Source organism: Lissotriton helveticus, chromosome 5_1, assembly GCF_964261635.1.
Source record: "Lissotriton helveticus chromosome 5_1, aLisHel1.1, whole genome shotgun sequence".
Taxonomy (NCBI): Eukaryota; Metazoa; Chordata; class Amphibia; order Caudata; family Salamandridae; genus Lissotriton; species Lissotriton helveticus.
In genome coordinates, this window is record NC_136065.1 from 412,286,630 (window position 1) to 412,430,808 (window position 144,179).

Here is a 144,179-nt window from a genome sequence, read left to right on the forward strand (position 1 = left end):
AAGTACGTACAGTAAGGGGGGGCTATTTTGCAGCATTAAAAACATTAAAAAGGGTTTATTTAGTCATCTGCAGGAAACTAAAAAGGTCTATCAATAGGTGAGGGATCAAGGGGCATTCATTTCATAATTGGAAGCACAGTCAGACTAGTTGTAATCAAATTTCCTATATGCATACCGTGGGCGTGTGTCACAAGCGAGGTTACGTATTAGCTACAATAATATCATAATAAATCGTACATTGAAAACAACATTTTTAACGTGATCCTTTTACATGTTCGTCGAGTGAACCCTCCCTCTTTTTCGTCAAGTTTACAAAGGATCATATACATATCTCAGAACATCGAGTCTTTTTAGCTAAAAACACCACGAGGTGTTCGTAAGTTCTCATTGATTCCGGCGCCATTTTGGGCGGGGCCGGGTTAGTCCGGAAGTAGCATCAGAAAAAATGTTTCCTACAACCGGCGGTTGGACCAGAGTCCTTTTCGGCAGTTCAAAAATTCATGCTAACAGAAGGGATGGCTATGTCGTGGTTATTTCGTTAGCGACCAAGGCAGTTGTTCCTCACTGGAAGCCGGCAGGGGCCGAGGGCTCCGGGGACTTTTGTAGAATCTTCAAGGCTGTGGGGATGCTGTCGGAGGTGGGGGCTCGTGCCCCGATGGGCAAGCGTCCGAGTTACATTGCTGGTCAAAGTTACTCTAGCGGCCTAGACCCGCCTTCCAGGGGGCCCAGACGCCATTTTGAGGCCCTGCAGCAGCCGCCCTTCGTCGAGTCTGCAAGAGTGGAGGAGACCTTTTGGGGTGAAAGAAATGGAACTCCGTGCCGTAGGAGCAGGACATTCGGCTAGGGTGCAGCTGTGGCGCCCCCACCTGGGGGGGCGAGGGAGACTCGTTCGCGCCGTCTCCCTCTCCCAGTGCACCCCACGCCGCCCCTTCTCACAGGCATACATGATGGCCACTCCACATCCCGTGCTCCACAAGTACTCTTGAGGGCCATCGTATGTCTTGTGCTGCGCAAGTATGGCCGCCGTTGTATGTCCGGTGCTGCGCAAGTATGGGCACCGTTGCATGTTCGGTGCTGCGCAAGTATGGGCGCCGCTGCATGTCCGGTGCTGCGCAAGTATGGGCGCCGCCCGGCTGGAGGATTTCGGTGCCGGGCCGGGGGCTGGGAAGCCTCCTATCCGAGAAGGTGGGAGAGGCTCGTCCGCGTCGCCTCTCCCTCCCAGCCCAACCTGGACTAATTTCAGCGGAGGTATTTGTGATGGCCGGACTGGGGCTGGGAAGCCTCCTATCCGTGGAGGTGGGAGAGGCTCGTCCGCGTCGCCTCTCCCTCCCAGCCCACTCCGCGAAGAAGAGGATGGGACAGCCATTTCATGCCGGGCCCGTGGTGCCTCCTGGACATCCCACTGGCGATTCGATCGATGGTTGTCAGCAGGCCCCGCCCCACACGTGCTGTGTGGTTCACCTTCCGGATGGGCGTGACCGGTGACCTGCGGCATTTCGGGAACTTCCGGAGTGGGGGTAGGTATTTTGTTTGGACAGGCATGTCTGGGTAATGGGGGGTTGTCTATGCATGCCTGTAATTGCTCCTTCTTTTTACAGAGTGGGGGGGGGCAGCAGAGAGTAATCAGTCCCATTGCACTCGAAGTTTGAGTTCATTAATGGAATGTATACTAATCTGTCCGAGACTACTCTGTGTATTGTTTCTATAGGTTCTCCGAAAAGGGTGGCTTTTTTTTTTTTGTTAGGGAACAGTAGTGGTAGTACGGGGTTCGTCGCCGGGTAATTTAGAGCTAGACTGGGTTTCCCGTCTTAGCGTTGTTTGATCTATGAGGACTCGAACATGTCGCTGAAATCGGCCTGGCGAAATCTGTGCCATCGGGCATAATCAAACGTGGTGGTTCTATCTGGCCTGTCCATGTCAGTCTGATTCATCTTTGTCTCGCGCCTTTTCCCTTTCTGCCGGCCTGTTATTCCTGTCGGCCCTCTGCTCCTACTCTCGTTCAGTAGAGTCGGGCATTGGGCTTTCCAGTGCCCAGCATATTTACAAAAAGCACATTGGTTTTGCCCTAAGTCTGGTCGTCCTGTGCGTAGTGTCGGGGGATTACTTTCGGGTCGTTGTGTCCTGGGGTTGTCCTGTCGATATATTCCTTTACCTACTCTGTCCTCGTCTTTTTTCTTTCGTTGCATTGCTTCTTTGCGCCACATACCGAGACTGTCGAGCATAATAGGCGTTGTCTTATTATTACGAAAGGCTATTTCTAACGTTTCTATTTTATCAAGATCGAAGGATCCTATCAGTGGCCACTGTTTCTCTTGATTTTCTTTGGTATACCTGTGCCACAGCTTACTATAGGCTATGGTAACTAATCCATAGTTTATGAACATGTCTTTATTAGGGGTGCCTTCCAGCGGAGCTAGATGATCCACCTCTAATAAACGGTCCGGGCTGAACCAACTACCAACCAGTGGGGAGAAGACAGACATGACGGCTCGCAACGAGGACAAAAAGTCAGCACTGCCTATCTTATCACTGCGTGCAAAGACTAGACAGAATATTTCTATTCTACGTTGTTTGCAGGCAGTGAATACCTCATGAACCAATATCAAAACAATTAATAAACAACCAGTGGGGAGAATAAGTAGGTCCACAAAAGGTCTGCGTCCTCTACCCTTTCACTATCTGCAAAGGGGAACCTGTTCTTTCCTGTTTGCAGACAGAGAATCTCCAGAAAACAATCCGCGAACAGTAGCTCGGGGTCAAAAACAGTTAATCAGTGTGGGAGAGGGAATCTCCCGAAAACAATTCGTGAACAAATAATCAATCAGTGGGGGAGAAAGATAGGCACGCTGACTGCGTTACCTATCCTTCACTGTTTGCAAAGAGAAAGAGCCTGTTGTTTCTCCGTGTGCAGACAGTGAATCTCCAAATAAGTCAACAAAGAGTAATACTAGTATTTTCCGAACCATTAAACAATCATTTCGCAATTCGTCGTGTTTACACGACCTTACCCGGACCGTATGGACAGTTTCTTGTCTTCCGAATCCAGCGCCCGATCGTCCTCTTTTCCTCGTATTCCTCGCAGCACTCCTGATGGTTCCCAGTCAGGACCGTAGATCACTCGAGAGAGGTCTGTTCGGAACTAGTGAAGTTCGGATGATCGGCTGCCAGACGAGGGTCTATTGGGCAAGAGCTCTCCCGATCGTTGCAGTCGTTCACTCTGTCGTCAGGACCTCTCCCACTGGATCCACGTGTCGCTGATGGGCCCCACGCTTGGGACGCCAATTGTAAAAACTAGGTCATGGACAATCAATATTTGCCCGGCGGTATCGCCTCTTTAACCCACAAAATATTAATCAATGAAGAGGCAGGCGCTGGAGACTGGAAGGCAGGAAACAAGGTTTATTCTCTCCGGAGGAGAACACATCAGTTCAGACAGCCAGTATCGTCACGAGGTGCTCTAGCCGCATCTCTGAGGCCTGGCCTCTTATACACAATTTCATGATCTTTATTGCAGGTAACACATTCTTGTAATGCTTTGAAGTATGAAAGGACATCCTCTGAATCTCCCCTACAGGCCCGTTCCCACACACATTTACAGTTGAAGTCCCCACCCCGGTCACAACAGGTGATGATTATCGCGCAGCTGGACATCCCGCCGATTCACGGGATGTGGGGGGTTGATCGGATCTCATAGGGTGGGGGCTTTGATCAACTCGAGGGTCCTTTGATGAGGGAAGCTTCCTACTGTACGCGGGGGGGGGCAATAAACAGTATCCGCAGAGCTAGGTGGCGGCCTGGGAACGAGGAAGACAAACGGGCACACAGGAAAGGGGGTTTGTATCAAAGGGCCTGGGACCATGAAAAGGAATGAAGGGAGGTGTCGCGCTGGGAACAGGATGGGGTTCTGAGGCAGAGCTGCGCTGAAGAGGGGTTTATGACCCAAGGCATGCGAGAGCGGGGGGTTGTCAGCGTGCGGGCTTTGCGAGGGCGAAGGGCTATGCTGGGGGCCAGTGGCGTGCAGAGGGTGGTTCTGAACGAGGCACCTAAAATGGCGGGTGCACACGACAAAAAGTGTGGCATCCGGGGAAAAGGCAAGATGGCGCAGATAATGTTTACCAAACCGTACTAATTTTCCACACGGTCCACTATTCCATTAATATACAAAAAGAATAGCATTGGAGCCATGGCACAGCCTTGTCACACCCCACGTTCAACTGGAAATTGGGTGGTGACCCTGCCCCCCATTGGATTTTAGCGTAGTTTACCTCGTGCAGCCTTATTATCAAAGTTAAAATCTCATCAGGAAGACCTAATTACCTCAACGTCACCCATAAATGGTAACAGGGGACAAGGTCAAAAGCTGCACATAGGTCAACAAAGGCAGAATAAATGTCACAGTCTTCCAATAAAGAAGGATAAAACGGAAGACTTGATCAATGGTACTAATATATTTACGAAAACCTGCTTGGAAGGGGACAATATACTATTCTACTCAATCCAGTCTAAAATTGTATTCAGGATCATCCCCCCCTACTACCTTTTGTATTATATCTATGAAACTGATAGGTCTGTAGTTCCCCGGTTGGGTTTTATCTCCTTTTTTGTATACTGGAATTATCGCGGCCCCTTTCCAGAAAACCGGGATCGGGGCACCCTGAGCCGTTGCATTTGCCATCAGCAGAATGTATCTACCCCATCGTACTTTGTCATAGAGAAACACATCGGGGCCCAGCGCTCTACCTCCAGCCACTGCACTAGGAGCTAATAAAACATCATTATCATTAAAAGCCTCATCTGTATAAAAAACATATCTAAGCTCTTCCATTTGGTTCTCTAGAGGGTTATGCACATATTGTGGTCTAAAATAATTAACCCATCCATCTTGAGAGACATGATTTTGGGGCTGATCTGGCTGACCCCCTCTTTATGATGTTACAAAATAATATGGTATTATTCTGTGAGCTAGCTTCCTTAAGATCCTGCCATCTAAGCTCATCCCATAGGCACTTGGCTTTATGGATAGCTCTTTTATATTCCTGTCGTTCTGAGTGGACAGTATCCATTTCCCCACCCCAATAGCATTACCAAGGGCATTTCTAGCTCGCCTACAATCATTGTTATACCACCGCAGGGGTTTGGAGTCAGCTAGTTTCTTAGTTCTAGTGGGCTTAATAAAATGGACACTTGTACGCATGAAAAAGCTGTCATGTATCTGTGTCATGCGGCCCGGGTCACCTCCGGAACCAAGGGCTTGCTCTATATCTAGGATGTTTCTGTCAACATTTTCAGTAATGTTTGCCAGAACCTCCGGTTTTGTTATTACATATGACCAGTTAAGCCGGCGCATGTCATTAGTAAGGACAGTGTTTGAGGCACGAAGTTCAATCCACCCACCCATGGTTGATCGAACATCCACCAGTCATGAGTGACACACAGGGGGTTATGGTCGCTTTCCAGGCAATCCTCAACCACCATATCAATTATCGTGTGCCAAAATTTCAAACTGCAGAGGATGTAATTGATCCTACTTTTGCCGTGCCCATTATTAAACGTATTAGCCCAAAACCTATCCTGCGGTGTCCTACCATTAAGGGCCCTATGTCCCCTTACATAACAGATAGTATTAATCTGGATGACGACCTCTGTCCTTTTTTTTATGGGGTCGATGTTCCAGTTTTGGTACTCCCCATAGGCTATCCTCATCATCAGTGAGGTGCCATTCGGGAGAAGCAAGTGGCTCAAAAGTTGAATTTAAACCATCTGCAACAATCACACTACTGTCTATTGAGTAAAGCTCGAGGAGGCCGTACAAAGCCGCTATAACTTGAGATCTTCCCCTCCGAACTCCCCTCACATAGACAATATAGATGTCCAGAAGTCCTAAGGGGTCCAGGTCCAGTCTTATCAACTGAAAGTCACTACCCTCGGAGGACAATTCTTTGATACTCAATGCCAGTGCTTGGTGCACCCATATGGTTAGGCCACCCATTGGGCGTCCTTTGACGCCCTTAATGGCGGGAACGAAAACGTTTAGATAACCTGCACAAAATTGCGGCTCGAGCAGCCAAGTCTCTTGAAAGGCACAAATATCAAACTCGTTGATAAATGTGAGCCAATCCGGTGATAGTATTTTGGAACCCAAACCTGCAGTGTTCCATGAGATGAATGAGCCCCTAGAGTGGACATGGCCTGTATATGATAGTTCGTTTCTTTGCCTTGGAAGATTACCCTTGGGCTGTCTCTGTAATCCAGGACCAAAGGCATCAATAGATTGGATTATATTAGGAGATCTCACCTCAGCGAAACCACTAGCAATGACAGTGTTATCTGCCTGGGAGCTATCTGTACGAGCAGCCAAACCATCGACCAAACAAATACCTGGCCTTTGCGGGTTTTTCGTTTCAGGGATATAACTGAATGTGTCACCACTATCAGCTTGATCCTCTACACTATCACTGGACGGGTCTCCCTTTTCGGGGATATAACTGGCAGTGTAACCCCTATCAGCTCCGTCCTCTACACTAACACTGACAAGTTCTTAGACATATACACCAGGGAGTCAATCAATATTTTCCAGCCCAGAACTTCCAACACTGCCCCGTGACCTCTGCCCAGAGTAGTGGTGCACCTAAAAAACAGGTGGGGGCTTCCTTAACTGGATGCACGAATGGGCAGGGGGTCTGGTTCTAAACTCGAGAGCAAATACATTTTCAGCCATTGCCTCTGACCGAAGTGTCAATTTGATACAATCAAATTGCTCAGTGGCCGAGGTCAGTCTACTCGCCTTAGTGATGTCATCCCTAATTACCGACCGGCACCCTCTGACATGACGCAACCAATGAATAGCTTTATTAGTCAGAGAGTCGGTACTCTCATTAGTTCTCGCTGGTGCTAGTTTAGGGACATTAGTCATGTAGATTTTATTAGTACTCAGTATTATGCTTGATGTTGCACCCCCCCTTCTATTTTGAGATTTTTCTTGATAGATGGCCATTAGGTAGGTGCTCCACCTCGTGCTGGGTACCACATACTCCCTCTCAATTGCCTTTGGAGGATTGGTTAAGCTGTTTTCAGAGAATATTGAGGGTTTATTTTGTACATGTGGGGGGGGATAAAGGTTTTCCAAATTTAGCCACCTCACTATAGGAGGTCGGAGCTTTGCACCCACCACCCGCTTTTCCGGTTATCAACGGATTTGCCATGATACTACCGCTTTCAATGGGAAAGAGTTAGTGTTATTTGGACTAGAGTTTAACAAGGTGCGCGCCTCACCATTAGGCACAGGCCCTACCACAGCAGATACATTTACAATCAGAGCTTTCATGGACTCTATCTCATCCCGTAGAAGGAGTACTAGGTTCACTAAGTCTTGAATATCTTGTACATCACTTCTACTCTTGTCGATAGATTGAGTTTGGGAGTCTGGCAAATGGTTTGGTGGATGATTTGGGGCAACATCCGTTACTATTCCGGATGGTTGAGATGATTGGGACATAGGACTCTCACTATGTACATTCGCCAAAATAGAAAAACGATTAGTGCAAGGGACTATTGGCACAGATGTTAAAGATTGACTGCCATTAGCTAGTAGGGAGTTATCGATATCGCTAGTTGAGGTACGCTCCTGTGTTAGAGTTAAAGTCCCCCCACTCACGGAACCACTGCCCTTTGGGCCTTTTGGTTTTGGAATAAACATAGCGGGGATAGCAGGGGAGACAGGACCCTTGCATGAGCCTTCCAACTCCAACCCAGCTGTATTCTGATGAGCCGTAACCCCCGCTACATGTGTGCTAGTTTCAGAAATTAAAATTGCCTCACATTCTTCCACAAGACTATCAATACGATCAAGAACACAATTGGAAGCATCATGCCTGATCGTTCTTCTTGCTTTCTTTCCTTTTCAGCATTCCCAGCCTCTGTCCCCCCTCCTCCCCCTTCCATTAGCTTGCGCTTGCCCATACAGGTATACCCCTTTTTACTAAAAGTGAAGACCTAGTAGACAACAAACAGCACTAATAGTCCACTAATAGTGCACAGAAAGCAACAGAGGGTCCTTCAAGGGTCCTGCAAGCTGACATACGCAAAGTGCACGACAAGGGAACAGTACCTTTCAAAATTCCCAGTGTAGATCCACGCTTCTCTGCAAAGCACGATGAAGAACTCGTGAATTATAGCTGTTAGGGGAGTGTCCCTGCCCTGGCTCTTTCTGGCGCTGACAGGCGCGGGACAAGTCTGCCCTTGGCCCGGGTTTTGCCGGTTTTGCTGGTTATGAGGGCTTCAGACACCCTCCTATGACATCAATCTTGTGCACCATGCAGGGCCTCCTGGGAGTTGTAATTTAGCCGCTTGGCCATTCCCCTCACGGCGGTGCGGCAGCGTGGCATGTCTGCTGGCCCCCACGAAGCAAGATGAAGGAAGAAGGTGAGTGCAGGCCGTTCCCCTCACGGCAGTTTGGAACAAGGTTACAGCGCGTCCCGCGGTGCGGAGCGGGCATGCTGGTTATGAGGGCTTCAGGTGCCCTCCTATGACGCCAATCTTGTGTGCCGTGCAGGACCTCCTGAGAGTTGTAGTTTAGCCACTTGGCTATTCCCCTCACGGCGGTGTGGCGGTACTGCAGTGCGCCATGTCAGCTGCCCCCCACGAAGCAAGATGCAGGAAGAAGGTGAGAGCAGGCCGTTCCCCTCACAGCAGTTCTGAACAAGGTTACAGCGCGTTTGGGAAGTAGTACTGATGAAGCAAAGCTTCGCATATTTTGCGGCTTGCCGAAGTCAAGAACCTCGTTTATGTGTAATAAGGTAACAAAGCGTATGTTTTACTAACATTTATTTTTGTTTAGGCAAAGTTCCCGAAGCTTGCCTATGTGTATTTCTAATGAATTTAATCCGTGTCCTTTAATATGGCCGCCGCTTGTATTTTAGTTACTGCGCATGCGTCAGCCACACTCACGTGTCCTGACGCGTCTGCAGAAGTGGAGGGAAAGTTATGCGCATGCGTAATTCATAGCTGTGCTTATCATGTGGTACTGCTCGTGCCACTGCTCTTGTGACTGTGTCAATGTAGCTAACATTTAATGCAATAGTTTTATTTCTTGATGATGAGTCAAAAGTACAAATCCTGTGATGTATTTCCATAATGACATTATTATGTATTAATTTGTTTTCGCTTACTTTTCATGTACCGCGGGGAATGGGGGTCCAAACTGATTGGGAGCCATATTGACGGTCTCTTCTGCGCATGACCAGGGAGCATTGAAAGGTGGCCACTTTGGACAGTGGAACTCAGCCAGCTGGCAGCCACAGTCAAGATGCGCCTGGGAAAGCCACCTCTGCGCTACGAGAACGGCGAATGTTGCTCCTCATATGTTACAATGTTAATTTTCACTCGTATTTCTGCACAGTTCTCATGAGAAACCCAAACCTGCTAGGCGGTACCCAAGTATGCTAATGAAGGCTTAAAATCTTGTATTGTGATTGGTGTGTTACCCAAATCCTACCTTAGGACCAATCGAAATTGAGGGATTCTGACACTTTGCAACATTGGGGGGTGGTACACTGACCCCAAACTGTATATCTACCCTGGGTTCACCTAGTGAACCGTCCGACTTGTCTGGTTTAGCTGACCTGTCACTGACCCAACGCACTCAATAGGTGACTGAAGATACAGAGCGCTGCGAAGCACTCTGTCCGAATTTGACCATAGACTGAGGTTCTACTGAGCCTCAAAGTGCTGGGCAAGCACTTAGCTGGGAGTTCGCTGACCCAATCGGGGTCTTGATCGATAGCTGCAGAGCGGGTGGAGCGCAGGCGTTGCTTCCGAACTGTGGGTTCCGGTCCTGTCCTGAAGAGGGTCCTGTCCTGAGGGTTTGCTGTCCTGTCCCGAGGGTCCTGTCCTGATTCCTATTCCGAGGGTATCCTGTCCTGTCCTGGGTGACCATTCTGCACCTGCTGTCCTTTGAGGGGTATCCTTCCTTGAGGGTTTCCTGTCCTTAACTGACCCGTGGCCAGGGTTTGGTTTCCACACCTTTCTAGGTAAATATTGCTCTGAAAACTCTTTAAATCTTGCACCTTCTAAATTTCTGACTTTTGCTTTAATAAAGTTCATCATTGCATATGTTATATTTTCCATGCCTTTCTGCAACTATTGAAAGTTAATTACATATTTTTCCGTGAGGTTTTGTTCCTATGTCTTCTCACTGGTTAGAAATTATATTTTGCATTGCAGTCTGTAATTTTATGATATGGTCTAGAACTTCATTACCTAGATTGTTCAAAGGCCCATTCACCTTAAGTGAAGCGTGCTACTCTTTATAGGCCCTCCTATAGTTATTCATGCATAAAATGTCCATGCTTAAACATTTCTGAGATTTTATAATATTTCCCATCTGCATTTCATATTACATTTGAATGATTACCCTGTCATTATTTCTTTATGCCTATATGATTTATGTTATCTTGGTTATTGATTGCCTTATTTTACTGTACCTCATGCAAGAAAATATTGAATTTAGATAAACATTTTAAAAACTTCCAGTTGTCCGTGGTCATTTAAACAGTATTTGAATGTTATTGGTTGGGTTTGTATTTTGCTGCCTTTCTTTTACAGCTAGCTCCCTGATTCATTGTGGTCATTAGGTACCCGCATCGGTGGATGGTAAGTCGGGTGCACTGAAAATTATTAGCAGGGAACACACACACACAACTTGGTAGAGCTCGTGAAGTCACCTGATCGATGTATATGGTGATTTGAAAAGTATATGGGCCCTGAAGCCGGAAACGGCGAAAACTATTGGTCGGGTGGCCTCGCGCGCTCTATCAGTTTTCTGGTAGCTAGAGGATGGTTAGGGACTAGTTGAGAGTAAGGCAGGGATTAGTTGGACTAGTTGAGTCGGAAGCTGCTATTATATTGATGCTGCTAGAAGAGCGGCTGTTCTAAGAGACCTGATCATTCTCTTGTGAATACGCTGCTGAAACTCATGAATTTTTGCATTGTTTTTATTCTTGTTCTTATATTGCTATATGTACTAATCCATGCATTTGTAAACCGTATCGTTTCGTGTTGTCCGAACTCCCCGGGGAATTGAAAGGGCAAGTGGTGAATAGAATCCATTGTCCTGAGGTCACAGGTTCGAGGAAAGTTAGGTGCAGGTTAGGATAACCGGGAAGCACTAACTAGGGTTTTCTGAATACATGTGTGAATAAATGACAGTAACGGGGTTCATTGGCAAAATTCCCATAGTGGCGTAACCTAGTAAGGGTCACATCGGAAGAGTAGCAGGTTCCTCGGAGCTAGCGTGAAAGCAGAGGGGTCCGCTGAGAAACCTTAAACTCGGAATATATCCCGGAAAGAAGTGGATGAGTTTAGGGGAATAACAGGTTCACCGATGCTAGAGTGAAGGGTAGGCGGAAGAGATCTGCCCGCAGCGAGTGAAAAGTAAATGGAAGTAGTTTACTTGCAGTAAAACAATTCTTTCTCTGTCTAGACACTTGAGCACTGTGGCGAATGTGTATTTGTTGTAAAATAACCAAGCACTGAGCACTTTAAAAGAAAGAAAGTTTCCGTTACCTTGTGAAGGGAGGGAGTCAGTCGCGAAGCGCCTCTGACGTCACTCTGTGCCGCGCTGGGATTGGTAGAAGCAGCGGGCGGGTAGCGGAGCCGGAATTGTAAAGGAGGGGTGAGCGCCGGAACGTGGGAACTGTCTCACGAAGGGGCCGCGCACCCATTGGCGGAGCTTATTTGGTGTCGCACACCCATTGGTTGCACGAATTTCTGAAGCGCGTTCTGATTGGAGGTAGTTTGTAAACAAAGTTTAGCGCAGAAGTTGTATGTGGCACTCGCAGACTACAGGAACTCGACCTGATCCAAGGCACCTAGGGTTTGAAAGGGATCAGTGGAAGACTAATAGATACGATATTATGTACGGAACAAAGAGAAAAATGTCACTTATAAGTAAGGTGAAAAATTATTTTAAAACGGACAAACCGATTAAATCTAGGGAAGGTGTTCTTGTCCCACCACCTAATACTCCTGCCTCATTCATGATGTTTGACCGAGGATACAATACCTGTGTGTGGCTGGAGAATTGGGTGAAATACACGAAAGATGACGGAGTATTGGCTTTTCCGTTAGATGGTACTTTCAATGGTAGGATCCTATTTAATTTAAGGACTCGGATGAACGAATTGCATCCCAGACCAAGACTAACGCAGTATGAGGCATTAGAGGAATGGGAGATTGAGGCTTTTGAAAGAGAAAGACCCCGAATGGACAAGGGTTTGACCAAGTGGTACCCCAGGCAGAAACAGGAGTCCAGGGATAAAAGGATGAAACAGTGGAGGCAGAGCATGATTGTTGAGGGTCTGTTTCCCATGATGCCGGCATGTCATAACATTGGAGCGGGTGAGAAAAGTACTGAAAAATGTAAACATTGGGGGGCCCTGGGGGAATCAGATGATGAACTAATAGATGACATCTGTACCAGAAGTCCGCCACCTTACAATGAGGGAACCCGACCTTCCAGTGTAGGAGATGTTCCCCGACGCCACTTCCTAAAGGAAGAAGACAGGTCCCTGGGACTGGGAGGGGGTGGTCAAGTATTGCCCTATCCTGAAAAACCCGAACCGACGGAAACAAGGGATATATATCCCAAAGTGCCCGCGAGCCAGGAAGAAAAATACTCACGTACGAAAATCTTTTTTCCCAGACCCTTGTATGAAAGCGAAGAAAAACCATCAAATTCAGGACTGCCTTTTGTTCAACCTCCATATGGGGAAGAGCGCAGGTCCTTTAATACTGGAACTTTATTCCCGAAACCAAATTATGGGGGAGGACCCAGTGAAACGCATCCTACTGCCCCGAGTTTTACTCCTCCATTGACCCCACAGATATTGCATGACACAACTTTAAGAAGGGTACTAGTGGAAAAGGAGCAAGAGGCTCTAGCTAGACAAAGGACAGAAATAATTCAGAAAATTTCCCAGTTAAATACCAGTCCTGAGGCATTGACTATTCCAGTAACTATTGGACCGGTGGTCCCGTTATACGGAAATGGTCAGGGAAATCCGATTACTCCAGTTATGACCCCAGGCATGGCAACCCCGAGACAGGAACCGATCATCATAGATGATCAGTCCAGTGAGTGCGAGTCTGAAGTTGCGTTCTTGGAATTGCCAAACAAACAGACTGGAAAGGGAATACAGCAGAGGCATAACCCTTTTAATACAAAAGAAATTAAATTAGAGACAGCAACAGGTACTAGGAATGTCTCTCTGGTAACTCCGGATGAAATTGAGAGTTGGAGTCGTGAATTAGAGAAGCAGACTCCGCAAACAAAACCTTTAGACCTCTACAAACTGAGGGTCGAAATAGAAGAATTAATGGCAGGAAATGTGGGGTTGGATCGATTGAATACCTACTCTGAAGAAGAATTGTCGTTCATATGTAAAAGCTTTACAAGGAACACCAGAGTGCTCCACGAAAAACTGACCGAAACAGCAGTTAGTATGGGGGTAGATATCTCAAAATCCAAGCCCTTACAGAAACCGTATAGAGCAGACTTCTCAGACAAGGATATAGAACACCTGAATGTGGCAGGGAAGAAATTGCAGATTAAAGAATTAATGGGGGTACTGCAGAAATGGGGAGATGTGGAAAGATGGAGAAGCAGGTGGGCGAAAAAGAGAGAAGAGGTTCGCTCCCGACAAGTGACTCCTGAATTTGCTTTAAGGGAGGTAGAAAAACCTGAGCAGTTATGCCCCATGCGCGAAGTGCCAGGAGGGAAATATGTGCATGTCCCCTGGTCTAGGCAGGATATTGTGTCCTTCACGAACGATTTTCCAAAATTACGAGAGAAACCAGTTGACTGGTACAGGCAGGTGGAAAGGTTCGTGAAGGTACAGAAATGTCTGTGGAAAGACCTGGATGGGTTTTTCGACATTGTGGTTCCAGTAGATTTATGGACCCAGTGTAAAATAAACATAGACTGGCCGAGTGAGGAGTACCCAAGAAATAAAGAAACAGGGGAGCCATCAAAGGATGTCATGCGAAAATATGAGCAGGTAATTCAGCACTTGAAAGAAAAGGTGCCCGCAAAGGAAACTGATTGGACAAAAATAGATAGAACAACACAGGAAAGGGACGAGACAGTGCACTCCTTCTATGAGAGGTTATTGCAGGTATTTAAAACATACAGTGGTATTGATAACATCGACCTGAAGGATATGACGCACTTTATTTACAGGTTTGTAAATGGTTTAAGACCTGAAATTTGTCAGTGGATAAAAGATAATAAAATCTGTTGGCATACTAAGAAAATGGATGAGGTCCTGCGGTACGCTAAGTACTGCGAGGACGAGATGGCAGAAAAGAAAAAGGCCCTTAAGGAAAAGGTGATGTGGGCTCAGGTGAAGCTCGCAGAACAGCAGGAAAAACAATTGAGTAACATGGTTAAGAATGCTGAGAACAAAAGTCCTGAGGGAGGGGGTGGAGGAAAGCCCCGGCCCAAATTTAGCAGGGAAGAGGCTATGAAGAAATTTCCCTGCCATCAGTGCGGCGAAATTGGACACTGGCGGAATGAGTGTCCCCAATTAGTAGATATTAATGAAAAAACTCCTGATTTAACTCCACAGACGCAGAAAGAAAGACCAAGAAAGACTCAACCCCAGGTAAAAACAGTTCAGGTGCCTCGAGCACCCAAGCAGGTATACAGGGGAAGACAGGCAGAAGATGAAGAGATAGAGGTTTGGGAAAGCGGGGAGAACAGAAATACAGCAACTTCGCAGTATCTGCTAAATGATACCTTCCTTTGTAATGATCAGGACTGACGGGGCCTGAGAGGGGAGGACGAGGAGTGCGTACTTGGCGCTTCCTTGCCGGTAGACCAGTCTGGACCATATATTGAAGGAAAGGTTGACGGAAATGATGTCACCTTTCTGTTGGACACTGGCGCTACCCGTTCTACTGTAAGAACAGTGGACGTTCCAAACCTACCCCTCTCGGTAGAAAATATCCAAGTAGTGGGTGTATCTAATCAATTGATTAGTACTCCTGTTACCGAACCAATGGAGATTTCAATTGGAAATTTTAAACAGATGCATAGATTTGTCGTCTGTGACACCAGTCCAGTGAATCTACTGGGTCGTGATTTGCTGTGCAAAATGAACTGTACCATCTTTTGCACACCAAAAGGTGTTGAGATACAGACCCCAGATGAAGATGGCATTTATAAATTATTGTTACTCAGACCTGACTCAGAAATTAAAAGATTGACCCTGCAGGACTTGCCCCAAGAACTCCAGGAAGCCGTAAAGCCAGAGGTGTGGGATTTCACTGGAAAAGATGTGGGTTTGATGAAAGATGTGGACCCCATACAGATAGCCATCAAGGACAATGCAGTATATCCTAACACTAGGCCCTACCGAATGAATGCTGAAGTGAAAGCAGGTGTCACTCTAGAAATACAAAAATTATTAGAAGGAGACATCATACAGGAAGTGATGAGCAGCCCATGCAACTCACCGATTATGGGCATCAAAAAGCCTAGTGGCAAGTATAGGGTAGTGCAGGACCTGAGAAAGGTTAACAAAATTGTAGTTCCTTGCTGCCCTATTGTCCCAAACCCTGCAGTGATATTGTACCAGATTCCTTGGGATGCTGAATGGTTCACTGTGATTGATTTATGTCATGCATTCTTTTCGATACCCCTGCACCCCGACAGCAAATTTCTTTTCTCATTTGCCTTCGAAGGTCACGTGTATTGTTGGAACCGGGTCCCTCAAGGGTATACAGAGAGCCCCTCTATCTTTAATCAGATCTTGAAAAAATGTCTAGAGACTTTGACCTTACCTGGGAACTCTGTGTTAGTGCAGTACATAGACGACCTTCTACTGGCGTCTAAAAGTCACAGGGACTGTGTAATTGACACCATTGCCCTCCTAAATCATCTGTGTGAGAAAGGGCATAAAGTGGCCCCTGACAAACTACAGTTCTGTGCGAAATCAGTGAAATATCTAGGACACCAGATAGAAAAGGGTGTCAGAAAAGTCACATCAGAAAGAGTGAGAATAATTCAAAAGATGCAGTTGCCCCGTACTCAAAAAGATGTCAGAATGTTCCTGGGTGTATTAGGGTACTGCAGGCAGTGGATTCTGGGATTTGCAGCCTTAGCCAGGCCCTTGATAAAAATGACCACGAGAGGAATGCCAGATGTTGTAGAGTGGGACGATGAAAGTCTAATGGCTTTCACAAGACTGAAAAACTGTCTGTGTACGGCCCCTGCGTTGGGAATGCCAGATTATTCCAAAGAGTTTGCCCTATTCTGTGACACTCGCGATAATTGCGCATTGTCAGTCCTGACTCAAGAACATGGCACGACCAGAAGGCCTGTGGCCTATTTCTCTGCCACTTTGGACCCAGTAGCTGCTGGGTTACCAGGCTGTCTGAAAGCAGTAGCTGCTACCTGTGCAAGTTTGGAACAGAGTGAGTCCATTGTCATGGGACATCCTGTGACCGTGTATGTTTCACATGGAGTGGTAATTCTATTGACCAGAACTAAAACACAGTATCTCACCCCTAGTCGGCTGACTAAATACGAGAGGATTCTTGTGGGTGCAGCAAATGTAAGCATTGTTAGGTGCGGTATTCTGAACCCTGCCACCTTACTCCCCGACCCCTTGGAAATAGAAGGTGGGGATGATGATGAACATGATTGTATTGACCTGACAGAGTTCAGTACTAAACCACGCCCAGACATAAAAGAAACGCCATTGCCTGAACATGATAAAGAACTATTTGTGGATGGTTCCTGTCTAAGACATGAACTAGGAGGCTTGAGTGCTGCTTATGCAGTAGTCTCTTTTACAAAAATTGAAGAAGCAGGTTACTTATATAACATCAAGTCTGCACAAGTAGCCGAATTGATAGCTATGATAAAAGCTTGCAAAATTGGGAAGGACTTACGCATAACAGTGTATACTGACAGTCAGTACTGTTATGGAGTTGTGCATGACTTTGGCCAATTATGGCTACAGAGGGAATTCATGACTTCCTCAGGTACTCCCATTCAGAATGCAAAGGTTGTTCATGACCTTTTAGAGGCCATCCAGTTGCCCAAAGAACTGGCAGTGGTAAAATGTGCTGCTCATCAAAGGAGCATGGACAAAGTATCACTGGGAAACGATTATGCTGATCGAGTGGCCCAATGGTGTGCCAAAGATCGGTATATTGTAAATCCAAAACGAGGGGGGCCAGGAACCAGCTGCCAGCTTCAGGTGTTTGAAGAAGTGCCTACGTGGGATGAAGTGAGAGAGTGGCAGGAATCGGCTCCTTGGCAAGAAAGAGAGAAATGGAAGGAGGATGGGTGTAGACCGAGACGTGTGGATGGTGTGATTTTGGGCCCAACTGGTATGCCTGTGTTACCCCGACACTTGCTTGGCACAATGGCAAGATTAATACATGAAGGATCACACATTGGTAGGGATGCCATGATTCTGGTATTTCAACAGACTTGGTACAGTAAGAAGTTCAGGAAGGTAGCAGAGTCCCTCTGCCAGAGGTGCCTGTCATGTCAACAGATGAACCCAGGCAAGAGGACAATGGTTGAACTGAGCAAAATTGGGAGATCAGGGGGTCCCTTTGTAAGGATACAGATTGATTTCATCACCATGCCCCGTTGTGAAGGGAAGCGATATGTCCTTGTCATTGTTTGCGTATTTTCAAAATGGGTAGAAGCTTACCCTACTTCCCAAAGTGACGCACTGACAGTAGCGAAGTGTTTACTAAAAGAACTGATACCTAGATTCGGGGTGCCATTCATTATTGAATCAGATAAGGGTGGACATTTCCAGAATGACATACTGGCTGAACTCTGTAAGGCCTTTGGAATAAGGCAGAAACTTCATTGTGCATACCACCCAGAGGCTTCTGGAATAGTGGAACAAGTAAATGGAACTATCAAAAACAGACTAGCAAAGCTGACAGATGCTACTGGCATGACCTGGGTGAAGGCCCTGCCCCTGGTCCTGATGGGACTGAGAAGTGTTCCTGACCGCAAGACAGGCCTAAGTCCCCATGAAATCATTATGGGAAGAGTGATGAGACAAGCATGGGTGCCAGGAAGCAAACTGTTGAGTATTACTGATGATTTAGTGCTTGAATACTGCAGAAGATTGGGTGACCAAGTGCGTTCTATCTCTCGCCAGATTGGAGACGACGGCATCCTCAATCCAACGACTCCTCTCCACAGCTTGGTTCCAGGAGACTGGGTCAAAATAAAGAAGCACACTCGATCTAATTGTCTGGCACCAAGGTGGGGAAAGAAACGCCAAGTAATCCTGGTAACAACAACTGCAGTGAAGGTCGCAGGTGTTCCCCAGTGGATCCACGCTGGACACACTCAGAAGGTATTACCAGACAAAGAATTTGCAGAAGAAGGGCAACCAGCAGAGGACCCTGCAGGAGCCGGGCCAGAAGCAGCTGACAACGAGCAGCCCAGCACCAGTCAGGTTGCAGGAACAGCAGACGTTGGCCCAGGAGTAGTTGACTACGAACTGCCAAGAATCCAGCCTGCTGAAGAGGTCCAGGAAACTGAGCCAGGAGTAGCTGAAGACGAGCTGCCAAGCATATGGCCAGAAGAATGGATACCGATGATTGATCTGACCGAAGATCCTATCAGAACAAGAGAGCGACTTAGTGAAGGTAGAGAGTGGACTAGTCAGGAAAAGCAAGGCACAGGCGAAGAACCTCAGCCGCTTGAGATTCACATCAAAACTGAGGAAGGAGAAGGTCAGACAGGGACAGAGCAGGTATTCGATACACCACCGCTAACACCTGATGCAGATAAGGGAGAGACTAGAAATAGAGTGATAGTTCGAGCAGAAGAAAATCAAGAGATCGAAGTGCTTGAACAGGATCAGAGAGGGTTAAAAGAACGGGTTCAGGAAACAGAAACAGAAACAGAGACAATCGAAAGCCAAAAACAAAATATTCCTGAACAAGGCCAGATTAGCAACCAGGCAGAAGAATTTGATGCTAGCCCTGGAACTAGCCAGATAGGGGAAGTAGGAGAAGAAAGTGGAGAAGAATTACCACAAGATAAAGAGAACAAGAGAATAAGAAAAGAAAGTGAAGTCCAAGTACCGACTAAGAGACTAAAGAAAAGAAACAACCTTGAGCCTAGGTTTGTAAAAAGATTGAGACTAAGGATAAAGACAGTGGAAGAAAAACGTGCAGAAGCAAGAAGAAGTGCTCGGATAGCAGAGCAAGAAGAAGACTCTTCCAAAAGAAGGAGTGAACGAATAAAAAGACAAAACAAAAAGTACAAGTCTCCTGAATGGACACTGGTTTTGGAAGAACTTGAAGATCTTGATATAACTGACGTGAGCGACGGAGAACCCGTCCCAGAGTACTCAGCTGAAGAAGAAGACGAACCACCGTGAATTTGCACAAAGTAAGCTAATTGTGTAAAGCCAAAAAGAGGGGTTCGAGAGACTCCTTCTGAACCAAAATGTCTGATTCAACAGTGAATGGTAGACCTAGTTGCAGCCGTTTTAAGACGTGTTGCAAGGTGTGTATATGTAGTGTAGTAGTACTGATAGTTATCTGGATAGGATTAACAATTTTCATTCCCTTTGCTGTAAGTAAAGATACTAACATTGTCCCTACTGAAGTTGTAAATACTGACAATGAGGAGCTAACAACACAGAGTGTAGCACGACATGAAAGAGCTTTGAGACAAACAAAACAGAACTTAGAAGCATCAGATGAGGGAGGACTACATTATCATGGAGTTAAGAACAAGACACACTTAAATGTTTTCGCAAACTTATTAATACACTATGTAGAGACTATGGAAATTGAAGATTGCTATGTCTGCATGAAGCTACCTACTTCTGTGGCTGAAGGCGTGACATACCATCACCTGCCATTGACATATGGAATCTCCTGTAGCATTTTAGCTAGTTTATTTTACAAAAGGGGACCGTTACAGTATTATTATTCTAACAATGACGTGATCTTTTCTGAACTTCCTATACGTGGGAACTTGAATCCTGTACATACCAAAACTGACACCATAAGATATATGGGAGACTACTTTCTGACTATAGGTAACATTGACATAGCAGACGCACACAGAGATAACTTGACTTGTTCTTTGCGTGAGCAGGAAAAGATGTTCCTGAACATGGCAGAGAAAAGGAGAATTAAAATTCAAAAGAAGGCTAATGACGAAAGTCAGAAAAAGCCAAAGTGGGCAGAGAACATGGAAGGCACCTCATCTGGTGGAGCGGGTCCTGCTCTGTTGCTGGATTTTGAAAAGAAAGGCAAGCTATGTCTTCCCCGCGAGAAGACTAGCTATTATAATAATGTTTTCATTGGTTCCAGTGAATGCGAACATAATTACAAGGTAATTGGAGGTTGGGGTTTCAAAAATGGGTCAGAGCCTGTGTTTCCTGGAATTTATTATATTTGTGGGGACAAGGCTTATTTCAAATTGCCGGATCACTGGTATGGAAGCTGCTACTTTGGCATTGTCTTCCCGAAAATATACCATGTGAATGGGAAAGCTGGAAGCAATGAAGATACTAATGGCTTAGTGCGTAGTAAAAGAGAAAGTATAGGTGAAATTATGGGTAGTATTTTCAGTGCACTGATACCTGGAGTGGGAGTGGTTCTGAACACTCACAGAATTTGCAAATTGTCTACTATAGTAGATGTGCTGTCTACTGAAACAGCTCATGGATTTCTGCTGGTCAACACTGAAATGGTTGCGATCAGATCAATGGTTTTGCAGAATCGACTTGCTCTTGACACCTTATTAGCGAAAGAGGGCGGAGTCTGTCGGATGTTGAAGGCGCAACATTGTTGCACTTATATTCCGGATAAAAGTATACAGATCAAAAGATATGTGAAAAACATTACTAATTTGGCAAAGGAACTCAAACCACTCGAGGTTGATAGTGCCTGGAAGAGACTGGTAGATGGTCTCTCAAATGTAGGTCATTGGCTTGCTAGCATAGGTAAAAGCTTATTATTCAAAATTCTGATGCCAATTGGTATTATAGGTCTTATTATACTTTCCATTTTCTTATGCTGTAAATGCCGCAAGCGCACCAAAAAGCACGAGGTAAATGCAAGAGGAGTGAAACGAAGTGTGGATGAGATTGAATTAGAGGAAGTGAATGATCAGATATACAAAAAGGTGAAAACTTCTCACCCTGCTAAAACTGAGAGAGAAAAGTTAGAACGGTTGCTGGAAGAAATAGAACTTTATAAAGTGTGAAAGAAAGTTGGCATCTGGTTCCATTATAATTTGTGATGATAGTAAATATCATCAAAGAGGGGATTGATGAAGCAAAGCTTCGCATATTTTGCGGCTTGCCGAAGTCAAGAACCTCGTTTATGTGTAATAAGGTAACAAAGCGTATGTTTTACTAACATTTATTTTTGTTTAGGCAAAGTTCCCGAAGCTTGCCTATGTGTATTTCTAATGAATTTAATCCGTGTCCTTTAATATGGCCGCCGCTTGTATTTTAGTTACTGCGCATGCGTCAGCCACACTCACGTGTCCTGACGCGTCTGCAGAAGTGGAGGGAAAGTTATGCGCATGCGTAATTCATAGCTGTGCTTATCATGTGGTACTGCTCGTGCCACTGCTCTTGTGACTGTGTCAATGTAGCTAACATTTAATGCAATAGTTTTATTTCTTGATGATGAGTCAAAAGTACAAATCCTGTGATGTATTTCCATAATGACATTATTATGTATTAATTTGTTTTCGCTTACTTTTCATGTACCGCGGGGAATGGGGGTCCAAACTGATTGGGAGCCATATTGACGGTCTCTTCTGCGCATGACCAGGGAGCATTGAAAGGTGGGCACTTTGGACAGTGGAACTCAGCCAGCTGGCAGCCACAGTCAAGATGCGCCTGGGAAAGCCACCTCTGCGCTACGAGAACGGCGAATGTTGCTCCTCATATGTTACAATGTTAATTTTCACTCGTATTTCTGCACAGTTCTCATGAGAAACCCAAACCTGCTAGGCGGTACCCAAGTATGCTAATGAAGGCTTAACATCTTGTATTGTGATTGGTGTGTTACCCAAATCCTACCTTAGGACCAATCGAAATTGAGGGATTCTGACACTTTGCAACATTGGGGGGTGGTACACTGACCCCAAACTGTATATCTACCCTGGGTTCACCTAGTGAACCGTCCGACTTGTCTGGTTTAGCTGACCTGTCACTGACCCAACGCACTCAATAGGTGACTGAAGATACAGAGCGCTGCGAAGCACTCTGTCCGAATTTGACCATAGACTGAGGTTCTACTGAGCCTCAAAGTGCTGGGCAAGCACTTAGCTGGGAGTTCGCTGACCCAATCGGGGTCTTGATCGATAGCTGCAGAGCGGGTGGAGCGCAGGCGTTGCTTCCGAACTGTGGGTTCCGGTCCTGTCCTGAAGAGGGTCCTGTCCTGAGGGTTTGCTGTCCTGTCCCGAGGGTCCTGTCCTGATTCCTATTCCGAGGGTATCCTGTCCTGTCCTGGGTGACCATTCTGCACCTGCTGTCCTTTGAGGGGTATCCTTCCTTGAGGGTTTCCTGTCCTTAACTGACCCGTGGCCAGGGTTTGGTTTCCACACCTTTCTAGGTAAATATTGCTCTGAAAACTCTTTAAATCTTGCACCTTCTAAATTTCTGACTTTTGCTTTAATAAAGTTCATCATTGCATATGTTATATTTTCCATGCCTTTCTGCAACTATTGAAAGTTAATTACATATTTTTCCGTGAGGTTTTGTTCCTATGTCTTCTCACTGGTTAGAAATTATATTTTGCATTGCAGTCTGTAATTTTATGATATGGTCTAGAACTTCATTACCTAGATTGTTCAAAGGCCCATTCACCTTAAGTGAAGCGTGCTACTCTTTATAGGCCCTCCTATAGTTATTCATGCATAAAATGTCCATGCTTAAACATTTCTGAGATTTTATAATATTTCCCATCTGCATTTCATATTACATTTGAATGATTACCCTGTCATTATTTCTTTATGCCTATATGATTTATGTTATCTTGGTTATTGATTGCCTTATTTTACTGTACCTCATGCAAGAAAATATTGAATTTAGATAAACATTTTAAAAACTTCCAGTTGTCCGTGGTCATTTAAACAGTATTTGAATGTTATTGGTTGGGTTTGTATTTTGCTGCCTTTCTTTTACAGCTAGCTCCCTGATTCATTGTGGTCATTAGGTACCCGCATCGGTGGATGGTAAGTCGGGTGCACAGAAAATTATTAGCAGGGAACACACACACACAACTTGGTAGAGCTCGTGAAGTCACCTGATCGATGTATATGGTGATTTGAAAAGTATATGGGCCCTGAAGCCGGAAACGGCGAAAACTATTGGTCGGGTGGCCTCGCGCGCTCTATCAGTACTACAGGAATACTCTTTAAGCATTCTTACATGATTTCATGATTAGGCCCAAAATGCCCAAACCATTATTAGTAAAAGTTTAAAGATAGCACTTTTTTTCATTTTATTATATTCATATGAATATAGTCTGAATGTTTCCATTTTAAATGTTTTGGGGCTAATTCACAAAGTGAAAAGAGTACTAAAGAAATATCTTTTTATATACTCTTATATGGCTTGGTGAATCATTCATCCTCTATTGCATAATCTGCAGGTTTTAACAAAAAAGGATGAAAAGTTACTAAAAATGCACAGACCACGTTGCTGCATAGTCGATGCCCCATCACAAAGGTAGATTTTTCTGTTTCTTATTGCTATATGTATATGTTAAAATGCCACTGGTGACGTGAAACCTATGCCCAGACAGTGTTACAAAGTGTAAAAATGACAAAATAATGAAATAACCCTATCACAAAATGTGCTGCATTACACCGTATAATTTTTCTTTTCTTGCCTCATAATTTAGTTAACCCTGCCTTATAATTTGGTCCTCTCCTGTCGCAAATTCCAGTGGTCCTGCTTATGATGGGTACATATATATTGCATGTATAATGTATTTTTTTTGGCTCATCGTTTGGTAAGTAAGAGCAAACATTTTCTAGGTGACATGGTCACACCCCCTCCCCTCAGTGTAGGATGAAGTTTGAGGTAGAGATAAAATTGTATGGACGTGATGTTTATTGCACATGGTTTTATGAAGGTGTTCAACATGAGCATTTTGAAAGTGTGGAATTGAAAAACGGTTAGCATTTTGTAGGACTAGAGCACAAGAAAATCAATTTTAGCTGATGCGAAACTATAATTCGAATAAAATACATTTACCAACTGGTAGTCATCCAATCGCTGAGAAAAGCACAGTACTGGAGAGTCATCTTAATTATACAGCAGCATCCACAGGCCATTTAAATAAGCAATAATTACAACATAATTCAAGGATTAGCCAATTTGAAGCATTCTGATTTTTTTAAATGTAAAATTAGGTTTGAATCTTGAGAGCTTTAGTAAATGATTCATCGAAAATCTTTTAGAAGCTATTGACGGGTTATAATCAAGTTGCTCTCAGCACATGAGCTGGAAGTGACTGAGCCATCTGCTGTTTCCCCTCTGGGAGATACTTTAAAAGGCACAACCACTCCAATGTACAAGTAAATCCATCAGTACATTAATCGGAGCTGTGCACGCTCACTTGTTAAGCTTGAGGATCAGCGTGGCAAATACACCAGTGGGATGATCCCCCATGACATTAGCTGAGCGGTGAGAATATATTTAACTGAAGAAAAACTTTTGATATGAGACTGTAACTTTGTGATGAGGCATAATATCACATGTTATTGGAATCTCATCTGGATTTTTTGTGGGAGCGAGGGAGGTCATGTTGCAAGGGTTTCAACCTCAACCGAGCACGCCCAACAAAGTCAAAGCCAATCCCGACTGACGGAGAAGATCGTAAGGGATGAGAAAAAACTGAGAACGTCCACTAATGACCATGCTGCAGGAGGTATGTCTATTGGGACCTGCCTATGGCTCTCGCTGTTATAGGAAAATCAAGAATGTATAAAAAAAGCACCTAAAAGCATATTCATAATTCTTTCTGAAAAAGCTATGGAAATTAATATTCTTTGTACGTGTTAGAACCCCCGCTTCCATCTAAAGCGATGATAAAATGGTTAACTGGCCATGCCACATATCTAAAGGTGAGAGAAAGTAAAACGGGTGGATAGGAATCAACGTAACTAATAGTGGTTCCTAAGTAATTTGGTAAACAGTACAGTGGCCTACCTCATACAGGACTTTATTTATGAAGGCTTGAGACAATTTTACAACCCGTTGCATCACTTTTTGTGATACAGCGGTGGCATAAATAATTAAATAATGCGGCATGTTGGACCATATTTACAATGTTATGCATTTAAGGCGATGTGTTACTTTGTAAATGCCTGCGCTACATTATACCTGCGTCTGGTATAAGGTATGCAGGCTGGGCACCACTTCTAGAACGCTACTGCTCGACCTGTCTGCAGCCAGCGATACCTTATCCCACCATGTCCTGCTCAAACGCCTTACGGATATAGGTATCCGGGGCAAAGCCTTGAACTGGCTGACTGACTTTCTAAACAACAGGACACAAACAATCAACCTTGGTCTGTCACTCTAGGACCACCACAGTCACCAAGGGGGTTCCAAAGGGCTTCTGTTTGAGCCCCACGTTGTTTAATATCTACGTCACCCCCTTGGCAGGGCTACTGAGGAAATTAGTCTTCATCCCCATTTCCTACGCCGATGACACGCAACTCCTGCTCTCCTTTGACAAATCAAAACCACACATTCAAGACATCTTCTTGGAAGGGACGAAAGGCATTGCACAGTGGATGAGGGATACTTTCCTACAATTGAACACCAAAAAGTCAGAGATCATGTTATTCGGAGAAGCAAAATTGAGATGGTCTCCCAATTGGTGGCTAGGGGAACTAGGACCGGTCCCGACCCCAAAGCAGACAGTGAAAAACCTAGCAGTGCGAATTGATCAGGAATTAATGCTAGAGGAACACGTAAACTTCACAGCCAGGACTTGCTTTCATACTCTTGGCATCCTCCGAAGGGATTTTCCCTTACTGCCATCAGTTACCCGAAAAACACTATTCCAGGCACTGATTATCAGTCGCCTGGATTACTGCAATGCCCTACTGATCTCTGCTAAAAAAAAATCCTAAATAAACTTCAGATAGTTCAAAACACTGCTGCCCGTCTAGTGAGCAATGCCCCTCCCAGAACACCCTCTGCTCCACTTCTCCGCAGACTACACTGGCTCCCCATAAAAAAAAGTTCAAAATCAGCTGCATGGTGTATAAATCAATACACAACATGGGCCTCAGCTATCTATCCCAAATGTTGGTCAGATCAGATATACTCCGGCCACGCCCCTTAGGTCTAGCCATCAAGCACTTCTCTCTACTCCCCGTGTCAAACTGGCACGCCTGGGAGGCAAAGCCTTCTCCCATCTAGCCCCCGGTACTGGAATCAACTCCCTATACAGATGCGCCAGTGCACAAATTTCTTAGCCTTCAGAAAACTACTGAAAGAGGTGTGGCACCGCGGCCAGGGCGACTGACTCCGGAATCTGGGGACCACGGTTCGATACCCAGCGCCGGCAGCAGACTAGCCCTGCACCATGTGACTCTGGGCAATAGCTTGCTTAATCTTCCCGACGGCCCCCAGCACCTAGAGACCCTTACGGGTGATTGTTCGCACTTTACAAAGATGGATTATTATTATCCTTATTATTATTAAAACTGAACTGTTCTAGTCCTCCTCGGTATTGCCACAAGCAGTCTCAGAGCAGAGACACCCCGTATGGGGTGATTTAGGCGCTGTACAAGTCACATAAAATAAAAATAAAAAATACTGTGTCACAACCTTACGCCTGCCTCATAGCAAGCGTAAGGGTGACGGAGTGCAATGGGAATAGTGCTCTCCCATGCATTGCCGAAGTTGCGTCATGCTTACAACACAACTCCAGCAATGTGTGAATTTTGCGCTGACAGATACATCAAGATTCCTGATGTATCTGTCATTCCTTGCAACATGGTGCGCCATATAGTAAATATGGCACATCCATTGTGTCCCAAGGATGGTGCACTGAATAGTGTTGCATCGCTGCTTTCACACAGAGATGCAACACTTTTCATAAATGAGTCCCAGAATCCTCATGCCTTCTAAACCAAAGGCGTCTTACTGAATGGCTGAGGTAAATTAGGGACAGACAAACGAAGCAAAGTGGAAGAGTCTGGCAGTTTACTGCAGGAGGAATGTATCTGTAGAGATGGTGGATGTTCTTGTCGGCAAGTTGTGTCTGCAGATAGAAGCCTTCTGCGATATGTGTTAAGGTGCACAGGTCCTGGTGGCCAACTGTGGGGGCGATGTAGTGGCCAGCATGTGCTGAGCAGTGGCAAGCATGTCCCGGGACAAGGGAGTGCACTGCGTGTGAGGGCACCTATATCACTACACAGCTGCCTGAAATGTGTACCACCATCTTGGAGGCATTTTGGGCCTTTGTATGCATCAGTGGTACATACACCAGCCTGCAGCACAATACAAGTGGTGAACGCAGCAGCCCAACTTGTTTGCCACCATCTTGGGCGTCATTTCAGGTGAGCATTGTGTGCATCGGTGATGCGAACACCAACTCAGAGGTAAACCGCAGTTCTGTCACCTTGGAGGTAATGTTTGAGCCATTGTGTGCATCAGTGATGCGCACACCAGTTTTTATTATTACAGCAGCATCATCATTCTGTGTGTCAGTGATACACACACCTACTACAGCATTAAAAGCCTGTTTACATTGTGTGTATCGATGCTGTGCACTCCTACTACAGCATTAGGTCGGCACTGTATATTGCGTATACACATCTAAGACAATGTAAGTCAGTGGCTAATGACAATTCGGCAGCTTCCCTGATATTCCACCTAAGGATATAGAGCTATATTATCACTGTTTTAAGATGGGCATTTAGTGGTGCATTGGCGGTTTAATATTGCATAGGTAGTGTATGTTTCCTTTTCCCTAAGTTGAGAAGTACACCTTTGTTATAGTTCCAATTTCAGCACGCAAAACAAAGGTTGGACCCCTCCGGTACCGTTTCTTCCAAGGACGGGAGAAACTCGGAGGCAGTGGTCAGATTGGAAACACTACTTTTTAAATTATATTTTGGTCATTGAAGAAGATAATGATGAGGAATTTTCTGCTAGATGGGAAAAAGAATACCGTGCACAGTCTGGGACCTGACAGCTAAAGGGTGTATGAACAAACGGAGAAAAAGACAAGACTTGGTGGGAGCACAGATCTGATTAAGGAGGCTATCAAGGATTTAGATGCTTACTTCCAACCCATGGTATATATAGCAATTGCCAGATTCATTTTTTTCCAGTAGCAGATTATGTGATGGAACAAAAACAAGTTGCCCTTAGAATACGAATTTGGGGTATTACATAATGACCTGATAAAAGACCAAAATATGATGCCTTTGAATAATAACAGTATTTAGGAAAAATTGTGGGTGTGTGGAGAAGTACCCTTGAGTGAGATTATTGCCATAGTAAAAAAGGGAGAATTGTCTAAAAGGTGCACAAATTGTGCACTCAGGAGCAGAGGAGGGACTGAATAAAGTGGCTGCTACTAAGGAATGTGACAAAAAAGAATGACAAAAGAGAAAGGAAAGTCCAGAGCTAAAAAAGGAATGAGAAGAACACACCTGAGCATAGGAGACCTGTGTATTTCAGGTGGGGATACAAAGGTCACATGGCTAGGTATAAGAAGTGTCTGGTCATCAAATTCAAGTGTTTGTTCTGTGGAATCTCAGGGCATTAGGCCATGGTGTGCAGGAAAAAGAAAGGCAGGAAGTATTCAGTTAAATATGTAGTGGAAATTGTTGAGGAACAGCTGAGAGAAAGTGAGTCACAGAGTGATGATGGCATCTTAACCATTGAGGATGCAGTGTTGGATTTAATGAGGGCTACATGGAGGAAGCCCATATGGTATATGACCTTTGGGGGGTGTTGACTTGCTAATACTGGTGAATTCAGGTTCTCCCTATACCATTATTCAAAGATCTATGTGGGAGGACAAGTTTGCAAGGTGTTGGGAGGAAGGATTGAACCCCGCAGATGTGCATCCTGTCATGTTCACGGGGGAAGAAATCTCCAATGCAGGATACAAATTGGTGATGTTCCAATTTAAAGGAAGGGAGTAACAAGGGAAGTTATATGTGTCTGATAAAGGACCTTCTTTATTGGGGTGAATTGACCAACGAGCCTTAGGAATCAAGCTAGATTCCAACAGTAGTGACCAGGTAATGTTGTTGGGTGAGCTGATTGTCACCATGGAAGGACAGCTCGTTAAGCGGTACCCCAGTGTATTCTCAGGCAGGGATGGTGAGTGAAGTGGGTTCACCCATACAATTCTGTTAAGGGGGAGGCATGTCAGTTAGTCACGAGGCCAGGAACATACCATTGGGTGTCAGGACCAGTGTCATGGAGCACTTGGATGGCCTAGAAAACCACTGTATAGTTGAACCAATAGAGAGTGCAGAATGGTTGGCTCCAGTGGAGGTAGCACAGAAACCCAATAGCAAAATATTAGACTTTGCATTGGTCTTAGAGATCTAATTAAGAATATTGTTGTGGATAGTTTTCCCCTTCCCAGAATTGATGCTCTCCTTTCTCAGTCTAAGGGCTATAAGTGGGTTTCCACTATAGACCTGACCTCAGCTTATCATATGTATCAATTTATTTGGGGCATTTAAGACCATCAAAGTACGTACACAAACATCACAACAAAATCGAATCCATATTTAAAATATTACAATTTACAGAAAAAAATTGGTCTAATATCTAAAACGAGACTAAAATATATAAGCGTAGCGTGCAGCCCAGAAAATTCATTCAATTTGCCAAGATGAGGCGCCTAAAAAGCATTACTATTCCACAAAATAAATATGAATTCACCTGACCACTATTACTGGTTTTTCATAATTGAAATACAACTGTCAAAGTGAGTGGCCCATGGAGCCCTGTTTATGGCACTATCAGTTTACAAATCTCAAGTTCCTAAGACTTTAGCCCGAATGGCCCAGCTCAATTTCAGAAATTTGGTCACCGCAATCACTATAGCTTCTCTAGTTTCTACACACAGTATCCTAACAACACTGCCAGCGTTCAATCAACCTACATATGCAGAATCAATTTCTTTCTTGGTTGGGAGAAACCTGTATAAAAAAACGAAGTAATATTGCCAATTAGCACATTACTTGTACTTTGTGAGATCGCTTTCTCTCACCTGCACTTTCTGCTGTGTCCTGCCGCCGGCACCCCGGTCCACCACGGGTTTTCCCGATTGTTGTGGAGGGTGCAGGCTGACACAGGCAGCAGTACCTCTTCTGTTGCAGTTGGGGGTGGAGCTCCGCAACTAGGTCGGGCTCGCAGCCTATATCTGCAGGAACACTTCTCCACGCATTTGAACGCGTGAAAACAGATCGGAGCGGCTTGTGAGTCTGGGTCTGCCTCTCTACCTTACCACAATCTTTTTAAACTGCTTGAACCCTGATTTTATCTTTTTTAATAATCTGCTGTAAAAGAAATATTTCCAATTTGCACATTACTTGTACTTTGTGAGATCGCTTTCTCTGCCTGCACCCCGGTCCTCCACAGGTTTTCCCGATTGTTGTGGAGGGTGCAGGCTGACACAGGCAGCAGTACCTCTTCTGTTGCAGCTGGGGGCGGAGCTCCGTGACTAGGTCGGGCTCGCAGCCTATATCTCCCTATGTGTTACCCGTTGCGCAGCGGACGCGCCGCTGGCGCGCTGAAGGCGTGCCTAAGGCAAGCCTGTCTGCACCCGTCCGCGACCGGCCGGGGCCAGGGGCCAGGCACTCTGCCCAATCCTCCCGTTATTACTCCCGAACTAAATTACGGTCACTATGGGCATGCCAGGTCATACCCCCACACACCAGTAATAATCTGAAGGTAAATGGACTATTATCACCTAAAGTCATGGTTAGACACACCATCACCCCCCACCAGACCTCCTCCCACGCACTAAACCCCATAGGGACTTTCTCCCTACCCCCCCCTCTCGGACAACACAGACCTGTGATAATTTGTCCATCTGGTATCTTGACACTCGATCTATGGTTAAACATCAATTAGAGATCTTTTTTCTTTTGGACTCCCACAAGCCCGACATCCTGTTTCTAACCGAAACATGGCTAAATGACTAATCATCCCCAGATATGTTGGCGGCCATTCACAATAACTACTATGCTCTTCAGGCCAATAGATCAGAGTCGAAGGCAGGTGGTGGGGTGGCAGCTATAATTTCGAAAACCCATTAATTTATGTCCCTCTCCTCCTCCAAAATCCCTCTGGTAAACTGCCTTTTTTTCAAACTTCATTCACTAACTTCCCCAATTGTTTGTGCGGTAATTTACAGACCCCCAGTTATATGCCCACCTTTCCTCAAGTCTTTGGAAACATTATTTCAGAACTTGCCATAAATCATGCCAGACTTCTTGTTATCGGCAATGTCAACTTCTGGCCATGTGACACACGCGAGTGCCCAACGTCTGTAGCCTTTACAGAGCTACTGAGCGGGATGAACCTTACACAGCATATCAAGGCAGCCACCCACATAAAAGGTCTGGTCCTCTAATGTGGAGATCTTAGACATACAGATCACCCCATGTACCTGGTCAGATCATTACTTCATTTCCTTTTCCCTCCCCATTCCCCCGTGTCAAAACCCCTCACTCAGGGACTAGCCAGGTAAGGAACTAGAGTCGGGTCGACATTGCCGAACTCAGTTCCTTCCTAGCCACCTCTAAACCTCCCAGCCTCCCACCCAACAACCTCCAACCATCTCTCCATGCTCAGGCTGATAACATCAATGCCTGGCTGGCCACAGGCAGAGATAGTCTGGCTCCACTCTGGAAGGTAAATCGAAATTGACCACATGACGCTCAACGTTGGTTCACTAACAATTTGAAAGAGATGAAACTGTCCCTGCGCCAATCAGAGCGAAAGTGGAGACAGAATTATTGCCCCATAATGAAATCCTCTTTCTGCAGGAATATAAAGCTGCCATTCTGAAAGCAAAATCAGATTATTTTTCACAAAGAATTCTCAGTTCTGACAACAAAGCGAAGGAAATCTTCTCCATTGTGGATGAGCTCGTCAAACCGGATCGGATTATCACTAAACCAGTCCCCTCTCAACAGCTCTGCGACTCCCTCAACACTTATTTTTTTGATAAAATAGCCATGATCAAAGCCAGTATTCCCAAGATTGTTTTCCCCGGAGCCCGCTAAGATATATCACAATCCGCTTTCATTTGATTTCTTCCCACCCATCACACAATAGATTTGTTTCTCCCTCCGTAAAAAATCCGCTCTGGTTCCCCTACAGACAGCTGCCCCCCTCACATTGCTCGTGAGATTTTCCTCCAGCTCCCCGAAATTCCATTGTCTCTTCTTAACAACTCTCTCTCTACTGGCATTGTCCCTAATTGCTTCAAAATGGCAGAAGTACGACCTATTTTGAAAAAACCAGGCGCAGATCCCACCGTACCCAGTAATTTTTGACCCATCTCACTTCTATCGTTTCTGGGAAAAATCCTGGAAGCCTATGTCACAAGCTGCCTTAGTATATTCGTGGAACACTCGCACTACCTGGACCCACACCAGGCGGGTGTTAGACCCGAGCACTCCACTGAATCCATCATACTGGCAGTCCATGATGAGCTGAGAAGAGGCGCGGACCATAACATCTCGCAGGCTCCTGGATTTGTCGGCTGCCTTCGACATTGTCGACCATAAACTTTTGGTCGAATGAGTCGAGGGCGGCGGCATCCAGGGTATCCCCCTAAAATGGATCTCCTCTTTCCTAAGTAATCGTCACCAAGCCGTCCGCCTATCCGACCTCACGTCAGAAAAAAATGAACTCACCTGCGGGGTCCCCCAGGGTTCCTCCCTTTCCCCGCTCCTATTCAATCTCTTCATCCAGCCACTAATATCAGATCTACGGAGGAGGGACGTAGCTATCTTCAACTACGTCAATGACATTCAGCTCGTCTTCACTATTGACCCCTCTCCTCCTGCAATCGAATCCTTTTAGTCCACCATGATGTTCATCTGAACGTGGATGAATACAAGCCAACTTAAATTAAACCCAGACAAGACTGAGCTGGTACTTACTAGGCTTTCACTCAATCCCTGGAACCCTAGCTTTTGGCCACCCGCCCTGGGCCCTCCACCTACCCCTGCCGGTGCGGTCAAAAGCCTTGGGGTCACAATTAGTAGCGATCTTACCTTAAAAACTCAGGTCAATTCTGTAGTCTCCTCCTGTTTTTTTCACTTACGCAGGATACGAAAAATTAGCAAATTTCTCTCCTCTGAGGCCCTGGTTCAGGTCACCCTGGCCCTAGTCATGTCACGAATTGACTACTCCAACTCCTTGTACGCCGGGATTCCTGCTTATCAGCTGCAGAGGTTTCAGCTGCTTCAGAATCAAGCGGCCAGACTTGTACACGGCCTATCTAAGTCGCACCAGGCTAAACCCCTCCTTAAGGGCCTTCACTGGCTCCCTGTGGCCCAACGTTGCCTCTTTAAGTTTGGCTGCTTGACCCACAGAGCTCTTTCATCCAATGGGCCAGTCTTCATTTCCAACAGAGTCCAGCGCTACATTCCCCGCCGTACCCTTCGCTCTGCCATTGCTAATCTCCTGACTCCCCTCGCCTTCAAGCGCAAGAAACATGGGGGGCTTAGATTTATGTTCCTTGCACCCCAGTTTTGGAACTCACTGCCATCCACATTACGCCAAATTGAGTCCTACCCCATGTTCAGGACAGCTCTTAAAACATGGCTGTTCTCCCAGGCCTATGATCAATAACTCACACCCTCTCTCTGTTCACGCTTCCTCATTCCAGCGCCAAGAAACTGTCGGTGAACAAGCGCTATATAAATCCCTTTTATCATATCATATCATATCATCATCATGGGCAAGGGTCCCCTCCGAGCTGGAGCATACTGGGCAAATTTTACTGCCAGCATTCATGGTCTGCCACTTTGCAGTGAAGGGCATGATGGGTAATATGCAATATAGTAGCTTCAGAAAGAAGTCCCCAGAAGACAACAACAAAATCCAAGAAGGGCTCAAAGGCGCTCTGAGGCTTAACAAGCGAAAAATCATCGGTCAAGGGGCCAAGGGGCCAAGGTTGTCTTGGCGGAGTTCGCTGTCAGTGACCCATTCCCACTATTACACTTTCAACACACCATGTGGCCAAGGTTTGAGAGTACTCTGGCCAATAGTCACCCAGACAAACTGACATCAATCTGTCCTTAATAAAGGTCATCCACTTAATTACATGAGAATATCTAGTTTAACAATTTCTTAAAAAGCCAGGTAATATTCAGAAAAACGAAGTGTGGTTTAGTCTCGACCAAAAGAGAAGGGGGTCATAGTTTGATCTTTTTTCCACCGACCATAGCCCCGGATGGTGGAATAGCAGAACAAGAGGGGAGCTTTTAGGTAAATTACCAGAGTGTATAAAAATTGGTTTTCGGCTCCACTGAGATCAGATACACTAACGTGGCCCCAAATCTATGCTCCATAAAAAGCACTAGCCTCCGCCTTAGCCCTGTGTGCTTTTACTAGAGGTGAAATTAGTTTGCCTTCGAGTCGTTAAAGGGTTTAAAATAGCCGCTGCATGGTAAGTTAAACTAAGGGCACTTTAGTTTTTGAGTTTTTTGTTAATATGATTCCCAAAAAGTTAAACCCGATTACTCTTTCCAATGGAGCCCCATATAGAATGATAGAGCCAGTGAATGACCTTTGTGGATTTATGGCCATAAACTTCGTCTTTCTGAAGTATATCACCAGCCATCTTTTCTAAAGGAACTCCCAAATCTGTCAACCAGCTTCTGCAACCCAACTTTGAAAATTAAGAGGGTATCATTGGTGAACAGGAAAATGGGAATTCTTCTGCTCGCCAACTTGGGAGTGTCATTTATACAATCTTTTCAAATAAGCTACCACCCTGTTCTGATATAAAGAAACAGGTTTGATGTCAACACACACCCTTGTTTAATGCCTTTTTGGGTTGATGTTTCACCTGTAAGATCACCCTTTGGACCCCATAGCACCTGCACATAGGTTTTAAAATGCCAACGCCTGATGGTTTTCAAAAGGTTATATGTAAGCCCCATGTCTCTCAGGACCTCCCACATTTTTGGGCGTGGAACCAAATCAAAAGCGGTTTTCACATCAATAAAGCTCAAGTACAAGAGAGCCTTTACCAGTACACTGGTCCAAAGTAATTGTTTGCCTTCTAAACCCAGATGGAAGGTACAACCATATTTATTTGTCCTCTACCTAATCCTCAACTGTGTAAAGAATGTGCCTACTAAAGAGTTTTTGCAGTATGTCCATTAAACCTATTGGAAGGGGAGTCCCTCTGATCCTTCTTAAAAACTGGGACGATTTCTGCTCCCTTCCAACTAGGCAATATGTCCATCCCAGATAAATTTGCATTGGGTAGGATATTAGGCCGTGGCATAAAGCTCAGCTCCGCTCACAATGTTTGCGGGAGTTTTTTCCATTCGCACCCTTGAGTTTTGTTTTGGCACTCACTCGTGAGCAACAGGGGGCATATTACCAAGGGCCATTATCGCCGCCTTAGCGGGACTTTTTCCTGTTAAAGCCGCAATAATTTTATCGCCCTATTACCTAGCTGTCGCTAACACCAGTTAGCGACAGCCAGTAGGAGATAGCGATCATCTTGGGGCCCACTTTGCATGTCAGAGATATTTATCGCTAATGACATGCAAAGTGGGCATGCCAAGATGTCAGCGACTGGAAACAGTCGCTAATATCGTTATCTCCAATTATCAACAAAGCCTTACTTTTGGAAATATTCGCGCTAAGCGTGAATATCTCCAAAAGCTAACGCCTGCCCAGAGCAATATTCATGCATTTCGCAGGATTTTTACCGCTTTTGAGATAAACCTTGATAATATCAAGGTATCTCAGCGGTAAAAATCGTCGGAGCGCGGCGATATAATTTTAGCCGCTAACCATGCATAGCGATAATTATCGCTATTGCTTGGCAATATGCCCCCAAGATACTCTCAGGCCGCTTCCGAGCTCCCCCAAGACTTCTCACACTACTAGCGAGCACCCACAAGACTTTGCACTCACTCATGCAACTTCCACCGCGATGGCACCAATCAAGTGCTGATTACGATGGAAACGGAGCGATCATGCTCAAAATGCAGCTAAGAGGCTTTTGGAGTGGATTTTCCTCTCCAACTGGTTGATGGAGTTGTTTTTATTTGTGCAAGGTGCCTTTTTTTAGACTTTTTCCTCAAACAGGAAGGAAGTGTTCAATGGACTCCAATTTTCTGTTCCTGTCCAGAGGGCTCCAGCGGGCTCCAGCGGGCTCCAGCGGGCTCTTCCCAGTGGTTTGTCCCTCTCCTGGTCACTTTTCATTGCGATTTGGAGCTGGAAGGATCACTCTTCATGTCTGCTGCATATATTCCATTGCAATTAAGGACTTTATATTTGAGATTCCACAAGTATGTTCAAAAACTGGTGTTGACTGAGGGCATGCTCCTGGATTTACTTGTACTTTTGTTCAATATTTAACATTTACTGTGGTGAATGGCCTACAGTTTTAGTACGGTTCTAGTTATTTTTTGTGTTATCAAAAGAGACTAGCTTAAATATGACCAATATTGTTAGGACTCTGATTAGATTTGTCATGGGCACCTCGTTGGTGAGTTCATGAAGCCCTCACCCACCAACCTGGTTGGTGGCATGCTTCATCATCGGGCCCACCCAGTGACACCTAATGTGTCCCGGGTGTGCTGCGACGCCTGATTACAGCGGAGCTGGTATTTTACTGAGAGTGCAGTGTGAGGTGTAAAATGAAGTGTGAGTTAAAACGGCTTGGCGAGGGTCCCAGTTATGTTATGTTATGTTATGTAACATTTTTAATGCGCACAGATGCTCCAGCAAAGGAGCGTCCTGGCGCAAGGGAAAGGCAGACACAACACAACACTAAAACCAGCACCAAAAACAGAGCACTTAAAACAGGGGGAGTTTAAAACAGAAAAGTTTTCAAGGCCCTACGGAAAGATATTAGATCATCCAGAAGACGGATTTCCAGGGGGAGCGCATTCCAGAGAACTGCAGCTTTCACTCGGAAGGAGCGTCCTCCCATCCGGCTGAGTCTGAACCGAGGCACAACCACCAAGGATTGTCCAAGGGAGCGAAGTGAGCGAGTTGGCACATAAGGAGAAATCAAATTATTAAGTAGCAAAGGTGCCGACTCACGAAGAATTTTAAAAACCATGCTGAGGGCTTTAAATTGGATTCGCTTATTCATCGGGAGCCAATGTAGGGACCGCAGAGTGTTGGAGGTAGGGCAAGCCCGAGGCAAGCCGACCACCGCCCTAGCCGCAGCATTCTGGACTCGCTGTAAACGGAGAATCTCAGCTTGGTTCACTCCTAAAAGGAGTGAACTAGCATAGTCCAGTACCCGAGGGTAAATTGAATTTTAATAACTGGGCCCCCGTCAGCGGTTAAAATAAGGCTTGGGGATGTTTAAGGGAGGCGAGTTACTACCTCCTACATCCATCAGTTGGTCAACATGTTTCAGCCAGTACCTTAAACTAAATCTGGCTTTCCTCAGGACCGTTTTAAAATAGAGTGTAGTGCAGGTTAAAAAGGAGTGTAATCCAGGCTATGTGTTACACTCACTAAGGTGTTTCTCTAAGTGTGAGAGGGGGATTCCCTTCTCATATATGCCTGTACCGACAACATTGAAGACATAGACAAAACATGTAAGAAGGGGAGAGTCAAATAGGCGTCTTCGCCACATAGTCATATACATAGAATGCCAAATCTACAGTGCTCAGTGGGTAGACTACAGTCGGCAAAAGTGTAATGGCACTGGTGGTACCATTATTGTGATTATCGCAAATAATTGGGGGTGGTGTCGCTAAAACACGGGTATCACACATATGCATGAGATACAAAGTGTGATGGGGCGTAAGTAAACACTCTTACACTTAGATTTTGCAGCTAATGCTTCCAGGAGTGAAGCGGTAAGGGGTTGACCCTGTAGGGAAATATGTTGGCCACTGGGAGTTAGACACCTGTAAGGAGGAAAAAAGTGCTTACCCAGAGATTGTTGCTTGGAGGTGGTCATACTCACAGCTTTTCTGGTCAGAGCCTGCCTTGTACCTATTGCACCGTCCTCCGGTAGAAAGAGCTGGAGTTTCTTGTTCATTTTTATATGCTTGCTAATTGGATTAACTATCTGCACCTGTAGCTGGGAGTAAGAGTAGAAAGACTACCCCGGGTGTGTTACTAGCTGTCGGCTCATGGGCGGTGGAAAGACACTAGTCTCTAGCACATGCGCGGTGCTGCTTGTGTCTATTGCGCATGAGCGGGGGTGAGATACTAGTTGGTGGAAATACACTAGTCTCTAGCACATGCGCGGTGCTGCTTGTGTCTATTGTGCATGAGTGGGGGTGAGACACTAGTTATTAGCGCAAGTGCGCGGTAGAGTATGTGTTGTGTTGAAGTATGCAATCTGCCACTATCAATAGTGCGGGCATGGAATTTCAAGGAGGAATCTTCACAGGTTGCTGTAGGAGCGGGAGGCTATGGCTGGGTATGGCAACTAGTCACAACCCGATGTGTTTGGGCACGATTAGGGTTGGTAGCCTCAGTTGAGTGGGAGTTCATAGGTCAACTGGGTTGGATGGGTACTAGTAAAGACCTCTGTATAGAGGTTTACGTCAGCAAGTGACTGAGTTCCAAGGGATCGCATCGTTCAGGCCATTGATGTGTGAGGAAAGGCGATAGATCCAACGCTGTTCTTTGCTCATCAGTCTTCTTTCATTGTCTAATGCCTGCTCAGGGATTTGTTCGATGACTGTCCTTGTGAGGTCATTGGGGGTATGGCCAAGGGTGATGAAGTGGTTGGTTAATTTACTGATGTTTTTCTTACACCTAATGGTGCTTCTGTGCTCAGTGACCCTAGTGCGTATTTTGCGGGTGGTCATGCCGATATACCACAGGAGCAGGAGCAGGTGAGAAGGTAAATCACATTACGTGAATTACAGTTGGTGTGGCTGCGTTGTGTCCACACCTTGGTAGGTTCTAGGGTTAGAGTTTTGGTGTGGGTGGTTAAATGACACACACTGCAATCATTGCAGGGGTAGTGTCCAGTTACTTTTGGTAGGCGCCATGCATTCAAAATGGTGTTTGGTTCTTGTGTGTTATGCGTTTTGGGACGGGTGTTACCTAGTTGGTCCTTCAAGTTATTGCTTCTCTTGTAAGCAAAACGTGGTATGTCCCACTGCCTCTGGCCAGATTCAAGATCTTCCAGTTCTTCTTAATGAGTTTGGCTACCTCATTGGAGGCTGTGTTGTACGTAGTGACGCAGGTGATAGGTTGTTCCTGCTCCTCTTTAGCTGTGGTTTCAAGGAGGGCCTCTCTATTCTGGTTCCTGGACCTCTTCCTGGTTTTGGAGATGATGGCTGGTGGGTAGCCCCGGGCCTCCAGTTTCATGGATAGTTCAGCGGACTGTTTTTTATAGTCTGCTATATCACTGCAATTCCTGCGTATACGTAAGAGTTGCCCGAAGGGAAGGTTCTCCCTTAGCGGGCGTAGGTGGAAGCTTATGAAGTGGAGTAAAGAGTTTCTGGCCGTGGGTTTATAGTAGGTTGTCGTGGTGAGTCTGCCATCTTTGACTGTTATATTTAGGTCCAGGAAAGCAAGTTGGTTTGCACGGATAGTGCTGGTGAACTTCAAGTATGGGTCCCTGCCGTTGAGCCAGATGAGGAATTTATCCAGGGTTGTTTGTGGACCCTCCCATATCACAAGTATGTCGTCACTATAACGGCGCCATGCGAGGATGTGGTTGGCATAGGGGTTTGTGCTGTCAGCAATGTGTGTGCATTCGAATTGGTGGACGTAAAGACCTGCTACGCTTGGGGCGAAAACGCTGCCCATGGATGTTCCATTGGTCTGGAGGTAGAGGGTCCCTCATATTCAAAGTAATTTTCCTTTTAGTGCCAGTGTGGCGCATTGGAGGATGAATTCTCTGGGGGTGTGGTAGGGCCATGGTGATTCCCTGAGGATGTCCCTGAGTACTTTTATTGTGGCTTCTTGGGGTAGGCTGGTATAGAGGCTATCAATATCCAGCCCTACAAGAAGTTGGGTCTCAGTGTTAAACTCCATGTTGTTGATCACTTGTAGTAAGTGTTTGGTGTGCTTGATATAGCTGGGCGTTTGTTGCACTAGCGGATTGAGAAAAAAGTCGCAGTAGCGTGACAGGGGCTCTAAGAGCGAATTGATACCAGACACTATGGGTCTGCCTGGTGGGGGGATTTTGCCCTTGTGTACCTTGGGTACAGTGTAGAAGTATGGTATTTTGACTTTCTGGGGGCAGAGGTACTCTGCTTCTTGCTTGGAAATATGTTCAGCATCGCAGGCATTCTTTATTAGTGTCTGGATAGTGTTCTGAAGAGTGTCAGTGGGATCTTGTTCCAATCTTTTGTAATTTCTGCTGTCGCTTAACAGTCTGCGGCACTCCGTGTCATAATCTTTTTTGTCTAGAAGGACAATACCTTCCCCTTTGTCAGCTGGTTTAATTATGATTGAAGGAATGGTTTTGAGACGTTGGATGATGTCTCTTTCATCTTTGGATAGGTTGCTGAAATGATTAGTTGTATACTGCCAACTCAAAAGTGCTGATCCCAGGGGGCACTGTGGATGGTGGCGGGTTGAAGGTGGATTTAGTCCTTAGGCCTGTGACGTTTGGGTTCTCATTGGTAGGTTGGTTGTCCATTGTCGATTTCTCAAAAAAGGCCTTGAGTTTGAGCTTACGGAAGAACTCAGCCAGTTCCACGTGTAACTTGAATTTGTCAAGTCTGGATGTGGGGGCGAATGATAGGCCTTTTTCCAGTACTGCTTGTTCTTTGGGTGTCAGGGACGTGCTGGATAAGTTGAATACCAATGATGTTTGATTTGAGTCTGTTATTGTTTGCTGGTGCCCGGTTGGTCTTTGGTCTTCTGGCGGGTGTTGGAGCTCACTGGATTTTCCTCTTCGGCCCAGTGTACCTGCGGTTGTTGTTGGTTTTGTCTTCTCCTGCCTCTTGATCTTGATATTCGGCCCTGTCCTAAAAAAGGAATGTGGGGGCCGGGCTTGCCCGGGAAGAGTGGCATTGGTCCAGGGGGATACATGGGTGGGAATCCAAAATACTGGTTCTGTATGGGGCCAAAATTATGAGGGGCTCCGCAGTATTGTCCTTGTTGGGCTCCTTGCCACATGTTTGGCCACGTCGGCCTCTGCCACCTCTTTGTATGAGCCAGTGCTTGAGTCACTGGAAGCGGAACGTTCGGGGTCTTGGGTGGTGGGGTGAAGTCATCTTCAGAGTAGGGGTGTGTTTTAGCATAGCTAAATTTTTTAAGATCTTTGTCAAACTTCTTGATTTTTGCTTGTGTCAGATGCTCCTTGTATTCGTTCATTTCTCTGTTCTGATCATCGAGTTTCTTTTTGTAGGCGGTTAATGTAGCTTTAAAATGGCTTTTTGTTGCTTGAATCTCAATGACGATGGCGTCAGAGAGATGTTTGGCCGTCTTGATGATCAGTACCATCCAGTCCCTGTTACAGTGCCAGGCGATCTGGGCCCAGACTTTTCCAAGGTGGGGTCATCTAGGAAAATCCTGGGTGCATTAGTAACGATGAGGCCCCTTGGTGCTGTGTTGGTTCTTAAGTATTGGGCTAGGATCACTCCATGAAGGATGGTTCGTATTCTATTACGCTTTTTCTCGGTTAAGGTCTCCCAATCAGTGGTATGGGCTATGGAGTTAGCAATATGGAGTATGTCACTCACATCGTCCTTGCTGAAGGTGAGGCCATGGTTCTCCGCCATGGTCCTGGTTAGAAATCTCGCAGCTGTGCGCTGCCTAAGTATGCGCGAATCGAGAGAGAGAAAGAGGACTAGCAAGCTAGTCCGAGTCCCCGCCTTTCCTCACACATCAATGGCCTGAACGATGCGATCCCTTGGAACTCAGTCACATGCTGACGTAAACCACTATACAGAGGTCTTCACTAGTACCCATCCAACCCATTTGACCTATGAACTCCCACTCAACTGAGGCTACCACCCCTAATCGTGCCCAACCCACATCGGGTTGTGACTAGTTGCCATACCCAGCCATAGCCTCCCGCTCCTACAGGAACCTGTGAAGATTCATCACACTATGCCCGAGCTAAATGCACCTCCTTGAAATTCCATGCCCGCACTATTGATAGTGGCAGATTGCATACTTCAACACAACACATACTCTACCGCGCTCTTGCACTAATAACTAGTGTCTCACCCCGCTCATGCACAATAGACACAAGCAGCACCGCGCATGTGCTAGAGACTAGTGTCTTTCCACCAACTAGTATCTTACCCCCGCTCATGCGCAATAGACACAAGCAGCACCGCGCATGTGCTGGAGACTAGTGTCTTTCCACCGCCCATGAGCAGACAGCTAGGAACACACCCGGGTTAGTCTTTCTACTGTTACTCCCAGCTACAGGTGCAGATAGTTAATCCAATTAGCAAGTATATAAAAACGAACAAGAAACTCCAGCTCTTTCTACCGGAGTACGAGGACGGTGCACAGGTACAAGGCAGGCTCTGACCAGAAAAGCTGTGAGTATGACAACCTCCAAGCAACAATCTCTGGGTAAGCACTTTTTCCCTCCTTACAGGTCTCTAACTCCCAGTGGCCAACATTATTTCCCTACAGGGTCAACCCCTTACCGCTTCACTCCTGGAAGCATTGGCTGCAAAATCTAAGCGTAAAAGTGTTTGCTTACGCCCCATCACACTTTGTATCTCATGCATAAGTGTGATACCCGTGTTTTAGCGACACCACCCCAAATTATTTGCGATAATCACAATAATGGTACCACCAGTGCCATTACACTTTTGCCGACTGTAGTCTACCCACTGAGCACTGTAGATTCGGCATTCTATGTATATGACTATGTGGCGAAGACGCCTATTTGACTCTCCGCTTCTTACCTGTTTTGTCTATGTCTTCAATGTTGTCGGTACAGGCATATATGAGAAGTGAATCCCCCCTCTCACACTTAGAGAAACACCTTGGTGAGTGTAACACATAGCCTGGATTACACTCCTTTTTAACCTGCACTACACTCTATTTTAAAAAGGTCCTGAGGAAAGCCAGATTTAGTTTAAGGCACTGGCTGAAACATGTCGACCAACTGATGGATGTAGGAGGTAGTAACTCGCCTTCCTTAAACATCCCCAAGCCTTATTTTATCCGCTGAAGGAGGCCCAGTTATTAAAATTTAATTTACCCTCGGGTACTGGGACCCTCGCCAAACCGTTTTAACTCACACTTCATTTTACACCTCACACTGCACTCTCAGTAAAATACCAGCTCCGCTGTAATCAGGCGTCGCAGCACACCCGGGACATATTAGGTGTCACTGGGTGGGCCCGATGATGAAGCATGCCACCAACCAGGTTGGTGGGTGAGGGCTTCATGAACTCACCAACGAGGTGCCCATGACAAATCTAATCAGAGTCCTAACAATATTGGTCATATTTAAGCTAGTCTCTTTTGATAACACATATAAACTACGGGGACTCGGACTAGCTTTCGAGTCCTCTCTCTCTCTCATGATACGCGCATCTCTAGTTATTTTTTGGCATGTCATTTATCTTCTTTTCAAAAGAAAAATGCCGTACAGTTCAGTACATTTTCTTCTCCATGTTTTTTAATAAGTTTGCAATATTGATTTTATTCACTATGTGGCCTAGTCTGCCAATGGGCCTTCTAGCCAGTAGGCTCATTACTAGTATCGGTGAATGAAACAACTATTTCTGTAGTGTCTGTTGAATCAAAACATCATTTAAGCCTGAATGGCATTAGATTAAAGTGCAAAAATGTGTTTTTTGGGGGTATTTCATATTGTTTTCTGCAGACAGTGTATAGGTGCGGTAATTATATCTGATTCCTTTGGGGGATGTGTGTTGTAAAATTTCTTAGCCCTATTAATTTTAGTTTTTGCCATTATTGAATTAGTGCTTTTTTTCTGTGTTACCAATCCATGGATCCTTAGTCTGGCCAGTGTGTGAGTATGTTTGCCATATGCCACCATTTGTCTTGATTCCCCATTCGTATAGCCAGTGCCCATAGGCCTGCGTGTGTTCTTTGTTTGTGTTCATTCCTCCTTGCTTGCTGTTTGACCATGTGTTCGGTGGCCATTTTGTGCAGACATCCATTGTGCTTTTGTCTTGGGCCTGTATGTCTTCTTTGTTGCGGCCACGCCTCCTTGCTTGCTGTTTCGCCATGTGGCCAGTGGCCATTTTGTGTCAGTATCCAGTATGCTTATGCAATAGACCTGCATCTCTTCTTTGGTCCCCATGCCTTCTTGCTTGTTTTTGGGACCATATTGTTGGCAGCAGAGTTGTGCAGGCATCCAGTGTGCTTGTGTCATAGGCCTGCATGTCTTCTCTTTGTTCCCCATGCCTTCTAGCTCAGTTTTGTTGACTGAGTGGCTTGGTTGACAGCCATTTTGTGCATCCTGCCAGTGTAGCTTTTGCCATAGCCTTGGCCTTGCATGGATGGTTGAGATGGCAGTTTAACCCATTGGGTGAGTCAGACGATTTTTTTATTTTCAGTTTTTTAAATGTTATTTTTTTGGGGGGGGGGATTTTTTTCCCTAACATCTGGCATCATCCCCATGTCGGGTATAGGGGCACAACAGCATTCATTGTCTAAAGATTATTCCATTGTAACCTTCATCTCCCTGAGTGCCACATCCCAACTTGATGCACATCTGTTATGTTGGTGTGGTTTTACGAATGGATAGTTACACTGAATTGCTAATTATTTATAATGACTTAAGTAACCACACTAAATGATATTGAATGTTTGTACTACTAATTGAACTGCAAGAATGCCATATTTTACTGATGTTCTTTTTGCTTTTAAGTGCACCAGAGAAGAGACATTACCCTCAATACAGCCAGACAGAAGGCCTGTGCACAACGTGGCACACGATGACTAAGCAAAATCAACATCTCTTCAGCTTGTGAAGCTAAATGCTACTGCCAACTGACAGCTTCAAGATGGCCCCAAAGAAAGGTGCTGCAAGAAAGTGGCCAGTGGCCAGGAGAAGAAGCAGATTTCCACCACTGGAGTTTTTGATCAGTACCTTTTTTGGCAAACTTGTGCATGCTGCACCGGCCTCCGGCAAGCAAACTGAGAGCTGCACTCCTGCATCAACAGCACCACTCCCAAACCTAAGCCCAGGAACATGTCTGTCAGTGAGGCAGCCACTACAATCATGTAGACACCGACGAGTAGTGACGTTGAATCGGATTTGTCCCTTCCTCGAGCCTCAGCCAGCAATATATATTTGCCACTTCTGATGATAGGGACATGGAGTCAATCCCAGCAGAGTCCAGTAGACAACAGGAGAGGCAAGTGAAAAGAAAAGTACCTGAAAGACTTGGACTTATGGAAGGGAATTTTGAGGAGGATGACGATAACGCGCCAGTCATCGTGGAAGGTGACACAGAGGAGCCTGACATTGCTATTCAGCGTGCTCCCAGGGATGTGGCGCAGGTAGCACCGCCACCAGCTCCCATATTTGCAAAACCGCAGCTGAGACCTGGACCAACCCCTACATCAGGAGAAGCAGAGAGACAATTGACAACATGCCCACCTACCTCCAGTTCTTTTTCAGGCAGTGGCACAGTAAATAGGTACTGCTCTCAAGCTTGGGGTTTTTTATGGTTAGCTAAGAGGGGGGGGACATTTACCACACATAACTGTTAGTGGAGGTAAGCCTGGTACACATTTTGGTACTGGAGGCCAAATGACCGGTATGAAAAAGCACCACACAATAAAGTGGGAGGAGCACCTTAAAAACATTGCTGAACTTGGTTGTGGTGGTGAGGAGAGCCAGAGGACATCAGCTACAAGTACTATCAGGGTGGAAGGTGATGATGAGGAAGCCCTATCCCCAGCAGTGTGCCAGCAGATTCGCTCACCTCTGCAATTTCACAATGGCACAGGATTCAGATTGAGATGGAGATACCATGGCATACAGTGACTGCTCCCCCACGATGCACATTGAGTCTATCACCACCATCCACTACCAGACAATGGCAGTAAGGTAGTCAAGGCCATGTCGAATGGAGGCTATTTCAAGGTCCTGTGTTTGGCCCATTGCATCAGGCTGGTGCAGAAAAGAAGACATAGTCAGCAACACACTGACACCCTGTAGAAGAATCTGCACTCACTTCAGTCATTCTTTTGAAGCCCAGAAGCAGTTGCGGATTATTTAGCGTAATAATGGAGCACCAGTTAAAGCCCTGATACAGGAGGTGCTAGCACATTCGAACTTGACCTTTTACATGTTGCAACATCTGAGCAGTACAAACAGCTCAACGATCATGTCATTCAATGAGGAGGGGATGCAGTTGGGAAATCTATGACCATGGATGCGGACAAATGGGGCCTAGTCAAATGCCTGACACAGATGCTAATCCCTTTAGAGGTTGTCACATGGGAAGTTAGCAAGAAGGACAGTATTGGGGAAAGGCTATCCTGTTGTTGCATCTCCTACAGCATCAGGTAAAGATTGTGTCTGAAAGGTCTGCCCCCGCAGGTGTGAATGACAACACAGAAGTGCATGCCTTGGTTGAGACCTCAATCTTTCACTTGTCTTGTAATACAAGGCTGCAACATTATATCATCATGTACAAAGAGTACATCTGTGCCACACTACTTGATCCACGGTGCAAAAAAATAATGTCCACTTTCCTTCCTTTTTCTCAAGGGGATGTTTTGAAAACCAAGAGGTAGATTGTGGAGCAAGCAGGAAACTTGAAAAGAGAATGACTGGAACTTCAAGTCCTACCCTGGAGTTCTGGGGTGCTGCCTTCAACTTCCAGAAAGGGAAGTCTTGTCTCACAGCAGCCAACAACACCATCAACCAGAACACTGGCAACAACAGCAACAGAAGGACTAAACCCAACCTTAGAATTGTATTGGCTTCAGTTGTCAGGGCTCAAGTCCAGGTCTGAGGCGATGGCAAAACAGGTGGAGCAAGGGGCATCACCAATGAGTATTTGGATGATCCAATAGAAGTCTATGTGGATCAAATTCCATTGAGGTATTGGTATGTGAAGATGTACCAATGGCCGGAGCTCAGCAGGATGTCAATAAAGTACCTGGTTTGTCATGCTCCCAGTTTGTCCGCTGAGTATGGGTTCAGTGCAGCTGGTGTGGTTGTCACAGTGAGAAGGACCAGTCTCTCACCTTAAAATGTAGAGAGATTAACTATGATCAAAATGAACCAAAATTGTATACCACACAATTACACCATTCCTAAAACAGCACAGGAGGAGGAATAGGGTAATTGGTCCAAAATTAAATCAAATATGATAGCTGATCAACTACTGGGTGAACAACCTGAGTTTGAGGACAAACTCTACTTCCCAGTATGTCAGTTCCACTACAGATCTTTTTAATTATTTGACGTTGAACTTCTTTCTTTGCAACAACAACAAAATAGTTAGTGAAACATTATTATTTTTGTGTCAGATTTATGCTGCCCCACCATTTTTTTGTCACATATATTGCCGGATTGCAGTTGAACCAGTGTGCATCAAAGAAGCCTCCAAAATTCCTTCATGACATTGGCGACAATGTCTGCCCTCCTTGCATGCCTATTGTCTATCCTTTTTCGCATCCCTTTGCGCTTGAAAGTCTGCCCCAGAAGATCGTTGATTTACAAGACTACCTGGCAATACCAATTTCCAATGTGATGCCTGCATCAAAGATAAATACCTAATACCTAAACTACCCATGCTTGGATTAGAAGAGGTAACTACAACTATTGCAACAGTGAGTGACTGTGAGTGATGATTAAGATTGATGTGGTGGCAGACAGTGAGAGAGGGTGTTGAACTGTAATGTGGGAACTTGCCTGAGATTAATGATTTGCAATGTTTGGGGCCTGAGTGATAGGCAATCATATTTTCCCTTGAGGGTAATGGCCTTCACAACCTCACTTAGTGAAAATTAATTAACCTGTAGGGTCCACTCCTATGATCCCTCAGTTTTGTTCATCATTTAGGATGGCTGCCCCAGACAATCGTTTGATTTACAACACTGCTAAATTCTAATCTGTTGCTTGCATTAAAGGTGAGATAGTGTACATACCACTGTGCTTGGATTGGAACAGGTAACCATCGCACTAATAAGTGATCAGAGTGATGATTGGTGTGGAGGCTCACAGTGAGGGAGGGTATGTTGAACTGTAATATGTGAAATTTCTTGAGATGATTATTAATTTGCAATGTTTGGGGCGTGACTGATGCTCGATCATTTTTTTCTCTGGCGGTGATCGTCTTTTTCACACAGCCAGATTTAATTGCCTGGTCCTCTCCTTTTTCTGGTGCTTCAGAGACCAGAACAGTCACTTTATTTAACAAACAAAAACCTATTAAAAATACTAACTACAATTCTGTTTTTCTACTTGTTCTACAACAGCAGTGCACTACACGTGTATCTTGCTCTGTCATGATGATAACTGGTCTGAGATGGAGTTACTCTGAGTCAGGAATATGTGTGTGTGTGTGTATGTGTATTGTTGGACTTGTGACAAAAGTGTAACTCTGAGTTCCCCTCATGTTTTTTGTACTGCCTCTGAGTATTCTCGATACACTTCTTTAGAAACTTAACTTCCTTCTGTCCTTCTCCTTTACTCTAAAATACAGTTTCTGTTTTTCAATCCGCAGGCCTTCTTCCAGTCTCTTGCACAAAGGAAAGGTCAAATCTGAGATCAACAACACTCCTGAGAGCTGACATTCCCCAGGAGAATGCAGATGCACCACCTAATGTTGCAATACAGTATAATTTTTCTTTTAACAATCAAATTAGGAGAACTGGGTGGGTGGGTTAACTCCCCAACCTTGAAGACAGAACATTTAGATATCTGATAACTTGGGACATGGGGGAAGAAGGACTGTTTTCAATGCATTTATCTGTACTCTGTCATACTCATTCCTTTGTTTCCATCCACTACAGATGAATTATGTGCTGCTTATTGTCTACATGAATGTTGTCCTTGTGTAGTGTTTGTGTTTGTCAAACCTTTCTCCAAATACTACTTCCCATTCATTCATCAAACCCCTAACCCACTTCCCTTGGGCTGGGTGATTTATTGAGGTGTGCCCTAATTTATACCATCAATAGATCACACACTTGGCGGGGAGGATGTGGTGAAAGAAATGCCAACTTACTGCAGGATCTTCTAAACTATAGCCCACACTGGCCCCATCTACCCATCCGTGGCTGAAAAGTTATCCCTAATTTATACATAGAATGAAGAACAGCAGTTGTCACCATCATCATTCAGGCCTTGTGTTATGTAACCATAAATGCCTAACTTAAGCTGTAGTAGGTTCTAAAGTAAATGAAATCCAAGCAAATCCAAATTGTAGAGAAGAGGTGTTTATTGGAGCATCCACCTTCTTGAAGATCAGCAGAGCAACTGGCCACAACTGATCTTTCAAGATGTTACATAACAAACCCTATTTCAAAGATATACAGACCAAGCAGAGAACATTGTACAGAGAACATTCTGCAGAGAAAGAACCATGAGAATTCCTAAGGGAATTCTCAAGTAGTAAACATTCTGTTATAAACACAATACTACACATCCCCTCCCTTTATAAAATAAAAGAAAGACAAATATAGAAATTCAACTTATTTGTACAAAACAAAATCATCAAACTTCCTAGGAATACATTTCTGACTTTTAGACAAACGGTGAACATTATTTCCCTGAAAAGAAGTTTGTGTTAAAGAAGAAGAAACATTAGCATCTTTAAGTATATGATCAGCTATCTCAGAACCTGTACTTTTTTCTGCACCAATTGTGTCACTTGAAAAATCAGGATCCATAGACATGCAATGTCTAAAAATAGATGAATCAACCTTTGCAATTTTTGAAATATTCCACCAGGATCCATTATCCAAAAGAACAGAAGTTTTCCCAATTTTACAAATCTCAAAAATGTCTGAAAATTTAGACTGACCTTTTTTAACTATAATAGGTAGTTTAATCTTAACTTTGTCACCTACATGCAATCTAGATTTATTTGTTGAATGAACAATATTATTTGAGACATCAACATTGTATTTAGCCTTTTCATAAATGATATTCATGTCATTTTTTGATTTGGCCTTTTCAATCCAAGATAGAGAAATCTCTTGTTGAGGACTCCTACCTTTAAACAAAAGAAAAGGCGAAAATTTTGTAGAAGAATGTGGAGTACAAAGATAAGACCAAACCAAATTTGCCACATGATTCTTAACATCAATGTGAGATTTAATGGCTAACTGTATACCCTCAACTGAAACTCTATTAAAACTTTCAACAAGACCATTCATTTTAGGTGAATATAAAGCAGTTTTTCAATGTTTAATGTTATTCTTTTTGATAAAAACATCAAACAAATATGAGGTAAATTGTGTTCCGTTATCAGAGACTAAAGTTAATGGCAACCCCTCTCTTTTAAATATTTTCTTAAGAAATTTGATCACAGAAATAGAATCAATTTGAGTAGACCATTTATATTCTACCCATTTCGAGAAATAATCAATGACCACAAAAATATACACTTTTTGTGCCTGAATTCCTTCATATGGACCTAAAATATCAATCGCTATTTTATTCCAATGAGTATCAGGTAACTCAACTTTTACCACATTCGAATGTAAAGGCTTCAAAACTTTATCTGAATTAGCACATCAAGAGCACTTATTAATAAAATTAACAATTTGATCATCCATATAAGGCCACCAAAAATATCTCTAATCTTCCTAATGGTACTAGACTGTCCTAAATGACCAAGATGAGCAATAGAAATTATCTTTTGTCTAATAGAAATCGGGGGTACAAAACAATCACCTTTCAGAATCAAATTCTCATTACAAGTCAAATCATCTCTAACTTTCCAAACCACTGCAAGATCCTTTGAAAGATATTTCTCAATTGGCCAACAATCCATCATGTATTTACGGACTAATTTAAGCTGTTCATCCAAATCCATAGCTTTGGACCACTCATCTTTTGTAACCAAATCTGACATAGAAAGAACAACATCATCCACAGATGCTACAACACACCCATCAAAACTCTCAGAATGATTAACAAAATTGATACTAGGTAACAACCTTGAAAAACAATCAGCTCTAGTATTTTGTGAGCCAGGAATATAAACAATATCAAAATTATATTCATATAATTTTGCCAAAATACGGACCAACCTAGCAGACGCTTTTCCAACACCGTTGTTAGATAATAAAGAAATTAAAGGTTTATGATCAGTCTTTATTTTAAAAGACTTTCCCCATAAATAGGTTTTAAAATGTTCAACTGCCGATGAACAACCTAAAGCCTCTCTTTTAATCGTAGAGTATTTTACCTCAGCAGCTGACAGTGGTCTTGACGCAAAAGCAATAGTTACTTCTTTATCATTTTTTACCTGACTCAAAACAGCACCAAGTCCAGTGGCACTCGCATCTACAGTAATCACACTTGAAGCATTAGAAGAAAAAGGAGAAAGAGGTTTGCAATCAATTATTGCAGATTTAAAAGCAGAGAAAGATCTAGAATGTTCATCAGTCCAATCAAATTTACATCCCTTTTTTAGAAGTAATCTCAATGGTAAAACAATATCCGAAAATTTCTGAACAATCAGTACTGTATGTGTGCCACATACAGTACTAATTGTGTAATAATAAACTGTCATTTAAAAACACAACGATAAAATAAAACGCAAATGGTAATAATAAATAGTTACTAAAAACGAAAATAAAATGCAATGTTACCCTATACGAATATCTTCTCAATATAAGAGGTTAAACAAAGTAGTAAGAGGCAACACAAACGCTCGTATAAATTTTCGTGCTGTAGCTAAGCAACCAACTAAATAAACAAAATGGCCGCCCAAGCGTGATGACGACACCACGTAGAAGAGAATGTTAAACAGGAGGTGTGCGCATCACCGCGACACTCCAGGAACGTAGTCTGAAGATCGGAGGTAAAACTGAGAGTTTGACGAAGAAATCAGTTCCAGATTCCAGAAGAGGAGGACTTCGCGGTACGTTCCCTTTTCAAATATACACACAGACTCCAACTGTGAGAGTGCAGGACGACCGCGATAAAAGACCCTCAAAATCACAGGCTCTTAAAAATCCTGCAGTTTCCTCCAGCTTCAAAACACAATTTGGCAATTCATCGCTGCAATGCCACTCCAGTGGCAGGAACAGTTCAAAGCCTGTAGCTGTAGATAGGGTCTATGTATACAGCAATAACTCCAATCAGATGCGCCTCAATGTTAGAAAATAATCTTGCTGAATTTAAATATCGGGCATTCAGCAACACTTTTCAAACGAAATGCCAAACTCTTCCCCCAAAGATAACAGCAATCATAGTTTCCATTGAAAACTCGACAAATAGTCAAATCTTACTTGTAAATAAGCATATTCTGGAACAATCCATTAATAGATTACTTTCCTGAGTGCACTGCAAGGAAGTCTAGAATCCATAATTTACCTCCATTATCCATGACTTTAGGAATGGACAAAATAAAATAAAAACTTCCCAAATATTGATCAGTAGATGCTCCAAACACATAAGAAAATCCCAAACGTCGCCAATATGTAGTAGGTTCTAAAGGAAATGAAATCCAAGCAAATCCAAATGGTAGAGAAGATGTGTTTATTGGAGCATCCACCTTCTTGAAGATCAGCAGAGCAACTGGCCACAACTGATCTTTCAAGATGTAATATAACAAACCTTATTTCAAAGTTGTACAGACCAAGCAGAGAACATTGCACAGAGAACATTCTACAGAGAAAGAACCATGAGAATTCCTAAGGGAATTCTCAAGTAGTAAACATTCTGTTATAAACACAATACTACATAAGCTTGTCCACTCCAGACTTTAAGTCCATTTTTTATAACTCGAGGATGCCGTAAACAATACTACTAGCTCCCCATTGGCCAAAACTTACTAGTATTTAAATTGTATGTATTTTAGCACTATCAGCAATTTATGTTGTGTCATCATGTAGTACTCAGGTATCAATTCTTTGCAAATCTTTTATAAAATACTAGCAGCACCTCCCGACGTTGTCCGGGTATGAATTGCTGCCGGCCAGTAGTATATTGTTTTGTAGGATTTCGTTTAGATAGCATTTCTTATTTGTGACAGACCTCTGAAACGCTCCGATTCACAGTGCACTGCTGATGCACTTAAGATTGCGCGTTCAGTAGTGTGTGAACTCGAGTTTCCCTCCTTTATTTTTTTTTCTTGCAATATTATATAGCGCGAACTCGACAACATGGCATGAGCACAATTTACATTACAGAAGAACACATTTATTTGTGGTAGGCATGTGGAGACAAAGCGATTTGCCTGGAATCACAGGATGTTGAGCTGATGCCGAGATTCGAACGTAGCTCCCCAGCTCTAAAGTTCGCAATTCTAGAACTTGTGGTGGGAGGTGTGTCTAAAAGTGTATGTCGGTGCTGGCCAACAATGAGAGAGACCTGTGCATTTTTCAAATGGGTGGTGAAAAAATATGAGTATGTTGCTGGAGATGTGGGCCGCCGTGCCACCAATGTACTTACATGGGGAGGGTAAACATCCATTATTCCGCAACTTTCTTTCCGCATACCATCACTCCGCATACTTTCATTACGAAAGTACCATGACTTCGCAATGCCATTATAACGCATGGCATTACATTTTATATGCTTTTACCACGCATACATTTACAATGAAATTCCTTGTAAATGCATGAATGGTAAAAGCATGGTTTTTTAAAATGTTTGGATAAGGTAAGTATGGGTATAGGGGTATATGTTTTGGGGTACTGAGGTATATGTTTTGGGGTGTTTGGGTATTTTAAGGGTTCAGATATAGTTTTGGGTTATGGGGTACAGGGGTAGTTTTAGGGTTTAGGGATAGGTATGGGTTTTGGGGAACAGGGGTATTTTTAGGGTTCAGGGGTAGGTTTGGGTTTTGGGGTACAGGTGTATTTTTAAGGGTTCAGGGCTAGGTTTGGGTTTTGGGGTACAGGGGTATTTCTAGGGTTCAGGACTAGGTTTGGGTTTTGGGGTACAGGGGTATTTAAGGGTTCAGGGGTAGGTTTGGGTTTTGGGGTACAGGGTTATTTTTAGGGTTCAGGGCTAGGTTTGGGTTTTGGGGTTCAGGGGTATTTTAGGGTTCAGGGGTAGGTTTGGGTTTTGGGGTACCGTGGTATTTTTAGGGTTCAAGGCTAGGTTTGGGTTTTGGGGTACAGGGGTATTTTTAGGGTTCAGGGGTAGGTTTGGGTTTTGAGGCACAGGGGTATTCATAGGGTTCAGGGCTAGGTTTGGGTTTTGGGGTACAGGTGTATTTTTAGGGTTTAGGGATAGGTTTGGGTTTTGGGGTACAGGGTATATTCATAGGGTTAAGATGGGCTAGTGTTTAAGGGTGTTGGGGTATTTTAAGGAGTAAGGGTGTGTTATGATCATGGGGTGCAGGGGTATTTAAAGGGAGCAGGGTGGGATTAGCACACAATATGAGACATGGCATGAGGGGCGGAACGTACCACACGCCCCCAGCGTTTGCCACGCCCCCAGCACACGCCCACAGCACAACACAGACACACCCACAAGGGACTACTTTGCTGGCACAGTTCTTTTAACTTTTAAATGTATATGGTGGGCGTCTGCATAGCCTATGTCCTTCTGCTACAACTGCCCTTTCCAACGCTGTATTGGGTGTTGTGATTGGTGCTGTGGTTCCTGAGATTACCCGCCTCAAAGGTTTGGGCTCTCTCTTTATTATATTAGTATGGATAACCCACTAACTCAGCCCCTTTATTTCATTTAGTTGCCTGCAATGGATAATCAATCATTCAGATTAATCCTACAGTTGGAGCTCACCTGGCTGGAACTGAAAGTGGGACCTTACTTAAGTTAAGTTGTTTTGCCTGTCTTGTTATTGCTTCATCGATATTTAGGTAATATGGAGTAAAGTGAACTAGTTAACTTAGTAAGTAACAAACTGCTACTATTGTTTATATAGGTTATTGCCGACAATATAGGTCATTGCCGCATTCCCCATAATGAGCAGGATAGTTAGGGAAGTATAACTCAATAACTAAGCAATACACTCTCTCTCTTACAAGCACATAAACAGGCTGCATAAAGCTGAAGGCAGCAGTGCAAAGTAAAAGTAAAAAAACTGCTTCAGGCATAAATCTAGGTGAAATAAAATAGTTTCCCCCTTTATATTTTTCCAAAGAACCCCAGTCTCTATACTTACACACCATGCCCACCTCTCTTCACCCTAAAAACTGACCCAAGCCCAAATGTCGCAAAATTCAAAATGTCTACATCAAGTCAAACATGGTCCCAACTTCCTTCCCACCCTCTCCACCCAGTACCAACAAACAAGTCCCTACCACTATTTTTGTTGACAGGGCTAGAAAAGGGCACTGTGGTTGTTGATCCAGGCTCTGCTCCATTGTGGTGAGATGGCGCTCGGTGGAGTCCATCCTCTGAAGGATGCAGTGCAGCAAGTACCTGGTAGTGTTGTCAGTGAGGGCGGGTATGATAGCAGTTGATGAAAGGTGGTGGCAGTTTCGGCGATGGGATGGCATGGAGCCTGGAGGCTGAGGGGGACTGGCAGCACTGGGTCCTGACTGAGAGGTGTTTGTTTCCTCTCCTCCTCTTACAGGACCAACAGATGCCGGTACTCTTTCTGGATACGCTTCAGCCTCTGCCATCCCAGACAGGGTGCTATCTCCTGCTGCAGGAGCAGCTATATTGAGAAAAATAAAAAAGAGAAATTGTTAATAATGCTGTTTAAATTCCTGGGTGGCACAGTAGCAGTACATTGCTGGTCCCCTAGGGTCATTGGACTTTTATATGATTATGATTAGTAGAGTCACAAGGCCAATTTTATGTTTTACCCACACATGCCTTGCATAAATCTCTGACTGTGTGGCTGAAAAGCATTAAAAGGCAGAATAACACTGGATCAGAAAAACAGTGATTTGATTATTTTGTTCTTCTAAAGGCTTTTCAGGTAACTATAAACAGGGACTTTGAGTATGGCTTAATGCACTCTGGTGTACAAGTTGTATGTGAAAGCACTTGTCGACTTACCCCTATGAATATTTAAGGAGCAGTGCAAGGCATTATTATCGCTGTCTGGCCCCTGTCAGCTTTCACTCCCAAGCCAAACATGGCAGTGAATGCTAATAACTGATGCGCCACAGTGGTCCCTCTCCTCACGTGGGCTACCTCCAGTGTCAGTATCCCCCATAGATCATTCTTCTCTGCCAAAAACATGGAACATCCATCGTCCAGGGGCTAATATGTTACATTAAAGTCCCCGGCAATAATGGGGCTGTCTTGTGTTGCAAAAGTGTTCCTATGGCTAGTAAGCAAATTCATGGTCATAGATTCACTGCCTCTATGAGTCCTTCTGTTGAAAATATTATAAATAAAAGATGGTTCTTGGTCAGCCTTTACAAGTTCAATTTTCAGGATGTCATCTGAATTAATATCCACTGAGCAAGTTTTCATGCTAAGTGACATCCAAATCCAAATAAGGAGGCCTCCTGAGGGTCGCCCCTCCCCACTTGTTCTAGGGGTTGATGGTTTAAAGAAAGTGATATAGCCCTGTCTAAGAACATTATCTATCGACTAGGTTTCTTGAAGTAAACAAATGTTGAAACAATAAAAAAATGCCCCCACTCAGGGTCATCTACTTTAGAACAAATTTCGGGTACATTCCAAGATACCAGATTATGATATTTTTTATATCACTTGATTTTCCCCTTAGAGTAGGGCAATTCTTGCCTATTTTGTGCCCTGATCTGTTTCAAGTTTGTGTCTTCCCCTTTATAATTCAATGTGATTAGTTCTTTATCACTGGGGGATGGAGTCTTGGGATCCTGAGTGGCCATTTGCATAAGCAAGTAGCGGTACAACCTTGTCCTTGACTAATCTGAATTAGCACATAAAGAGCACTTATTAATAGAATTAACAATTTGATCATCCATATAAGGCCACCAAAAATATCTCTAATCTTCCTAATGGTACTAGACTGTCCTAAATGACCAAGATGAGCAATAGAAATTATCTTTTGTCTAATAGAAATCGGGGGTACAAAACAATCACCTTTCAGAATCAAATTCTCATTACAAGTCAAATCATCTCTAACTTTCCAAACCACTGCAAGATCCTTTGAAAGATATTTCTCAATTGGCCAACAATCCATCATGTATTTACGGACTAATTTAAGCTGTTCATCCAAATCCATAGCTTTGGACCACTCATCTTTTGTAACCAAATCTGACATAGAAAGAACAACATCATCCACAGATGCTACAACACACTCATCAAAACTCTCAGAATGATTAACAAAATTGATACTAGGTAACAACCTTGAAAAACAATCAGCTCTAGTATTTTGTGAGCCAGGAATATAAACAATATCAAAATTATATTCATATAATTTGCCAAAATACGGACCAACCCAGCAGACGCTTTTCCAACACCGTTGTTAGATAATAAAGAAATTAAAGGTTTATGATCAGTCTTTATTTTAAAAGACTTTCCCCATAAATAGGTTTTAAAATGTTCAACTGCCGATGAACAACCTAAAGCCTCTCTTTCAATCGTAGAGTATTTTACCTCAGCAGCTGACAGTGGTCTTGACGCAAAAGCAATAGTTACTTCTTTATCATTTTTTACCTGACTCAAAACAGCACCAAGTCCAGTGGCACTCGCATCTACAGTAATCACACTTGAAGCATTAGAAGAAAAAGGAGAAAGAGGTTTGCAATCAATTATTGCAGATTTAAAAGCAGAGAAAGATCTAGAATGTTCATCAGTCCAATCAAATTTACATCCCTTTTTTAGAAGTAATATCAATGGTAAAACAATATCCGAAAATTTCTGAACAATCAGTACTGTATGTGTGCCACATACAGTACTAATTGTGTAACAATAAACTGTCATTTAAAAACACAACGATAAAATAAAACGCAAATGGTAATAATAAATAGTTACTAAAAACGAAAATAAAATGCAATGTTACCCTATACGAATATCTTCTCAATATAAGAGGTTAAACAAAGTAGTAAGAGGCAACACAAACGCTCGTATAAATCTTCGTGCTGTAGCTAAGCAACCAACTAAATAAACAAAATTGCCGCCCAAGCGTGATGACGACACCACGTAGAAGAGAATGTTAAACAGGAGGTGTGCGCATCACCGCGACACGCCAGGAACGTAGTCTGAAGATCGGAGGTAAAACTGAGAGTTTGACGAAGAAATCAGTTCCAGATTCCAGAAGAGGAGGACTTCGCGGTACGTTCCCTTTTCAAATATACACACAGACTCCAACTGTGAGAGTGCAGGACGACCGCGATAAAAGACCCTCAAAATCACAGGCTCTTAAAAATCCTGCAGTTTCCTCCAGCTTCAAAACACAATTAGGCAATTCATCGCTGCAATGCCACTCCAGTGGCAGGAACAGTTCAAAGCCTGTAGCTGTAGATAGGGTCTATGTATACAGCAATAACTCCAATCAGATGTGCCTCAATGTTAGAAAATAATCTTGCTGAATTGAAATATCGGGCATTCAGCAACACTTTTCAAACGAAATGCCAAACTCTTCTCTCAAAGATAACAGCAATCATAGTTTCCATTGAAAACTCGACAAATAGTCAAATCTTACTTGTAAATAAGCATATTCTGGAACAATCCATTAATAGATTACTTTCCTGAGTGCACTGCAAGGAAGTCTAGAATCCATAATTTACCTCCATTATCCATGACTTTAGGAATGGACAAAATAAAATATAAACTTCCCAAATATTGATCAGTAGATGCTCCAAACACATAAGAAAATCCCAAACGTCGCCAATATGTAGTAGGTTCTAAAGGAAATGAAATCCAAGCAAATCCAGATTGTAGAGAAGAGGTGTTTATTGGAGCATCCACCTTCTTGAAGATCAGCAGAGCAACTGGCCACAACTGATCTTTCAAGATGTAATATAACAAACCTTATTTCAAAGATATACAGACCAAGCAGAGAACATTGTACAGAGAACATTCTACAGAGAAAGAACCATGAGAATTCCTAAGGGAATTCTCAAGTAGTAAACATTCTGTTATAAACACAATACTACATAAGCTTGTCCACTCCAGACTTTAAGTCCATTTTTTATAACTCGAGGATGCCGTAAACAATATTACTAGCTCCCCATTGGCCAAAACTTACTATAGCCTTATAGCCCGCCGTAGAGGGCTATACCGGCTATTAAAGGCCCTCGCCAGCGTTAAAGGCCCCGAGCCGAAGGCGAGGGCCTTTAACAAGGGAGAGGGACTTTAATAGCGGTATAGCCCATCTACGAAGGGCTATAAGGCTATTAGAACATTCTGTCACTAGAGGACAGAAGGTTCTAACAAAAAAACAAAGCCTTATGGGAGCGTGAGGGGTTTGGAATCCCCTCAGGCTCCCCGAAGCCTTTGTTCACAGCCAGAGCTGTGAACAAAGAAACATTGGAATGTTTGACCTCCAGGCTTACACCAGCCATTATAAGCCCCGAGCACTCCATTGTTTTCAATGGAGCTCCCAACACTCCAATGTTCTAATAGTATTTAAATTGTATGTATTTTAGCACTATCAGCAATTTATGTTGTGTCATCATGTAGTACTCAGGTATCAATTCTTTGCAAATCTTTTATAAAATACTAGCAGCCCCTCCCGACGTTGTCCGGGTATGAGTTGCTGCCGGCCAGTAGTATTTGTTTTGTAGGATTTTGTTTAGATAGCATTTCTTATCTGTGACAGACCTGTGAAACGCTCCGATTCACAGTGCACTGCTGATGCACTTAAGATTGCGCGTTCAGTAGTGTGTGAACTCGAGTTTCCCTACTTTATTTTTTTTCTTGCAATATTATATAGCGCGAACTCCACAACATGGCATGAGCACAATTTATATTACAGAAGAACACATTCATTTGTGGTAGCCATGTGGAGACAAAGCGATTTGCCTGGAATCACAGGATGTTGAGCTGATGCCGAGATTCGAACGTAGCTCCCCAGCTCTAAAGTTCGCAATTCTAGAACTTGTGGTGGGAGGTGTGTCTAAAAGTGTATGTCGGTGCTGGCCATCAATGAGAGAGACCTGTGCATTTTTCAAATGGGTGGTGAAAAAATATGAGTATGCTGCTGGAGATGTGGGCCGCTGTGCCACCAATGTACTTACATGGGGAGGGTAAACATCCATTATTCCGCAACTTTCTTTCCGCATACCATCGCTCCGCATACTTTCATTACGAAAGTACCACGACTCCGCAATGCCATTATAACGCATGGCATTACATTTTATATGCTTTTACCACGCATACATTTACAACGAAATTCGTTGTAAATGCATGAATGGTAAAAGCATGTTTTTTAAAAATGTTTGGATAAGGTAAGTATGGGTATAGGGGTATATGTTTTGGGGTACTGAGGTATATGTTTTGGGGTGTTTGGGTATTTTAAGGGTTCAGATATAGTTTTGGGTTATGGGGTACAGGGGTAGTTTTAGGGTTTAGGGATAGGTATGGGTTTTGGGGTACAGGGGTATTTTTAGGGTTCAGGGCTAGGTTTGGGTTTTGGGGTATAGGGGCATTTTTAGGGTTCAGGGGTAGGTTTGGGTTTTGGGGTACAGGGGTATTTTAAGGGTTCAGGGCTAGGTTTGGGTTTTGGGGTACAGGGGTATTTCTAGGGTTCAGCACTAGGTTTGGGTTTTGGGGTACAGGGGTATTTTAGGGTTCAGGGGTAGGTTTGGGATTTGGGGTACAGGGTTATTTTTAGGGTTCAGGGCTAGGTTTGGGTTTTGGGGTTCAGGGGTATTTTAGGGTTATGGGGTAGGTTTGGGATTTGGGGTACAGGGTTATTTTTAGGATTCAGGGCTAGGTTTGGGTTTTGGGGTTCAGGGGTATTTTAGGGTTCCGGGGTAGGTTTGGGTTTTGGGGTACCGTGGTATTTTTAGGGCTCAAGGCTAGGTTTGGGTTTTGGGGTACAGGGTTATTTTTAGGGTTCAGGGGTAGGTTTGGGTTTTGAAGTACAGGGGTATTTATAGGGTTCAGGGCTAGGTTTGGGTTTTGGGGTACAGGGGTATTTTTAGAGTTTAGGGATAGGTTAGGGTTTTGGGGTACAGGGTATATTCATAGGGTTAAGATGGGCTAGTGTTTAAGGGTATTGGGGTATTTTAAGGAGTAAGGGTGTGTTATGATCATGGGGTGCAGGGGTATTTAAAGGGAGCAGGGTGGGATTAGCACACAATATGAGACATGGCATGAGGGGCGGAACGTACCACACGCCCCCAGCGTTTGCCACGCTGTGGAAAAGTAAATTTTGCCATGTTGTATGTGCCTACGTGTTCCCCATCTTATGCTATATGTGCATGATCGATATGCATGTATTCCCCTCTGATCGATTAAAGACGCAATTACAGTTGTGTCCATCTCTAGTATGCCAGTTTCCAGTCTTCGTGAAAACAACGAATATCAGGCCTATGTAAACCTGCGTTGCCACATTTTACAGTGTGCACGTTAATTCATTGAATTGTCCCCGTTTCTAGGCCTCAAAAGGGCCCGGACTCAGATTCAGCTCCTGTCTCCTGAACCCTCTCCGAGGAGCGATACAGCCCCCACCTGTATCCCTGACCCTTAGCTTACTTCTTGCCACGCAGTGCCCGGCCCGGCCTGGCTCTGCCTCCCAGTCTGCCAAGAATATGTTATGTTTCTAGTTATCAGTTCAGCCCTCCTTCTCTGCATTCCTAAGCTACTGAATCGCATCAATAGTTTCCGTCATAGTCTAGCCTTTACGTCTCCATGCAAGAGAAATACTGTATTAATATTCATAGAATATTCCTCGCACACACAATACATATAGAATTATGCACGCACCAGTCTTAGTGTCCATTAGCCTTTGCCCTGATAACTTTTGGATTCTATCAGCATGTACTCTAAACACCAGATACTAGATATGCCTTGGGTACATGTCGCTCTGACACTCCAGACTTTAGTCTCCTCTTCTAGCGCAGAAGTCATAGCCCCCAGTTCTCCCTGGTAACACGTCATTGCCCATTTGCGCGCACCACTAGGTTAGAGGTCCCAGCTGCTCAGGTAGCCCCCTCCATGTTTCCGCCCCGTTTATGACATATTCTGTTACGTTTGCATCACATGTCTATGTATACGCCCTGTACATGCCTTCTTGTTACATTGTTTTGCCCTTATCTTTCGCGACTGCTATGAACCACGCCTACTGCTACGCCTACTGTATTGAATGTAATGTATTTGTTTAACTATAAATATTGTGCACTGTTATTAAAAGTTAGCCTATCCCCTTGTCCATTCCCAGATCCTGCCCCCGGCAGCTGCCATCCTATTCCCATGCAGGCTGTCCTGTTCCTGTCCTTTTATGCCTGATTAAAGCCTGTAAACTCCAGCTACCTCGAATCTTGACTCTTATTTATTGAGCTATCTGTTTATATGAGTATCCTGAAAAATAGAACCGGTAATTAATTATTTATTTACCACATAATGGCGCCCGAACAGGGACTTGCCCTTTCCCCACGCGCCGGAGAAGCCACGCAGGCCCCCTGATCCTCTGCAGCCGTGACGGAACCATACCGTGCACGTGCAGATATTTCTGCTTCAAGTATCCCTCAGGCCCACGGAGGAGACGGAGGTTGCGGTCCAGCGTCCAGACGAGGCGGTGGAGGAACGCGGCGAGTCCCGACCAGAGCCCAAGCCGAGAGTCCAAGGTCCGAGGTATCCGGAGGCCCACCTGTAACTGAAGTCCGAAGTTCGTCCGTCCGTCGTCGTAGCAGTCCAGTCCAGTCCGAGGCCTTCCGTTCTTGCTGCCCGGTGAGTACCGTTGCTGGGGTAGTATCTAGACAGGGTCAATTAATTTGTCTCTGGTCCGTGGGTTTGGGTACGCAAATCCAACACGAAGTGTTCACCTAGGTGGACGCGGGTCCTGACGTGTCTCTTAATGGGACCGGTAAGTTTCGTACTGTTTTAGCAGTGCATCTAGTCATTCTAGTAAGTTTCTGTTCCAGTAAGTTCTGTTCTCGAGAAAATTCATGTATTCTGTCCGAACTGTTATTATAAATGTTATTCCATGTGTTTTCAATGTTGTGGTATGAGTGATTCGTTTTTTCAGTTATTATTGTGTTTATTGTGTATTGTATTGTGTCCAGACTCCACCCTAAATTATGCCTTTGTTCTCGAAATTACGTCAGTTAAGAACTAGAAAAGGTCTGCTCGAGGAAGCAGTTCCTGTCCCGCCTAGGGACAGTCCAGGTCATTTTATGTATCATAAGCATGGCATAAGTGCCATATTATATCTAGACTTATGGGTGGAATACACCAAGGAATTAGAAGAGAAATATAGATGGCCCATGTCAGGTACATGGGATGCCGAGTGTATCATGCGAGTAGAAGAAGCATTATGGAAAAAGAAATCCAGACAGTCCCAGAAAGATGCCATCGAGTTATGGCGCAAAGAATCTCATAAAAGAACCGAAAAAGAAATCAGAAAGACAGAATTAAGTAGGGAATCCTCAGAAAGAGCCCAAGAAAGGGAATTAATCGAAATAGGTGAACGAGTTAAAGCCGAACAGTCAGACAGACAGAGAAATGCCCTTATTAAAGGGTATGTATCCTCTTCTTGCCGAGGGCTTGCCAAAAGCATCCCCGGAAGCACCATGTAATTTTCCGCCGCCATTAGTTCCGATTAAGCTGCGTCACAAACCGACCGCAGCTGATATTTTTCTCTCGTCCTATTTGGACGACACAGTCCCAGAATATGCCAATCCTGTTCCGCCAGCTCCTGTAAATAATGTAATTCCGGTTCCTCCAGCCACCGGGGCACCCGTTACAGCACCTGTTACGGTACCCCCGGTCCAGCCTACAGTACATGTACCCGCTACATCAGTCACTCTTCCAGCACGTACAATACCCGTTGACGATTCTAGTTTAGGGGCCTCGGGAGGAAGTCCTCCTGGAACCCCGCCTCAGCACAAACGTCTGTCATTACTCGAGCTACATGAACGTGCGTTACAGCGTACGCCCAGACCCCAGTCCGTTGCAGATATCAAGCGAGCTCTCACCGAATGCCGTTATGATCCAGTCCCTGGCGATGATGGTATGGTCCTGTATTCATTGCGTGTAAGACGGGTGACCGAATATTTGGACACCCTACCGAATATGAAAGGTTATCTAGACAGAATATATCGTTTCATCCGTACAGGAGTAGATCCAGAAAGTATTGGCGAGGCCATGTCTCAAAGAAAAGTCGAGATTCAGCTCATGCTTTTAAAGTTTCTAATTAATTGTTTAATAAGGGAACAAGATTATCCGGATAAAGATCCGGAAGAAATGAAAGTCCTGACCAGGTGGAGTGACCATATAGCCGAGGGAAGACACAAGACACAGAACTGTATAGACAGTATGTATAAGAAGATCCGTAAGGAAATAATAAAGTTACACGAGAAACGCAAAGCAACACAAGTAAGCGAGAAAGAAGACGACTCTCCTACCGAAGAGGTATGTTATGTTATGTTACTTTATTTCTTTTATAGCGCACGGCGACTCCAGAGGAGCATCCCGGCGCTTTGACGACGTAGACGAGGTAGACGACGAGAATCCTACCAGAATAGCGTATGTAGGTAGAACTAGACTTCCCGACCGACATTCACGCCTAGAACACAAGAAAGTTTTTTCCTTCTCCAGCACCAGAACAAGGTTCTCTTGAGCAAGTATTTCAAGCTACCGATCACATTCTGAAATCACGAATCGGTTATAGTGAACTTAGTACCATGCATGAACAAGAACTAGTCCCATCAGCAGTCAGATGGACTACTGATTCTACCACTTTTCCAGACGAAATAGTGGCACAAATGTTTCTGAAACTGCCCCCAGCCGAGCAGCGACTGGTGGGTATGTATATGATCCAGCACCTCATTACACTGTATGAGGGTCAGCATTCTGATCCAGGTCCGTTACATGATGTTCTGAACGAGCTACTCCAATATAGATGGAGAGGTTTAGGTACTGATTTAATTAGTATCATTCTAGAACAGCGCCACAAATATAGAACGTTTCTGAATCCGCATTTTGTTCATGTCTCACCTCCAGAAAGTAAATCATTTTACATAGATAGACAGCATCCGCTACGAGAAGTACACCCAGTTAGGACAGCGGGTGGTGAAATGCAACGAGTATTTGTTTACACCCCTATCACCAAGATGGAACTCTTAGAGATGAAGAAATTAATTCCCTGTCACGACAAAGATCCAGCAGGGTTCCATCGAGAATTAAAAGACATGCTCCGTATGGGGGAATACACATATCCAGATATCATTAAAATGTTAAAGGTCCTGTTGCCCGCAGGGGTATATGAAAAACTCAAGGAAAAAGAATGGGAGGTGGGAGAGAAAAAGATAGATTGGACAGCTCTAGAAGCTGAAGATAATTCACGAGTACCAGGTACCGGTCTAGGGGCTAAAGTTAAAGAATTGCCTGAGTTATTGATTCAGGTTTTGCCAAGGTTACTAGCCACGAAAAAGGAAGATTGGGATGCAATCTCAGCATGTAAACAGAAACAGGATGAAGACACTAGTGATTTTTATTCTAGATTTGAAAAATGTTTTATAATTAACAGTGGTTTGAAGACAGGTAGTGAGTCGTACCCTCATCTTTTTGTTACCAAACTAGTCGAGAATTCAAGTCCACAAGTTAAAAATCGAGTTTTGAAAGTCGAAAGTAGTTGGCAAGCTAATACTCCGTCCCAAATGCTCCAGATGCTCCAGTATCACCAGAATAGAATCAGGGAAGAGCAAGAACACGAAAGGAGACGTATGAAAGATACGAAAATGAAAGTATTAGTTGCACAATCTGTTCCACAAGACAGTCAGAAGAGGGGTCCGAATCAAGCCAGTCATCCTGCAGCTCCCGTTAAAGGGACATGCAATTATTGTAAACAGCCAGGTCATTTTATAAACGAGTGTGCAGTTCTGAAACATAACATAGCTACTGGTAAGACTAAAGAAAGACCACGTCCGCCTAGACAAGAACAAGTTTCACAGACTTCTCAGTCACCACAGAATGCACAACAGACAGTTCCAGCACCGCAGCCTATCGCTGCAACACAGCATGTTACACAGCAAATGTACCAGTATGCTCAGTCAGAGTATCCAGAGTATCAACAGTATTCATGAAACAGCCTAGAGAGGGAGGTAGGCTTGCCTCTCATCGAGATACCTGTAGATCAAGAGGGTCCCTATGTACACAGTCAAGTATTAGGGAAAGACAGAAAGTTTTTGATTGATACAGGGGCAAGTAGGACTACTATCAGTCATGACGAGGTTCCAGGGGCTCCGCTCTCAGGCTCTAGAAATGTTTCCCTTGGTTTTTCAGGAAAGCCTATTGTTAACGAAATTTCAAAACCAGTTTCCCTAGAAGTTGGTCCATTGTCCCGAACTACTGATTTGTTACTTACGACATCATGTCCAGAAAATTTGTTAGGCATTAAAACACTGAAGGAATTAGGTGCAGTAATTTGCTGCTCCCCAGAAGGAGTCCGATTGTTTTTGAGAGACTTTAAAGGTCACTATGTATTACGTGATTTTGATCCAAGATTACTGAATGTTCCACAGCATTTATGGGCGCAAGGTCCAACTGATGTAGGATGTATGCACATCACACCCCATCGTGTGACTCTCAAACAAGGTATAGTTTTGCCACGAATCAGACAGTACAGATTGCCACCTGAGGCTGTAGCAGCCTTATCCAAAATTATTGACGAGCTTATTGTTCAAGGAGTGGTTGTAGAAACTGACTCCAATGTATGTAATTCTCCTATCATTCCGGTCCTGAAACGTACTGATCCCAATGCACCTCCAGTATATCGATTAGTGATTGACCTTCGAGAGCTTAATAAATGTATCATACCCCAGTATCCAGTAGTCCCAGATATTTCATCCCTACTAACAGCTATTGATTCTGAAGCTACATTTTTCACTGTTATCGACCTCAAGAATGCATTTTTCAGTGTCCCCATTCATCCAGACAGCCAGTACCTTTTTGGTTTTTGTTTAAATGGAAGGAGCTATAAATTCACACGAGCTCCTCAAGGTTTCACAGAAAGTCCTAGTATTTACAGTCAAGCACTTAAGAGACAACTAGACAATATTCACATGCCAACTAACACTGCCCTGCTCCAGTATGTCGATGATCTACTGATCACAGCCCGTTCTGAACGTGACTGCGAGCGTGCATCACTTACCGTTCTGTATTTCCTGGCCGAGCAGGGGCACAAGGTGTCCCCTTCCAAATTACAATTCTGTGTCCAGCAAGTGATCTACTTAGGCCACTTACTGTCCAAGTGGGGTAGGCAGTTGACACCAGACCGTATCCAGTTAATAGCGAGTCTTCCACAGCCCAAGACACAGAAGGTTTTACGAGCTCTTATTGGCCTCACTTCTTATTGCAGACAATGGATTCCTCAGTATGCATTTCTAGCCAAGCCACTGATACAGTTAACGACACAGGAGGCAGCCGTATCGACTGTCCTCCCTTGGACCCAGGAACATACATTCGTTTTCAATGAATTAAAGAAAGCCTTATGTCAAGCACCTGTTCTAGCAACACCGAACTACAGTAAGCCTTTTACACTTTTTGTCACAGAACGCGATGGTACTGCATTATCTGTTCTTACACAAGATCAAGCAGGACAATACAAGCCCTGTGCTTATTTTTCAAGCACATTAGATCCAGTAGCCCAGGCTCTGCCTGCGTGCCTCAAGTCAGTTGCAGCCACAGCTCTAGCAATCAGACAAAGTGATTCCATAGTGTTAGGACACTCCCTGACAGTACAAGTTCCACACTCCGTGGAAGTTCTTTTAAACCGAACACAGACTCAGCACTTGACAATTGCACGTTTAACAGGTTATGAACTGACACTGTTCCAGCCACACATAGAAATCAGACGCTGCAACATTTTAAATCCTGCTACACTGTTACCGTCAGTTACTTCAAAACCTGCCACACATGACTGTGTGGAAGTTGTTAACACTATGACAAAGCCAAGACAAGACCTGACAGATATTGCATTACCTAACCCCGACCTGACACTCTATGTGGATGGTTCATGTATGAGAACAAGTACAGGAGAACTAGTAGCCGCGTATGCAGTGACTACTGAAACTGAAGTTATAGAAACACATCATATTGACACACTGTCTGCTCAAGCAGCAGAGCTAGTCGCTCTGACTCAAGCCTGCATACGTGCCAAGAACCTGAAAGTAAACATATATACAGATTCACGTTACGCATTCGGAGTCGTACACGACTTTGGAGTGCTCTGGCAGGAGGGAGGTTTCATGACTTCTCATGGAACCAAGATTCAGCATGGTCTCCTCATTCAAGCTCTGTTAGATGCAATACATTTACCGACAGCTATCGCTATCATGAAGTGCAAGGCACATACGAAAGTTACTGACATCATTTCCCAAGGTAACGATCTAGCAGATCGAACAGCTAAGCTTACAGCTCAGACTCTAGACATTCCAGTTAACACAACACAGACACTCACTCCAGATCCGACTACTTGTATGACTGTCAAGGACCCTACACAAGATGTCATAGACATACAGTTACATGCTACTCCCGAAGAAATCAAGAAATGGTCCGAACAAGGAGGGGTCCAGACAGATCAAGGATGGTTGACGAAGGGAAAAGCCACATGGTTTCTCCCCGACTCTATGGTTCAAGTCATTATTAATACCGAACATAGTCCAGCACATCTAGGAGAGAAAGCTATGTTAGACAGTATTCAGAACCCTTGGTTCAACAAACATTTACGAGCTGCAGCCAAGCAGAAAGTCCGTACCTGTATGATATGTTGTCAGTTCAATCCAGGTAAAAGTGTCCCGGTGGAACAAGGTGGATTCCAACCTCCTGACCACCCTTTTGAAGTCCTCCAGATGGATTATATTCAGATGGAGCGATGTCGAGGTTTCAAGTATGTCCTCGTAGTTGTATGCGCTTTGTCCAGGTGGACAGAAGCATATCCAGTTCCAGATTACACAGCCGCGACCACTGCCAGGCAGTTGGTTCGTGAATTCTTTCCCCGCTATGGACTCCCTAGGGTCGTGTATTCTGATAACGGCCAGCCATTCTCATCTGAACTTATGAAACATGTTTCCCTTCTGTTAGGGTACCAGTGGAAGTTCCATTGTGTGCGCCATCCTGAAGCAGCCGGTCTCGTAGAGAGACATAATCAGACCCTGAAAATCCGTATTGCCAAGATATGTAAAGAGAAAGGTGTAGACTGGCTAGTTGCCTTGCCAGTTGCCCTATTTTATATGCGGATGGTTGCCCATTCCAGATCAGGTCTGTCCCCGTACGAGGTCGTATTCGGCCGCCCCCCAAACATGTGGGGTACACCTAGACCCCGCAGTATTACAGATGTTTCCAGTAATATGCTGACAGATTACCTAGCTTCCTTGATGTCTGCCCTATACTCTTGTCGTTCACAGGTTGCCGCCGCATTTCCAGACAACACCGAGGTGAAACCGCATGAAATCATTCCAGGAAGCCTCGTGTTGGTGCGGAATTTTGATCGTTCAAGTCCACTGGAACCCCGTTGGAAGGAGCCTCGCCTAGTTTTATTGACTACAAGGACCGCCGTGAAGTTGGAGGGCAGGAAGGGATGGGTCCACCTGTCCCACGTCAAAAAAATTCCATGGACTTCTTGAAAAATCTTTTGCTAAGGACTGTTCCATTACTAAAGACTGCCTAAAAACAGACTCTGAACTTGATTCCGAACTTAAAGTTCCCCTGTTAGAGAAAACTCCGCAACAGGAGTATAAATTAAAACTTCGGTCTAGTAAATTAAGTCAGCCAGTTTAATTGTCTAAGTCCCTCTCGGGTGAAACGGTTAGACAGGTCCCTGACATGTATGAGATAGACCCCCATAGTGAGAGAGTTAGTCAAAACTCTATAAGATGTATCGTTTTTCTAAGTTTCTTATTGTTTCTAAGTCTAATGGTTACCTGCACAAGTTATGCATTACATTTATGTTTTCCAATTTCTCACGTAAATAAGTTTGCTAATGCTACAGTAGAGCACACATTTAGTGATCTGCCTCCTCACGAGCTATCCTATCGTCTTGCTATGCGAAATAATACATTCATTAGAATGTTACACTATTCACACCAGACCAGCAATGCCACTAATTGTTGGGTGTGTGGTCGACTCCCCCCTTTCCAGACACCGAAGGGAGTTCTACCACTCTTTCCTTATCCGTTTTCACATAATGGTTCGTGTGGAGCATGGTCCACGTTAAAGTCATCCTCCAATGATATGTCCCTTCTGAATAGAACATGTTTTCCAAACAAGCAAGGTCTCTCCCACAGAACAGGGTTAGATCTAGAAAATGAAGTATATGATTTAGGTAATTATTCTTCGAATTTTATGGTCCTGAATGTTCAGTCTGATACTACTCCAGATTTACCTGCTATTTCAGTACTACCAGTCAAAGGCGAATTATGTGTCAGAAAGAATGGTTCCGCACATGTAGGACATAGTGATTGTACTACTATTGTCGAGTATAGTGACAGTGGGAAATCTATTTTCAAAGCCTCACGTCATTCTTATTTTGTTTGTGGTCAGACCGCATATGTTCGTCTGCCCCTCGATTGGGATGGAACATGTTACATTGCCTTCCTACTGCCACCAGTTTTTCTAGCCCCATCTGATTATCACAGAAACACACATCTAGTACACGTCAGACATAGGAGGGAGATTGAGTCCCCAATTGTCGATCAAACTGAAACTACTCTAGAACAGTATCAAGACTTTAATAAAGGTTTCTTCTTCTTTATAGGCCCTGTCCAGATTAGTAAGTTAATACGTAGACTAACCAGAACCCTCGAAGCAGTAGTGAATGAGACTACTTCTGCTCTAGGTAACTTAACCGAAGAACAATCTGCTATGAGATTTGTCGTGCTCCAAAATCGTCTCGTTCTTGATGTCATACTGGCCGATAGAGGAGGAGCATGTAGAGTCATCGGATCTAGTTGCTGCATTTTCATTCCTAATAACGCGCCGTCTGTTTATTCAGCTATAACCAGACTTCATAAAATTGCCCATCAGTTACACCAGAATCCAGGCACCTGGACATGGTCCGGTTGGTTCTGGAGTATTATATCTGCCTGGGGATGGAGAGTATTGTCATTCCTAGGTATTGCAGTAATGATCATATTCAGTTGCTGCCTCTGTATACAATGTGGCCCTGCGATTTGCGGCATGTGTGCTACCTCTTGTATTCCTAGTCCTAGATCCCGTTCCAAGACAATTCGAGACGAGCAAATGATGCTATATGAAATGATAGATGGTATCATGAATATAGATGTTTCCTGATGGAAACGTAGGGCACAAGGAGGGAATGTGGAAAAGTAAATTTTGCCATGTTGTATGTGCCTACGTGTTCCCCATCTTATGCTATATGTGCATGATCGATATGCATGTATTCCCCTCTGATCGATTAAAGACGCAATTACAGTTGTGTCCATCTCTAGTATGCCAGTTTCCAGTCTTCGTGAAAACAATGAATATCAGGCCTATGTAAACCTGCGTTGCCACATTTTACAGTGTGCACGTTAATTCATTGAATTGTCCCCGTTTCTAGGCCTCAAAAGGGCCCGGACTCAGATTCAGCTCCTGTCTCCTGAACCCTCTCCGAGGAGCGATACAGCCCCCACCTGTATCCCTGACCCTTAGCTTACTTCTTGCCACGCAGTGCCCGGCCCGGCCTGGCTCTGCCTCCCAGTCTGCCAAGAATATGTTATGTTTCTAGTTATCAGTTCAGCCCTCCTTCTCTGCATTCCTAAGCTACTGAATCGCATCAATAGTTTCCGTCATAGTCTAGCCTTTACGTCTCCATGCAAGAGAAATACTGTATTAATATTCATAGAATATTCCTCGCACACACAATACATATAGAATTATGCACGCACCAGTCTTAGTGTCCATTAGCCTTTGCCCTGATAACTTTTGGATTGTATCAGCATGTACTCTAAACACCAGATACTAGATATGCCTTGGGTACATGTCGCTCTGACACTCCAGACTTTAGTCTCCTCTTCTAGCGCAGAAGTCATAGCCCCCAGTTCTCCCTGGTAACACGTCATTGCCCATTTGCGCGCACCACTAGGTTAGAGGTCCCAGCTGCTCAGGTAGCCCCCTCCATGTTTCCGCCCCGTTTATGACATATTCTGTTACGTTTGCATCACATGTCTATGTATACGCCCTGTACACGCCTTCTTGTTACATCGTTTTGCCCTTATCTTTCGCGACTGCTATGAACCACGCCTACTGCTACGCCTACTGTATTGAATGTAATGTATTTGTTTAACTATAAATATTGTGCACTGTTATTAAAAGTTAGCCTATCCCCTTGTCCATTCCCAGATCCTGCCCCCGGCAGCTGCCATCCTATTCCCATGCAGGCTGTCCTGTTCCTGTCCTTTTATGCCTGATTAAAGCCTGTAAACTCCAGCTACCTCGAATCTTGACTCTTATTTATTGAGCTATCTGTTTATATGAGTATCCTGAAAAATAGAACCGGTAATTAATTATTTATTTACCACAACGCCCCCAGCACACGCCCACAGCACAACACAGGCACACCCACAAGGGACTACTTTGCTGGCACGGTTCTTTTAACTTTTAAATTTATATGGTGGGCGTCTGCATAGCCTATGTCCTTCTGCTACAACTGCCCTTTCCAACGCTGCATTGGGTGTTGTGATTGGTGCTGTTGTTCCTGAGATTACCCGCCTCAAAGGTTTGGGCTCTCTCTATTATATTAGTATGGATAACCCACTAACTCAGCCCCTTTATTTCATTTAGTTGCCTGCAATGGATAATCAATCATTCAGATTAGTCCTACAGTTGGAGCTCACCTGGCTGGAACTGAAAGTGGGACCTTACTTAAGTTAAGTTGTTTTGCCTGCCCTGTTATTGCTTCATCTATATTCAGGTAATATGGAGTAAAGTGAACTAGTTAACTTAGTAAGTAACAAACTGCTACTATTGTTTATATAGGTTATTGCAGACAATATAGGTCATTGCAGCATTCCCCATAATGCTCAGGATAGTTAGGGAAGTATAACTCAATAACTAAGCAATACACACTCTCTCTTACACGTACATAAACAGGCTGCATAAAGCTGAAGGCAGCAGTGCAAAGTAAAAGTAAAAAAACTGCTTCAGGCATAAATTTAGGTGAAATAAAATAGTTTCCCCCTTTATATTTTTCCAAAGAACCCCAGTCTCTATACTTACACACCATGCCCACCTCTCTTCACCCTAAAAACTGACCCAAGCCCAAATGTCGCAAAATTCAAAATGTCTACATCAAGTCAAACATTGTCCCAACTTCCTTCCCACCCTCTCCACCCAGTACCAACAAACAAGTCCCTACCACTATTTTTGTTGAAAGGGCTAGAAAAGGGCACTGTGGTTGTTGATCCAGGCTCTGCTCCATTGTGGTGAGCCGGCGCTCGGTGGAGTCCATCCTCTGAAGGATGCAGTGCAGCAAGTACCTGATAGTGTTGTCAGTGAGGGAGGGTATGATAGCAGTTGATGAAAGGTGGTGGCAGTTTCGGCGATGGGATGGCCTGGAGCCTGGAGGCTTAGGGGGACTGGCAGCACTGGGTCCCGACTGAGAGGTGTTTGTTTCCTCTCCTCCTCTTACAGGACCAACAGATGCCGGTACTCTTTCTGGATACGCTTCAGCCTCTGCTATCGCAGACAGGGTGCTATCTCCTGCTGCAGGAGCAGCTATATTGAGAAAAATGAAAAAAGAGAAATTGTTAATAATGCTGTATGTAAATAATTGTTTACATTACTGGGTGGCACAGTAGCAGTACATTGCTGGTCCCCTAGGGTCATTGGACTTTTATATGATTATGATTAGTAGAGTCACAAGGCCAATTTTATGTTTTACCCACACATGCCTTGCATAAATCTCTGACTGTGTGGCTGAAAAGCATTAAAAGGCAGAATAACACTGGATCAGAAAAACAGTGATTTGATTATTTTGTTCTTCTAAAGACTTTTCAGGTAACTATAAATAGGGACTTTGAGTATGGCTTAATGCACTCTGGTGTACAAGTTGTATGCAAAAGCACTTGTCGACTTACCCCTATGAATATTTAAGGAGCAGTGCAAGGCATTATTATCGCTGTCTGGCCCCTGTCAGCTTTCACTCCCAAGCCAAACATGGCAGTGAATGCTAATAACTGATGCGCCACAGTGGTCCCTCTCCTCACGTGGGCTACCTCCAGTGTCAGTATCCCCCATAGCTCATTCTTCTCTGCCAAAAACATGGAACATCCATCGTCCAGGGGCTAATATGTTACATTAAAGTCCCCTGCAATAATGGGGCTGTCTTGTGTTGCAAAAGTGTTCCTATGGCTAGTAAGCAAATTCATGGTCATAGATTCACTGCCTCTATGAGTCCTTCTGTTGAAAATATTATAAATAAAAGATGGTTCTTGGTCAGCCCCTACAAGTTCAATTCTCAGGATGTCATCTGAATTAATATCCACTGAGCAAGTTTTCATGCTAAGTGACATCCAAATCCAAATAAGGAGGCCTCCTGAGGGTCGCCCCTCCCCACTTGTTCTAGGGGTTGATGGTTTAAAGAAAGTGATATAGCCCTGTCTAAGAACATTATCTATCGACTAGGTTTCTTGAAGTAAACAAATGTTGAAACAATAAAAAAATGCCCCCACTCAGGGTCATCTACTTTAGAACAAATTTCGGGTACATTCCAAGATACCAGATTATGATATTTTTTATATCACTTGATTTTCCCCTTAGAGTAGGGCAATTCTTGCCTATTTTGTGCCCTGATCTGTTTCAAGTTTGTGTCTTCCCCTTTATAATTCAATGTGATTAGTTCTTTATCACTGGGGGATGGAGTCTTGGGATCCTGAGTGGCCATTTGCATAAGCAAGTAGCGGTACAACCTTGTCCTCGACTAATCGCTTGCCTATCCAACATTGGTTAAGAGGTAAGCCTAAGGATCTAAGTGGATAAAGATCATGTGGGGTGGCCCCAACTATCAATACGTCCTCATCAGTGCTACCTAGACGATCTTCCTAGCGTCAATCCTGGAGTTAGCCACCCCTCCTCATGTCATTCCCTTTCTCCTAGGGGGAATTTTGTCCAAAGATGTGTGGTCCTTGAAATAGGTGTATTCAGGGAATGTATAGTGGGAGAATCTACGGCCAACATTGGCTGTGCTCAAATCTCGATCTTTCTTTGCCTTTTCCTCCTGATACTCTACTACTTCTTTGGGGCTACTACCTCCTCCTTTAACTCCTAAATTTTTCCCCTTAAGTCTTTGAACAATGATATAATTTTCTCATTAGTCATACCCAAGGGAATCACTCCATCCCCTTCCACTGTATTGTATGCCACTGATGGGCAGCATACCTGTTGCGGCATATAAACTGATCAGTCGCCCTCAGATGTTCACAGGAGTGCACCTACTCCCTCTCTCCTACCCCACGTCCATCCATTCCAGAACGATTACTATTGTGGCTTTGTTAACAGGATTTGCTAAACATTTTTAGAATATGCTTTATATCTTTCTTTTTGGGGGAGGAGGAGTAAGCATAACCTCTGGTGAGTTAGAACTTACAGTTGGATTGTTTGATGAATTTTGTATACTAGGGGTAGGTGGATTTGCAATGTCTTGACATTCAGACAGGAAGGTGTCAATCCTATCCCTAACCTCATTACCTATCAGGTTTGTTGCTGTTTTTTGCATACTCCTAGCCTGGAGCCCCATCCTGTGTTTTTCTTTTGCCCTTTCCTCCATATAAAAAAAGTTAATCAGTGTTCGCAGTGCAGAAAGAGATACCAAGAGCATGGGGCGGCACAGTAAGAGGGTCTGGCCCCAGTGTGCACCTAGTAACAACAAGGCCCGAAACCAAGAGCAAATATGAGATCAAATAATATTATAAGACATACAGAGAAAACTTGATAAAAACCTGTTCTTCTCTGAAAAGTCTGGGCTGTATAGCAAGCAGCAAAAGTACCTTTAAAAGAGTGATGTCTTGGCCCCCAAACAAAAGATGGACTTTACTAAAGGGCCAAGGAGAGAGGCCTGCACTGCCATTTCCTGTCTATGATGGGTGCAGGATGGGCCTGCCCTTGGCCCGGGCTTCACCCGGGTGCATCCCGCACTCTTCCCATGCTGAAGGAGCTGGAAACGTGCTTTATAGCTCCAAAGAGGGCCAGCTATGACAGGATGCAGGGACCACCTCACGGGGACCTGAAGAATGCTGGATACTGGATTCCACAATGCTGCTGATACCCCTTAGCTTACCACCAGGTGTTGTTACATCCTTTCAGTTGGAAGTTGACACCTTTTGTCAATCCTTTCGGTTGCTACAGGTTTGTGCGCATGCCATTCGGCTTAGCATCAGAGGCCACCATCTTTCAACGTCTTATGCACAAGTTGTTAAAGGCCACTGAGGAAGTGACATATTTTCAGTATCACAGTAATGGGCTGAGACAGACAGAAACACGATTCCAGGCTAGATCTTGTGTTAAAAATACTGTCTGACAAGGGACTCACTGCAGAGCTAAAGAAAAGGCAAGCTTGCTTTGAGAGAAGTATCTTACTTGGGACATAAGGTAGGTGGAGATGGCATTTCGCCTAAGAAGAGCATTATAGAGGCTATTAGTAATGCTTCAACTCCCCCATCTAAAGATGAGGTCAGGCCTTTCCTTAGACTCACCAATTCTATTAAAGGTTTTTACAAAACTTTGCGACAACTGCTTAAGACTAGACAATGGTTTGTGTGGGGAAAGGAACTGCATGGGGATTTTGAAAACATCAAACATGATCTATGCATAGCTGTTTCCCCTACACAGGTTTGGAATGGGTGCCTACAGTGTGGTAACCAAGGATGCCAGTAGTAAGTGGTATTGACCCATATTTCAAAGACAGGAAGTGAAAATACAGTACTGTATGCTTCTAGTTCACTGTCTCCAGCAGAGGAACAGTGCTCAGTAATTAAGAAGGAGATGCTAGCCACAGTATAGGGTCTAAAAATGTTCTGGCAGTATTTGCGGGAAACCAGATTCAAATTACACACTCATCACAAGCCCCTCGTGAAGGTCCTCACATTCCAAGCAATAGTCATAGCCATTCAACGTATTGTGAGGATGACCCTCAGATTATTGGATTTTGTTTACGATGTAGAATACTTGACTGGCAGTGAGAATAAAGTAACTGATTATTTGATTCACTCCTGCTTACCCTTGATTGAGCATGTGGGTAACACATAGGATGAATACAGTGTAGCCGTAATTAGTGAGGGGGATGTTGCTATATCAAAAGAGGAATGGGAGGCTGGGTTCCTGGAGGATGAATTTTGGGGAGCAGTAAAAAAGAATATCATTTATGGATGGCCATGTAAAAAAAGGTTGCAAAAGGAGTGCGAAGAATTATTGGCGATTAAACAAGAGTTATCCCTTAGAGAAGCGGAGTGTATTCTCGGGGACAAAAGAAGGAATTGTTTTTTGAAATTAGTCATGAAGGGCATCTGGGCATTGTCAAACTCAAGTAAAAGTTGAAATCATCTTACTGGTGGCCAGGCAATGATGATGATGAATACAGAGATATTGAGTGCACAGATGCTCCTGCGAGTTCCTCGTCGCTAGTCTATCAGCAAGTAGAAGTTACAGAGTGAATAGCCAAGTTTTTAGCCTTTTCCTAAAAGCAAGTTCCAACCTTTTCTGCCTCAGGTGCAATGGGAGGGATTTCCATGCAGAAGGTCCTAGAAATGAAAAAGAGCGTTCACCAATTCTTGTCATCCACACTCTAGCAAAAACCCAAAGAGAGAACCGGAGAATACTGGCAGGGTTATAAAAATGAATAACGGAGGCCAGGTAATGTTGACCAATATTGTGCAAGGCTCGAAAAGTCAACAACAGTGTTTTAAACAAAATTCTCTTCCTTACTGGCAGCCAGTGCAAGGAAGTAAGATACCTAGAGATCCTAGTTCTCCTGGGTAAATTTAGTAAAAGTTGTGCCACAACGTTTTGCAACATTTGAAGTCTGTGAATGGCGCAGTCCAGAAGACCAAGATATGAAGCATTAGAATGATCCAGGCGAGAAATTTTCATAGCCTGGATAAATGTTTTCCTGGCCAGAAAGGACAGAAAGACAAATTACTTTTTCAAAGCCCCCATGATACCAAAACACATTAAAATCACAGCACTCATCTGAGGTTGAAAAGATAAGCAATTGTCAAACTTAACTCCCAACTTCTTGGCTGTTTCTGTGAAAGACGCAGGCGGTGCTGAACTATCTGGCCATCGCGCCAAACAGCTGGTAGGTGCCATAGTGCCAAAAAAGAGTATTTCAGTTTTTGTCAGTATTGCACATCAGTTGTTTCTGATGCAACCAGTCAAACACAGCAGTTAGGCGAATCTGAGTATCATTTGCATATGATACACTCTTGACTCCAAGCGACTCAACTATCAAAGCAAGCGGGGTAAAATTAAAATTACACAAAGTTGGACTGAGGGCAGAGCCCTGCGGCACCGAACTGAAATTGTCCCATTGCCAGAAGCAAATGGGGGAAGCCAAAACTCCTGTTATCTATTGTCTGTGAAGGTGGTCAGCCACCTGAGGGTAAGACTCTTTACTCTAGTCCTAACAAGGTGCTCCAGCAGGAAGGAGTGGGGAACTGTATCAAAGGCGGTTGACAGATCTATCTAAATCAGCACAGCCTTGCCCCCGGCATTCTGAGTGCCTTTGATTTGTTCTGCCACCTCGAGTAAGCTGTCTCAGGACTTAAATTCCCCCTAAAACCCAACTGACTAGAATGATGGAGGTCGTTAGTCTCCAGAAAACACGAAAGTTGCCTGTTGACTGATTTCGATACTATCTTAGAGACTTAGGGGGTCATTAGGATGACGGGCGGACTTTGTCCGCCCGCCATCTTGTTGGTATGCGGGACCGCCAGCCATAAGGGCCGGGGTCCCGGAGGTGGTATTATGATGTGGCCGCCACAGTGGCTGGCACATCCTGCATGTTAAGCATTGTGGCGGGCGGTGCTCTCAGCACCGCCCGCCTAATGCTTAAAAAGCACTTTTACATTTGCATAATCAAAGCGGCAGGCACCGCGCGGTGCCTGCCGCTTTGATTATGCAAATGCAGGGGGGGTACCACAGGTACCCCCTGTGAGCACCCCCCTACTCTCCTTCACTCTTGGGGCCCGCAGGGGGCCCCCAGAGTAAAGTCTGCATGCCTTTTCACGGAAAGGCATTGAATAATGCCCATGATAATATGACTGGCGGTGTCTGATAGACACAGCCACCATATTATTCCTTTTACGCCCCGGCAGCAAGGCGACCGGGGCGGAAAAGCGGCGGACGGTCTTTCCATCCGCCGAGGTCCCCCCGCCATACTAATATGGCGGGGGGGAAAACGTGAGTGGATGGCGGGCGGATTGCCCCCACCAGGCTGGCGGTGGCCACCGCCAGCCTGGCGGGGGCAATCCGCCCGCCATCATAATGGGCCCCATAGTGTGGCAGGGAGACGGGCCTATAAATACTTGCACAGATGTGCATGTACATTGGAATTCGTTACTTACCATGGAATAGTATTCCATGGTAAATAGCGATTCGGTAAGGACCTGTGGCACTGATTACAGTGCCACCTACATATTGATTTCCAGAATTGGTAAATTTACCAAATCGGTATTTTACCGATTCTGTAAATTTACCGAATCGGTAAATTTACCGATTCTGTAAATCAAAGGCCCCCTACATCTGCAAATCCAAAGACCGGTCGGTAACGGCCGAAATCAGCCGTTACCGACCGGTATTTGCCGTCCTACATCTGGCCCTAAGTCCCTCCGCAGAGCCTTCAAGACTCAGTTGGATGTTGACAATTTTTCCTTAAAAAAGATAGCCAGTTTATTAAACCATTCTAAAGACGGTGGAGCTTCTCTAGTGCAAGCCACAGGGGACATAAAGCTGTGTTGATATCGAGGCAGAAAGATTTGCTAGTAACTGCCAGTATAGGACCAATGCGAACATAAACAGTCTACATTTCATCATCCATTGGGGGATCGGGGATGTCATGTAAATCCATGGGAGGATCTCAGAATAGATATACTGGGTCCCATCCAGTGTGGGGAGCATCCAAGTATGTGATTGTTGTTATAAATCGCTATTCAAAATAGCCGGAATGTGAAGTGTCCACAAATATTGATACTGCCACCATGATATCTTTCTTGGAAATTTTTTTTTTTACAGGAAGTTATACCAAAATCTATTTTGAGTGAAAATGGGCCATAATTTACAGCAGAGAAATTTGGGAAATTGTAACAAGGAATGGAATAAATTAAAAGCACACGACTAATTTTCATCCTGCCAGCAATGGAATAGTGGAACTCTTCAACAGGTGCTAATCGGGAGTGTACAATCAGCAATTAGTGCTGACAAGGATTGGGAAAAAGAAATGGGCAAGACTATTTGGGCATATAGAGTAACGCCTACTGTGATAGGGTACAGCCCTCTCAGGATCCTAAATGGGAGAGAACCTTTGACAAAAGATAATATAGCCTGGATGAATTTGAAGTTGAGCACTAAATGGTCCCCAGCTGCTGTTAAAAAATATTTTGCTTAAGATGTGTCACATCCCATCCTGATTCAACATCTTCAGGAGATAGGTACACACGGTACTAACTTACATTGGTTTACTGACTTTTTGAAACAATAGAACTCAAACTATCACTCTGGGCCCTTTCCAGTCAAAGACTGTGTTCCTGAGTAAGGGGGTTCCTCAGGGCTGTGCCTCAAGTTCGACTCTTTTCAACATTTTTGTTGCTCCCCTTGCTCGATTAGTTAAGTCTTTTGGCATCAATATATACTTTCTTATGCAGATGATACACAGCTGATCTTCTCTCTCTCTCTCTCTCTCTCTCTCTCTCTCTCTCTCTCTCTCTCTCTCTCTCTCTCTCTCTCTCTCTCGCAAGACATGGAGAATGTTAAACAGAGGTTTACCTCCTCCATGAGAAAAATTGCCAACTGGATGTCCTCAAACTGTTTACAACTGAATATGGACAAGACTGAGATTCGCCTCCTTGGCAAAGCTCATCTTCACTGAACTGAGGACTGGTGACCTAAGGAGCTTGGCCCTGCCCCCTCGTCTAGAAGAACGGTGAGGAACTTAGGTATCCTCTTCAATAACAAGCTATCGATGAAGGACCATGTGACATCCACATGTGGCATGTGTTTTGGGACAATTTGCCTTCTTAAGAAGATTTTCCAGTTGCTGCCACTGGACTCTCGCAAGATCCTCATCCAGGCCCTGATTATCAGCCGCCTGGATTACGGAAATGCATTAGTGGTAGCATCAAATGCATCTCTTCATGTGAAGATGCAGGTAGTGCAAAACACGGCAGCCACCGGGCACCTCTTCTATCCCTCTGCTCTGGGCTTTGCATTGGCTTCCCATAAAGAAGAGAGCAATTTTCAAACTCCTCTGCCTGATGCATAAAGCTCTGGCAAGTAAGGGGCTCCGATACCTACAGAACAAATTGGCACCTTATCTTCCGGATAGAAACCTTAGATTAAGAAATCAGCTCATTCTCTGCCCTCGAAGCATCTGCACATCTAAATACAGTGGACGGACCTTTACATATCTGGCTCGCACCACTGGAATAAGATCCCCTTTGTCATTAGGGCTTATACTGACTTTGCAAGCTTCAAAAAATAGCTTAAAACCTGGCTGTTCTAAATGGCAGCTCATAACTTTTGTGTTACCTCAGCGCCGAGATGCCCGTCGATGACGGTTAGTGGGCTATATCAAATACCCAGTAACATAACATATTTTGTAGGTAATATACAAGAAATATTATGACAAAAAACATGGTTTGAAGGAAGTGTACTTGGAACCGGGTGATTGGGAGAAGGTGAAATTGGGAGGCAAGGTTGGGTGAAGGTGAAATTGGGCAGCTAGGCTGGGAAAGGTAACAGCAAATTCCCAGAACCCTTGCAGGTAAAAGAAATGTATGCAAGATCAGCATTATTGAGTAATGAGAAGGAGTGGCACTTTAGCAGGATGTCAAAGTGCAACAAAGTGCTGAATTGAAGGCATGACATGCATTAAGTGAACTTTTCTCAGTCTTATGAGTGGATGTGGGATGAATGTGCTCCTACTCCAAATACTTGGCACATCCTGTTCTGATGGCACACTTTGTGGAAGTAATGTCCTAGTTCAAGTTTCTGGGGCAGAGGGCTCTGGACCTAGTTGAGGGGGTAAGGTTACTCGCACAGGCTGATCAGTGGTGTTACCATCTAAATTGAATGATTCTGTAATGGGTTGATAATTAGAAATGTGGTGGGGGTCGGGGTTCTCTACTCATTGGTGCGGGAAAAGGAGTGGGTTGTGGTGATGTAGTAAACTCTAATGAAGTCATACTGTAGGACTTTAGTTAGTCAGCTCTTATACCTGGCATTTGCAGGGTTATGTATAGTACTGTTATTTTACAGTCTATTAGAAATTCTAGTGTTACCTTGTTGTCTTAATGATATGCGATATAACATCAGTATTTACACTGTGTTTCACATTGTGCAATTGTGTAGAGAAGGGCGATGTGGTATCTAGGATACCTGGACATTCCACAGTGGAACTTGTGAGGGAGTGTTGATCAGTTTGTAGAGACTTTTGCACTGAAAGTTGCTACCTGCCTGTTCCCCAATACACCACCTTACTTATCTTCAGTGGTGTGCAGAGACTTCCTACAAGACGCAGCTTTAAGCCTTTGTCTTGTTTCTTCTTTCATACGGGAATGCCAGCTATGAAGCCCAGATTGAGGCGCAGCATGGAGAAGGAAACACCAGGAAATGGGCAACCGATGCCTCTGGACAAAATCCATCCCAATGAGAGACGATGACGGGTGATACCAAGATCTGCAAATGAAGAACGGAAGTCGGATAAGTGACACAAAGGCAGAAAGCTGCAGGCCAAAAAGACTAGATCAGCAAGGAGCGTCCTGTTAGGCAGCACAATACTTATTGGCTGCGTGCTCCACCCCTGCCGCACACCAGAGTCCAGTCCGGGAAAGGGCATGCCTGACACATGTAGGTAATTTTTCAGGCAAACAGCTCGCCTATTCAGCCACATTAACAGAATCCTGATTAAAGTGCAAAATGCAAATGTGTCATTATGTTTAACGAAGGTGTAACTTGCAATACAGGCCAAAACGTTTAACCCAGATGATAATGATGAAATGCGTAAAAACCCATTTCATCATTTTGGAGCATTTTGGGAAGTATTTTCCAGTAGAGTTGTATGACCATCCCTGGCCAGACCGCTTATATGGTTTTGTATCTGCAGGCTTTGTAGGCCGAAATGGCTGCTTCACGTAAACCATTTCGTATCAGAATTTGTCAGGCGTAAAAGCTGTTGGCTGTATTAGAATTGTTATGTGCAAATTTCACATACTGCCATCTTAAAGTGTTTTAGGTAATTGGGCCCATCTTTCTTTTCTTCCTGGGTTAACTTAAACTTTCCTTTTAAAATGAATATTTTCACTCACCTTAGAGATGGCTGAAAATGTATCCCTTAATTCATGAGTTATCACAATATCATCACATTGTATCTCTTCTGAGCATTGCACACTTTTTGTTGCAACCATATGGATAGATAAAGGGATCGATCACGGCTCACTCATAAATTTCGTACTCCCTAGATGCCGATTAATATAGCTAAATCCAGAGGAACCTCCTGGATCTGTATAAAGCTTCATGCACTGAGAGTGCGCTGACACACAAGCAGTGAAACGGACGTGTTTTGTGGGGACGCAAGTCAAGCAAAAAGTAAACAAAGGAACACACTAACCACATGTTTTCTCTCTACACACAGGGTGAACAGGTATGTGTCCACCATGTGTACAGGAGACTATACTTGTTTAATATGCATATGTATAAAAAAAATTAGGGGCATATTATCAAGGACAGGCGATACATTATCGCCGCTTTTATCGGCAGGAAACTGCCGATAAAGCGGCGATAATGGCCTTGATAATATGCTCTATGAATTCCAATCGAAGCCCATGTTAGATGTGTTCACATCTAACATGGGCTTCGATTGGAATTCATAGAGCATATTATCAAGGCCATTATCGCAGCTTTATCGGCAGGAAACTGCCGATAAAAGCGGCGATAATGTATCGCCTGTCCTTGATAATATGCCCCTAATTTTTTTTATAATATGCTCTATGAATTCCAATCGAAGCCCATGTTAGATGTGTTCACATCTAACATGGGCTTCGATTGGAATTCATAGAGCATATTATCAAGGCCATTATCGCCGCTTTATCGGCAGTTTCCTGCCGATAAAAGCGGCGATAATGTATCGCCTGTCCTTGATAATATGCCCCCAAAATCCTTACACATTACAAAACCTCAGTCTGTAAGATCAAGATGTTTGTGTTTGTGTGCATGTGTGTGTCTCATAGACAGATATAGATCACACCCTGCAGAGAATCACTAAAACACAGAAAACACAGATGTACTTACATTTCTATAATAAATTACAATACTTGACATCAATCATAAACATACATAAACTATCTCAATCCAAGTTGTAGTGAAACACACACATACCCGATATATATTTGAGTGGGATCTCCAGGCAGTAGTGAACTCAGGCAACTGAGTAATTTCTGTGTGAAGTATTGGCTGTTTGCGGGGGGCGTGGCCGGCAGCCAAACAAAATGGCTGCCGCTAAGTGAAGCTCCGGACCTCCACAAACTTCCCCGATTATCCGAACAGTCATCCGCAGTTGTGAGCGGTAACAAGTGCAAGTAATCGTGACCAGAGAACAGTGGGCACCAATCTACCCTGTTGCTGTGTTCACAGCCCTGAACCTGGTCGAATTTGAACATCTGTAATGTTCACGGCCTTCACCCCAGTTTGGAGCCAGAGCCTCGAGTGGTTTGCTGGCCCGGGCACCCCAGAACTCTTCTCACGCCTCCCTGGATGCAGCGTGATTACATCAACAGCCTGGAGCGGAGCGTGTGCTGGCTAGATGGCTGCTGTTCTGAACACCAGAGTGACTGGACTGCCGGAGTCTCCGGTACTAAAGTACGCATCGCTGTATGATCACCGAGAGCCTGCTAGCCTGAGGGTATAGGCTACAATGCGCAGGACACCCTTTGTGGCCGATGCTGGTCTCAACCGCATCGACGCCTTTGAAGAGGGTGAGTGTGGTTTCTCCCTTGCTGGGCGTCGCTGGTGCCATCGCCGACCCCGGCGGGGCTGCCTGCATCATGATACCGTGCTTGGCTCCCGGAGTTGCCGGTGGCAACATCCGCAGCGGCATACGTTCACTGCTCGCTGGTTTCCACGTGGGGGAGAGAGGGACCTGCGGCAGAACACCCGACCAAGCATCACTGGTATATCCACCAGTGACGGCTCCGGCGCTCTATGCAGCCCTCACGACTCACCACTCACTTGTGCCGCATAAGCTCCAGCGTGAGCAATAACCACACCCACAGCAAATCCACATTATTGCGGCCTGCTTGCTGAGAAGGGCCCAGCGGGACCATTGAACACAAGTGAACGCTGCCCAACCCAGGCGCGGCGAGAGGCTGCAAGCTACGCCTTTCAGGACACCACAATACTATGGGGTAGTATCTAAGAAGTGCATAAGTAAGAAGAGTAAGAGACTCCATCAAAGACACACTTTGCTTTGTGACCCCACAGTACAGAAGGACGAATGAGGAGGTGTCCAGACTCTGACACTATCGTAATACAATACTAATTGGCGCACATCCCTCTCTCACCACAGCCTGGTAGCGGCACTAAACAAGGAGCTACTCTAGGGGTAGGAAACTTGAATTGAAAGTCTGCGTGTGATCACCCTACACACTGGCAGGCAGCGGTGAGTACTGCCACCTAGCACATCACAAGTATAGCCACTCAACTGCCGTTTGAAATTATGGGAGGCAGGGGTCAGCGTGTCGTGCACCAAACCAAGCTGGACAAATGCACTTGTTCCAAATCAAGCCAGGAGCTGTCTGAGCGTGCTGTGACACCTGCTGAGGAACAACCCAAGAAGGCGAGCGACAAAGTAATCTTACAGGACATAATGTCGACGCTTAACTAAGTACACTCATCCCTAGAGTCCAGAATAGACACTGTCACCATGGAACTCATGCTAATATGTTAAGACTTCTGTAAATTGAGCACTAGAGTGTAGGAAGTAGAGACAACGACAGCTAGTCTCTCTGTTGATATGACAGTACTCAAAAGACAAGTGACACACTTAGAACTTGAAAACAAAACCCTGTTAGCAAAACTAGATGATTTTGAAGGCCGTTCCCGACGAAATAATGTGCGCATTTTAGGTGTGCCAGAAGGAGCAACAGGGAGGCCGGCAGTTGACCTTTTTTTGGAAGACCTAATCAAAAACCATCTGCAACCTTGAGTTCTTTCACAGTACTTCTCAGTCGAGAGAGCCCACCAAATACCAGGAGGCCGGCCCAAACCAGGTGCACCACCCATTCTAGCCTGCATCTTCAATTTTAGAGATCATGACCTCATCCTGAAAAGTGCCAGAATAGCTCCTCCGGTGCAATACGAGCGTAGTCCAATCTCATTCTTACCCGATTACACAGCTGCCGTAGCCAAACAGAGGCGCAACTTCCTGGCAATCAAGAAAGAACTTCGAGCTTGTGAGCTCAAATATTCAATGGTATTCCCCTCGAAATTTACATTGGTAGCAGACAGGAAAGTGTGGTTCTTCACATCCCCAGAGGAAGCCCGAGACTGGCTTGATGGATCTCACCAGGTCACCAATTGTGGAAGATCCGGAAGAGACAACCACTGAATGGCATTAAGTGCAATACAGTCACAGCAACAAGAGAAAGGAACCATTCGCGACAGCTCTAACAAAGTCAAGTAACTCACAATGCACTGTAGTTTGTCTCGGAGGCAGAGAGCCTCGGACACTACCTGACAAGATAACGGGGTGCAGGAGCAGCCTATGTATGGAGGCAGCAATAACCTACTCGATGCGTATGGCCCGACAATATATGACCACTGGGACAGCCTGCATGAACATCTCCTTGGACGCTCCCAGCCTTCAATGACACTTACAGCACTGCCCTCAGAGAGTATACCAAGACCTTGAGGGAACCGTGATTATCACTGTGGACCCATGAACAACCGCAAAAGACAACGCAAAAGATAGGAAAATTGTCCACAAAGGTATTGGACAATGGGTATTAGGCACTCTGCTAGGTTGGGGAGGCGGTTAGTTTGTAAACCATCATGCAGGGAGGCAGGGAGGAGGGTGGGGCAACTGTTTTTAGTTACTAGTTTCTGTTTTCTTCTTTTTCTTTATTTGCTGTTCAGATTTATGGTAGCACTGTTCAATCTCCTTGTGAGACCGCACTTCATATGCCAGATACGATGCTCTGCTCTGCATAGTCCTAATGTCACACGTAACCACACACCCCAACCCATTTATTCGTCAGTCCACACATGTCCAGCACTTGCCATTAATATCCTGGAATGTAAATGGCCTCAGAGATAAAGTGAAGAGAGGTTTAGTTTTTCAATTTCTTCAATGCAGAGCGCCTGCAGTGATGCTCCTGCTCCCACTGGGCACCAAATGTAAAGCCCCCGAGAGATGGGTCTTTAAAATGAATACTCCGATGATCAAGGCCACTTTGCAGCTGCTACCTAACAATTGGAGGGGCGATCGCTCAACATAGTTACAGTCTATATCACCCCTGCACTTCACTTGATAGCACTCCCAGCGCTTGGCGCGTTTCTACTCCATCTCCCAGAGGGAGAGCTTACATTGGGTGGTGACTTTAACGCAACTCTGACGACTTAACAGCGCCCCCCCCCCGTGACGACAGCACCATTCCCACTCCATCCTCACAGACTTCCTTGAGACAATAGTTGAAGTTGAAGTTGAGTTAATTCAAACCTTTACAATCATGCAATACAAAAAAAGTAACAATTTAAAATACATCATTATAAATACACAATAAAAAAACCACAATAGAGGATAAAGAGAAGGAAAACGGTAAAATGTGACCCAAAAGTGTTGTACAGCAAAAGTAAGAAGTATCAGGCAGGCTAAGGATGTAGAGTAAAGTGCAGGATGCGAGGCATAATTTGAAGCAGCATTGAACAGGATACAATGCTGTGTGCTGATAGCGCTGTTTTTTCAGAATCTTGCTATAGAGAAGGGTAAAGTACTGTGTGCTAAAAGTGCTTGGTTTTTTGAGGATCTTACTGAAGTAATAATCTTTGTTGGAGATTGTTGGAGGCTAAGTATAATAGTATATGCGGGTGCTTACAATAAAGTTATGCTTAGAATGGGTAGATTGGTCATCTTAGAAAGAAAGGTTGGAGAAGGCTTTGTACCTCATATGAATCATTTAAGGTGCATGAAATACATCTTTGGCATTAATAAAGTTCCCAAATACGGCAGCAGCACAATCCATAAAGTGCATGAAGTACCAGTATTAACGGTTCTGAGGTTTCTATTTAAGGCAGCCAAGTAGGCGCCGTGGTCCGTTCAGTTGTAGTGCAGTCTGCAGCCTAGGTAGCCTGCCTTTTTATGATCGTTTCTGCGCTGATAAGTATTTTCCCAGACGACAGCTTAGTTGGATGTCCTTACCAGAGAAGAATGCTAGCACTGCTCGTCTGAAGGTTCGGATGGACTTTTTGTTGAAGAAAGGTCTTAGCAAGGTCCATCGTTCCTGCTTTAGGGACTTGCATATGGTCAGTAGTTGCATTATATCCTCCCCCCCTCCCCACAGAGTCGGCAGGTTCCTGGCCTCGGGGGACAAAGCAAGGCGGCATGTGATATGCAGATGGTAGTATGCCTAGACGAGCTTTCAGGAATTTGTCTTTTGTTAATCTGGAGAAGCTGGTGAGGAGGTGGGCTTGTGGAATTGCCTTGTTGTAAGACTGCAAGGTAAACCAGCCATGTACACGCTCTGTCAGGGCGGCTTTGTCCTGTATGAGTGATTCTTTTTTGTATCACATTATTAAGTATTTTTTTTTAGTTTGCAACAGTCGCTGGTACCTCCCAAAGTTCCTGCAGGTCCAGCTGTTTGAGTGAATCCTCCAGATATCTTCGGGCTGGGCAAGCCCCCTTGATGTTCAGTTATTTCCACCGGTGCATGTTAAGCGAATCCGGCGGTCCTCTTTTGATTTTGAACCAGCTTTTGATGAACGCCCTCTTGCCTTTGTATCCCAAACTCCAGCCTTAATTGTGCGGGAGAAGTATAACCTTGTAGCCCAAAAATCAGTTGAATTGCTCTTGTTATTGTGTGATCCAGAGTTTCAGCATCTCTCCCTCTCATAGCTTCACTTCTATAGCTGATCGATGGTATAAGTTTTGCCTGGATCACTCTAATTAAGGGAATTAGATTTGGGTCAGAGATGTTGTTTTTGAGGTTTCTTAATGCCACAACAGTCATTAATCCCCTATTTTTACACCTCAAGTTGAACCGTTTACTTCCCTCTATCATCGACGATCATTCCAAGGTACTTGTAGTTTTGTACAGCTTCCAGTTTTCATGACGCCATATGTCAGCAGGGTTGCGTCTTTTCTTTGCGCCAGTTCACGCAGAGCGTTTTAGTTGTTTCTCTATGAATGCTGAGTTTGTTCTCCTCCGAGTACCGAGATGTGGTGTCAAGCAGACGCTGCAAACCCACTGGTGTTCGGCTTATAAGGACCAGGGCATCTGCATAGAGCGGGTTAGACAACTGGAGGCCACCTATTTTGGGTGCATGCAAGTTGTTGCCATTAAGGGAGATTGAAAGCTCTGCCATGAAAAGATAAAGAATAGTGGAGCGAGCAGGCAGCCTTGCTTTAGCCCATTGGTGGTTGGTATTTTTTTTCTAGGTGGTCTCCTTTACCCAGTTTTACTTGTACCCAGGTGTTGCTATGCAAGAGGACTTAGGGCTAGATGTAGGTAATTCGTATTTACCGATTCATAAATACCAAATTTTACCGATTCGGTATTTATGAATCGGTAAATATGAAGGGGGGAGATGTAGGTATTTTTAGAAATTGAAATACCGAATCTTTAATATTCGGTATTTACTGATTCGGTAAATACCGAATCGGTATTTCCTATTGATTCCTATGGGCTGTGAAGTCCATAGGAATCAATGGGAAATACCGATTCCTGCCAGGGTGCAGGGGGTGTCACTTTGACACCCTCTAGCACCCCAAATACAGGCATGTGTGCCATGTGGCACACAGACATGCCCTAAGGGCATGTCTGTCCTTCACATGGCATAGGTGTGCATGCACACATGTGCATACACACCAGGATTCGGTATTTTACCACCCAATTGAATTGGGTGGTAAAATACCGAATCTGTATGGCCTTTGGGACTCAGAAGAGTCCAACCTACATTTGGATTTACCGAATCGGTAAAATTACCAATTCGGTATTTTACAGATTCGGTAAATTTACCGATTCGGTTAATTTACCGAATCTGTAAAATAAATGCCCCTACATGCCAATTCTTAAATACCGGTCGGTAACGGCCGAAATCGGACGTTACCGACCGGTATTTAGGCTCCTACATCTGGCCCTAACTGTTTTAGTAATAGCGATGGAATATTCAGCTTTTCTAGTGTTTGCCACAATAAATTCCTGTTTATATTGTCGAACGCTGAGCTGTAGTCGATGAAACATAGATACAAGGGCTGTTTTATGGAAAGTGTAGCGTCTATCATTAGTGAGAGGGTTATGATGTTGGTAGTAGTACCCATATTCTTACAGAAACCTGTTTTGTTTATCCGGAATGCAGAAATTCCTGTCCCCCATGATGTTAATTCTTGTAAGAGCAATCCTGCATAATATTTAGCATCGTTGTTAAGGAGAGCTACCAATCTGTAGTTTTTGGATTGTCCATATAGCCTTTTTTATAGATGGGGGAGATGATCGAGCCCCTCCATGAAGATGGTATTCCGATGTGCGCAGGATTGATTCAAAGGTCGGTTTTAATATGGATGCCCAGTATTCTGGGTCTTGTTTGAATAATATGGGAGGGATCCCATTTGGCCCTGAGAAACCCTTGTGTCTCCCCATTGAAATTCTTTTACAGATTTGTTCACTAGTGATTATAAGAGACTGCTCTAAAATTGTGTTAAATGATGATTGAGATATTGGAGCATCGCTGTCAAGCAGGAAAGTACCTGTATGCTGTTCGAGTTCATAGTCTTTATTAAAATGAGTTTGTAGATAGGTTATCCAAGCCTTTTCTGTTACATGAGAGGTGATGTCCTGATTTAACGGTTAGGCAAAAGTGTTGACCATTAACCAAAATTGGGCACTGTTATTGTTTTTTATAACGTGCAAAACTTTGGCCCAGAAAACCTCCTCAGTGTCTTTTTTGGGCCGCCAAATTAATTTTCTACGCTTGGCTTTCAGGGCCCTCAATTCTTGTAGGGTCGTAGGATCTCCGGAGTGTGTGGTTTATCAACATTTTTAAGTTTTTCATTTGCACATTGTGTCCAATGTTGGGACGGGGCGTTTGATTCAAAAAGATCCTGAGTTCCTGTTTGAGTGGGGTCCCTTTTTTACACCATATTTGGTTCCTAAATTTCCTGTGAACACCTCCCAGCTGCTCAGATCATCGGAGTCTGCAAATTGTGCTTCTTCCACAAGTTGTTTTGCAAAGATAAGGAAGCCTTCAGGATCATCCATTTTGCATTTTATTCTCTTTTCATTTGATGTAAATTCTGCATCGTGAGTATTTGCTGGCAGAGTTTGTGGCATGAACATTTAACCTAATGTGATTTCCTGGGGTAAGTGATCGCTGTGTCCAGAGGTTACAACGTGGTAGTCCATAATATTTAGGAACATGCAGCAGGAAACAAATGTGAAATCTATTGTGGTGCTTGCTACTGTATTGTGAAAAGTTGCGGTCTGGGGGCGGTCTCCTGGGAATCTTCCATTTAGAGATCGGAAAGCTAGCTGCTCTAAGATTGCCTCTGTGCTGTTTTTCTGTGTCTCCCGCCTGCTTTATTATCTTGTGTTAATGTGGTCAACAGAAAAGGGTCCTCTTCCGTGTCGATGTCTTCAGGTGTCCTCCTGAACATGTTTGCATTGAAGTCTCCAGTAATAGTCATACTATTAGTCTGCTCTTCCATTAAGATTTCCTCTAACTTCTCTTTCAGCTGCAGGATGCCTTTGGTTCTTTCACGGGGGTGTAGGTAGAGTTTATAAGAATAGCCTGCAAATTTTTTTACTCCCCCTGTAAGGTTAGTCTAAGCGCCTGCATAGCGTTTGGAGGTGCTAGGCTGTGCATCATTGACTCCGTAGCATAGATGCTCTTTATGGAGCTGTATGTATCCGGACCTCCCTAGCTGTGAGCAAACTTGGCACTCCTTGTGGCAGGCAGGAAGAGCAGATTAAAACCATTCAGAGCAGACGGCGATTCGCTCAGAGTTTCTTGGAATGAAATTATATCGAAGCTTTGTAGGTATTGTTGCAATTCCAAATCTAGGATCTTGTCTCCCACCCGTTGATGCTCCATGAGCAAAGTTTAAGGGAGTTTTTTATTTCAATGTTCTGATCAGTGAACTTGAAATGTCACAAGTTTCGTTTTTTTGTATTTATGGTCCTTGATTACCAGTTCCACTCTTGTGGGGCGATGCTTTTTATTGTGTTAGATCTATGGAGTTGTTAATCTCTAATTTCTTTGCCCTCTGGGGTTTTGCCGTGGGCTCCGGATAGCACAGAGTAAAGATGTGTGATTGGTTGGGTTCCTCCAGACTCTTTTTGATTTTCCGAGGTTATAATTAGAGGTTCGGGGTATCTTGGGAAGGGCCGTAGCTTAAATGCCCCTGGTGTTAAACTTAGTATATTCTTTTATAACTTTGTCTGCTATCCCAGACGTGGCCCAAACTGTTTTAGTCGCTTCCACTCCCGGATGTTCCGAAGACTCCACAAATTCTATCGTCTCTAGATCATCAGATCTTATGTTCTTCAGGCTATTGACAGAGTTTATTAAATGTAGATGTTTCCTCTATTTAATATGTCAAACCGACCCATTGGTTTATGGTCGGGGTGGAATAAGATTATTGTGGAGTACAATTGCGCCGTTTGTTCTGCATGTGATTCCTGATTGACTATGAATATGTACACAGGCTCTGGGTAATCGCTTGGGATGATTAATGCTGCGTCGTCAATTATGCCCTCGTTAATGCGTCCTGTTCTCACAGGGTTCAAACTTTGGGGCTTCTCCGCCGCTTTTGTTTGTTACGGGTGCAATGCCTCCTTTTGCGATCTTTCCCATGTTCCTGGATCGTGGTCCTGAAAGACAATGTTAGTTGAGTTAATTGAGTCAACTTTTGATTTCGCCCCTTTATTTTCAGCCTCTTTCGTTGTTTCAATGTAAGTGAGCTAGTTGGAGAAAGGTTTGTTCCTGAGAGTCTGCTATTAGGCGTCCTGTTGTGCCTTAAGTTCGAGGGTCCTTGCTTTATTTGTTCTTTTTCCTCTGATCTTGTTGTGCCATTCTCAGGCAGAATAATCTCTGGTTTCTGGGCCACAATGTCATTGGACATGTCCTTGGATTTCGTTGTGTTGGCTGTTGCTTGGCAGTCTCCATTGTGGCTAGTTCTTTTGGTGTTAATTTCTGTGACACTGCGGTCCTTATGTCAGCTAGTAGGTTGTCCATTGCCTTTGGAAGAGTTTCCAGCTTATCTACTATGGATATGCAGGTGCAGCTAGCCTGTACTATTTGTGACTCTGCTTGTGCTCTTCTGATTAGGTTATTGAGATCTGCCAGTTTGTCGTCAATATTTGCGACAAAGATCGAAAGAGAGTTGAGAACTGACACTTGAATGTCTATCTTATCGGACTGATATTGCATGGCGTTTTCCGACATTTGCACTGTGTGTAGCAAAGTGGTCCAGATGTCTTCTTTTTCCTCTAATTTTGTGTGTACTGTATTGATCCTTGGGGAGCTGTTTCTTTGTTGGGGTTCAGCCATGGGTGCTAGAGAATATGAGGTTCCTCCCATTACTCAGGTGTAAGGTAGGATAATTCAGGTACTGTTTCCTGTGTTGTTGTGGTGTGGTCCCATTGTGTTTTGATTTTTTGTTCATCTTGTGCAGTGCCTGCAGGTGGCCATAATTGCCATACAATTGTTCCTGAATTGGATGGATCTGTCTTCCCGGTGATGTCTGGGAAGTGAGCTGAATTTCTCCTACCACCGTTTCAATTGATCAATTGAAAGTGCTCGTGGTCGGACTTCCCCACTGTTTCCATCGAGGGCTCTAGCTCTGGCGGGAATGATGGGGAAAATTGCTTTACCTTGTTTTTTACTTTTCTTTGGTGTACTGATTCCATTACCTTATCTTTTTGTTGTTGATGGTGTTCGGTGGCACCTAATCCTTCCCATTAAACATTGTTTTCGTTGATGTTGTTGTTGGCATTATTATTATTATTATTAATAGCCAGGTTTCCTTATTCTTGGCTTTCATGGAGTATTAACCCTACTTTTACTGGGTTGTGTATTGCCCGATTGGGTAAGGTTCCTTCCTTGTTGCCACTGTCACTGAGAGGGGTGTGTTTGTTAGTGTTTTGGGTTTTTTCCTCTTTCATGGCCTCTGTGAAGCGGTTAGTCTGAGCTTGTCCAGCTTGGCCATCTGTCTATCTTCCGTTAATTTTATTGATGTGTTGTTTGGTTGGGTTTATATTAGTGGCATTTCCCTTTGGTGTCTGCTCCGATTTGCCCTGTTTAACCTTGTTTGTTCCTTCCTGTAAGTTGTCCCCCTGTCCCTTTTCCTCATTAGACTTCTCGTCTTCTGCGCTTGTTTTTCAAGATCTTATTGCGCGTAACCTTTCCCTGCCTGCCAGGAGCCCCTAGTAGTCCCCATTTGGCTGCTGTTGCATAGTTTGTAGTGTTTTTATGGGTTGAAGTGGGGTTGGGAGATTGCTGTCTTGGTTGCTGACTAGGTATAGAGCGAATCTGGCATCTTTTAGGAAGGAGAATTTGGTGTATATTTTTGGTTGATGTCCTTTTGTCTTGATAGTCCCTGGATTGTGTTGTTTTCCTTAGCTATCGGCTTTGCTGGGGGGCTGCTGAGAAGGGGCAAGATCAAGAAGGTCACCTCTTCCTTTGTTACCAGGTCTTCAGTGCATTCAAGGTTTTTAGCTCCGGAAGACTTCTTTGTAGTTCGGCGCGTTTTCCTACTAGGGTTTAGCGCTGGCTGCTGTCTTGGCTTCCCTGATCTCATTGTGAAGTAAAATTTGTGGGCACGCTTCCCGCTTTCTTCCCCACCTTTTGCTTGGCTTGGTCCTTGTCCTTAGCCCTTGGCTGTAACTCCGCTTACCCGGTGGTTATTGCCTTGCCTTTTCCTAGCCTTTTCTTTTTTTCTCTTTCTTGCCTTTTTCTTTTTCTTGCCTTTAATTGCTTTTACTTGCTTTTCCTTGCCTTTTCCTCCTCCCTTCCTCTTTTTCTTTCCTCCTTCGCTTGGGGAGCTCAGTAGTCAGTGGCTGTACTTCAGGCTTTGGTTGCTCCCTCTGCACTGGTGCACAGTCCACTGCGCCAAGCCCCCTGCCCCATTCCCGTGCACTGCCTTGTGCTGAACCCTCTGGGAGCCTGGCACAAAGCAGCCAGGCTTAATTCAGAGGCGAAGTGTAAAGTATTTATGCAGCCCTCAAAAGTAATGGAATGAAAGCACAACACAAGAAAAATCCAGACACCAATTTAGAACAATAAAGTAAATTGTAATAAATGAAATGATACTAGAACAACAAATATCCAGCTAGTAGAACTGGAGATCTTCTATTTTAAAGTTTTAGGTAGATATAGAGCAAAAAACCTACCACTCATTGTCATCTGGTGGTTTTAGTTCAGGCAGACTGCAATAGAGCATGGCCAAATATAGGGAACCAAGTTAGTCCTCGTGAAAAAGTTACTTTCTCAAATTTCGGAGTGAAGAGTTCTGTTTGTGGTGAAAGAACCCGCAAGGAGCAGGGGGAGCATTGCGGAGTGTAGGTGCTGTAGAACAAAGAGATGCAGGGAAGCACAACGGGTGTGAGAAGATGCGTTCCCTTGACGAAAGCTTGACTACAGGGACAGTCTTTCCCTGCAGTACCCTATGGTGTCTAATGACTGAACAAGCTATAAATAGACCATACCAGGAAAACGTCCTAAGAGTATGGACGGTATTATGCATGCATGTTTATTAATCTTTTTACACTAACGGTTGATTCTTAACTGACAAAAGCAGGGTTATATTAGGTCCTGAAGTAACGGCTGAACATGTCGACATTTTAGATGGGCTGGAACACCGCATACAAATGACATCTGATTGTTTTTAATCTTGCCCTAGACCCTATAGAAAAAACCCATCAAAAAAGGATCTAGAGGCATTTTTAACTCACTTATACTCCCTGCACTTCAACCCATGAGAGTTCCGCTTTCAAATGCGCCAAGCCCACTCATACACATTAGGTGCATGAGTGAGGGTCCGATGATGAAGCAAGGTGAAGTACCATAATATCGAGTTGTAAATATCGAGGTGCAAGAATATCGACAGCTAGAATATCGTGGATCAGAATATCAACAGTAAGGTAAGAAATATATATATATATTTTTTTTTTATCCTCATATTGCGATTTTATGTTTTTTGGTAATACCAAGGTTCAGCCTCTGCGTTTATTGTACCAGCACTGCCCCTAGATGCGAGAGTGTGAGGGGAGTTTCCCAGACATCGGATTTTGCAGAGGGGTCCCCTTTAAAGCCATCACATAAATACCTTTCTGTTTTTTCGTTAGTGGGAGGGAGATAGCCACCTTGGCTACTCGATGAATATTATATTCATCACAGAAGGTAAGACATATTTTTTTTTAGATATCGAAGACAGTAATATCATTTGTAAAAATATCGTTGTTAATAATATCAATGTTTATATTAGATTTCTGTATTTTAGTATATATTTTAAATGTATGTGTTCTATATTTTTGTTTAAGTATTGTATGTATTTTTAAATATATGTGTAACATTTTTAGAAGCTATTCATTTTTTTAAAGTAAATCTTGCGTTTTCGTTCCATAGCGGGTTGAGGGTTTATAGGGGAATAGGGTGGGAAGTAATTATACATTTAATAATAATTTGTAGGAGTTATTAATTATTTTTAATTCGTGTTTGCGTTTTTATTCTGTAGCGCATTGCGGGTTTATAGGGGAATAAGGTGGGAAGTAATCTAATCATAATTAATTAATTAATAATATTTATTAATTCATTGTTATATATGTAATATTTAATATTGTTAATTGTGGTAATTAATTGTTTTATCAATAAGTTATTCAATGGTTGTTAATTATTAATAAATATTTGTTCAATACATTCATTATGTTATTTTTTTAGGAGAGGGTTGTGGGTTTATAGGAGAATAGGGTTGGAAGTAATTTAATTATAATTAATTAACTCATCATTTTTATTAATTAATAATTAGGTATTTATGTTTTTATATTGCTAATTGTGGTAAATAATGTTTTATTAATGAGTTATTAATTGTTTGTTAATCATTAATAATTAATTGGTGAATGTGTAAATTGTGTTGCTTTATTAGGAGGGGATTGTGGGTTTATAGGGGTGGAGGGTGGGAAGTAATTTAATAATAATTACATTATTTATATTTTAAATTATTTAATATGTATATATTTTACATTTTATATTGAAAATTGTGGTAAATATTATCTTGTTAATTATGTATTCATTGGTTAATAATATTGATTAATTAATAACTAATTATTAAGCATGGGCGGATTTTGCGAATTGGCAATAAGCGAAAATTGCGTATTTACGGATTCGCAATCCGCAAAATCCGCGAACTCTCGCAAATTTTGCGGATTCCTTTTTTTTGTGTTCGCAAGTGTTTCTGGCATTTCGCAAGGGTTTTTTACCAGTTCGCAAACGCGAACTTACTTGTCGGGTAGCAACGGTCGCGACCATGTTGTTTCTACGTCTGGTTCATCACAGCACCCTCTGTTTCACCACTGCCACCCTCTGTTTCACCACTGCCACCCTCTGGCTCACCCATGCCACCATCTGGCTCACCCATGCCACCCTCTAGTTCATCACTGTAGATTATGGGGGGAAAAGCACACCTGCCCTGCCTCAACTGACATGAATGAATTAGGGGCTGATTAATGTGTCACTGAATTTGAACTTCCAGGCTGGCACCTGCTTCCTTATCTGTAATTGCTTTCTGTTGCAGTGTAATTTTTTTAACAGGACCTTTGTTGTATACTTGTAGCTATTCTCTGAGCCTGCTGTGAGGGTCAGAGCAGGGTCATAGAATAGTTGCAAGTAGGCAACTGAACTCTGAAGGGGCCCCTCGGGAAGCACTACAAAGAATGGTTACTAATGATAAGATTGAACTTTTGCACCTGCTGAGTGCTTTCAGTTTTGCAAAAATCCAAATATCCAGCAGCATCCACAAAAAGTAATCCTTCCAGGCACTACAGGGAATGGTTACTAATGATAAGATTGAACTTTTGCACCTGCTGAGTGCTTTCAGTTTTGCAAAAATCCAAACATCCAGCAGAATCCACAAAAAGTAATCCTTCCAGGTCAAGATCCAAATCAAAGTGACCAGCACATGAAGAAAGCACTGGGAGGAGCCTGCTGGACAGGAACAGGAAGTTGGAGACTGTGGGGCACTGCCTTCCTCCCCCCCCCAAAATGGACTCCTTGCAAACAAAAGTGCAGGCAAATGTCAACCTGAGGAGTTATTCTGATAAAAATCATATTTTTCAAGGTTTATGCTGCCTGCTGGTGGATTTCTTGTGCGAAATTGCAAATTTTGCAATCTCGCAATTGCGAGAGTGTCGCTGCCCGCCGCATCTACGTGTTCGCAAGTGTTTACTCCCGCAAAATTGTATAGTATTCTAGTTGGCAAGTGCGACCAAGCAAAAAATCTGCTTCACGCGGATTTACGAATTTTCGGCAAGTTCGCGAGAGTTCGCGGATTGCGAATTTGCCGAAAATCCGCAAAATCCGCGAGCGGAACGGATTTTACGCCCATGCTTACGAATTATGTTCTTTGTGTCTGTTTTTAGTGTGTTTTGTGTTGATAGGGGAGTAGGCTGGGGAGCAATTTAATTTCAATATATTTTTTACATTTTTAAATAAAACATTTATTTTAAGTTGTATTACATTATTAAATGTGTGAATTACATTATTATGTATTGTTTTTTAAATTGCTTGTTAATTCTAATATATTAATTAGATCATTATTAATTAATTATGTTAATAGTGTTATATTTTTGAACTTTGGTGGTGTCATTTATAGGGGAATATGGTGGGAGGCAAAATAAATGTAATTTATTAATTGTTTTTTATTCTTATTTTTTGCTTGAGTGGGAATAGAAAATTATTCCCAAATGCAATCCATCACTTTCCCTACTGTTACACTCACTGGAGTGGGAATAGTAAATTATTCCCCTTCGTTATCCAACACTTTCCCGATGGTTGGGGAATAGTAATTGTTACCGCTCCGCTATCCAACACTTACTCTACTGTTGCACTCCCTGGAGTAGGAATAGTAAATTATTCCACTCCGTTATCCAACACTTTCCCTACTGTTGTACTTGCTGCAGTGGGATTAGTAAATGTTACCTCTCCAATATCCAACACTTTCTCCACTGTTGCACTCCTTGGAGTGGGAATAGTAAATTATTCCACTCCGCTAATCAACACTTTCCTTACAGTTGCACTCGCTGGAGTGGGAATAGTAATTGATACCCCTTCGCTATCCAACACTTTCTCAACTGTTGCACTCGCTGGAGTGGGAATAATAAGTTTTTACCCCTACGCTATCCAACACTTTCTCTACTGTTGCACTCATTGCATTGGGAATAGTAAATTATTCCCCTCCGTTATTCAACACTTTCCCTACTGTTGTACTTTGTGGAGTGGTAATAGTAATTGTTACCCCTCCGCTATCCAACACTTCCCCCACTGTTGCAGTCGCTGGAGTTGGAACAGTAATTTTTACCCCTACGCTATCCAACACTTTCCCTACTGTTGAACTCACTGGAGTGGGAATAGTAAGTTATTCCCCTCGCCTATCCAACACTTTCCCTACTGTTGCACTCCCTGGAGTAAGAATAGTAATTTTATCCCCTTCGCTATCCAATATTTTCCCTACTATGACTGTTAATGTAGTATAAAATGTAATTGTAAAAGAATAAAATATTTTTATATTTAATTTATTATATGTACATATTTTATTTAAATTTAAATTTTACTGGTATGGGTATATATATATATATATATACGTGAATTTATGTATTTATAATTGTTAATGTTTCTAACATTTTATAATCTAATATAATAGCTTTTTATTAATATCATTACATAAATATATAAATATATGTTACATTTTTTAACATTATATTTATTCATAAAAAAATGATATTTTTAACAACGATATTTTTTACAAAAATATGTTTTTCGATATTTTTGCACTTACCATGATGTAGATAGGATGTCGATATTCTTGACTTCGATATTTAGGTGTCAGTATTTTGGGACCTTGATATTGTGGTTGTCTATATTCTGTCAGTGATTCATGAAGCAAGCCACAGGTGGGACCTGTGGGTGAGGACCCTATAGTATATATATATATATATATGTATATATATATATATATATATATATACTCACTGGAAAAAACCATAGCTTTCACTCCAGTTATAGTTAGATGAACATTTTACTCATACAAAACCATTGAAATTCCCACGTTATAGTTAGTTGGACTCACTATAACTCGCGCGCCCGCAATCCACTGTTGATAATGTCACATATTACATCATTCATGACATGGTCAGTGACATCATTTTTAAATGCGAATTCCTAACTATAACGAGTGTTAAACCTATGGTTTTTTCAGTGAATTTCAAAGGTTTAATAAAAGCTAATTTCTAACTATACCGAGTTTGTAACCTATGGTTTTTAAAGTAAATTATTATGTTTTTTAATAGCAATTTTTTATAGCTAATAATTATTATAATTTTTATTAAATTATTTAAATAATGTATATTTTTCTAACATAATTTTTTCTATGTATTTTTCCTGTGTTTTTTTGAAAATCTTTTTACCCTGGATCGCTCAGGGTACGCGCACCCGTAAACGCACCCGTACACGTAGCGAGAGCGCTATTCCCGCGTGCAAAAAAAAATAAAATTATGTATTTAAAGTAACTAGTAATGCAAGACATTCAGTAGCATACTCATAAAAGTAGTATTTTTTATTTTTAAAAACCGTATTTTGACTCTAAACACATTTCCGAAAATCAAGTAAAACGTCATCGTGACGCGCCGCGTAAGCGCCCCTGGAAGCGCCTCTGTAAGCGCCTACATACGTGCCGCGTAAACGCACCCAGAAGCGCTCCGGAGCGCGTAGCGAAAGCGCGTCAAACCATGTGACCTTAAAAGAACACTTTTCATTGGTTCATACCAGTTTTTTTTCTCCAAATATTGAAAGCCACCACCCATTTCCCTCACTATCACTTTGAACTTGGAGAGAGCAAGAGGTGTTCTTTGGATCATCTGCAGCATCTTTTCTTTTTCACAACAATGGCTGGAAGACAACCAACCTCCAGTGACTCAGAAGAAGATTTTTTGCCTGAGGACCCTCCTCGGCGCAAAGTCAAGGAACACTTCATCTGGAAATTTTTTACCTTCCCCGAATGAGAAAAGAAGGTAAATGCGGCAAAGGTGTGCTGCAAGATCTGTGGCACCACCGTATCACGTGGGAATCCAAATAAAAAATACAGCTTTGGGAATTCCACTTTATTAAGGCATGTTGAAAGAGACACCCCATCAACTATGCAAAGAGTGTCAGGGACCTGGCACGCAATCCCCCAGCAGATGGCGGCAGCACCTCGACTGGTGGAGCAACACCTTCGGGAAGTCAAGCTGCAAGATTGATCCCGAATATACAGACGGTCATCAAAATTGTCTGCATGGACTGCGACGAACTGCTTTGCTATGGGTAGCAGAGCATAGAACTTATTGCTCGTAAAAAACAAGACCACCGCTGCTCCACCCACCACTAATTTTTCCCTTTTTTTTTTGCTCCTGTTGAGCAGTTTTGGATTCCCTGGTTTTGATTTTCTCCCCCCAAAAAAACAAAAAAAGATATAACATCAAAAAAAGAAGAGAAAAAAGGAGGGTCCCAAAACGTGTTTTCCCCATGTTAATTTCCATAGGACGTTCTGACAAGGCTACAGCCCGAGCCGCTGAACGGAATTACACCAAACTTGGCAAAATTGTAGGGACTGGTACGCAGAAGTGCCTTTGCTATATTTGGTGAAAATTGCTCCAGTGTTTCAAGTTTCAAGTTTATTTATTTATGGTTTTGGAACTCATTGACATCCACATAAAAGAATGAACAAATTGAATACAATAACATATAATCATGAGCACGATGCAAAAAGAAATAAACGGTTTGGACATAAGTAGACATATATATAACCTTCTAGTATATCGCTAAAAAACATTTAAAAAAATTATACAATTTAAAACAGAACATTTCATTTGGAGGGTTGTGAATAGCATCAAGGAAAGTAGTAGCTGAAAGAATACTCAATTGAAGACAAATAGGTTTTAACCACTTTCGCCTATGCACCATTAGGGCCGGGCACACAAAAATAACGTGATACATATCCTGAGTTTTGCTATTACAGAAGTCACAAATAGATGAGGAGCCATACCATCTGGACGTTAGAGAGTTCAGAGGAAGTAAATCCTGCCTCAATAGAAACAGTAGACGCTGGACTCCATGAGGGAGATTCCAAACAACATATGGTTGGGCTTTCCTCATTAAACAAGAGTCAATGGTTGGAGTAATACCTTTCTTCGCTATACAAACCTCCCTATCCATTCTAAAACATAATTCCCAGGAGGCCAACTTCAGGGTAGATTTCAGCTGATATGCCGATAGGGTGAATAAAACTGATTTATCTAATTGTAAAAGATTAGCAGCAATTCTGAAGTTCTTTACAATAAGCGAGTGTTCATTAAAATTTCCCAATAATTCTGTTTTTATAAGATGCCTTAAAGTGCCAGGTTCTCCCTTTGCTAGGTTAAAAACTCAACGCACTATTCCCGATAGGCCTTGAACCCAGCTACTACGTAAGCCGAATTCCTGTCTAAGGGCGGCTGTTGAACTTGCTGTATTGACAGACGCTAGACTACGTAGAATTTTGCCTTCCGTTGCATTCAAAAAGCTCCAATTTTTTATGTCGACTATTTCCAAACCATAAAGTAATGATGCTGGAATTTTAGCTTGAAAAACCTCCAGCAATATCGCAAAATGCCTACTACCAGTAGCCTTATAAACTGTAATCAAACTCTTCCCTTGGGCAATAGCTTTCCGTGTGTTATTAGCTATGTGTGCTTTTTCACTTAAGTTACTAGTAACTATTTTTCCAAGGAAAATGTAAGATTGTACTACATCTAGTCTTTGTCCCCCCACAGACCAGTGAATGTTCGCATATTTTGACCTTTTCTTACCCGTAAAGCACATTACTTTACTTTTTGCGGTATTTATTTTTAGATAATGCGCCTCCGCATATTCATATAAGGCGCGCAGGCGGCTATTCAGACCCTTTGGAGTAAGATCCAGGATCAGAATATCGTCTGCATACATTAGGCATGCAATTGGGGCACCCCCCAGAGAGGAACTATACCTTTACTTGCAGATAAAACCTGGGGGAGATCAGCTATATACAGGGAAAATAACAGGGAAGCCAATAGGCAGCCCTGTTTTAAGCCATTTATTGTGGTAATTACTCTAGAGAGCCCTCTTTCCCCGCCCATCAACACTCTGCACCAGGCGTCTGAGTGCAGGGCTCGAACTAAATTAATAAGAGTGGGAGGCATCCCTAAAGCAAATAACTTTCTCCACAGCAAGGATCTGTCCACTTTATCAAAGGCTGTGGAAAAGTCGATAAAGGCGCCATAAATTCCCCCTCCACGAACCTTGACATATTTCTCAATTATGACCTGCAATGCAGTCAGATTATCTAAAGTGCCATGCTTTTGCCTAAACCCAGTCTGTTCATGGGGTAAGATTTAGGCCTTAAGCACCCAATCGTTGATCGAGTTAAGAAGGCATTGTGCAAAAACCTTGCCTATGGCATCTAAAAGAGCAATTTGACGATAGTTTTGTGGCAAGTCTCTAGCTCCTTTCTTAAAGAGGGGGACTAATATGCTTCCTTTCCAGGAGGGTAGAACAGTTCCACTGACAAAGCATAATTTAAAAACTGGAAAAAGAATTTTGCTCCAATGCTCACTCTGATGTTTTATGACCGAGATGGGGAGTTCATCCGGACCCATCGCGCCCGAAGACCGCAAGCCCTTAATGGCTAGTTCAATGTCCTTCTCGGATGGGGGGCCATAAGGATGATTAACCTTGTACAAAGTATCATTGTCAAGGGGCAGGCCATAACTGCTATATAATTGCTCGATGTATTCGACCCAGATCTTCTCATCTATAGAAATTGGGGAAGGTCTAGAATTTAGACCACAACCCTCACCAATTATCGTCCAAAATAACTTAACTTGTCCCCTATAGGAGGCTTCCCGAAGTTTGATCCACAAGGAGTCTTCATTCTCTCTCTTCAATCTGGCCTTCACCCGCTTTTTCCTTCTTCTTAAAAGAACTATTTTATGATATCTTTCCGAGGTATAAAAGAGATATTGCTCCCTAACCAATTTATTTATTTCGATATTCAAATACCGTAGACAGTTTGGGATTATTTTGTTTTTTTTTGCAGGATAAGATTTTTTTGCTATAGAAATTGCTGCTTTCAGAAAATTACAGAAGCATTGTAGTACATTTCCTTCCCATTGAAACAAATTATCCACAGTGGACTCCAAAATATTCATCAAACTCCTAATGGCCCCAGAGTTCCAGTAACATCTCCCAGAATTGGCTCCAAAAGTTACCAGATCATTGTTTATATGTCAAGTGTCCACAGGGGGGGGTTGAAGTTTACACTGGGAACCAATACCTTATGGTCACTAAGTTCTGTATTACATACTGACAGATCTTTCAGAAGATAAAAAAGGGTATTGCCTGCTACCACATAATCGAGTATAGATTCACCGTTTTTACATTTATGTGTGAAATTAGCCGGGATGTCCGAGGGGAGCCTTCCATTTATTATTATACTATCAACCTCTAATATTCCCTCCAAGAGTAATTTCCCTCTCTTATTTGTCTTGATGTTCCCAGGGAATAGGGCTCGCGGAATCTGAAGTGATTCCTCCTTGAATTTATTCCTGAACAAGTCGAGGCTACAGTTTGAGATTTTACAATTGAAGTCCCCTAATAACAAAATGTGAGGAGGGGACTCGGAATCAAGAAGATTCTGTATAAAGGAAAAAATCGTTTTTAAACCAACATTAAAACATGCATCCGGGGGAATATAGACATTTAACAATACAAGTGATTTCCGTGGGTCATCCTTAACTAAGTTTGACAAAGTTATTGCCTGGAACAAATTATTAGGGTCTAGGTAATAAGTGTAGTACCATTTGAACTTGTTGGAAAGTAGGAAAGCCAACCCACCTTTGGCATGACCTCTCCTCGAGGGAACTGCACTGCCATCCAACACGTAGTAATCCTTTTCCGCCAAGAATTTCCCATCCACCCAAGTCTCTTGTAGACAAATTACGTCAGCTTCTAAGGTATACAAACATAACAATTTTTCGGGACTATTCTTTAATCCAGCCGTATTCCACGAATTATTTTTAAATCAATGTTAAAAATTGGAATACGAATTGGGAGCGGAGGTGGATTTACTTTACAGAACACCAGGCAACCAGCTCCATTTGGAAACATCTTCTACCAGAGTTGGTTGGAGGGGTAAAGGATTTTTATAGAGCACTTGTCGTCCGTTTTTCGATACACAGATTTTTAATTCCTCAGTTTTTGTTGAGGACCGCTCTAAAACGCCTGGAGTTACTCCATAGGCTATCGACGGATTTGTAGGTCTTTTATTACAGGTTTCCACTAAGACAAAAGGGGAGACATCAATCCCCCTTATTTGTAATTCTTCAGACCAAAGTAAAATATGATGTAATACTAGTTTTGAGTGAAATTTAACCCTTGATATCTTCCCAACATCAAGGTTTAAAAGTGATACAACATCTATATCGTTTGACTGAATTAATTTCAAACTTTCAATCTCTCGGAAGCAGTTAAGAAGTACAGATCTATTTAAAATAAGATCCAAGTCGAAGAGGGGAATGAAATAAAAAAAACAGTATCTACACTTTCCTTTTCAGGAGTGGGTAATTTAGGGGCATGTTCAATTGCAATCTTATCCGGAAAGGGTGTAGCTAAAGGATTAAAAACTGGTATTGAGCCATTTGCAGTAATAAACTTTTCACCATACCCAGGGTAATTAGAAGGCCCTAAGAAATCAGTAATCATGGTTACTTTGTCAGTTTTAGTTTGACCAATTAATTCTTGAGATAAATTGGACACAAAGGGGCACATTATGATCACGGACGGACTTGAGTCCGTCCGCGACCATAGAGGAGGAGGGAACCTCCGCATGTCCTGCGGAGTTCCCTCCTGTGCAATTAGGATGTGACCGCCACCCTGGCGGTCACATCCTCTATTTTTAACATTGCGGCGGGTGCGGCTTCAAGCTGCACCCGCAGCAATGTTAAAAATGCACGCATTGCATTTGCATGCACAAAGTGGCAGGCACCGCGTGGTGCCTGCCGCTCTGTGCACGCAAATGCAGGGGGGTACCATAGGTACCCCCCATGTGCACCCCCCACCCCCTCTTCACCCCTGGGGGCCCGCAACGGGCCCCCAAACAAGAATCCGTATGCCTTTGCACGGCGGACATGCCGCCGTGTAAAGGCATTGAAATACAGACATCCTAATATGGTGGACGGTGTCTGAGAGACACCGCCACCATATCAGGCCTTTACCGCCGCGGTTGTAAGCCAACCGCGGCGGAAAAGCAGCGGACCTAAACCAGGACCCACCAGCCATCCTAATGTGGCGGTGGGTCTCTGGTGGGTCCGCAGAGGATTTTCCGCATCCTCCGGGCCGGCGGTGGCTTCCGCCGGCCCGGAGGATGCGGAAAATCCTCCATCATAATGAGCCCCAGAGTCTTGGAAAGAAATTTTTTCAGACAAAGTCTCTTTATTGTCTTCAAAATTAATTTTCCTCTGTCTTTTTTTGAAGAATCTACGGTTTGGTTTCCTCTTTTTTACTCTTTGCTTTTTTTGATTGGCTATTGTTGCCTTTTTCACCTTTTTTGGAGAATCTACAATAGCCTCTTTTTCTTTTATTTGTTTGTGGTGTAAAAATTGGAAATAAATCTTTTTTTAACATTTTATCAGGGTCAGTCAGAGTTTCTATTTCTAGATCAAGTTCGGCAACACAATTACCGCTGGCAGATTTTGATTTGCCAGCCGGACTACTCCCCGAGAAAACGCCTATTGTTTTTCCATTGGAATCTTGGGAGTTTTTATTTAGGTCAACTAGAACTAAGTCTGAGGCTAAATGAACGCCTTTAGACTCAATTATAGACTCCTTATTTTTGCTCACTTTCACGTCTAAGTGAGCAGTCTCATGATGCGAACCAGATTTGGTCCCATAATTACTTTTTAGTAATACCCTAAGTATTTGGGTTACCGTATCTAGGACACAGTCTGAGCCGCCGACAAATTTTTCCAATAATAATAAGATGGATGATAGCAGATGTTCTAGGGACAGTAAAGATTTGGATATTATAATGTCATTTCCAGTAGGAGAACTAGGAAGAATATTATTCATAACGGGGCTAGATGAAAAGTTTACCTGAGATATAGAAAACTCTGATTTATTAGAGGGAGTACTACTAAAAAGTTGGAGCCCTGGCGTTGCTAATACGTCATTAGTATTAGTGAGATCTGAGGCAGTGTTATGTACAATGTCGGACTGCTTCTTCTGAGTCTCTGTATCTATATCAGGAACTATTGGATCCTCCTTAGGAGGTAACAGGGGGAAATGTACTAATACCTCAGTTAATTTCGAAAAGATGCCATGGGAGGATATAAAGTTTTTTAGTCTGGGCACCCCAGAAGCAATCTCTACATGCCTCTGTGGAGCGTGGGAATCAGGAAGGCCTCCCGCCGCAGTATCAGAGGAAGATTTTTCAAATAGTGACATTGCCAAAGCATCCGCCTGATTACTATTATCTTTTATTGAGAGTATGTCCTCCTTTACGTCTTTACCCTTGATTACTTCTTGCTTTAACCCCTCAGACAAAGCTTTGTCCTTTCCCCTTTCCCATTAACAATACAATTGACATTTACACTTTAACTGTAGAGTGGCGGTATCTTTATTACGCAGGGGATTTGATTTTGTCTTAGAACATGACCTACCCACTAGTACACGCCCTGACCTTAATTTTTTTGCCGTTATTTTAAAGATCCGAACAAGCGCAAGAAAATAAAAATAAAAGGAGAAATATATAAGTGTTATAAAGCTATAATAATTTTACACCAGGCAGGGATTAAAATTGAGCAATGGAACCATAAGATATGTGTAGAGTAAACTTATTTAGACCACATTTCATAAAATAACATAAACAAGGGAGGGGGCCCAGCCCAGCCTACTTCAGCCTCTGAGGGCCTCAGAGGGCCCGCCCTTTGCCCGGGCATAGCCCCGCGCTTTGTCCCGCGCGCGTCCCGCGTCGCGGGTAGCTGTATTAGTTATAGAACCTTAGCCAGGTGGGGGCGTGTCCACGGAGGGAAGAGGCAGCAGGTGTGGGATGAAGAATTGCCTGCTGGGCCTCGCAGTCCCTCCGTGAGATTACAAGCACAGCGCTGGAGTTCCCTGAATGGCACCCGCGAAGCGGAGGCCGTGAACAGTTGAAGCAAAGCCCCTTAGGTATCCAGATGTATCCTCTCAGTCAGGAAGAGCAGTAAAACAATGCAGTCTCGGCAAATAGCACTCGAGGAGCGAGAGCAGAACGGGGATATTTGAGCAGCCAGGCGGGGGCGTGTCCACGGAGGGAAGAGGCAGCAGGTGTGGGATGAAGAATTGCCTGCTGGGCCTCGCAGTCCCTCCGTGAGATTACAAGCACAGCGCTGGAGTTCCCTGAACGGCACCCGCGAAGCGGAGGCCGTGAACAGTTGAAGCAAAGCCCCTTAGGTATCCAGATGTATCCTCTCAGTCAGGAAGAGCAGTAAAACAATGCAGTCTCGGCAAATAGCACTCGAGGAGCGAGAGCAGAACGGGGATATTTGAGCAGCCAGGCGGGGGCGTGTCCACGGAGGGAAGAGGCAGCAGGTGTGGGATGAAGAATTGCCTGCTGGGCCTCGCAGTCCCTCCGTGAGATTACAAGCACAGCGCTGGAGTTCCCTGAACGGCCCCCGCGAAGCGGGGGCCGTGAACAATTGAAGCAAAGCCCCTTAGGTATCCAGATGTATCCTCTCAGTCAGAAAGAGCAGTAAAACAATGCAGTCTCGGCAAATAGCACTCGAGGAGCGAGAGCAGAACAGGGATATTTGAGCAGCCAGGCGGAGGCGTGTCCACGGAGGGAAGAGGCAGCAGGTGTGGGATGAAGAATTGCCTGCTGGGCGTCGCAGTCCCTCCGTGAGATTACAAGCACAGCGCTGGAGTTCCCTGAACGGCTCCCGCGAAGCGGGGGCCGTGAACAGTTGAAGCAAAGCCCCTTAGGTATCCAGATGTATCCTCTCAGTCAGGAAGAGCAGTAAAACAATGCAGTCTCTGCAAATAGCACTCCAGTGCTTTCATAAAAACCATTCCAGTGTTTTTTATGAAAATTAACTTCAAAAACACATCTGGGCGGAGCCTAACCACACATCTCATCGTGAGATCTGATTGGCTGTCAGCACTCCATCCAAGAAGTGTTGGCAGCCATCTTGGGACCAATATACATGATAGCACCTCATTAAAAAGCATTGTAGTTAATAGAGAGTTTTAGGACTTTAGTTACATTATAAATCATTTGTTGATGGTACCATACTCATTTTAGGAATTGTGGTGTGTTCTAAGGGGATTTTACCATGTGAAAAAGCCTTCTGCTGGGATATCATGAATCATGTTTGAAAGAAACCTATTATCTCATGATTTTCCCACAGTGGTTTGGAAGGGGATCTATAAGCTAAACTGAAAGCATATTTTCTGTAAATTCACATTATCTTGCTCAGTCATGTGAGAATGAAGTCTGACATTCTCAGTAAAACATGTGCATCCAACAAGGACAGAGACTGTTGATTCCTTTGGGTTCTACTGCAGCCTCCTAGAGTGTTCTAAAGAACACCTAGAGCGCTAACAGTCCTATTTATTACAAAGGTATGGCACATCTGTAAGACATCTTGATTGGAATAAAGGGGTAACTCTTAAAACATTTAATTTAAAAAGGAACACAATGAGGGGGTATATTTTGCCATAGAAAGTATGATTAGTGCTGCAGAAAGTGATGTCATTTGAGATGTCATCAGTGATGTCACAGACCATGTCATGAATGATGTAATATGTGACATCATCAGCAGTGGATTGCGGGTGCGCGAAATATAGTTAGTACAACTAACTATATAGGAGCAATTTCAATGGTTTTGTATGAGTGAAATGTCCAGCTAACTATAACACCCCTAAAACTTATAGTTGTTTGAGTGAATTTTAAAGGTTTTTTAAATGCTAATTCCTAACTATATAAGGCCTGAAACCTATGGTTTTATCAGTGAATTTCAAAGGTTTTTTAAATGCTAATTTCTAACTATAACTGGTGTGAAACCTATGGTCTTTTCAGTGAATTTCAAAGGTTTTTTAATAGCAAATCTCTATAGGTATGAAATGTAATATTTTTTATAATGAATTTTATATTGTATAATTATTTAATACTATTTTTAATGTTTTTTTTTTTGCCCCGGAGCGCCCCCGGGGCGCGTACCGATGCGCTCACCGGTGAGCACAGTGTTACCTTGCGCCCTGGGGCGCGTACCGGTGAGCGTCCCGTTAGCGTTATTGCCGCGAACGAAAACAACATCGTGACGTTTCGCGTAGCCGCGTCATGCGTCTTATGACGCACGGCATAAACGCACCCGGAAGCGCCCGGACGTATACGATCGTGCAACGTCCTGACGTGTTTACGCTACGTGCGCCCCGGGGCGCGTAGTGTAAGCGCGTCGGGTCATGTGACCTGAAAAAAAACACTTATCATAGGTTCAGATCAGTTTTGGTTTCCAAATGATGAAGGCCGAGTCATGTGACCTGAAAGTAACACTTTTCATTGGTTCAGGACAGTTTTGTTTTCCAAATGATGAAAGCCCCCACCTATTTTCCTCATTCTCACTTTGTACTTTGAGTGAGGAAGATCTGTTGAAAGACCTCTCTGTACCTATTTGTCTGAAAAATGGCTACAGTAGCAGCAGCTGCAGGAGCATCTGCACCACCACCACCACCACCACAAGGACCACCACAACACCACAGTGGTGGAGACCAAGAAGAGGAGGAGGAGGAGGAGGGGAGATTCCTACCAGAAGATACTACCCCATATAAGCCAAAGGAGCACTTTATCTGGCAGTTTTTTCCATCCCAAAGGACAAGAAGAAAGTTAATGCGCCAAAGGCGAGTTGTTTAATCTGTGGTTTTGAACTTTCAAGGGGGAACCCTAACAAAAAATACTCTTTTGGCAACAACACCATGAATCGGCACATGCAACGCCGGTACCCTAATAACTATGCTAGGGCAGAGGTCAGGGAACTGGCCAGAAACCCTGCCCAATCTTCTGCCAGCACCTCCGAAAGTAATCAACCCATCCCATCGGGTCCAGAAGCGAGGGAGATGAGCCCAACTATTCATACGAATTTTTCCAATTTTAAAATCGTTTGCATATTTTGTGGAGGGACAATATGCTATGGTGAGCAAAGCATTACACTTATCACCCGTGCTTGGGATCACCACAAGTGCCCGAAGAAACATTAATGTTTTCCTGTTTTTTTTTTTGCTCCAGTTGAGCCAATTACAATTCCCTGTTTTTTGTTTCTCCCCATAAAAAATACAAAAAAATATAAAACTGTTCAGAAAAGCCAAAAAATGTAAAAAATGTTCAAAAAAACAAAAAAAAATATAAAACAACAAAAAGAATAAAAAAGACAGTTCTTTTTAGAACTACCTCTAATTTATAAAAAAAAATGCTACATTTTTTGGAAACTGTCATTCTTTTTTCTCCAGGGTACGCGTATCGGTACACTCCCCGGTGCGTGTACCGGGGCGCGCCCCCCCAAAAAATAAATAAAAAATAAAGGAGTGAGCATGAGGGAAGGACACAGAGAGAGTGATGTTAAGAGAAAGAGAGCTAGAGAGGGCAACACAGAGGGACTGTGTATTAGATAGTAAGACAGAGAGAAGGAGTAATAGGGTGTAAGTGAGAAAAGGAAAATGAATAAGGGAGCGAAAGAAGGGAAGAGCGAGGAAGAAGACTAAAACAGAGGAACTGGGAGAATGTGAGTGGGTGTTGAAAGTAAAAGGAAGGACTGTAAAGGATGGGGAATGAGGGGTAGTGACGGAACCGAAGTAAATGAACAACGGTGAGGGAGGGTGTGAAAAGAGCAGTGAGTGTAAGTAAAGAGGGGTGAAAGAGGGTGGATAAAAGTGAATAAGGGTAAGACATGGGGAGTGACAGAGAGAAAGGACAGAGAGAGTAAAGGAAGGAGTAACTGAAAGGGTCTGAGTGAAGCAGCAAAGAAAGGTAAGTAAGTGAGTGTGGGTGAGTTGTGGGGAGTGAGCATGACAAAAGAGTAGTGACAGACTAAGGGGACAGACACAGTGACGGTAAGAGAGACAGAGTGAGGGAACGGAAGTGAGGAACTGTGAGGACAGACGGACTGAGAAAAGGAGTGAAGTAAATGAGTAAGGGAATGAGTGAGTGAGTGAGGGAAGGGAACAGAGGGTTTGGGAAGTAAAACTGGGGGACGGGAAGAAGTTGAATGTGGTAGGAGAGTAAGGGAAAGAAGAGTAAACATGGAGGATAAGAATAGTGAGGGAAGCAGAGTAAGGAAAGAAGGAGTGAGGTAGGGTGAGAGAATAGTAGTGAGGTTAAAGCAAAGAGTGATGACAAACTACATTTCTTTAGTCATACTTACCATTTAATTAATGTAAATTTAATTACATGTTTTTACATGTTTTTACTACACTTTGTGTCTGTGAAAGAGAGAAAAAAATAAGTTATAATTAGTAAAATATATATTTTAAAATAGAAGAGACAAGTCAAGAGGTTAAAAATCAAAAAATGTACTAAGAAATAAAGTAAGAGTGAAAGACACAGAAAGGGAAATAAAGAAATATAGAAGGACAAAAAGAGCGAAAAAGAAATAGAAGGAGAGCAAATTACTAAGAGTAATGCAGATACGTTCAGTGACAGAGAGGAACAGAAGAAGAGAGAAATGAACTGAAGGTAAGAAAGATACTAAAAGAATGTGAATTAGCAAAACTAAATCAAGAAACAGGAGTAAGTATAAAGGGAATGACTGAGAGAGAAAGGAATCTAATTGAGGATGCATTTATAAGAATGAGGAATGGAAGATAAATGAGAGTGAGTAAAGGGGAGTCATAGAGTGAAAGGATGAAGGGAGAGAGGATAATATAGAAGGATTGAGGGAAAAGAAGTGAGGAAGTTAGTAGTCAGAGAGACTAAGGGAAAGACTGAGTGAAGTGGAGTACAATGAGTGAGGAAAGAAAAATGAGTAAGGGGGCAAAAGAAGGAAAAAGAGGAGAAGAGGGCTAAAGCAGTGGTACTGAGAGAAAGTGATTCGGTGATGAAAGTAAAGAGAAGGACACTGAAAGGTAGGAAATGAGGGGTAGTAATGGAACCAGAGTAAAAGAATTGGTTTGAAGAACGATGAGAGAGGAGCAGTGAAGTTGTTTTTAGAGAAATGATAGAAGGTAGATATACACAAGTGAACATAACACAAGGAGAGTGAGGGACTGAGGACATAGAGGTAGTGAATGGAAAATAGAGAGAAGAGGTCAAAAGAAAGGAGCAAAGAAAGATAAGCAAGGGAGAGTGGGTGCGTTATAGTGACAGAGTGTGACAATAGTGCTGAGTGAGTAAAGAGGAATTACTAAAAGAGCAAAGAAGGAAAAGACGGAAAAGGGAAATAAAGCAGAGAGACTGAAAGCTAAAAATAGATGCAAGTGAGAGAGGGGATGTAGACAGTTGAAATGGAAATGAGGGGTTGTGAAAGAAGTGTAGTGAACGAATGGGTGTGTAACAGAGTGAGAGAAAGGCAGTGTGAGTGAGTAAAGAGAGCTGAAACAGAGAGGAAAAAAGAAAGTGAGTGTGAGGCAATGGGAATACAATAGAAATTATACAATACAAACTATACAATAATTTGTACAACATGTTAGATAGTTTATTTTTGCTGTTCTCAGAACATATTGAATTTCACTAAAAACAGTGAGTTCAAACTATTCATCATATAACAGCGGGAAAAAAAACACAATCAAAAAGATTGTGTTAAAAAAACATATAAACTTACAAATAACATATGTACATTAATCTTTGATTCACTTACTTTTCCTTTAGGCCAAATAGTACATCATGAAGGTCCTTTTCGTTTGAAGGTACTCTGCTGTTCTCTAAAAATTCAATTTCATCGACTTTCTAGAAGAAAAGCTCCAAGAACATCTGAAATATGTTTCAATGCTTTCATATACTCCTTCTGTTCAGTCATGACTCTTTGCTCATTCCTTCACCTTTCCTTAAGGCCAAATAGTGTCATATGTATCAGTATATTTTGAAATTACTTAAAACAAACTCTAAAATTACCGTTTTCCCGACGTTCTGAAAGAAAGGCTCAAACAACATTTTCACAATATTTAAATATTCATAATTCCATCTCTGGCTCTCTCATGTTGAACATTTCCTATAATACTGATATCACTTACTATGCGATCCACTTACTGTACCTTTGTTAGAACTATAATTTTTATATTATCTTCATCACTTTTACTCACAATATAATTTTAAACAGCAGACTAACTTTTATTAACTGCTCCTGTCTTCATAGGCCAATTACCTTTACTGACATTTTGGTTGTAAAAACACTAGGTATGAATTTTTTAAGTCAAAAGGCAAACGTTGTTTGAAAGTCAAATGAGTATCATTACAGTTAGTCCAACCTTTTTCGACATTTTAAATAACATGTGTAATGCCCTGATGTTGTTGAAGGACCGTCATGATAAATAATAGCTACAGTTGCAAAAGTTCTTCCTGAAATTGATAACTGAGAAGCCACGAAATTTTTAATAGAAGTTGTCAATATAGTTCCATCAGGTCTACATCGTTGGAACATTAAAATGACATACTGACCATAATTTTGTATAAATAATGTGGACAGCATTGCAGACTTACATTGGGTACACACCATATTGTGATTCGCTTCTTTAACTAGATTAATAAAAGGCACTGATTTGCAGTCTGGTAAAGTCAAATATATAAATCTTTCGGTGTCTATTGTAGTACTACTTGATAAACTACAGTTGTCGCAGTCATGCTGCCATTGATAAGAAAGGCTAAAAAGATTTTTTATATCTACACCTTCATCTTCCAATACATCAAACATATTCATTAAAAATTCCTGACAATCCTGCTGAATATTCTGTGAAAATTGATTTTGACCAGAAGATATGTCTAGAAGATTTTGAATTTCTGAAACACTTTCTATTTTTGCTCTATCACTGCTACATTTCTCAAACACAGAATTCAATAAACAGCAGAATGTTTGATCCCGATTTTCAACAATCTGTTCTTGTAAATTTTGAAGAAAAAAAACAACATTAACCACTACATTAGCATAGCAATTGACACCAGAACTGTTTTCAAACTGAAATCCAACAACATCTTCAACAGAATCCTTTTTCTTTCTGCTTACAATTACAGTTTCATCTACTTTTTGTCTTTTTGCTACTACCTCACTGCAATTATTCTCATTTCTTCTTTTTCGGCCTACCACACGTTTTTCAAACAGAGGATATTGAGGCAAATGTGGAGCACACTCTCTTCTTAACCTATTGTATTCTTTAACACATTCTACATCTGCACAAATCTTTCTTTAATCACACTCAATCAAATACAATCCTGATAAAGTTCTGACTCGTGATAATGCCACATATGCCATACCCTCTTTAAACACAGAACTTCCAATGTTCACCAAAGCACTATCTACACTTACACCTTGCGATTTATGAATTGTCACCGCATATGCCAAACAAACAGGAAACTGTTTCCGGCGAACATATAAGTCTTTCACAAGCAAAAATCTAGCTGAACAACGACAAATTTGTTCTATTTTGTCAATGCCATCAAATTTAATTTTAAAAATTTCAATTCCATCTCTATTTTTGTAATTCACAAAATCAACAACATGACCCATTGCTCCATTTACTAGACCTCTTTCAACATTTAAATTCCTTCTCAAAATGATACGACAATTTAAACACACATTCAGAGTCTTTTCAAAACCAGCAGTTTTAGATATACTCTTCTCTAATGAATCCAATTTTGATTTCAAATTTTCTGACAAAATAATTGTTGCTCCCATATGCTCTATTTTATCTATAGCATCCAGTTTCATAATCTCTTCATTTTCTAACTTTAACATTTTGTGGTTGAAGATGGAACATTCTTGCAGAGTTGGCATCAAACATATCCCAGATTTTTTTTCAGTAATTTTCTTAGAAATATTCTCTGGAAAAATGTTTTCATTTGGATACAAATTTGAAATTAATCGTGCATGTAAAGCTTCTTTCCCATGCTCACTTACTTTTCCGATTCTTACATCTTGTAGAATATTTTTATAATCTTCATCCTTTGCCTGTCGCACATTTTGAAGCAGTTCTGCATATTTGAAATGTAACCATATATTAACGTTTCCAATGCTTCCTAGGCACTTCCTGGTATCTTCATGCGTGAGCATTTTAAACACTGGTTGTCCTTTCACTGGAGTCAACTGCAGTAGATCTCCAAAAACAATAATGTGTTTTCCTCCGAATAAGACATCATAGTTTGTTCTAAGAATTTCTTGCATTCTTAAATGCACAAAAGCAAGCATTAGATTTGAGACCATGCTTAATTCATCAATGATAAGAAGTTTCATTTTCTTCAGGACTCTGGAAACTTCAGAACACGCATCTCCAGATAGCTTGTGGTATTGCAATTTGTTATCATGCTCAACTGGTAGCATCAGTAAACGATGTAAAGTAATCCCTTTAATGTTATGTGCTGCCAGCCCAGTTGGAGCGGTAACAACACAAGACAGTGATGACTCCGTCCCTTTCTGCAGATAAGTTGCAATTGCTTTAATCAGAAAACTTTTTCCAGTTCCTGCTTCTCGACTCACGTACAGTCGCACAGGCTTTAATGATGTACATGAGCACTCTTTTTTCTCATGACTGAATCCATGTTCAACCTGTTCTGTGACTTCGTCATATATCTTTTTCTGCTCAAGGTTTAGTTGTTTCACCAAATCTTCTAAGTTAACTACATCATCTTGGGCTTGTTCCATGGCTCTTTCCACCTCATCCATGGCAGTGGCAGCGTCAGCGTCATTTTGGATAATTGGTCCTCCTAGTGGATCCTGACTCAATGAAGCAGAACTCTGACTGTCTTGAGAACTGTCTCTAGCAATCTCTACAGCAATTGTGGCTTCTTGTTCTATTTCTTCGTTCAACATTTGCAGATGATTTGGAAAATCAGGACATTCTATGGTATCCTTGGTTGCATTAAAAGAATCTTCGTAACAGAGAAAATCTCCAAGTAGTTCCTCTTCTGTACGCCATGGCTTAAAGAGTTGCAAAAGAGCTAAATAGTAAAATTCCCTTTTCTCTGGATTTTCGCAACTCAATTTTCGATGATTAATCAAATGACCTTTTCCCTGCTTCACTAGACATCCTTCACACCCAATGATAGCATATATTCCATTATTGATATCTTCTATGATGGTCCTCTTATAAATATAGTTTTGCAGAACTTCATACAAACAACTGTTCTCAAGATGACTACTTCTATTTGGATAGTATGTATCCAACATGTTTGTCTTCAAAATATCTGTACTGTTTGGTTCTTTCTCCGCCAAATACTCAATTTCTTGTACAGATTTCAAAACTCGGTTTTGTGCTGCAGCAAGACCTAGACTCACCCAAATAATTGTTCTAGACTTGGCGTAGAGACTTGCTGATGATAACCGATCAGAACATTCATATGCTCCAATTTCTCGATGCGACAACATCTTCAAACTGAAACTGTATAATTTTTTACTTATACTCTTTTCATGTGAAATGTCCTCCCACATTTCCTTCAGTTCTGTCTTTTCTTTTTTTGTGATGTAAGACATCACTTATCGAGCCACAGCAATAGAGTTGTCAGCAACGAACTGAATATCCATGTTAGCATTCCACATGGACAAAATCACTGGGTTGTAGTCGTTGATGTACTTGGACTCTTCGTTTCTTTTTAAATTGTATGTATTTTTTGGTGATTTCCTCGTAACAGTATGTCACAGAGAAGACATCAAATTATTTACTCTTCCTTTAGAAATCACTGGTCGTGGAAATCCGAAACAACATTTTGTGTAGAACTTGTCCTTGTTTCTGAATTTTCGACGACAGTACTTTCCACAACGATGGGATTGAAAGCGTAAAACTTGTTGCCTTAAACTGTTTTCTTCGGTAGTTTTCGAAACAGCACATGTTGAATACTTTTCAATGAAACTCATCACTGTGTCATCCGAATCTGTTCCAAATTTGGGTGCATCTTTAATCCATAACAACATATGTATGTGAGGAGCACCTCTCGCTTGATACTCCTTTCTCCATAAGAAATCCAAAACCTCTCCAAGGGGAGGATTTTTTTTTGTTGGTAATGAAAGACATCATAGCTTCAAATCTATGATTGAAATATCCGCATACATTCACTGGATCCAAAGAACACAGTTCTCCAGGTGTTTTGAATTCTATATTTTGTATGTTTGCATTTGCCTCTCGTAGAAATTGAAGTAAGTCGTCCCATGCATACTCAGCACAGCTAAGAGTGAGGAACCATGTAGGAGTTCCTAAGTTTCTTAGCATACATTTCAATTCTCCATGACGACGGTACCAATACTCGTTTGTACCACACTGACATGCCATGAGATTGATTAGAGGAGATTCCAAAATATTGTCTTGCAGATTGACTTTCTCCATAAAGTCCCTCGCCGAAACATTTTGCAGATGTGCTCCACTTTTCAGTATATGGTTTACTGCATAAGAAAGCCCAGACAAGTCACTTTCATACAGTAGATGAAACAAATATGGGATGCATTGACAAAACCTTGGATCTTCAGCATATAATCTTAAAGTCCGGTATTCAGATGCTGGAATTTGAAGTGGTCGATCGTCATATCGTCCACCTCGACCTGTTGGAAATAGCTTTGGAAAACAACGAGCTTCCAAACTTTCTTCCCATACACTAATGGGACTTCCTTTTGCTGCTTTCATTTGAAACAAGTCAATTGAATTCCCCATTACTTCTTTAGAATGCAAAGGATGAACAGTATAATGTTCATATATTTCTTCACTTCTAGACACATCAACTTTTTCAATTTGGCCGGCTGAACAATCACTGTCTTCTTCTGCAGCTGTTTCCTCTGCTCCAACACATACATCTTTGTAGTACTCATTGTTTTTGACCAAATACAACATTGCCTTTTTGACTTTCCTAACATCCACTAAATCTTGCCAGACTTTCTTACTCTTTGTCGGAACCCCATTAACTAGAACAACCAGAGGTTCCTCTTCCACTTTCTCTACACCAATTGTATCAATATTTTTCTTGAAATCTAGAGGCAAATAAACAACTCTTCCCTTTAATCCTCTCTGTAAATCCGAAGGAGGCAATTTCCCTATCTTAGGCTCCATCCGAACAATAGCCTGAAAAGGATGGACACATTGAATCAAAATAGATTCATATGTATTTAAATCCATCAATTCAGGAGGAATGTCTACCAACTCAAGATTATTATGAACAACTCTAGCAGGCATTCTGTTTTCATTTAATTTATTATAACAATATTTACAAATACGCTGATCAGAACTCAAATCAAAAGAATTCTCCACCAACAAAAAAGTTGCAAAATTATTCCATTCAGTATTATTTTCCATTTCACTTTCTGCATATAAATCAACTAACCTAATCTGAATCTTATAATGAGTCCGTCGACAACACACACAAGTAAAATTAGGCCTTCCACTTGATTTCACCTTAAACTTGGTAATTTCCTGGTCAAACTTTTCTGTAGTTGAAATGTGTACATTGTCTTCCACATTACCTTCTATTACTGTGTCAATTTCTACACTGTCCTCTTTTTCACCAAAGTAACAAATCTCAATATCTTCACAAATCTTCTTCACATATAATTCAGTTCCATGCAAAAGAGCACTGTTTAACTGTTTAAGCTTAAGTGCTGGACCTTTTGCATAATACAACATTCTCACTAATTTCCTCATTTTGTTATGATGCACTGCTAACATCCTAAAATGATGAAAAACACTCTGACATACTTTTCTAGAAAGACAAGCCAGTGAATGCCCTTGCAAACCTGTGTTTTCTCTCACTCTGCAAGGATCTAAGTCTTGCAACATCTTCATTTTCTGTTTTAGAATTTTCTTACTATATGTACGTAAGAAATTACGAAGCAAATCAATTGAATTCTGTCGCACCCTACAAATACTACTACACTTCCAAGTGTACACTGGACCCTTAGTACGTCTCCCTAAAACTTCATCAGTTAACACCTCTTCTGCATTTCTAGACACAAGTTTTTCTTTTTCAATCGGACAACCGTCCTTCACCTCATATGCTCGACCACTGGTGTCAACTGCATGCACAAAATCATTCTCCTGGAAGTAACTCTCCTCATTAAAAAATGGCTCACAACTTGAACTATGCATCCATTCTCCAGAAAAAACTTTACAAAAATTAGTCCGATTAATTACTCTTTTGCATCTACTCTTTGATTTGAAAACATCAATTGTCTTGTTAAGTGTCCTAAGTCTATTGATTACTAAAATAAATAATTTTTTCTTAAGTTCAAAAGCCTGATCAACAATCTTCTCTACACTTTTCTTTTTCTTATAAAAAGCAGCTCTCTGTTTACCTTTTTTAATATTTTTCAACAAATTTAAAACCACCCTATTGCGAAACATTCGTTGACAAATGTCCCTAAATTGGTTTTGCCTTCTATTCCTATACATATTATTCTCTTTTGCTCCAGTAGTAACATTTTTGGGGGCCTCTCCTTCCTTTTCAAATTTGCTCTCTCCTTCTGTATATTCCCATCCTCATCAATATTTTTTTTTTATCTACATATGTTCCGAAAGAAAGACTTAGTTGTCTTACCAGGAGCTTTTTTCCTGTTTTTTGAAGTATTTGTTGTAGACGAGTTCTTTAATTCCGTTGCTGTTTTTGATTTTTTCCGCTTGGCATCTCTTCTTCTCCTCTGCCTTGAGGGCATATTTCCTTACTCTTGAAATCTTGATTTCAATCTGTGTTAAAGAAAAAAATAACACATTTTAGATCACTATTACCAAACAACAAAGCAATGGCAATAAGCAAACGATATAAACACTAGTTTACAACATATCTAAGTTTATATCACAGCAACTATGTAACTAGGATTAAGACACAGAAAAAGAGCTAGAGGAACTAACACAAAAAGACGAAGAGAGGCAGACAAAGAAACAGGTAGAGGGAGTGAAACATAGAGAAGGAGTAAGACAGAAAAGTGTATAATATGTTGTTAGACAGAAAAAGGATGTAATAGGGAGAGGGAGTCAGTCAAAGAAAGGGACAAAGGGAGTAAGTCAGAAAAAGGATGTAACAGGGTGTAAGACAGAGAGAGGGTATAAGAGGATGTAAGACAGAGAGAGGGTATTAGAAGGGGAGAGTATGTAAAAGAGACTAAAACAGAGAGAGGCTGTAAAAGGGAGTGAGAGAGAGTAAGTTTGAGAGAGGGTGTAAGAGGAAGTAAATCAGAGAGAGGATGTAACAAGGAGTAAGTCAGACAGAGGGTGTAACAGGAAGAGAGGAAGAGAATAAAAAAGTCAGAAAGAGGGAAAGAGGGTGTAAAACAGACAAAAGGTGTAATAGGGAGTAAGTCTGGAAGAGAATGTTACAAAGAGAAAGGTTGTAAGACGGAGTAAATCAGGAAGAGGATGTAAGAGAAAATATGACTTACAAATTGCTGTAAAAAAGAGAGAGAGGGAATAAATTAGAGACAGGGTGTAAGAGAAAGTAAGTCAAAGACAGAGTGTAAGAGAGTGTACCACAGAGTCAGGATGCAAAAAGGAATAAGTCAGAGAGAGGGTGTTAGAAGGGGACAGGTGGAAAAATAGGGTAAGTCAGGAAGAGAATATAATAGAGACTAATTCATTGTTGATAATGCTTGGTAAAGAAATGTTGGTGCATAAAGGAATTGTATTTTCTAAATGAGTGAGGTTTCAGTAGTGTAATGAAATGCTTATACATATGACCTGTGCTCTGTTTTGTAAATGTTATTTAAAAAAAGATTTCGGGTACATGAATTGGTTTTACATTATTGACAAGGATTAGATAGCATCTGCATGATTAAAAAAATATATTAGCACATTTCACAATCATGTCACCTGTGTTTTCTCAGATTAGTAAGCAGATTGTGCAGATGAGGTGAGGCCTGTCCAGGGGTGCAGAGGAGATAAGTCCTGTGTTCAACAGTGCTGTGGGCAGGACTTACCTCCTCTGCACCCCTGGACAAGCCTCACCTCACCTGCACAATATGCTTACAAATCGAATGCTTGTACATAGGACGAGCGCTCTGTTTCTTGAATGTTATTGGAAGAACGGTTTTGGGGCAAATGAATAGCTTTTACATTTTTTAGAAGGAATAAATAGTGTCCGCAAGATTAAATAGATATATTTGAACCTTTCACAATCATGTCACCTGTGTTTTCTCAGATTAGTAAGTACATTGTGCACATGAGATGAGGCCTGTCCAGGGGTGCAGAGGAGGTAAGGCCTGTGTCGAAGAGTGCATTGGACAGGACTCACCTCCTCTGACCCTTAAACAAGCCTCACCTCCTCCGTGCACCCTGGACAGGCCTCAATGTATTGGGTATAATTGATGGTAACAGGATGCAGATAAGGTGAGGCCTAACCAGGAGTGCAGATGAAGTGAGGCCTGTCCAGGGGAGCAGAGGTGTTGAGGCCTGTGTCTAAGAGGGCAGTGGAATGGACTTCATGAAGCCTCTCCCCCACTGCACTACACAGGCCTCACCTCCTTTGCACCCCTGGACAGGCTTCTCTCCCACTACACTCTTGAACACAGGCCTCACCTCCTCTGCACCCCTGGACAATCCTCACCTCATCTGCAACCCTGAACAGACCTCACCTCATCTGCACCCCAAGACAGGCCTCAGCTCATCTACACTCCTGGACACGCCTCACCTCATCTGCACCCTGTTACCATCAATTATACCCAATACATTGAGGCCTGTCCAGGGGACACAGAGGAGATGAGTCTTGTCCAAGAGTCAGAGGACGTGAGTCCTCTACACTGCGCTCATGGACACAGGCCTCACCTCCTTTGCACCCCTGCACATGCCTCACCTCATCTGCACAATCTACTTCCTAATCTGAGGAAACACAGGTGACATGATTGTAAAAGGTTCAAATATATTTATTTAATCTTGCAAACACTATTTATTCCTTCTCAAAAATGTAAAAGCCATTCATTTGCTCCAAAATCGTGTTTCCAATAACATTTACGAAACAGAGCGCAGGTCATATGTACAAGCATTCCATTTCACTACTGAAACCTCACTATTTTTCAAAATACAATTCTTCTATCTAGGAAATGTTGATACCAAACATTATCATTAAACTTAACAAAAAGCAAGAAGAAAGAAGCTCAATCTGCTCCCTAATCTAGAGTAACACAAGTGACATGATTGTGAAAACTGCAAATATATTTATTTAATCATGCACACACTATTCATTCCTAGTCAAAAATGTAAAAGCTATTCATTTGCCCAAAAATCATTTTTCAAATAAGATTTAAGAAACAGAGCGCAGGTCCTATGTACAAACATTCCATTTCACTACTGAAACCTCACTATTTTACAAAATACATTTCCTCTCTCTTGCAAACATTGATACCAAGCATTATCGAAGACCATGACACAATTCAACAAGAAAAAAGCTCAATCTGCTTCCTAATCTGAAGTAAGACTGGTGACATCATTGTGAAAGCTTCAAATATATTTATTTAATCATGCAGACACTATTTATTCCTTCTCAAAAATGTAAAAGCCATTCATTTGCCCCAAAATCGTTTTTTAAATAACATTTAATAAACAGTGTGCAGGTCCTATGTACAAGCATTCAATTTCACTACTGAAACCTCACTATTTTACAAAATACAAATCCTCTATCTTGCAAATGATCTTACCAAGCATTCCAACACCAAAGAAGCTCAATGTGCTTCCTAATCTGAGGTAACACAGGTGACATCATTGTGAAAGATTCAAATATATTTATTTAATCATGCAGACACTATTTATTCCTTCTCAAAAATGTGAAAGCTATTCATTTGCCCCCAAATCGTTTTTTGAATTTCATTTTAGAAAAAGAGCGCAGGTCCTATGTACAAGCATTCAATTTCACTACTGAAACCTCACTATTTCACAAAATACGAATCCTCTATCTTGCAAATGTTGATACCAAGCATTATCAAAAAACATGACACAAACCAACAGCAAAGAAGCTCAATGTCCTTCCTAATCTGAGGTAACACGGGTGACATGATTGTGAAAGGTTCAAATATATTTATTTAATCATGCAGACACTAATTATTCCTTCTCAAAAATGTAAAAGCCATTCATTTGCCCCAAAATCGTTTTTTAAATAAGATTTTAGAAACAGAGCGCAGGTCCTATGTACAAGCCTTCCAGGTCACTACTGAAACCTCACTATTTTACAAAATACATTTCCTCTCTCTTGCAAACATTCCTACCAAGCATTATCAAAAAACATGACACAAAACAACAGCAAAGAAGCTCAATGTGCTTCCTAATCTGAGGTAACACAGGTGACATGATTGTGAAATGTTCAAATATATTTATTTAATCATGCAGACACTATTTATTCCTTCTCAAAAATGTGAAAGCCATTCATTTGCCCCCAAATCGTTTTTTGAATAACATTTTAGAAAAAGAGCGCAGGTCCTATGTACAAGCATTCAATTTCACTACTGAAACCTCACTATTTCACAAAATACGAATCCTCTATCCAGCAAATGTTGATATAAAGCATTATCAAAAAACATGACACAAACCAACAGCAAAGAAGCTCAATGTGCTTCCTAATCTGAGGTAACACAGGTGACATGATTGTGAAAGGTTCAAATATATTTATTTAATCATGCAGACACTAATTATTCCTTCTAAAAAATGTAAAAACCATTCATTTGCTCCAAAATCGTTTTTTAAATAACAGTTTAGAAACAAAGCGCAGGTCATATGTACAAGTATTCCAGGTCACTACTGAAACTTCACATTTTTACAAAATACAATTCCTCTTTCCAGCAACAACTTTTTATCAAGCATGTTCAAAAAACATGAAAAGAGTCACATTAAAAAACCACATTTTGCTTCCAAATCTTCTCCATAGAGTATACAAGTCTCTATCTATATTAAATTAATCATTACTCACCTTTACAAATGCTTTGGGAGATTGAGAATAGTGTCAGACACACACACCAATATTTCTTTAGCAGAGCAAAAGGTATCTACTCCAGGCACTGCAACCATGAATGGCACAGAAAACCTCTAATTCTACACACATATCCCTCATGTTAACCAATTAAAACTCTTCCCTCTCTATTTTCAAACCAACACCCTTCCCCCCTCAGCCCTTTCTACCAGTTACCATAGCAACTCCCTCCTCACTGAACTCTCAGGTTTAAAAGTTTATTCTACAATGTTGCAAATGAACTCAGCAAGGATGTTTGACCTCTCAATACACCATCTTATCCGGTGCTATGTTTCTTTAAATGACTTTTTCTTAACCATTCAAACTACTTCTTTCACAGAACAGAAGCATGCACCCTAACTTTCAGTTTTCAACTATCTGAATCCACCAATCATTGCTTGTGATTCAAGAGCACTGAAACTCCACATTTTGTTTTTGCAAACTCCTACTGTTCCAACTGCCATTTCATTCCTACACTTCATCTGACTGCACCAGAACCTCCTCTCACCATGTATTCTGTCTGGATTATTGGACATAGCTACATCCACTGGGCTCAAAGGTATGCAGCTATCAGAAATTTTCACAACCTTGATTTACCAAATGTAGACATCAAGTGGATTGGCCAGAGAGGATTGAAATGTCATCAATTGATACCATTGGTGAAAACCTTTTACCATCTGCCACACCCTGACCTCATAATTTTGCACTGTGGTGGAAATGACCTAGGCACTTTGACTGGGGTAGGTCTGGAAATGCTTTTAAAGGACACTTTTGGGCAATTGATGACACTTTTTCCACAAACTGCCTTGGTATATTCCAATATATGCCAAAGACAGAAATGGAAGTGGTCCAACCAATTTTGTCCACAATTTGAGAAAGCACGGAAACATGTGAATAAATCTGTTTCTGCTTATATGAGAGACTATGGAATGGGTTCAATATACAACAACAACTTGCGTTACAACATCAAGTCAATAAACTTTATTCGGTTGTTCGATTTGACAACCATAAAAGTATTTACATTACAATTAATAGAACACATATTCGTTAAAAGGAGAGAGTTCAATTGTAATTAAAATCACAGGAGTAAGAGCACTAGACTACATCAGACATTAAAAAGCAATTAAAAATAGAATTCCTTTAACGAAAAATATAAATAACAATTCATATATCAGTGTTATTATCCTTCCATACTGTTTCTGAATTTAACTGCCAATTTTAAAAAACTACATATAAACAAAGTGTATTCACAATTTAACAGCTGGAGAAAATGTTGTGCAGGACGAAATTGTACAAAGTTCAATTTTTTCAAACAGGGTTTCAAATATAGCTTCCTTGGTATGATATAAAAAGGACAAAAGAACAGAAAGTGTGCCAGGTCTTGCGGAGACTTGTCGTCGCAGCCGCAAGCCGGCAACACTTGACCTCGATGAGATCCCCTAGGAACAGCCAACAAAAAATGAAACAGGTTGAACCTGAACCTTGTCAGTAAGAAACGGTCAGAACTAGACATTTGCCATGTCAGGTAGGGTTCCATGAGCAAAGTGCTTTTAATTAATATATGATTACGTACACTTTCTTTTTTTAGTTCACATGATTCCCTTTCCTGTTGTCTAGAGTCAATAAAAGCATTCTTGACCGTGATAAGATCCATTTTGGTAATGGATTCCGGAAATAAGAAAAGTTCAGATCGACCTAGATCAGTAAAGCACTTATATAAGTACTTTAGCCAGGGAACCTCCTTCCTGTTATCCCATGTAAGTGCTTCTCTTAGAATAAGCTTGGTAAGTGGGATATTATCATTTAACCAACAATTCATCCAGCATAACAAGGGATTCGCTGCAATTTTGTCACATACGTACGGAACCCCCAATTCTTCATGCACAGAAAAATTTGCTGTACCCCTGGGAACCCTTAAAATCTGTTTTAAAAAGTTATTTTCTACTATCTGTAATGCATCCAGGGGAGCATATCCCCATATTTCACTGCCATAACATGCTGTGGTAACACTTTTGGCCTTGTATAGTTGGAGTAGAGCGGCAACTGGACTATTTCCCATTTTTCTGGAGAAATCCAATATGGCCGCGTTAACCCTAGTAACATCTCCCTTCTTTTTTTGGATCACGGGTCCCCAGTTTAGTTGACTATCAAAGAGGACCCCAAGGTAGGAGAATGTGTGAGTTACAGGGATTTCTACTCCAGCTACGTTTAAGCGATTTGATTTTTTAAAGCCTTGACCAACCTTCATTATGTAGGATTTCGTATTGTTAATACTTAAATCTCTTGTCTTCATGAAAAAGTAGAAGGAATCTAATAGGATTTGAAGTCCGTTGGCCGTTCTAGATAAAAGGACTGCGTCGTCCGCATATAGTAGGACCGGCAGTTCTTTTCGACCAATATACGGATAGTCTGTGTTAGTGCTTAAAAGGTGCTCTTCCAAATCATTAATGTAGAGGTTAAAAAGGAACGGGGCCAAAATGCACCCTTGTCGGACGCCCCGATACACTCCAAAATCTTTGGTCACTTTTAGGTCCTGGGTGTATCTGACATTTGCTTTAGTATCAGAGTGCATATCTTCTAAAAAATTAACTAGGTTTTTATCCACGCCCATTTTTTCCATGGCGCCCCAGAGCTTCTCCCGACTCACGCAATCGAAAGCCGAGGAGAGGTCCATGAACGCCATGTGAATCGTTCCTCTTCGAGCCTTAGTGTACTTCCCAATGATAAGGTACAAATTTAGACATTGAGAAATAGTGGAATGTCCAGGCCTGAAACCATACTGGATTGGAGATATTATATTATTTTCCTCTGACCATCTGACCAATCTGTTTAAAATGACTCCTCCAACAACTTTTGCCACGGAGTTTATTAGTGATATTGGTCTATAGCAGGCAGGGCTGCTACGGTCTCCTTTCTTGAAAATAGGTACAATTGTAGATACCCCCCATGATTGTGGGCATCCACATAACACAGCAGCATTAAGTACTGCTGTAAGGACCGGCGCCCATAATGCTATACATGATTTAAAGAGGTCAGGCGGAAGTCCATCAGGTCCGGGTGCCTTGTTGTTTGATAGACCCTTGATTCCCTTTATAATTTCATCAATTGAGAAGCATAGTGAAATTTCTCTACTTTTATTTGGGCTGTGTTCTGCCTGTGACTCATTGTTTTTAAAAATAGAACTGAAGTGGTTTATCCATTCTTCCTCTGGGATATTAGTGCCCACACTTGAAGTACTAGGACAATCAAAAATAGGTTTATTGATAATCTCCCAGAACTTCGAGCTATTTTTTAGTGTCTCAGGGTCTAACAATGACTCCCATACACTTTTTTTGACTGCTCGCTTGCGGGCGGAAAGTGACTTCTTATATTCAGCCCGCAAGCCCCTGATGATCAGTGGATCTCTTGGTCTTGTTTTTAAGGCTTTCTTAAGCTCGCGGCTAGCCTTCGAACAATCACTGTCAAACCATTTCGGGTTACTATTTGAATTGATTTTCCCTTTAGTAGGTATCGTTAAAAACGACTCCACCTTCTTGGCAATCTCCTTGAAAGATGTCAAGATTTGCAAAGGTGCTGATGCAGGAGATGTGCATGCCGTCAGTTCGTGATTACAGACTACATTAATAGAGGTATAAAATCGATCGCAATCCACCATTGACCATTTTAGGTGACGCTTGCCATTAATGCATTTTATAAGTCCACGGTCCTCTCGAGAGGTGCGCTTTTCAAATAAACTCGTGCCCATTGTAATGCATAAAGGGTTATGGTCGCTATAAATGCTCGAAAGGATCGAAAAGTCCTCAATAATATTAACAAAGTCAGCTGAAAGAAGAATATGATCTATATAAGATCCTGTAGCATGGCCTTTAAAGGTAGGGGTTAAAAATACAGTTTGATCAGGTACTGTCGACATTGCTGTGAATAGGTTGTTTTCATTCATTAGATCATTTAAACCTGTACCCCTCCGCGAGTGTTCAAAGTGAATTCCTTCCATACTATTGCAACCCATTTGTTCAACAGGTCTCACGCTAGGGTTCCCACATAAATGTGTGTTGAAGTCACCCACTAGAATCTTAAGGCGTGGCAGTAAACTATCATTTGCCCTTAGGAAATCACGCAAGGACTCTATGTTACAATCTCCAGACTGATTCACAGCATTGTAAAAATTAAACAATACAAAATTGGTTTTACCCCTCTTAAGTTCTAGGATCTGGATATTATTGCTACCAGAGTAGTGTTCAGTTTTATGACATATGAGCGACAAGTTAACAAAGATAGCCAAGCCCCCTTTAGCTCTTCCACTAGCAGATGGAGTTGCCGGAATTATAAAGCTCTGATATCCTTCAATATGTACATTTCTCCCTGCTACCCATGTTTCTTGGAGACATATTATAGGATATTTTTTAACAAAATACAACCAATCATTGTCTTTCAGTTTGTCAAGGAGTCCAGCTATATTCCATGATAATAATAATAATAGCCCCTCCTTACATTTTTGAGGTCCACATTGTATTATGTCCATTTTCTCACATGCAAGTGGGCTAGTGGATATTAAAACAGTACTATGACATTCCTGAACTGACCCAGGATTGTCCATGATGTGAGCTGGGGGAAGATCTTATATCATTTTGTGGGCCAGGATTATCATTTAGATGGTTCTCAGCACCCAATACCGCAACATTACTACCTAGCGATTTTAAATCTTGGTTAACGTTCCCTGAGCCTGTGTCTTCTGGTAGGCGATCATTGGGGCAGTGTTGCGTAGTGTGTCAGGTAGTCATTCTACCCCGTCCAACCCACCCTCGAGCGTTACAACATGCAAGATATCTACAGAGGAGATGGTGTGCACTTCTCAGATGAGAGGAATAGAATATTCCTCCTAAATGTAAGACTGTGCATTGGAACCTACTTGTAGGTACCTAAATCAGCCACAGAACCCAAAAGCTCTTTTCAGGGCTACCCTACCTCTGATCACTCAAAATGATTACTTTACTCTAACTTTTTTCACTGTTTTTCACCAAAGTGCGCTCCCCGGTACGCTCCCCGGTACACGTACCGGGCGCTCCCCCCGCAAAAAAGTTAAAAAAAAATGTTTTGGGGCCTATATGGGCCTCCTAAGCCCCCCTCAGAAAACCTAGGGGGTCAGGGGGTGTCTACCGTGCCCCCTTTTACCCATTCCCAACGTTGTTTGTCCTCCATCTTGTGTCTAAAATCTACCGAAACACAAGATGAAGGACTCCCGTAGCGCTGCCGGTACGCGTACCGAGGCGCGCACCGGTGAGCGCTCCCCAAAATTTTAAAAGTTAATTTACATAAAAACCACTGGAGAGACTTTCACCAAATATAGAATAGGCCCTACTACATATCAGTCCCTACTATTTTCCCAAATTTGGTGGAATACCATTGAGCCATTTGGGCTGTAGCCCTGTCTAAATATCCTGAGGTAAATTACATGACAAAAACACATATAAAGTGTTAGAATTTACAACCAATTAAAATGTTACTTTCATTTTCTATTTTTATTTCCTGACATTTGATTGGTTATGTACATGAATATAAATGAAAAATGAGAGGGAAACACAGCCAGTAGGTAATATATATTTATATATATAGATATATATGTTTAAGCAAAGCCCAGGAGCTTTAGAGGAGCACTCGATGCTGTCCCTAGCTTCAAACAGCCTGTATTCGCCTGGCTGTTGTTTGCATCCTAGATTTCTTCCCTCATTGTTGTCTAAACAGGAACGGCGTCGGAAAGGATCTCTTCCTCTCTGCATCAGCATGCTGTCCCATGGGTGTTGATCGTTTGCATGCCTGGATATTCCCGCCTACTCTAGGTATCAATGAACATTAATGTGAAATATAGCCACAGAAAATCAGAACCTACTTAAGGCACGCCCTGAGCAGCGATGTAAGGACTTCAATAACCAGCGTTCTATGCTTCCAGAATGTGCCACGCCCACTGAGGGAGGATACATTCACCTAATAAACAGGTCAAACACATCGCTGCATCTGATTATTCTGTGCAAATCACTCCATGATTACGGGGCGTCCCAGCCTCGAAACGCGTCGGAAAAGGTTTTAAACAATGAGGGAGGAAATCTAGGAAGCAAACAACAGCGAGGCGAATACAGGCTGTTTGAAGCTAGGGACAGCATCGAGTGCTCCTCTAAAGCTCCTGGGCTTTGCTTAAACATATATATATATATATATATATATATATATATATATATATATAGAGGAAGGGGATATGGGCCAACTGACCCTGCGAGAAGAACTAGAATTCATGAGACTACAAAGGAAGAGCACTCTACGCTCCAGAAACGTGCAAACAAACAACGCAGGAATGCAAGGCGGCGGCAACGCAGGAAATGCGCCAAGAGGATGGGGGCGACAACAGAAAAAGAAGAATTGGGGAAACAAAAAATAGTCAGTGATAACACTATCGTTAACCTTACTGACATTGAACTGAATCAGGCTGAAATACAATTGCTCACTTTGGGACTTTCTTACTGCTCGGAGAGTAATTTTAACTATGAAAACACTCGAGTAGATGTGTTCAAATTTATCAGAAAGCTTAAACTGCGGAAATACTATGCCATTAAGGGTGGCCTAACAAAAAAGAACAAATCTACAATCACTACCCACACACCCAATAGGAGTGGGCTACAGGTTAAGGACATACCGTTAATGAAAACATTACATTCATTACGCAATGGGAACACGTCTAGCCTGAGCACTCAAGACATTGCCCAGGAGGATGATATCGACACAGGACAAACCACGGTAAGCGCTTTCAAATTACCATCTACTTTCATGCCACAAATGCCTAAAGATGCCATAGATATATATGCAGAACTTTTAACCGATGGCTTAAAGAAACTGCACACCCAAGTCAGAAAACAACAAAGCTTCACTAATACCAGTATGCGACCTTACCATGTTTTGATGAAAAAGTTGAAAACCAACCAAACAATAATCATCAATCAATCTGACAAGGGGGGGAATGTGGTGCTTTGGGATAAGGCGAACTATATGGAAGAAGCTTTCAGACATTTGAATGACACTGCCTGCTATGCTGAGATAGATCTAAGGACTGCTAAATCCATCCAACAAGCGTATCACAAAGAACTGAATGGGTGGAAACGAGAAGGCCTTCTGTCTAGGGATGAGATGAAATTTCTCCACAAAGACCATCCTGTGCTGCCAAATATATATTTCATCCCCAAAGTTCATAAAAACACCACACCTACTCCGGGCAGACCTATAGTGTCAGCAATCAACAGTCTGTTTGAAAATACCTCCAAATATATTGACCATCATTTACAGGATTTTGTCACCGCCCTCCCTGCCTACATCAAAGACACAACAGAATTTTTGAGGGAAATCAACCAATGTGTGTGGTCAGCTGATTTTCTGTTAATTACAATGGATATTGCTAGTTTATATACTAGTATTTCACATACAGATGGCCTCAAAGCTATTAAGTTCTACTTAGACAAAAGACCGGTAGAGCTTTACAAGCACAGTTCCATGCTAATCACTATGGTGGAACGTTGTCTGAATAACAATGTTTTTTTGTTTAATAACAAGGTGTACAGGCAATTAAGAGGTGTGGCCATGGGGGCATGCTTTTCCCCCCAGCTACGCGGGATTGCACGTGGGCTGGTGGGAGGAGCATGTCCTCAGGGTCCAACACGCGGAGGTTTGGAATACCAACATTGTGAAATATATGAGATATATCGACGATATATTTATCATTTGGAGAGGGAGTCTGACAGATGCACACCATTTTGTGAAAGCTATCAATGTTAATGAATTCAACCTGATATTTAGTGCTGAAATAAGCGACAAGAAGATCAGCTTCTTGGATGTGCAGGTAGAAATAGTAAATGACACACTTTCTACGAGCCTGTTTAGGAAGAACACGGCAGGCAATTCGATCTTGCATGCGCGCAGCTTTCACCCTGAGCACACCATTAGAGCAATCCCCTATGGGGAATTCCTCAGAATTCACAGGACTTGTAGCACGGTGGAACTCAGGGATCTATACCAAAATGAAGCAACACAACGGTTAGAAGCCAGAGGCTATAAACTTAGTGAACTTAACAAAGCGAAGTTGAGAGCCAACAAGTTAGATCGACACAGTTTATTGAGTGCCCCTATCTCAGACTCCCAGACAATAAACTCCAATGACAGTAGCAACACCATAAGACTGATCACAAGTTACAGCCGCCAAGCACGCAAAATCTCCAATTTGGTCAGGGGTCAGTGGCCTGTCATTCAAACAGACCCTGTACTTTAGGACATTTTGCCCAACAAACCCACTGTGACATATAGGAGGGCATTCAGCATGCGTAATGAGTTAGTCTCAAGCTCACCGGAGGTACCCAAAAATGATGAATGGTTATCACCTAGAAAGGGTTTTTTCCGTTGTATTTCATTCAGCGCATGTAAATTTGGCGTGAGCACCAAATCCTATCTGACCCCTTTTGACTCTAAACCTGTTACCATCAAGGCCCACTATACATGTAAAACTGTATTAGCAGTATATGTACTCACTTGCACGTGCAATTTGCGTTACGTTGGAAGCACCAAACTTCCAGTGCACCAGCGCATCCTTCAGCACCTGAGGGCCATAGTGAATTGCGACCAGAGCTACCCTGTAGCGCGGCACTTTGACCAACATCACAATAGGAATTTGTCTCATTTAAATTACTTTGTGATTGATGCCGTGAGAACTAGCAAGAAAGGTGGTGATTATGAAAAGAGATTAAGACAACTAGAGTCATTGTACATTGTTCGATTAAACAGCAAAACCCCGGGAGGGTTAAATATGGGAGAGGATTTGAGCAATTTTCTGTAATATGTGTCTCTATTTTTGTGAGCATTAGATTTCCATCACATTTGAGCAGCAAAAACACTATTTTCTGTGATTTTTGTAGAATATTGATCCTCCACCCAATCACTAATGTTCACCCTATCATGCTGACAATTAAGCAATAAATTATATGCATAGACCTGTGACATCAGCCATTTAATATTAGGTCTACCAATTGCCTATTCCACTTTGTCGGATACTGTTGCAAATTAAGATGTGAAGTACCATCTTAAGATCAAGATTTTAAAGCCACATTTGTTATCTAATGCAAATTTCGATTTTACTTTGGTCATTTACATTTAAATCACTCCTTCACTCCCTATTTAATTTATTTATTCTATTTATGATTTTTGTAAATATTGGACTTCATATTAGCACGATATGTGTGTAAATAACATGTGTTTACGACATACTTTGATCTGAACATTATGCGCATTCACCATGGGGCTGTTTTTCTTAGGATCTGTTTTTGGATATATGTGATCACTTAAAACTTTCTATGGCATTTCTCAAAAAGTCAGGAATGCACGTGTGTTGGTTGGACTAGTATTTTGATTACGCTCATCGTTAAAATGTATTTGTACAGACATATCCCTATAAAATGATTCACAGTTTATGATGAAACGCACACATCAGGCTTAATGTCATTTTGGACATAAATTATTTTTTGAATGTATAGTGATTAATATCCATATACATGTATAATTTGTATTTGTACTGTTATGGTTTTGAAATAGGTCTCACCATTCCAAAATGGCCCCTACAGATGGTGTTTACTTTATATGGAGTACTGATTTAAGTCCCTCATCTATGTTGATGTATCCTAATTTTGCATTGGGCACGCTTTTTCAAATTCATTAATTGATATTTAAGTATGTACGAGTCCATTCCCCCGCTGACAGTGAGCAAGGGCGTTCACGCCCGAAACACGTCTGTTCGACGATTTTTGTACCCCTGCACTTTATGGATGATTAATAAAGAATCATAACCCAAAGACTGGCTTTGGACGTGTTTATCGTTGTCTGCGCACTGGTGAGCGTGCATGAGGCTTGATTGCACAGTGACCGGTTGGAGTGATATATATATATATATATATATATATATATATTTTCTCTCACCGAACACAGCGGCCGCTGTGTCAATGCACTCCCACCAGTTCCACTCGGACAAAGTACAGACGAGATGGCGTAAGTGTTCAAAGTGGTTTATTCCTTCATTCCAGCATATACGGAAACCATGGAATAAAAAAAACCAACGCGTTTCGGCGATGTACTCTCGCCTTGCTCACGGGTGGTTTGTACACAAAGTGAAATGTTTTTAAATAAAGTTTTAAAGTGCACGTGTGATAAGTGAAACAATATAAACGAAGGACTACTAGCTTGTGAAAGCGGCGGCCATCTTAAGCTAGTCTTTGCATTTTTTGTAGTAGGGGTGAATTTACATAGCGCTCCCATACCATAGGATTAAGAAAATATATAAATAAAATATGCCCTCATGTTTGAATTTCAATATCTTAATGAATTCAACCCCCATTCATCACAATTTATTTCAAAGTCAAGTGACTAATGACCAAAGCTCCATGGTAGTAGCGTATTGATGTCATACCTAACTCCAGTTTATACCTGACATATTCATTAATATTATTTCGCCAAAAAGGGTCCATACCTCCTCATGTCGTCTAGTGACCTGGTTTGATCAACGTATTAAGACAACATGGCCAATGTTCCATCACATATCAAATTAAAGGTTACATTTCCAATACATAGTAAATTATAATTCATACTCCGTCACGTGACTAGTCCATATATCAAATTGTCATGATGGCTATTTTGGACCCAACATATCATATTCCAAGTGGTTACGTGCATATCGGTATAAAGAATTCTTATAATTCTCTCTTCAGGCGGCACCTCTTCTTAACCTGTATGGTAGCAGGAAAAATAAGAGAAGAGATACATCCTGTCAGGTATGATTATTTTATACATGCGAAAATTCGCAACTAGCTACTTCCCCATCTTATAACATAGCGTCCTATTCTTAACTGATACTAGTGTGCTAAAAAACAACTAAAATAAATTAAATTAAACAGTGATTTCCTCGCAGGAGGAAGGGCATCAAAGTAATGGCTCCAATTCAATTATTTCAATATTTCTAGAAACAGCATTAACAAGACATCGTGATAAGCTTCCCAAAACTGATCCAGCATATACTAGGCCTATTAAATCCCATTGGAAATCAGGTAAAATCAGGTAAAAGACTCAGACTTTCTAAAGTAAAATTACAGAATATTGTACTTGTAGGAGAAGTGGATTGGTAATGACTTTTACTCTCCCAGATGCCAAGCCATTTCTTCCTCGGAGTTAAGGCCTCTTGGGATCAGGGTATCAAGATTTATGATGTACCTGTTCTCTAGCTGCCGCAACTTCCGGATCTTGTCCCCCCCTTTTTCCATCGAGTACTAAGCCAGCATGTGAAAGCATTATTGAAGTAGAATCCTTGATCACACTAAAATGTTTAGAAATTGGAACTCCGGCGAATGAATTGATTAATGCAAAAACCCTAGGTTTTTCCACTAACTTGAATTGTCCCAATTCATTTAAATCGAAGTCTACATTCAATCCCTCCCTACCATCCTGTGGTATTGATACTTCTGAGTCCCTCATGATTGATGATTTTAAGCGTCTGGCTAAACAGAAACATTGGTCAGGAGACAATCTGACTAAATGTGAGAGAATCGCCATTAAGTCACTACGAGAAGACCCCTCAATTGTCATCAGACAATCGGACAAAGGGGGCAATGTGGTTTTAATGGATATAAAAGATTACATTGTCGAAGGCATGCGTCAACTCAACTGTGTAGAGTGTTATGAAATCTCCTCATTAGAAAACATTGAGAAAACGAATACTGTCTATTTCGAAATGTTAAAATGTTGGAAAGATCAGGGGTTGATCGAATGGAACGAATATTCGTTCCTTCTGAACCGCAATCCCACTATAGCTGTCCTCTATCTTTTGCCAAAACTACATAAGGACGCCAGGAACCCGCCAGGAAGACCGATTGTTTCTTCAATCGGCTCTTTACTGGAAAACACATCGAGGTATATCGATTACTTCCTGCGCCCTTTTGTAGAGGAGACTCCATCTTATTTGAAAGACAGTAGAGATTTTATGAACAAATTAAGAGACTTTGCATGGAAGGATAATTATCTTTTCATTACATTAGACGTGTGCAGTTTGTACACGTCTATAAGACACAACAATGGTGTTGAGGCATGTCGAGTGTTCCTGAAGAGAAGATCCATCTCTTATCTCGAACACACCGAGATGATCATCACAATGATGCAGTTCTGCCTGGAACACAATTATTTTGTGTTCAATGATGTATACTATCGCCAACGCCAAGGGACCGCGATGGGGACCTGCTTTGCTCCCAGCTTTGCCAATCTATTTATGGCGAGCTGGGAGCAGCAGGTGGCCAGGACCAACATATTGTATCGCAGCCATGTGAAAATATGGTTGCGATACATAGATGATTTATTCATCATCTGGGAAGGTCCTAATAACGTGGCAGAGCTCTTCATCAAGGAACTTAATAAGAATGACTTGAATCTAACCTTGGAGGGCAAGATTAGTGACTCGAAGGCAGTCTTCCTTGATCTTTCTGTAGAGGCCTCAGCAGGGAAACTTTCTATGAAACTATTCCGTAAGGAAACTGCTGGGAATACTCTGCTCCATGCAGAAAGCAGCCATCCCAAAACACTGATTGAGAGTATCCCATTTGGGGAATTCCTCCGGGCTCGGAGGAATTGTAGTATGGATTCAGACTTTGCTAAAGAGAGCGAGTGCATGAAAGCGCGCTTTAGGGAGAGAGGTTACAAGCAAAGCGTTGTTGATTGTGCACTCGAGAAAGTGAGTAAGATTAGTCATCACTCTCTACTTACTCCTAAAGAGAAAAGTGTAGAAGAAAATAAAGAAACCATCAGATTCATCTCTACCTTCCATTCCAAGTCATGGAAGGTACAGAAAAGTCTACAAAAACATTGGAAAGTACTGAGAACAGAATCCACTCTTGACGATATCCTTAAAGAGAGGCCAAGCACCACCTATCGTAGAGCAGAGACTCTGAGGAGTAAGGTAAGCCAGAATGAGGTCAGCACGATTAAACCATCAACCTCCAAAATTCAAGGTTTCTTCACTTGTATGAAGTGTAAAGCATGTAAGTTCAGCACAAATGTCAAGAAGGTACATTTCCCGGTAGAAGAGAAAGATAAAATTATAGAAAAACACCTGACATGCCTATCGGAGTATTGCGTATACGTACTAACATGCCCCTGCCCTAAGAAATACGTGGGGAGCACTATGTTCCCTGCGAAGATGAGAGTCCTGCAACATATGAGGGCAATACAAAACAAGGAACAGAACTCACCTGTAGCTCGACATTTCGAGGAACTACATGGAGGGAACCGCAATCTCCTTAAATTCTTTGTGGTGGATAAACTACCACAAATGAAAAGAGGGGGGGACAAGATCCGGAAGTTGCGGCAGCTAGAGAACAGGTACATCATAAATCTTGATACCCTGATCCCAAGAGGCCTTAACTCCGAGGAAGAAATGGCTTGGCATCTGGGAGAGTAAAAGTCATTACCAATCCACTTCTCCTACAAGTACAATATTCTGTAATTTTACTTTAGAAAGTCTGAGTCTTTTACCTGATTTTACCTGATTTCCAATGGGATTTAATAGGCCTAGTATATGCTGGATCAGTTTTGGGAAGCTTATCACGATGTCTTGTTAATGCTGTTTCTAGAAATATTGAAATAATTGAATTGGAGCCATTACTTTGATGCCCTTCCTCCTGCGAGGAAATCACTGTTTAATTTAATTTATTTTAGTTGTTTTTTAGCACACTAGTATCAGTTAAGAATAGGACGCTATGTTATAAGATGGGGAAGTAGCTAGTTGCGAATTTTCGCATGTATACAATAATCATACCTGACAGGATGTATCTCTTCTCTTATTTTTCCTGCTACCATACAGGTTAAGAAGAGGTGCCGCCTGAAGAGAGAATTATAAGAATTCTTTATACCGATATGCACGTAACCACTTGGAATATGATATGTTGGGTCCAAAATAGCCATCATGACAATTTGATATATGGACTAGTCACGTGACGGAGTATGAATTATAATTTACTATGTATTGGAAATGTAACCTTTAATTTGATATGTGATGGAACATTGGCCATGTTGTCTTAATACGTTGATCAAACCAGGTCACTAGACGACATGAGGAGGTATGGACCCTTTTTGGCGAAATAATATTAATGAATATGTCAGGTATAAACTGGAGTTAGGTATGACATCAATACGCTACTACCATGGAGCTTTGGTCATTAGTCACTTGACTTTGAAATAAATTGTGATGAATGGGGGTTGAATTCATTAAGATATTGAAATTCAAACATGAGGGCATATTTTATTTATATATTTTCTTAATCCTATGGTATGGGAGCGCTATGTAAATTCACCCCTACTACAAAAAATGCAAAGACTAGCTTAAGATGGCCGCCGCTTTCACAAGCTAGTAGTCCTTCGTTTATATTGTTTCACTTATCACACGTGCACTTTAAAACTTTATTTAAAAACATTTCACTTTGTGTACAAACCACCCGTGAGCAAGGCGAGAGTACATCGCCGAAACGCGTTGGGTTTTTTGATTCCATGGTTTCCGTATATGCTGGAATGAAGGAATAAACCACTTTGAACACTTACGCCATCTCGTCTGTACTTTGTCCGAGTGGAACTGGTGGGAGTGCATTGACACAGCGGCCGCTGTGTTCGGTGAGAGAAAATGGATTACAGGGCGACCTCCGCCCCTGGCTTGCACCGCAGTAAAAGGTCCCGGTGAAACGGAGGTAGAGGATTTGCATATATATATATATATATATATATATATATATATATATATATATATATATATATATATATATATATATATATATATATATATATATATATATAATATATGGATTTATCAGTGGACAGATCCATGCACACCTGGAAATAAGTTACATGAGGTGCTGGCACTAATTTACCTGAGTGCTATCCGCCATTATCATCATCATCATTCACACATCATTCACGCCTCTTCAAGTTTATGATCATAATTTTGGGAAGCTGAGGGTTCAACCATCAATCTTCTCACTCCTTCTGAAGTTCAGAAGGCACAAAGAGTAGACCTGGCATCATGGGTGGTCATTAATGTACCACAAAGATCCAGATGGCATAACAGACGGTCTTTCCTGGAGCTTTGTGTTGGTGGTCATAACAGGATCAAGATACAAATAGAGCCCTGAGGAGATTTAACTGCCACCAGGGCGCAACTCCCCTCTAATCAAATACAGCAACACAATGTAGCACCCATGGGTCTGGAGTGAGGTGAGAGGGAGTGTAGGGGAATCTCTCTTCAAGGACCGTATCCCTCACCCACCCGTGGGTGGCATGCTTCATCATTGGATACTTTCTCGCATTGTGGACCTAGTCGTAGTGTGGGCTACAACCCCCTCTCTGAGAGGGAGGAGCTCAGGGATGCTTTTGTAGTATGGTAAAGAGGTATAGTAAAACCTTCAGATGAGCTGGGCATGGTGAGAGTGTGAAAGGAAAGTAAACATGAGATAAAACTAACCACCTGGTATGTCCGGACAAGCTTTAATGGGACATTCAGGGGTGAGGATTAAAAAGATGTAAACTAGGGCAGAAGGATTCAACCTGTCATTGTTTGTAACCGGTCGACATGTTTCAGGCGTAGTGTCCACCGTAGAGGTGATGTGGCTTTCTTCAGGACCAAATGAACTTGCAATAGTGAAGTGAGTTACCACGCATACCAAATTTAGTTGGTGTTTAGCAAAAGGATGCAACCAGCTGGTAGGTTTATGACCCAATCAAAAGTTCTGCAGGTCGGGGGAGGAGCCTAGCTCGCGGCCGTGATGGTCGCCTTTTAGCTCGGTTCCCGCAGCCCTCCATCCTGACTGCCTATCCTGTCTTTTATCCTGTCCCGGGACGGCACACTTTTGGGGAACTGGAAACATTACGGCTTGTTTGTACTTACCATCTGACCCCGGGGTCTTGGGGTGCAGTGGCTCCGGAGTTCCGGCCTCCGAGAGATCGGGGCCTCTGCGAGACTTGGACCGGGACCTGGCCGGTGGGATCCGACGGCTCTCGGCCCCGGCCGAGAGCGAGAACCAGTGTTGTGAGCCGATGTGCGAAGATCCCGGCGATCCTGACCCGGACCTGTCCTGCTGGTCGCGTGGCAGACGTGGGTGAGAAGCCCCGGGACCTGATTCTGAGAGGGGGTCTCCCCCCGCCGCTGCTTTGTCCGGCGGCCCTGGTCCTCGAGGCCCAGACTCCGCTTGTTTGGGGCACCGGTGCTGGTGCGGGCGGAGACCCGTTTTGGGCGGACATCCTTTTGGCATCGAGGCCGCCCTTGCTGGGACCCCCGGCGCTTGTAAAGTTCTACATTTGAGAACTGTTATTTCCGGGGGTCCTCGTGGGCGGCGATTGGGCTGATCACGAAATGGCGGCTGGCCCTCTGGATCGAGAGTCACCTTGTGGCGGCGGGCCCGAGTTGCCTGATTGTGTGGGGATCGGATCTGGTGGGCGTGAGCCGACAGTCGGAGATATCCTGGAAGCCCTCAGATCCCTGTACGCTTCCCTGGCCCTGGGCGTCTCGGTGGGTCCGCCACGATCCGCCGCCATTTTGGGCGGCCGCTTCTTCTTGTCGCCCTCCTGTTTCGATGCCTCCATTGCCTCACCCCCCTCGATTGACCTGAGTGTCTCCACCGCTGATCGAAGATCGTGTAATGTGCTGGTGACTTTGGGGCGCCCTGCTTTTCAAGGTTCGGACCCCGGGGACTCGGATGCTGTACTGCGACCCTGTTCGACATTGTTGCCTGGATTTATGGGTGGACTTCCTCCTGTGCCTGCTTCGATGACTTTGCCTGAGTTTAAAAATGGGACCACCTCGCCCGCTCCAGTGGCGCAACTGAACTCCTGTTTCTCATGGCTCGTGCTTCTATTGTTGATGCATCGATACTTTCAGTTTGAACTATTGCTCACTTGTCGATCTATCTACTCCCCACGTAGCTATGCTAGTCTCCATTCCACTCGATTATCTGCTGATTTCGTATTTAGTATGTGGTTGTACATTGCCATGTGGTGGGTGGGGTTTGTCGCTCGGAAGGGTTGGGGGTGAAATGTACGACTTCTGCTTGATTCCCGGTATGCGATTTCGTTGCACACTTGTCTCTGATTGTAGAGGGGTGGGAGGTCCCCTTCTCCTAATATTTGGTGGCGCGTGATGGGGTGACATCCTGGTCTGTTTTTTGATTGTATTTGTCCGGTTGGGCAGAGGGCTGTGGCCTATCGTTTGTATTATAGCTCTTCTGCTCCTCCCTCCTGTTTTCTTTCTCCGCTTTTGTGGTCTTTTTGTCTCGTTTTTCCTTCTTTCTTCTTGCTATATTTCGGGTTCTGGTTTAGGGCGACAGGCACGCTGTTTGAAGGGTAGGCCGTAGCCTTCTACAGGGGTGCAGGGTGGGACGGGTGGGTTGGGTTCTATTTTTTGTTTGTCTTCTGGTTCTATGGCCCTTTTGTATATCTTTTTCGTGAGGCCGCGTCTGTCCCGACCTCCTATGGTGTGTTTCGGGTGGGGGTATGGCGTCGTTACTCCTCCTGTTACATTTTGGCTGTCTTTTCATCCGATTGCCATGCCCCGCTTGGACCGTTAATCCTTTTGTCTCCTGTCCTCTCACCGTTGGGCGCCGTGTCGGCGTGTCTTTTACCTTTCTTTTTTTCATATTTCCCTATTCCCTTTTATTGTTTGGTTTTTCTTCCCTCCATTTTCCTTTCCCTTCCTCTTCCCCCCTCCCTACCTAGTCCCCCTTCCCCTTTTCCCTTCCTGCATCCCCGAGGGTACTGTGACGGGCGGGTTTTCATGCATTGCCTTCCGATCCCACTGTTCTGGCTTGGTAGTGTCCCGGGTGGTGGGCGTGTTACGAGGATAACGCTCAGGGGTTGACTGTATCTCACATATCCTGATTTCTTGAATGCATTGTGTTGTCCCCCTGATATTTTGCCCCACGCCCCC